The following is a 144,179-nucleotide window of genomic DNA, read 5'->3' on the forward strand; positions in this document are numbered from 1 at the left end:
AATGACTGCAATAGTGCAGTCAGTCCTTTTGTGGTGTGGAGCTTATGAGCACATTGGGATTGCTCCTTTTATTGCAGGCAGTATCTAAAAATCACACCATTGCATTAGTTCCTTCCTTTCACTTCCCTATCTTCTTTATTCCTGATGGTAACTTCCAGCCAGAACTTCTCTATGTATTCAGCTGAGGGTCTTGCTTTGGCACTACAGACTGGATACTTGGCTTGGCTGGTCTAATTTTCCATGCTTTTCCCTTTCTCTCTTGTACCCAGATTCTGAATCTTTCACCTGTCACTTCTTATACTTATCACAGACACATCTCCCAACTTACTGATATCTTGCTCATTCCTCATCCTCCAACGTGATGAGTCTTACAGCACAGAACTTGCCTTTCTGTCCAAATCCATTCATGCTGTTCAAGTTGGCGTTATGGGCTAGTCCCATTTGCTTACATTTAGCCAATATCCTTCTAATTCCCTTTTCCATAAATCTTTTGAGTATCAGAATTGTGTCCACTTCACAGTTTCCTCTGGCAACTTGTTCCAGATATGGACCACCTTCTGAATGAAAATATTGTCCTTCAGGTCCCTCTCAAATCTCTCCCCTCTCACCTTAAACCTATGCCCTCTTGTTCTAGAATTATCTACCTTGGGAAAAAGACTGGGAGCATTCACTTTATCCATACCCCTCATGATTTTATTGGTCACTTCCTTTACCTAAGGATAAAGACCCAGCCTATCTAACTTCTCCTATAACTCAACCCTCATCTGCACTCCTTCTAATTTATTAATGTCCTTCCTATCGCTGGGCAACCTTATATTTGAGAAAATAAAGATCCAGCCAATAGGTTAGGCAGGGGTACAACAAAGAGAAAGGAAAGACCTGTGGTATAAACTGCATTTATTTCAATCTATGAGGACTAATGGGTAAAATTCAAAGTCAAAGTCCAAGTTTATTGTTAGAGTATATACATGATGTCAGGGTCAGTGCTGTGCAATTCCTTAGCAAAAGGAGCTATAAGATGCTCCTTTCATCTAATAGCTGACAGGCAACCCTTGGGCAAGGTGTCATCCCTGTTTAGCCTCCCAATCAGGGTCACGTGAAGCCATGGATTACAGACGGTGGATGGTTTTTAACAAGCAGATTCTACAAATTGTAATTTATGATTATAAAACTAAAAATGCTGGGAAAGTGAATCTCCTGATCAATGGCGAGGGTTACCCGTCCAGTATGGACACTGCAACTGAAGAAGGTAACAGGAAACCACTTCAGTATTTTTTTCCCTTGTAGAATCATGAACTCAACATTGACTACCATCTCAGCTCAAAGATGAATCCTTCACTGAAGAAGAACAGGAGTGGCAACAACTACAATTCAGAGGGTCAGAGACCATGATGGATGGTATGGCACCTGAATGATGGCTGAGAGAAGGGCAAGACTGGGAGCTTAATATTCCAGGATGCAATACTACAGGTACTTTATTCTTTAATTTTAATGAGAAGAGCATGGCAGAAGGCCCTTCTGGCCCATGAAACCCATATGGCCAAATTACATCCAATTAACCTACCAAACTCGTATGTTTTGGAAGGTGGGAAGAAACTGGAGCACTCAGAGAAAACCTAATTATTTATAGACAGCACCAGATTTAAAGCTGGGTCATTGGCACTGTAGTAGCATCGTGTTATAGCTACACTAAACATGCTGCCCAGCATCTACTACCATCAGGAAGGAGATACAGAAGCATCAAAATCAGGACTGCCAGGCTGGGAAATAGTTTCTTTCCACAGTATCCTGTAACCAAGTAAATGATTTCAAAATATTTATATACTTTTATTTGATATCTTTTTATACACATGGTTATTGCATGCTTTGTATTGTGTGCATGTGAGTGCACACCGTGGTCAAGAGAAACACTTTTGTCTGGTTGTATTTGTGCAGTCAGATGATAATAAACTTGAACTTGAGAGAAGTTAAGGAAAGGGTGGGAGGGTGTTGCCTTTTTGGTATAACATCAGTGTTTAGAGAGGATATTCCAGTAAAGCTATAGGAATGGAACTGAGAAAAAGAAGGGAATAATCACTTTGTGATTACAGACCTTCCAAATAGTCATTGGAAATAGGAAGACCAGTTGTGTATGGAAATTGTAGATAGATGCAAGAATAATAGGGTAAGTATGATTAGGAGATTTTAACTTCCCTAGATTTGGGTTCAGATTTGTGGATCATTGGAATCAGTTCTGGGAAAGTCTGACTTGTATAATAAAGACGTGCTGCACTTGAACTAGAGCGGGATCACGGGCAGATTTTCTAGAGCTGTTGAGGAGGATTTAAACAGGGTTGGCAGGGGGATGAGAGCAAGAATGTAAGTGCAGAGAATAAGGCAGAAGGTGAAAAGCATGATGCAATGTGTTGTGAGTTCATGAGGAAGGACAGACAAGGGAGGAAGTATAAATGTAGACATTTAGAGGGTTTGAAATGTGTCTATTTCAATGCAAGGAGTGTGAGGAAATAAGGAGATGAACTTAAGAGTATGGATCAGTATGTGGAATTACAATGTTGGGGCCATTATAGTGACTTGGCTGGCAGAAGGACAGGATTAGTTGATGCAGGTACCGGTGTTTAGGTGCTTTAAGAGGAATAGAATGAGATGTAAAGGGGGGGGTGGGGGGGTAGAGACATTACTGGTCAGGGGTATTATCATTGATACAGAAAGGAAGGACGCTGAAGAGGGAGTGTCTACTGAGTTGGTGTGGAAAGTCAGAAATAGGAAGGGAACATTCATTGTACTAGGAGTAGTCTATAGGCTCCCAAATAGGCCTTGAGACATTGAGGAACAGATAAGTAGGCAAATTTTGGAATGGTGCAGAAATTACAGGGTTGTTGTTATGGGAGACTTCAGCTTCTCTAATATTGACTGGTACCTCCTGAGTGCAAGAGGGATTGATTGGACAGAATTTGTCAGGTGTGTTCAAGAAGGCTTCCTGACACAGTATGTGGACCAGCTGATTAGAGGAGAGCCCATACTGGATCTAGTACTTGGTAATGAACCTGATCAGGTGGCAGACCTCAGTGGAGGAGCATTTCGGTGAGAGTGACCACAACTCCCTGAGCTTCAGCATAGCTATGGACAAGGATAAAAGCAGACAAAATGGGAAAGCGTTAAAGTGGGAAAATATTTAATTGGGGAAGAGCTAATTACGATGGGATGAGGCAGGAATTGGGGAGAATAAAGTGGAAACAGATTTTCACGGAAGAAAGCACAGAAGTAATATGGAGGATGTTTAGGGACCACCTTTGCTGGGTTCAGGTTAGGTTTGTCCCACTGAAACAGAGAAAAGATGGCAGGAAAAAGGAACCATAGTTGACAAAATAGATGAGGCAGCTGGTTAAGGAAGAAGGAAGCCGACATTAGATTTAGGAAGCAGGAAACAGGAAAGAATCACAGGAATTACAGTGCCCTCCATAATGTTTATGACAAAGACCCTTTTTTCCCTTTATTTTCCCCTGTGTTCCACAGTTTTAAATTTGTAATCAAACAATTCACATATAATTAAAGTATACATTCCAGATTTTATTCAAGATTATTTGTATACATTTTGATTTGACCATGTGGAAAATTACATCACTTTTTATACATAGACAACTCCGTAATGTTTGAGACATTTGGCTTCACAGGTGTTTGTGAGTACTTGGGTATGTTCAATTGCTTCAATAGTACAAGTGTGAAAGAGCTAGGTTTGTTTCTAAGCTTTTGGTCACTTTTGGAGTCTGTAGTTGTCATTTTTCCACCTGAGGACCAGAGTTGTGCCAAATTAAAGTCAAAGAAGCCATTATGAGGCTGAAAGACAAGGATAAGACAGTAAGAGACATTGCCCAAACCATAGGATTATCAAAATCAACAGCTTGGAACATCATTAAGAAGAGCATACTGATGAGCTCAGTAATCACTAAGGGACTGGTATTCCAAGGAAGACTTTCACATGCTGATGACAAAAGAATTGTCATCATAACAAAGAAAAGTTCCCAAATATATGCCTGACAGATTAGAAACACTCTTCAGGAGGCAGGTATGGATATGTAAATAACCACTATCCACAGGAGACTTCATGAACAGAAATAAAGAGGCTACACTGCAAGATGCAAACCATTAGTTTGCCACAGAAAGGATGGCCAGATTACAGTATGCCAAGTATTTAAAAGAGGCTGAGAATTCTGGAAAAGGTCTTGTTGCCAAATGAAACAAAGATTAACTTGTATCAGAGTGATGGCAAGGGCAAAGCATTGAACTGTAAAAGTAACAGCCCAAGTTTGAAAGCAAAATACCTTTGCCATGGTTTGCATCTTGCAATGTAGTCTCTGTATTTCTGTTCACAAAGTCTTCTGTGGACAGTTGCCATTGACATATCCACACCTGCCCCCTGAAGTGTACTTCTGATCTGGCAGATGTTTGTTTGTGGATTTTCTTTCATTATGAAGTCTTCCTTAGAATTGGCTATGATCTTTGAGTCATCCTTGGCCACAGGGGAGGTTGTCAGGGGATTAGAGAATGGCAAATGTAGTCCCCTTATTTAAAAAAAGGTAATAGGGAGAATCCTGAATAGCATAGATCGGCGAGTCTTACGTCAGTGATGTGCAAACTATTGGCGAAAATTCTTAAGGCTAGAATTTATGAACATTTGGAGAAGTACAGCCTACTCAGGGATAGTCAGCATGGTTTTGTGAGGGGAAGGTTGTGCCTCATGAGGCTAATTGAATTTTTTGAAGCGGTAACTAAAATTGATGAAGGTAGGGTGAGAGATATGGTCCATATGAATTTTAGTAAGGCATTTGACAAATCCCCAATTGTTCAGATTGTTATGAGGCATGGGATCCATGGAACCTTGGCTGTATGGATAAAATATAGACTTGCATGTAGAAAGCAAAGAGTAGAAGTGGACAGAAATTATTTTGCCTGGAGGCCAGTAACCAGTGCTGGGAACCCCTGCTCTTTGTAATTTTTATAAATGACCTAGACGAAGAAGCGGAAGGATGGGTAAGTTTGTGCATGATACAAAGATTGGAGGAGTTGTTGCAGTTTACAAAAGGATAGAGACAGAATGTAGAGTTGGGCAAAAAGATTTCAATCTTAATAAGTGTGAGGTGATGCAGAAAGTTGAGAACATGGTTCTCAATTGGGTTCGGAGGTGTCTGCAGTGAGAGAGATGCGGGGTAGATTGTTGCTCCAATCTCCCCTTTTCCTTAGTGTGCTGTTGGATCTTAATAGCCAAGTTTTCCCATCTTTCTCCTATCCCATTGGTGACAGATTCTCTCTTACCGTGGCAACTGCAGCCCAACTGGCAAATCTCTCAGTTGTGAGTCAGGAAGCTCGAGATTATGACCACCCCCAGACATTTGAACAGATAATTAAAATATCAAGGGAGCGTTGCGAGATCTAAATATTGGCTTTCCAGTGAATGTAGAGACCTTGTTGCACTATTCAAAGATTATAGCCATTATACAATATCTAAATAACAGATACATTTATTCGATACTTTTGTGTCCCCCCCCCCCCCCGAACGTTAACAGTGACCATGAGTCAATTTGATACATTTCGTGGCGAAAAGCGTCTTGGTTTCTGCGAACACGATTTCGCGTTCTAAACATCTTTTTTTTGAAAAGGAAATAGCACTGAAGAAATTGCAATTCTCGACTCTACGATATTTACAAAACATCTGTGTATTTCCGTGTCCGCTCCCTTATCTTAGTGTTCCCCCCCTTTATTCGGATCTTATTCAGTTGTGATTGTAAGATAATCACCAGAGAGGTCCATGAACTCGTGTTGACTCACCTGTTGAACGTTTCCACGATCTATTTGCTGTGCGTTTTAATGGATTAATGAACATTGTCCATCGAACCCGGCCAATTTCGTGGAAGCAAATTGCATTGCAAAAGGGGCCATTATTAAAGAAACCCAACAGCGGGACTCCTTGATATGTTTCCACAAAATAATATGCAAATTCAAAACCTATTTTCTTTCCAGGCAACATTTCCCCTCTGCACAAGAGGATTGAATGGTGGTTGGAAATGGATCCAAACAAAATTGATCCATCGAGATGGAATGTATTTTACAACAGCGTTAACATCTGTTACTGAAAACGTGAAATGGAGATTTGGGGTTGATATTCGGCAAATGGAAACACGCCTTGGGTTCTGGCTCGATTATATTTGGCCTGAGAGGAAATGAGCACATTTGACGAATGGTCTTCTGATTCGCTTGCCCCACTCTTCTTTTTAAAGGGAAAGAAAGCACCAAGGCAGGAACGGGTCCTCGCTCAACCAGCCCCAGTGAATGGCAGCGTTCTCCCTCCCCGGTCTCAGCGAAGCAGCTCAATCCCGGGACCGCGCACCACGGCGTGGCCCTTTTAAAGGTTGGAGGCGAGCATCATTGGTCAACGTCCAAAGTGGGTGGGAAAGGAGTCTGGATGAGCCAACCCCCTTTCAGATCAGTTGAGCCGCTCGTGTTTCTGTGCCGGGAAATGTGCTGGCAAGTTTTTGACAAAGGCGCGGGCTGTGGTTGGATGGGATGTTTTTACACACACAGGCGCGTGGAAGGGATGGGAAACAAGCAGGCGAACTAGAGAGAGCGCCTCGCAACACCCCATCATTCGAGATTTCAAAAGCACCAGCAGCTCGGTGCACCTGAAGGGGAACGGGGAAGGGGGCTAGGCCTCCCTCCAAAGTTCATGTTCCTGCACCAAAACGAACCTTGTCATCTGCCGAGCACGACGCGAAGAGGACCATGTCTCGGTACAACGTGTGCACGCTGCTGGACTGGGCTTACGGGGGGGTGGACCCCCAGTTCGCAGGGAACGGGGGAGCCGAGTGCGCAGCTTTCCTGCCCCCGAGGCAGCGCTGGCTGGAGAGTATCGCCTTCGTCACCATCTCTCTGCTGGAGATGGCCGTGGCCGCCCGCAAAATCAGGCAGCAGGAACTGAGAACTGAACCCCAGCAGAAACCCGACACCCTGGGCAAGAACCTGCTCCTGGTCGCCTTGTGCCTGACCTTTGGCGTTGAAGTTGGATTTAAATTTGCCACCAAAACTTTAATTTATCTGCTGAATCCGTGCCATGTGGTCACCGTGTTACAGGTAGGGAACTGCAGTATCTCCAGGATGAGGTGAATTCCTGCTTGGTGATCCGGTGAAACAACTCCCAATTTGCTGAGTGTGTTTAAATGGAATACATTTTGCATCTGAAGCAATGGCCTCTGAAGGGATTGGTCTTCAAAGTCGTAAAACATTATGGGGGCGATCAGACAGGTGCTATATAAATGCAGACAAGATGTTGAGGTGCCAAGCCTACTCCGGCAAGGCTTCTCAACTCTTCTTCGTCTACATCGGACTGCCTCATGCACCCTTGATGAGCTCGCCAACTTCTTTCACTTTGTTGCCAACTTTCACCCCGACCTCAGATTCACTCTGTCCATCTCCAACAGCACTGCCCCTTGCTCTCTTGGGCTCCGTTGCGGGAGACCAGCTTTCCCGCAAACAATTTTTACCTTCTCATTTTTAAAAGGTTCATTCACCTTTATGAATGTTGAGTTTCTCCAGCATTGAGCTTTTACTTAAATCATGGTGTCCACAGACTTTCGCCTTTTCCTCCTGGACAAGCTGTGCGATCTCCCTAGCTGTCGAAAACCCGGGTGACTCTGCCCTTGGGGAATTGTGCGCAGTCCTGGTCACCAAGGGTGCAATGATCATTTTGTTTTTAGGTGCAGGAGCTCCCCAAAAACAGCGATAAGGAGGTGCCTAGAGCCGGATGCCGGAGTCGCACTCACCGGCAGCACTGCAGCCCTGCTGGTTACCCAGCTCAAGAAAAGATATTGTTAAATGGACGGGGTGCAGGAAAGATTCACCAGAAAATTACTGTGACTGGAGAGACTGGATAAGTTGGGACTTTTTTTCTTCCCCAAGAACTGGGGAAGCCTGCGAGGAGGGGAAAGAGTCTTAAAGAGGCTTATGAAATCATGAGGGACATGGGTAGCCATAGACCTCTTCTCGGGGTCAAAAAAATAGAGGGTGTCGATTAACGGTGAGAGAGGCAAGATTGAAAAGGGAGACCGGTGGAACAGGTTTGTAGACATAGGGAATGGATGAGCTGCCAGAGGAAACGGGTGCAAAAGGAATGCTTAAAAAACTTTTAGAAAGACATGAATAAGAACAGTTTAGAAGAATATTTGCCAAACACAGGCACATGGGACTAGCTTGGGTAGACAACTTGTTTGATGTGGACAGGTTGGGCCAAAGACCCTATTTCTAAAAGCAGAAAAAAGCTGAGGTCAGTCAGCAAGTAAGAATTTAATTGCCTAAATACAATGTATATGACAATAAACTTTATCATTATCATTTGTAGAAAAGAGTTGCTGTTTCAGATGAAGATCCTATGCCTGAATTTGGAAAGATGGAACAAGTTAGTTTCAAATTGTAGAGGAGGTGTGGGAATGATGGATAGGCCAGAGGGAATATCTCTGATTGGTTGCATCTACACAATGACAGAGTTGTAAGTTGCATTTACACTTCTTCTCCTTCCACCATCCCGGAACCCAAACAGACTTCCCTGTGAAACAACAGTTCTCATTCACTTCTTTCAACCTACTGCACTGCATTTGGTGATCACAATGTGGTTTACTCCATGTTGAAAGTACCAGTAAAGAATTACTGAGGAACTCAGAGATGAGAGCTGAATTTGGCCATTTTGCTCATTGAGTCATCGAGACTTGTTGAATTGGGCTAATGTATTTTTCTTTTCAAACTTATTTTCCTGCCTTCTCGCCATAATCTTTGGAACCCTGACTAATCGAGACCCCATCAATTGAGTTAAATATGAAAGAATATGTTGAGCTTCTAGCTTCCTACACTTTATCCCATTCCTTTCCTGTACATGGTGTTTTGCAGTTTATAATTAAACCCAGTGTAAGCTTGAAGAATAACATGTCATTTGCTGTCTGTACTTGAAGCTTCCTAATTTAATATTGAATTCAATAACTTGAGGTGATTTGCTTTATATGCAGAAGAACTGGCCAATTTTTGTGTTCATATGTCTGAAATATCACTTTAGTTTCTCCCAGCAGTTTGAGTACTGCTCTAGATCCCAGCATCTGCCAATTTTCTTTTTTACATCTGCTTTTACACTCTGAATTATGCAGTAGTATGGCTGGACTTGGTGGGGGTGGGGAGGAGGTGAGAATCCCTATATCTATCACCTTGCAAATTCAGCATTTCATCTTGATCTTACACTCCCTCACTCACCCCCTTCTCCTTTGGCTTTCCCTCTGTCTCTCTCGCCTCCTTCTCCCTCGGCTTTCACCCTCTTCCCTTTCCTCTCCCTCGCTCTCTACCTCTCCTTTGACTGTTAGTTTGCTCTTTATTTATTACTGAATATTTATTTTCTGTATTTGCAGACAGTTTGTTTACATTTTTTCTTTTGTATAGATTTCTTTCTTCTTGAACACAGTTATCAGTTACTGATAATTAGTAAATTCTGCCTTGACCACAGGAAAATTAATCTCCGGGTTGTATGTGTCAAAGTATGTACTGGCAGGGATTTCCATACTTTTCAAAATACTGCCTTAAAATTGTGTCTGTTCATCTGAAAGGGCAGATTGGAGTCTCAGTTTAGTTCCTGATGGCATCTTTAGTATGGCATTTCCTTAGTGTAGTAAAATATTGAAGGACATAGGAATTAATAGGCTTTAATCTGAAATATGTTATGGTTAATATAGATTGGAATGGAGAATGCTATTTTATTAGATGACAAATGAACTTCAAGGATAACCTAGATCTGATACTGTTTTGTACCTCCCAAATTTTTAAAAATATTTTTGATTTTCCAAGACTCACAAACATCCAAAACAGTACAATTTCTCAACAATGATATATTACATTCAGAATCCATTTCTACCCACCCCCTCCCTTCCCTCCCATACACTAATACAACAAGGAAAAGATTATGTAAATTAAACATAAAGAACCAAAAATCTATAGAGTCACAGACCCTTAAAGGAACCAAATATAAACCCAAAGTAACATAAAGTAAAATGAAAAAGATACGAAAATGAGCATGTTGTCTGCACCCCGACCCACTTCATTTTTCTTCATTGATCCACTATTAGTACAGATTTTTACTTTTCTTTTACTTAGAAAGGGTGTAACTATATCTCCGTACCTATATGTTTCAGATAAGGTTGCCATATCCTCACAAATATGTCATATTTTCTCCTTAAATTGTATGTGATTTTCTCCAGGGGAATACAACTCTGTATCTCCGTATTCCATTGTATAACGTTTAGTTGGGTGTTGGACTTTCATGTGACTGCTATACACTTCCTGGCTACTGCAAACTGAATTTGGTATCTGGTCAGTTTAAAATTCATATCCATAATGTTTCCCAGAAGGTAAAATTCCAGATCCTGTGGAAAATCCACCTTTTGTAATTATTTTTTGACCCCCAGGTTCTCCCAGAAGGATCTCACCTTTGTACACAGCCAGGTTAAGTGGATAAAGGTTGACCTGCCAAATTCTTAACACAAACTGTGTTATTGGTTTTGGAAAACTATTATTGGTCAGCAAGTGTCCAAGATTGTAAATGTTTGCATCTGCTCACCTCTTAGTTTTAATCAAGATAAAAAGAACAAGTACAGTAGTACCGAGGTTCCCAGGCACTTGGCCCGGGGAACTGAAGGTGACAAAGGCTGGGAGTAGTGACTGAAGACAGCACTCATGTAAGAAAATGAGTAATGTGGAAGGCTTTGGGAAGATCGTTCCAGAGTGCAGAACTGAAACAACTTGAGAGCATGTTGTGTGCTGAAAAGAAAAGATTAGTTTTGGATTGGTGTCCATATAATAGCAGAATAGAGAGTATTCATGGTCATGAACAGTCCTAAATATTGATGAGGCTTTTGTTGTATTAAGGAAGGAGTTGATGAAATTCTGTAATGGCATTAGCACTAAAATGGTGGTGTTTTGGATGATTCTGATTCTGTCAGGTGTAATTCAGTGATTGGCAAAGGATAGGAAAAAAAAGGAAATAACTTGTGTTCTTATCAGTGGAAGAGGAACAAGTTAATGGTTCAGGTCAGGACTGCTCTGACAAAAGGCCATTCACCTGCCCAAATTATTCTGCATGCAGTTTTGATAATTTCCCCCTTTTTACCTGAGGCTTCCAGCACATTCAATAGTTCTCTTTGTCACCTTCAGACTTGATTATTACTACAAAACCAGTGCTAGGGGAGAGTTTAATTGGAAGTGGGGATATTGGTAGATCAAAATAAATATAGTAGTTAGAACATAGAATTTGCAGATCTGATTGTGGTCAAACAGGATCCATTTGATGCAACAACCATCTGCAAGAAGTAGTATTGTGCCACATCGGATGTTTAGCACATTGTTTTTCCATGTTATTAACTACAGAAGTGGTTTAGGCCAGTGGTTAAATTATTGAACTAATAACTAAAATCTGAACTAGGGACAAGTATTTGAATCCCACTGAAGGGAATTCAGATAGTTAAATAACAATGGAGTTGAAATAGATTTATTGTCAGAGTACATACATAACATCACATGCATTCCTGAGATTCATTTTTCCTGAGGGTGAGGCAGAATTATCACTTATTGACAGTGGGGAAAAAAACGGACTTAACATTCTCATGTAAACAAACTGCGATACAGAGGGGAAAAAAAAAATGCAAAAGTAAGAAACCTTAAATGAGTCTCTGATTGAGTTTGTTGTTGAGGAGTCTGATGGTGGTGGGTGGGTGGGGGGGGGGGGCAGCTGCTCCTGTACCTGGTGGAGAGAGTATTGTGGTATCCTGATGGTAACAGTGAGAACAGAGCGTGCGATGGGTGGTGTGGATCCCTGAGGATTGCTGCTGCTCTCCGACGGCAGTGTGCCCTTGAGGTGTTCTCAATGGTGGGGAGGGTTTTGCCTCTCGTGTCCTGGGCTGTGCCCACTACCTTTTGCAGGGCTTGCTAATGGTAACCATAGATGTCATTGCTGAATCCTGGCTTTATTTGTTTCCGGACCTACGGACAGTTTGAGAACAATTGGGGACATACATTAAAATATCACTTTGCAAATATTATCCTTGTCCTGTGAATAAATAAGCAAGGTATTAGCTTATATAAAAGATGATGTAGATATACACTCATTGTATTTCTGCCTGCTTTTGGTCACAGGAACTTGAAAGCAAAAGAGAGTGCATGCAAGGAAGCAAAAATTAATGGGAAGATAGACTTGGAAGTGTTTAAAAACATATTGGAGTTCTTTGAGTAGGTGACAAGCAGCCTGGACTCCTCATGCAGGATAGCCTGAAGATAAACCTGCAGGTTGAGAGTTTGGTGAAGAAGGCAAATGCAATGCTGGCCTTCATTTCAAGAGGAAGAGCAAGGATGTGATGTTGAGACTTTATAAGGCATGAGTGAGATCTCATGGTGTATTGTGAGCAGTTTTGTGGTCTTCAATTAAGAAAGGACATGCTGAAGTTGGAGAGGGTTCAAAGGAGGTTCAGAAGGATGATTCTGGAAACAAAAGGGTTATCATATGAAGAAAGTTTGACAGCTCTTGGCCTGTTTTCATTGGAATTTGGGAGAATGAGGGGAATCTTATTGAAACATTTTGAATGTTGAAAGATGTGGACAGAGTTTGAAAGGTTGTTTTCCTTGGTGGAAGAATCTAGGTCAAGAGGGCACAACTTCACGATTAAAGGGCATGCTCTTAGAACCGATGCGGAGGAATTTCTTTAGCCAGAGGGGGGTAAATCTGTGGAATTTGTTGCCACAGGCAGTTATGGAGGCCAGATCATTGGGTGTATTTTAGGCAAAGATTGAAAAATTCTTGATTAACCAGAGCATTAAAGGTTATGGGGTGAATGCCGGGCCGGGGGGCTAAGTGGGGAAAATGGATCAGCTCATGATTAAATGGTGAGGCAGACTCGATGGGCTGAATAGCCTATTTCTGGTCCTATGTTATGGTCTTGTGGCTTAACTTGATGTTAGCTGGATACTTTGGGGATTCTCTCAGGAAGTGTCAAATTCGCAAACTTAATCCTGCTCTAAGCCTAATGCTCACACGTGCATCCTTTCTAACATAGAACTGTATTGAAATCGGGCATGGATCAATGGAGTTATTTCTGTTACGTTTCTTGGTTTTTGATTCATTGTGTCGAGCATTGGCATGCCAACAAAATTAAACCAAGTTAGTCAAACAAGAAAGCCCACTGACTCTGGGTCAAAAGTCATACAAAGTGCTGGAGAAACTCAGCAAGTTATGCAGCATCCCACATGAAGTAAAGGGTAACCAACATTTCAGTCCTGATCCCTTCATTAAGATATGTGCAAAAGACAGGTCGTCCCCTGAATTAAAAATGGTGGAGGGAGATGGGGGTGGGGGTGGAACGAAGAGGGGAGCAGTAAGGTAGTGGGAGGAGCATAGGCTAATAAATAAGAGGTCATGAGTGGATGCAGATTGAAGGGTAGAAGAATAAAAAGCCAAGAAGTAATGGGAGGGAGGGTAGCTCTTTGATAGGAAAGTGGAGAAAAGGAGATGGAGGGATAAGGAAAGGGAGAGTCTCTGGGGTGGGGGTGGGGGTAGGGGTTAGCAGAAATTGGTGGTCTATTATGATGCCATCCAGAAAGAATACAAGGTGTTCTTCCAATTTATGGGTATCCTTGGTTTGGCAGTACATGAGGCCATGGATAGACATGTCAGTGTAGGAATGTTGTGTGGAATTTCACTGTTACATTCTAATGTAAATATGAAACATTGTTTATTTTTTGATAGATATTGTGTCAACCTATTTATTCCTTAAAAAAAGTACATAACCCTCGATTTTACTTCCATCCCAGAGTCTCTGAAATGCCCCTTATATTTCAGCCTCCACCACCATCCCAGAACATCTCTGCATTTAAAAAAAACTTACCCCTGACCTGCTGAACTTTTACACCATTTTCTGTTTTATTTCAGATTTCCAGTATCTACATTTTTAAAATATTAATTTCTAGTTTGGCAGCAGAAACTGCACTTGTCCTTTTTAAAAGAAAAAAAGCTGAGGCTTGTTTTGAAGGAAATGTGTGTTTTGTGAACAAACCTGCATAGACTTAAAGCAAACAATTAGAAAGATAAACAAATTGAAATTCACAATTATTTGGTGAAATACTTGGAGCATCAGAGTAAGGAAGTTTTGCTGCAGTTGTACAGCGAAAGTAGGTGTTAGCACATTTACTGTGCTGTGCAGTTCCTTGTTCTCCTTGCCTATGAAAGGATGTATTAACCTGGAGGGAATGCAGTGAAGGTTTACAGGACTGATTTCTGGGTGGAAAATGTAAATGGAAGCCCAACGTGAGCCCTGGTTGGATTCACATTGGCTGTGGTTGGGTTGGATTTTAATTTTGTACCTGAGCAGACCTCCACTATAAAGAGTGAATCAAGTGGACCTGGAGCTTTATTCAGGTGCAAATTTTAAACCTGACCTGACCATGGCCAATCTGAATCCATTGAGCCGGAGGATGAATATTTTTTCTCCTTGCCCAACCTAATATTTGCAGGATCTTGAGCCTGGACATTGATACTGATATTCACATCAGTAAATATTGCTGAGCTTGGGTGAAGCCCCTTTCTCACCCACCATGAGTGGATATTAGTGCCTGACCAGCACATGGATGTCAATGTGAGGCTGTATTGTAGCACAGCAAAACTCCCTGGAGGTCAATGTGAGGCAGTAGCGTGGCAAAGTTCCCTGGATTTCCAGGTAACTTTTCCTGCCAAATATCACAGCATGTTACTGATAATATTGTTCATGACATCAACATCAAGACATGTCCTTTACATTCTGTCAATTCCCTGACTATGTTAAACCAATCCTGCAGCCTCTATGACTGTAACTATTCTGAGATACACGACTGAGCAAAGTCAGGACAGGACATTCCGAATGTAAAGTGAAAATAGAAAGTGCTTGAAATACTCACAGGTCAGGCAGCATATGTGGAGAGTGGAACAGAATGAGTGTTTCTGATGAATGACCCTTCATCACTTTATGACTTCAGCCTGCTTGTATTAGTAGAACTGATGCCCAGTCTAATTTGTTCCTGAATATGTCCGGTTCCAGTTAGGAAGCTAAATTCTTACAAGGTTTGTGTTTAACATTTAGAGGATCTTCTTGACCTATATACTTTGATATTATCCAAAATGAGCAAAGAATCTAACGAGCAAAGAAATAATAAATGATCATGACAGGGAATTTGCACCTTTTCTCCCACTGTGGGTCTGGAGACAACATGTTCTGGGAATTGGGGGATGAGGTGGGGGGTGGGGTGATGGTGCCGAGAAAGCTCAGACAGAAAACATATTTTAAATTCAAATACTGCATAAAACTCAATATATTTTTATGAAACTTTAATTTTAAGGATTTGAGTATGCACTAATTAACAAAAAACCCTTAGATATTTAAGATTGAATTAATGTTAAAATATTGAGCCAAAATTCCCAGGATGCAATTAGCACAATGCTGTTAGAGCAGCAGTCGGGACCAGGATTTGAATACCATGATGTCTTTAAGGTGTTTGTACATTCTCCCTGTGTCTACATGGGTTTTCCCCAGGGGCTCCAGTTTTCTCCCGCCGTTCAAAATGTACCGGGGGTTGTAAGTTAATCGGGTGTAATTGGGCAGCACGGACTCGTGGGCCGAAATGGCCTCTCATTGTGCTGTGTGTCTAAATTAAATTAAAATTTAAAAAAAAACTCCTGAATCTATTTATCACGCCAAACAATAAAAGTGATGGGTGAAGCAAGGAAAAATGTGGCAACCAGACTGTCTGTTCTGTGTTAAATGCGTGTGAAGAACTGGACAAGTCTAGTTGATAAATTAGCTGGGCTTATCTAGTTAATTGCAGGCACAAACAACAGGTGCAGAATGGGGATGGAATGAACATCAATGTTATTCATTTCTATCCTGTTAACTTATGAGGAACCTAGTAAATTGAAAATATGGATCGGATCCCAAGGAATAAGATTGGAGCATGTTTTATGTGCTCTGGTATTTGGACCCTGTCAGTGATATAGCTTGGCCATCCATTATTAAATGTATGCATTAAAATACATTATTCATGGTGTCTGCAGAGTTGCTTTTTATTTCCAGGCCTTCTTAAAAGTTACTGAAGTACCTGTTTTCTAATATTAATAAGTAGGATGGCATAGTAGCAATTTTAATGGACTAGTCATCCAGTCGTCTGTGCCAAATTCAAATTCTATCATGGAATAGAGAGTTTTCAATTTGGTTGCTTGAAAAAAACATTTGATGCTTTGAGGGAAGAAAAGCGGAGATAGAGACTGTCATAAATAGTTTATTAATGAGAGAAGGAGACTTGCTGCCTATGGCCACATCATGCATTCATTATAATGGTAGACTTTTAATTTTCATATGAAATTTACAATGAAAATAGGCTGTAAAGTTTTGGGATGAGGTCCCACACCCTTCCTGTGGAGTCAGGAAAGGGCAATGAATACTGGCTTTGCTAGGAAGGGTCAAATTATGAGAATTCATTCAAAGAAAATAATCCTTCTGTATATTTTTCATTTTCAAATTGGAGAAGTTTATACTCTCCTGGATAGAGGTGCAATGATATAATGGTGCAGAATGCTGGCACATGGATATGTCCGTTTATTGTCACATTGAATCCCAAACTTGTCCTTGCCAATACCCACACATAGAGCAGTCCAGATGTGGATGGTTGACAGTGAGCAAGAGTCAGAAATGTGCCTGATCTAGCTTCGTTGTGGGTCTTTTAAAGCTGATTAAACCACAACAATTGAGGTCAGCTCATTTAGTATGGATCAGGGATTAATCCTCAACCTTCTCCGTCAGTTCTCTGCTTTCTGCTTCAAAAGATATTTAAAAAGCCCTCTCTTGAAGTACCATGATTTTTATGCTAATGTATAAAACAAAGCACTTTGAAATTAATATTATTCATTTGGAATGTGCAGGATTTTAAAAAGCTGCGTGTGACTGAGTAAACGACTTTGACTGAACTTCAATTTGACAACGTCTGATCACTTTCTCGTTCTTCATTTCACACTGTGACCCAGTTGCTACACAACCAATATATATAGTCAACCCCCACCCACCCCTCACGTAAAATTCTACTATGTAATTAATTTCCATCCACTAGCTCAGTTCAATATTGGACACAGGCTGTGTTTCCCTTGAGCAGGAGAAAAGGAGCCTTTGTCCATGATAAAGGATTTGGATTAATGACATGCACCTGGGTAACTTCCATAAGATCATTTGAAAGGCATTTTGAAGACAGCGTATAATAAGTGAAATGACCCATGGGGAAAGCCATCAGCAATAACGTACGCAATGTACGCAACATCGATTCAGGAAGATCACTTGCAGATGCAGATAAAAACAAAGGTGATGCATGCACGAGTGCCACTGGGAGGTGGTATTGTGGGCCTCAACAAATGTACCAAGTACCCATTAAATGCAGTCTAACATCTTATACTACACTGCTTCTGGTTACTTGTGAAGGAGTAAGGAGACAGAACATCTATGACCAAAATTAATATTTTCAATTTTGTCAATATTCTTGAAAATTTGAACAAGTATATGAACATGTGCTATCACTGGTGGTTCAGTTAATACGGTGATGCTCTGATTTCAAGTGAGGGTTTCCAGGACAATGAGGTGAGCTTCCTTTAACAAAAATAAACCTGACAAAGTGTTGATAATGAAGTGGAAGAGGAGCAAAAAAATATGCTGAAGTGAAGCATGGTTTAAAAGTTCATGAAAGGTCTGTTTGTAAGTGTATTTGTCAAGACTGTTCTAATCTTTTTGAAAGCATTTGTGAATATGGAAATCAAGTCAACATTCCTTATTGAAATATGGGTCTGATTGAAAATAACCTTTTCTGTTTATTTTTCTTTCAAAAGAAATTTGTGCACTTCTTGAATATTTGTTGATTGCTGGAAATTTACTTTCTGTGAAAGTGATTGAAATGATGTATTAAAAAGTATTTTCAACTTTTGTACATTCATTTTAGTTTGTCTTCCAAAATATTTGTGGTGAATCCTATGAACCTTTTGCTTGCAGTGAAGTTCAGACCATGTACTCTTTGTTTATATGCACTGAAATATAATTCTGATAGGGAGGGATTACTTCCAGCCTATTTGTTCTAGCTTCTCTTAATGGGGAAGCATGCAGTGAATTGTTTTCAGCTCCCTCGGATCATCTCAGCCAGTGTGTTTTGAGGTATTGAGACTTTCGAGTCGGCTGGGGAATGGGCCTGAATGCTTTAAGCATGGCATTGCCTTGAATCAAATACATTTCCATCAGACATCAAATAATGGCAAAACTATAATGTTACATTTGTCTTTTTTTTTAAAGAGTTGGCCAATCTTGATATTTATTTTGGTATTTTATGTGCTGTTAGACTTGCCCTATTTCAACAAGAAAATATTTATTTTGAAACTAGCTTAAAAACACTGGGTGTGAAAAGTAGTATTTTTGCAGTGTATTGTGTTCATAAACAAGAGTACAACAGGGACATAATTAATAAAATAAAATAAAACTTGTTTTATACAAATATTTTAAGTGCTCTTGAAAAAAACACAAATGCTGGAGAAACTCAGCAGGTCAATGCCTTTATGTAGCAAAGGTAAAGATACATCACAACATTTCGGGCTTGAGCCCTTCGTTAGTCTTATGTTCTCTATTAAATGGTCATTTTGACTCCCAGCATATCAGCACAGTGTGTTCTTTTCATGCCAGCTAATAGAAGTTATCTCGAGCTACTTTTTATGCAGTATGAAGTGGTACAAATCAAGGAGTGATCCTGTTTTTAATAAGAGCATGAGCCCAATATTAAAACAAAATAACTACTCTTGTCCACCAGTACCAGCATTAGTCTCAGATATTTATCGCTCGTAATTGAAGGTGGTTGAGGACAGGTGGGGGACACTGAATTTCTATAAATTTCCTAGCACCACCTCACTTGTAAACCTTCAGATATTGGGTTGGGTTGCAGGAAAAATCCTTAGTTTGATATCTTCTGAAAGTGTCACAAGCCCAAACAATTTACTTGTTCTGTTTTTATATATCACAATTAATAACAAACTAAAGATATTTGAGTAAAGGATTGCAATGGATCAACTGCTGTAAAAGCTGCATCACTCTGGAGGTTTTCAAATGTTCTGGGATATTGCAGTGCATGTGTACAGGCATCATTTGGGTAAAGACCAGAGCTCTCTTTTTTACAATCTAATGAGGATTGGCATGCAGAATCAGGCAAAAGCAGAAATTAAAGCTTTAATGTTATTGTAATGATAGAGTGCTTGTGACCCTCCAAAACACTAGACGTTGTCAGAGACTAGTTTGTTGCAGTTTGTTGGATTCGAAATGGATGCGCTTGGATATTGGTGCTTGGAGATTTGATTGTGCTTTATGCATGCTGCAGTCAGATGTTATTGAACTGGATTTGCATGTTTTTGTGGAGGGAAATGTGTCATCCACAGTTAAAATCATTCAGTTTGGGGCTGCTTGGTGACTTGGGACTCATCTGGTTCAGGTAACCAGATGAGACCCAGGCTTTGGTCCAGAGCTGGGGATATAAGGAGAAACTGGAGGGTGGGGGAAACAGGATCAATAAATGGACCTTGGAAAGAGCTTTCAATGGAATCTGGGATCATGAGACAGAACTGATAAGGGTGTAGTGGGAAGGTAGGTAAAGTGTTGGTTGGCCTCCGACGTATTATTAATCATCATTGAGGTAGAATGGAGATGAGGGCTTGTATTGGGGTCAGAGTACGATTGCAGAGTGACAGGGCTTAAGAAACACAAGAACATAATAGGAGCCGAAGTTGGCCAAATGGCCCGTCATGCCTGCTCTGCCATTCAGTGTGATCATGGCAGATCTGATGATAGGCTCATCTCCACCTACCTCCCTTTTTCACCATATCCCTTAATTCCCCTACTATGTAGGAATCTATTCAATCTTGTCTTAAGTATATTTACCTCCTCTGTTCCAGTGGGCAGAGAATTCCAGATTCACCACCCTCTTGGAAAAGCAGTGCCTCCTCATCTCTGTTCCAAATTTACTACCCTGAATCCCTAGTTCTGGTCTCCCCTACCAATGCAAACAATTTGTCTACCTCAAACTTATCTATGCCTTTCACAGCATCTCCCTGCTCCTAAATTCAATCCCTCTAGCAATGAAGGTGAATATTCCATTTGCCTTCTTGATAGCCTGCTGCACCTGCAAACCAACCTGTTGTGTATGCTGCAATTGCTTGGCATTTTAAAAATATTTTGATCTTGCATTCTTCCTTACAAAGTGGATAATCTCACATTTGCCAACATTGTACTCCATCTGCCAGACCCTTGCCCACTCAATCTATCTGTATCTCTCTGCAGACTCTCCGTATGCTCTGTACAATTTGTTTTTCCGCTCAGTTTCGTGTCATCAGTAAACTTAGATACACTACACTTTGTCCCCTCTTCCAGATAGTTTATAAATACTGTGAACAGTTGCAGTTTCAGTAACACCCTGCTCACCACTGATTGCCAACCAGAAAAACACCCCTGCACCCCCAACTCTCTGTTTTGTATTGGTTAACCAATTCTCTATCCATGCTAATACACCACCCCGAATTCCATGCATCCTTATCTTCTGGATAAGTCTTCTATGTGGCACCTTCTGAAAATCTAGGTAAACAACATCCACCTCCTCCCTTCTATCTACTGCACTCATTATATCCTCAAAGAACGCCATTAAATTTGTCATACATTCTGTCTGCCTGATGGATCCATTTTGCTCCAGATGCCTCCCTATTTCTTCTTTAAGGATAGCTTCAAGCATTTTTCCAATGACAGATGTTAAACCAACTGGCCTATAGTTCTTGCCTTTTGCCGACATCCTTTCTTTGAATAGTGGTGTGACACTAGTTGTCTTCCAATCCACCAGGATGTGACCAGAGAAATTTGGTAAATTATCACCAAAGACTCGACTATAACTTCTGCCATTTCTTTCAGTACCCTGGGAAGCATTCCATCAGGACCAGAAGATTTATCTATCTTTAGACACTCAAGTTTTCAGAGTATAACCTCTTTAGCTATTACATTCTGGTCCTCACCACCCATCTCATCCATAACATCTGTCTTTGACATGCTTGATGTGTTCTCCAAGGTGAATTCCAACATAACATAATAATTCAAAGCCTCAGCCATTTCCTCATTGTCCAATATCAATTCTCCTTCCTCATCTTCCAAGGGTCCAATCTCTAGCCACCCTTTTGCACTTGATATTATTATAAAAACTATTACTACATTTTTATATTTTGTTCTAATCTTCTCTCATTGTCTACTTTCCCTTTGGGGTTCTTTGTTGTTTCTTAAAAGTTTCCAATCTTTTGGTTTCCCCACTGCTCTTGGTGAGCTTTTAGTTTGATGCCTTCCTTGATCTTGTTAGTTATCCAAGGCTGGCTGCCTTCACCCTGACTGTCCTTGCTTTTAACTGGAATATACTTCTGTTGGGCTCTGAACAATCTCTTTGAAAGTCTCCACTATCAAGTTCCTCAACTATTCCTCCAGATAGCCTGCCTTTCCAGTCTACCCTGAACAACTCCTCTCTGATCCCCTTGTAGTTTCCTTTGTTTATACATGACACACTTGTTTTAGATCAAACTATTGTACCCTCCATTTGTATGATAAACTCAATCATACTGTGATCACTTTTTCCAAGAGAATCCCTAACTACAAGATTGCTAATTTTACCTGTCTCATTGCACAGGACCAGATCCAAGACAGCACGTTCCTTTGTAGGTTCAGTAATAATCTGTTTAAGAAAGCCATCCTATATGCATTCTATGAAGTCCTCAAAGTTGCCTCAACCCACCTGATTCATCCAATCTAGATGCATGTTAAATTCCACCATAATAACTGCTGTTCCATACTTGCATGCCTGTGATATTTCTTGGATTATTTCCTGTGCCACTGTAATGTTATTATTGGGTGCTCTCTAGATAACTCCCACTCGTGATTTTTTTTTTCCTTTACTGTTCCTAACCTCTGCCCAAATGGGCTGAACATTTTGCTCCTTAGACTTTGCATCATTTCTCACTATTGCCCTGATCTCATCCTTAACCAAGAGCGCTACCCCTCCTCCCTTACCTTTCTGCCTGTCGTTTCTTATTACCTGATATTTATTTCCCAATTCTCATGTGATGGGTGGTGGCTGGAGGGTTGATATGGGGAAGAGGAGAAGATGGGAGATGATCTAGAAATTCGCAGCAGTCAAGCAAGCTTATGCTACAAAGGGCTAGAATTTCTGAACTGACATGAAATGACCCTCAAATGATTACAGTGGCATTTCACTCATGGTAAGAATCAATGCAAACACTTTTTTCTTTTTAAATATAATAAAAAAAATCAAGGCTTTAAAAACAAGGTTCTATTTGCGTTTGTAGAGGGAGAGACATTGAACATACTTCAACAGAGACGGACTTGAAATGAATCGAGGGGTATGGGGAGAGAGCAGGGAAGTAATATTCTTGCCACAATGTTTATTAGTGGAGCAGTGTTCAGCCTACTCCTGCTTGTTTCTTGTCTCTTTATGAAACCTTGACCACCGTGCAATTATTAATTGTCTTCAATATAGCTGGCCATTTCTTTCTTGTATTTGTAGTTCAAAGTTTTAGTTTTTTTGTGAAGGTTTACCATATGCTCCATATCTCCTTTTGTAAGTACATAAAGGAAAGGTTTAGGGTTGGACTGAGTACTTGTGCAACATTTCAGTAAAATATTGGGTGGCTATTTTGCATCACTGAGTTATTGCTCCTGTACAAATGGGACCCAGTTACTATCAGGATTTTTAAAGAAGTTTTTATTTGGTAGACACCAAACTATTTTGTACATTACAGGATAAATGCAATTGAAATAAATGGAATTAAATTCAGATGTAGAGTTTAGTCATCAGTATTGAAAATTAAGTTAACCCATGTTAGAGCAATTTTGTATGCATTTCTGATTATTCCAGCCTCCATGGGTGGAGAGTAATTATTTGATGTTATTTCTGCAAAAAAATAATAACACAATTTCTTTTAGAAAATGTTGATAGTCTTTTGAAGTAATCAAAATCCCACAACCAAATGGAGATATTACAACTTCCAAAAAAGTTTCTGAAGCCTATGTTTAGAATCTGAAGACAAACTAGTGTTCTATAATTTTGCCATAGCCACACTATCCAATATCTCAATTAAAAAATCTTATCTTTCCCAAGCAACTTCTTGTTTTAATCCGGTAAAATCGCGATCTTGCTTTGTCGCCAGAACTGCAGCAAGGATGCATTTAACTCCCAAATAAGTCACAGTTGAGCTGATCAGACAGATCAGCTGATCAATGGTCTTCATACGTGTGCAAGCTTTGTGTGCAAGCTTTGTATGCCCACACCCCTGAGAGACTGAAGGAGCATCCTTCCCTTGGGGAAATGAAATGAGGAATTTCTTTTCACACACACAATTCAATAGAAATCTGGAGCACTCTGTCACCACACCCTCCTGGTTTAATTACAATTTTCAACACTGGGTTATAATAATAGTTATGGTTATTTTAGGGATGTGCAGTTGTGAGCATCGGATTATCATCTGATGAACTGTGAAGAAGGGTTGTGGGGCTGAGTACTTTATTATTCATATGACAAGCCATAAACTCCATTACCGAAACAGAGAACTTCAAGAATGGTAATTAATCAATCTCTCTGAGAGGAACCTCAATCCCAGGTGGAAGGGGTATGATTTATGCAATTTACATGCCACTCAAGTGGTTATGAAGCTCCCTAACAGGGCTGTAAAGAGGATACACAATTATGACCAAGGAAATTAAGCCAAGCTGGAATTTCCCAATGGAAAGATAGATTCCTGTCTAATTAACTTTTGTTTCAACTAAAGCATTAAATGTTTTTGTTTGATTAGAATCCAAACTAATTACAACATCTGGAACCTTAGCTGCTCAGCAATGATAGTATTTACCCCTGAGAAAAGTTATGTTTATATGGACAAGAACAGTTCTTTCCATAATTAGATAGCGGTGTTCTCCTGATATTGAATCTTAAATCCTCTTATTGTACCTGGTGATCGATTCTGCAATCTTGAATTTTAAATAGTGAAATAAATATTAATTAGTGCTGGTTTTAAATATTAATTTATTTACATTTTTCCCTGCTATTCCAGCTGTTGTGGCTTGCTGGATGCAGTGATTTACTCACCACTCCCCTTTGGTACATCTTCCTGTTGTTTTTGGACTGTCTTCCAATCAGAGGTTATGGGTCGGGTCACTCTCCAGAGGCGTGAATCTGGTTCAGAAATAAGAGAGCATGGGGTTGTTCAAAGTGCCACCTTTTAGTTGAGACATAAACCAAAACTCTGGTTTTTTTTCTTGGGTGAATGCAAAAGACTCCTTTGAATTATTTCAAAGAACATTATTCTGGTTGGTATTTATCCCTTAATCAATATTACTGAAGCAGAGTGAGCTTGAAAAATAAACTCCAGTGACTGTAAATCCAAAGCAGAAAATACTGGAAGCTGGGGAGGTACCTTCACTGGGAAGAGAGACAGAGTCACTTTGGGTCAAACCACTTTATTATGTCTTTTATATTTGTGGAATCTTAAGACTTCCAAAAACTTTATTGATTGTGAAGTGGTTTGAATATTCTGGAAGGAGTGTGATTGGTCCCAAATTATACCAGGTGTGTTTACCTTTGCACAGTCCATGTGTGGAGCCAGCTCTGCTCATCTTGTGATTGACGGAAGAAAAGCAAGTCAGGACATTCATCTGACTTGCCCAATGTTGTTTTTCTAATTGTTATTGAAGTTGGTGTGGTGAATGTCTGCCAAGCTGCCTGTCTCCCCTCTGGTGAGCCTTGCTGTACTAACATTGGCTGTGCATTATCTCTACTGTTAAGGACATTCCCCTTGGATATAACTGTATATGCACCTATTGTCTTTCATTATTGTACCATGAGTTTCTGCTAATAAAAGCCATGATTATTGTTTGACCACATCGTCTTTGTCTACTTCATCAACTGGCACTTCAGTTGGGAAATGATTTGAATACCTGTAGATTGAGCCTGTCCTCATAGGATTAACTGCACAAGTTATCCTTTTGGGAATTCAGACATGTGGATCTTTTGGCAGATAGAGGCATGGAGCATCCAAGTCTATGTCACCTGAGGTGTCAAATCAGATGCAAGTTATTGCAATGATCAATTAGTGCCTGAGAAAATTTGCATTGCATGAGACTGGCATTGATCTCTTGGTACTTTCTGGATGAAAGTGCAGATATGAGAAACTGTTCCTCTATGAAGGAATGATGGCAGTGGTTCTGGGCTTAAATGGTGCTTTGCTGGGAAGAAGCTAGTTATTGAGGTGAATGAGTTGAGGGTAGAAATCGTTTTCTTTTTGTCCCTTATTTTAGGGCAAGGTCACACAAGTCTTGACTCTAATGCAGACTTTGAACTTTGGGCATGGACTGTTGGAAAATGGATTGAATAATAAGTAGACCTTTGGTTCAATGTTACAAAACATGATTTGAAGTTTTAAATAGAGTCTGATATCTCAACAATTTGCTCTCCCCACCCCCCCCTCCCCCCCCCCATTTCAAGTGCTTTAATTCGTGGGTGAAGAAGAGCTATCTAAACTCCCGACAATGCTTGAGTCGTGTGTAAGCATTGATGTAGCATTTTGACTGTCAGGAGTTCAAGTGTGAAGTTGTTTTCCCCCTGTGCAGTATGCCAAGCCCATTACATTCGACATGGAATGGGGCCAGTCCCCATAGCTGAGTTGATTGTTTTGTGTGGGAAATTTTTACATTTGAACCTGTGCCAAAGATCTTAAGCCATATAGTGTGATGGTTATTTTGGTTTATTTCTCCAAACTAAGATTGGAAGGAAGATGATGTAACAGACCTGTTACAGAGAAGTCACTACATGTATGCACCGCTTAATGTCTGAAATTGGACATTATGCGAAGAGGACGTTGTGCCTTTGTATACAAAATACATGAATTACATGTGTTGCATGCGGGAAGTTGTTGCGTTCATCTGGTTATGTTCGCTATGTCCTGTTCTCCAATCGGGATTTCTGAACTCTATTACAACCTTATGGGACCACGGACCATGGACATGTATGTGGTCAGACATTGCTTGAACGGACATTAAGTGGTACATACCTCTTTCCAGGAAATGTTTTAAAGACCTGTTCCCTTTTCAAAACCTTTCCTGGAAAATAAAAGCAAATTGTGACATCTGTGACACTCTCCTGTTTTATTATTCCAACCCTGTGACAGACATAAGTGAAGCCTAGGATTCCCAACATGCCTGATTTGTTTTGTGCCAAGAGTAAAACGCAGAAGTCTACAGGCACCATGGTTGAAGTAAAAATGCAATGCTGGAGTAACAGCATGGCAAACAAATGTATTTTATATTTTTGGGACATAGAGTTATGCAACATGGTATTTCGTCCAATGAAAGTGTGAGAGATTGGAGAATTTCCTACTCCTGTTACATTTGGCCAATTACGATCTATTTATTTATTTTTAAAATTGTTTTTTAAGACATGAAATACCCCTTACTGAACTTCTAAAAGGATCCAGTAAGTCAGTGTCCAAAAAGACCATTAACTTTGGAAGATGATGTTGTGCGTGCTTTCAGTGACGTGAAGACTGCGCTTGCAAATGCCACAATGCTTGTACATCAAAAGCCAAAAGCCTTGCTCTCTCTTACCACAGATGCATTTATCAGTGCTGTGGCGCAGTGTTAGAACAATGAGTCCGTGGGCAACTGAAACCTCTGGCATTTTCTTTCAGCCAATCTGTCACCGGCTCAGACCAAGTACAGTATGTTTGGTCGAGAACTCTTGGCCATCTATCTCGCAGTGAAACATTTCCGCTTTTTATTGGCAGGTTGTCCTTTCACCATTTATACAGACCACCAGCCTCTAACTCATAATGCAAGTACATATCTTTACTCACCCAGAGAGATTTGGCACTTCATCCTACAATTTTCATCGGCCTTGCATACAACTACTGCCATCGATTTCACTATCATGGCTCGTACACAGCTCGCCGATCCTAATCTCATCCGGTATTGCTGGATCAACTCTGATATGCATCTTCTGATCTGACCCTGGAAGAATCGGGTGAAAAGTTCATCTGCAATTTTTTTTTTGTCCCCACCCTCCCCCACATGAAGGCCTAGATCTTTTGTGTCTGTGGCTTTGAGGCAGGAGATTTTTGAATCTCTTCACAATCCATTGCATCTAGTAGTAGAGCATCAATGAAACTAGTTGTGGAACATTTTACCTGGCTTCATGTTGAAAGGGATGTTGGATTATGGGCAAGGATCTGCTTGCCATGTCGATGCTCTAAAGCAGGGGTTCCAAACTCAAATTCACAGAGGGCCAAAATTAAAAGCTTGGACTAAGTCGTGGGCCAAACTAAATATTTATTGAAAATTTTCAACAACATCTGCTTGTTTTCTCTTCTTTCAACATATGTAATGTTAAACTTTTTCTTATTAAAATAAATGTTTAATAATAGTTTTGGTTAAACTCTTTCCAGAAGAAGCATTAACAAATGAGAAATAAAATATTCAATAAATAATATTTCTCTATAGCCTTTAAGCTCCTTTTAAATGTATTTGTTCCACAAGCCAACAAGTCAAAAAAATAACAACTTGCTTCAATGAAAATCCAATCTTTCAACTATGAACAGTCCAAAGTTAACCAAAGAAAATATGAATCCAAGCTACACTGTGATTTACTCTGATGCACCTGGGTCTAAACCAGATACTTGGCATCTCTTCTTAGATGCAAGTTCATCAAACTCTGGGGTCAGAGTTTGCCTCCCACCTGTCTTGAAAGGTCCTGTTTTCTGTCTTTCGTTTGGCCATTTTTCGTAAGGGGTTTATTACATGTGAGTTAGGCGACAGGTCGCAGATGCTAATGTAAGTAAAGAGAGGAGGTGGGGGCGATTAGCGGGCTGATGCCAATGCATTTGCAAAGCCTTCTGGGATTTGTAGTATTAGCTGTGCATGCGCTATACTGGCGCAGCAGCCAGCGGGCCAGCTCTAAAACATATTTGATACGATCTTGCGGGCCAAATATAATTATATCACGGGCCAAATTTGGCCCGCGGGCCTGAGTTTGACATGTGTGCTCTAAAGTCTCCAGACACATAAAATCCAAGCTGGTGGATTTAGTTTTCTGGATTCCCATTTCCAGCACGTGCACCGAGACTTGGTAGGCCTGCTTCTGCCATCTCGGGGATATACTTATCTGCTCGCGTGTGAAGACTGGATTACCAGGTGTCAGGAGGCCGTTCCTATCACTGTCCTCTCAGCGGAGACGGTCATTAGGACTTTCATGCATTGTTGGATTCCATCTTTTGGTGTTCACTATAACAACAGATTGAGGGTCTCAGTTCGAGTTGGCATTGTTTCAAGCCCTTTTGGGCATTACCCATATTCGTACTAAGGCTTACCATCCGTAGGCCAATGGCCTTGTTGAGCATTTCCATTGAAGAGAGGGGAAGATGTGTCCCTAGTGGGATCCTGTTTTAAGTGCTGGAAATTCTAGAGGATAATATGTTGGATGTGAAGGCTGGTGGAGTGGTAGATGAGGATAAAGAGGATTCTATGTTTGTTGCATCTGGGGGCAGAGAGGGCCAGGGCAGATGAGTGGGAAATGGAGGAGATGCGGGCAAGGGCTGAGTTAATGCTGGTGGAGGGGAAACCACGTTTGTGGAAAAAGGCAGTCATTTCAGAAGATCTGGATTGGAAGACGTCATTTGGGAACAGATGTGGCGAAGACGGACAAATTGCAAGAAGGGAATAGAATCCTTGCATGGGGACAGGGTGTGAGAAAGTGTAGTCAAGGTAGTTGTGGGAGTTGGTGGGTTTATAATGTATGTCAGGGGAGAGCTTGTCTCCCAAGATGGAGACAGAAATCCAGAAGGGGAAAGTGTTATTAGAGATGGACTAGGTGAGTTTGAAATCAGGGTGGAAGTTGGCAGCAAAGTAAATGAAGTTGACGAGCTCATTGAAGGAGAGTCTACAGTTTTTGTACTTAACACTGAAGTGCTTTTGCATGGAGTCGTGGTAATGCAGCTAATGTTGCATTTTACTTGCATGCAGCAATGATCATGGATTCACATTTTGCTTTTCGACATATAAATTGCAAGAGAAATATTGCCAGCTAACCAGGGCGAGTGCTGTAACTTGAGGAAGTAACGACAAAGTTAAACTTGGAATACACCATCCTTGCACAGCGCAGCCCTCTTTTTCTTGCACGGTGGAGTCGTGTGGTATTTTATTTGTGTGCTACAATCAGTAATGTGCCCATTGTGCTCTTGTTCTTTTACTTCTCTGTCTCACATCACTTTCCAATGTAACCATAGGCAATGTGATACCTGACTTTTTACCCCTTTCCCTCTCACCAAGAACTCAGATATTTCTTATTAGTGAAACAACAGTTGCTTATACTACTAGCAAGTTGGGGATTCTGCATTTGGAGCTGATGAGAAACCAAGTAAAAATTGGGTGAGCTTTGCTGATCACCTCTGCTCAATCAGCTGAGATGATCCTCAGCTTCTGGTTGTCACTTTAATTCTGCATTCTACACCCAGTCTGACTTCTGCCTTGAGCCTTTTATCCTGTTCCATCTAAGCCTAGCACAAGCTTGAGAAACAGCATTTCTTCTGATTTGACACAGCAAGATCTCAATGTTGGGTCACCCATTTTCAGATAACCAGTCTTTCCCGTTTGTATCTGAAATGGCTATTTCTGATGAGAGGCTGTCATCTGTAAGAAGGACTCCGTTTTATTTCCTCCACAGATGCCACTTAATTTATTGGGTATTTTTAGAATTGTGGTTTTTTTTTCATTTCAGATCTCCAGCATCTGCAGATGTTGCGATGGTACTCCCACTACCATCTTTTGTGTCATTCAGCCTCTTGGACATTTTCCTTTCTCGCCCCATCCTTATATGCCATTTCTTTTTGATTTATAACTTAATTCAGTTCTATTGAAAGATCGTGGACCTGGTATGTTAACTATTTTTCTCTCTGCTAGGCGGAGAATATCTAACCTTTTTTACTTTATATTTCCAGAACTGAAGGATTTCATTCTAAAACTCTTAGGTATGAAATGACAATTCACCACTCCTCATCCTGCTATCTTTTCTGAGCGTTTTGTGAAGGCTTAATGCTTATTTTCAACATCCTTGTACCTTCTCGATATCTCACTGTTGTCCTAAGAGATGGACCACTGGAGGAAGGTCACTGATTGGGAGCCTGATCCTTTTCAGTTATTGAAGGATATCTGGTGGTATATGGAGCAGACACTTTGAATTCTGGGGGTGTGCCAGGAAGCCAAAAGGATATGAGAAATACTCCTGGCCTAGGTTTCATTCCATCTGTTTTGGAACAATTGGGATATAGAAAGGCAGAAGGATAGAGCAAAAGATCTTTTTTTAAAAAAAAACTTTTCGCACTATGAACCATATTAACCAAAATACACACAAACGTTTCCCTCTTGAATATACACAGTGCTATTTTCTCCCATTTTCCCCCCTCCCTTCCCTCCCTCCTTCCCACCCTCCTTCCAACCCATTAAACGTTCAACATATACAATAAACCCATTAAATAATGTCATCACACAATGAAAATGAATAAGAAAATTGTGTCATCTACTTTTACACACTGGGTCAGTTCATTTCATCTTCTCATTCTATCATTTTAGGGGGTGGAGGTCCGCGGTAGGCCCTCTCTGTTGTGTTCCATGTACAGTTCCCAAATTTGTTCGAATACTGTGACTTTATTTTTTAAATTATATGTTATTTTTTTCCAATGGAATACATTTATTCATTTCTATGTACCACTGCTGTATTCTCAGGCTCTCTTGATAATATGCATTATTTGCTACAGCTAAGGCTATCATAATAAATCTTTTTTGTGCTTCATCCAGTTTAAGGCCTAATTCTTGAGTTCTTATATTACTTAGAAGAAAGATCTCTGGATTTTTTGGTATGTTGCTTTTTGTGATTTTATTTAATACCTGATTTAGATCTTCCCAAAACTTTTCCACTTTCTCACATGTCCAAATTGCATGTACTGTTGTTCCCATTTCCTTCTTACAGCGAAAACATCTATCTGATACTGTTGGGTCCCATTTATTTAACTTTTGGGGCGTGATATATAGCCTGTGTAACCAATTTTATTGTATCATGCGTAACCTTGTGTTTATTATATTTCTCATCATTCCGGTTCATAGCTTTTCCCATATTTCATTTTTTATCTTTGTTTAGATCTTGTTCCCACTTTTGTTTGGGTTTATAGCTTATTTCATCATTTTCTTTCTCTTGCAGCTTAATGTACATGTTCGTTATAAATCTTTTAATTATCATTGTGTCTGTAATCACATGTTAAAAACTGCTTCCTTCTGGTAACCTCAGCCTGCTTCCCAATTTGTCCTTTCAGTAGGTTTTCAGTTGGTGGTATGCAAACATTGTACCGTGAGTTATTCCATATTTGTACTTCATTTGTTCAAATGATAATAAATTATTTCCCAAAAAACAATTTTCTATTCTTTTAATCCCTTTTCTCTCCTATTCTCTAAGGGAAAGGTTATCTATTGTGAAAGGGATTAGTTGATTTTGTGTAAAATAATAATTTTGGTAGTTGGTAATTTGTTTTTTCCTTTCTACGTGAATCTTCTTCCAAATTTTGAGCAGATGGTGCAGTACTGGTGAACTTCTATATTACACCAGTTTTTTATCCCATTTAAAAAGTGTATGTTCTGGTACCTTCTCCCCTATTTTATCTAGCTCTATCCTGGTCCAATCTGGTTTTTCCCTTGTTTGATAAAAATCTGATAGGTATCTTAATTGTGCTGCTCTATAATAATTCTTAAAGTTTGTTAGCTGCAAACCACCTGTTTGAACCATTCTGTTAATTTATCTAGCGCTATCCTCAGTTTCCCCCTCTTTCCATAAGAATTTCCTTATTATTTAGCTCATTGAAGAATTTCTCTGTTAAGGGAATTGGTAACGATTGAAATAGGTATTGTATCCTTGGGAAGATATTCATTTTAATGAAATTTACCTTTCCTATCAGTGTTGGTGGTAAATCTTTCCAATGTTCTAAATCATCTTGTAATTTCTTCATTATTGGCTGATAATTTAATTTGTATAGATGGCCTAGATTATTATCTAGTCTCATACCTAGGTATCAGATTGCTTGTGTTTGCCATTTAAATGGTGATTCTTTTTTAAACTTTGTGAATTCCGCATTATTCATTGGCATCGCTTCACTTTTATTTGCGTTGATCTTGTACCCCGCTATTTCTCCATATTCCTTCAATTTCTTATGTAATTCTTTTATTGATAATTCTGGTTCTGTTAAGTATACTATGATATAATCTGCAAATAAACTGATTTTATATTCCTTCTCTTTTATTTTTATCCATTTTATTTTATTTTCTGTTCTTATCAGTTCTGCCAATGGTTTTATTGCTAAAGCGAAGAGTGAGGGAGATAATGGACATCCCTGCCTAGTTGACCTGCTTAATTTAAATTGGTTCAATGTGTATCCATTTACTGTCATCTTCGCCATTGGACCCTTATATAATGCTTTAATCCAATTAATACATTTCTCTTGTAGGTTGAACCTCTGTAATACTTTGAATAAATAATTCCATTCTACCCTGTCAAAGGCTTTCTCTGCGTCTAAAGCAACAGCCACTGTTGGTGTCTTATTTCCTTGTACTGCATGGATTAAGTTAATGAACTTACAGACATTGTCTGTTGTTCGTCTTCTCTTAATAAATCCAGTTTGATCTAGTTTTACTATTTTTGGTACACAATCGGGCAATCTGTTTGCTAATAGTTTTGCTATTATCTTATAATCTGAGTTAAGTAGAGATATTGGTCTATACGATGCTGGTGTTAGTGGATCTTTCCCCGTCTTTGGTATTACTGTAATTATTGCTGTTTTACATGAATCTCGCGTGTTTTGTGTTTCTTCTATCTGGTTCATTACTTCCAGGAGAGGAGAGGAATTAGTAACTCTAAATATTTTATAGTATTCTATTGGGAGTCCGTCCTCCCCAGGCATTTTATTATTCGGTAGCTTTTTTAATATATCTTGTATTTCCTCTATTTCAAATGGTTTTATCAATTTGTTTTGCTCCTCTTCTTGCAATTTCGGTAGTTGAATTTTAGCTAGAAACTCATCTATTTTGTCTTCTGTCCCTGCGTTCTCAGTTCGATATAATTGCTTGTAGAATTCCTTAAAGATTTCATTGATCTCTGTTGGGTTATATGTAATTTGTTTGTCTTTTTTCCTTGATGCCAATACCATTCTTTTAGCTTGTTCTGTTTTAAGTTGCCAAGCCAGTATTTTGTGGGGTTTTTTTCCCCAGTTCGTAATACTTCTGCTTTATTTTCATTATGTTCTTCTCCACCTTTTTTTTGTCCACCAGTTCTCTTCTTTTTGTTGTATCTTCCTTTGTTGTTAGTTCTTTTTCTGTACTTACTATTTCCCTTTCCAGCTGTTCTATTTCCCAATTGTAGTCCTTTTTCATCTTAGTTACATAACTTATTATCTTCCCTCTGATGAAGGCTTTCATTGCATCCCATAATATAAATTTGTCTTTCACTGCTTCTGTATTTATTTCAAAGTATATTTTAATTTGGCGTTCAATGAATTCTCTAAAATCCTGTCTTTTAAGTAGCATGGAGTTTAATCTCCATCTATATGTTCTTGGTGGGATATCCTCCATTTCTATTGCTAATAATAGGGGTGAGTGATCAGATAACAATCTAGCTTTATATTCCGTTTCCTAACTCTCCCTTGGATATGGGCTGACAACAGGAACAGGACAATCCTTGAGTATGTTTTATGTCTACTCGAATAATATGAGTATTCCTTCTCCTTTGGGTGTTTTCTCCTCCATATTATCCAAAAGTTGCGTTTCCTGCATTGATTTAACCATAAATTTGGCTACTTTGTTCTTTCTGCTAGTCTTTTGTCCAGTTTTATCCATCTTTGAATCTAACTTAAGGTTAAAGTCCCCTCCCTATCAATATATTCCCCTGCAATTCTACAATCTTCAAAAAAATATCTTGCATAAACTTTTGATCCTCTTTATTGGGTGCATATATATTGACCAAAGTCCAGAATTCTGAATATATCTGATATTTTAGCATTACGTATCTCCCTGCTGTATCTATTATTTCCTCCTCTATTTTGATTGGTTCCTTTTTATTGATTAATATAGCTACACCTCTGGCTTTTGAGTTATATGATGCTGCCGTTATGTGCCCTACCCAGTCTTTCCTTAATTTCTTGTGTTCCACTTCAGTTAGATGCGATTTTCTGTAAGAATGCTATATCAATTTTTTTTTCAGTAAATTTAATAGCCTCTTCCTTTTGATTTGGTTATGTATTCTATTAATATTATAGTATTATAGTCATATAGTTCAACATGGCCATTTCATACTTTGTTTACATCTCATTTCTGCTTCCTCACCACCACCTTTCCCCTTTTCCTCTTTTCCATTTCTCAGTTTTCTTTTTTTGAATGCACTGTATGACAACACTTCTAAAACATAAAATATTTCAACCATTCCCACATCTGAAATTCCCTTAACCCCAAGTGTCCCCCCCCCCCCCCTCCCTGAGTCGCCCCATGTCCCTTGCTGGGCAACCGCAACTCCCCTCTCCATTCGGACTGCGAACCCAATCGCAAGTGTCAACTGATTTCGCAGTGACTTTTGTTGTCTCTCACCCAACCCCCTCCCAGAAATTTTTTAAAATCTATTTACAGTCCACTCATTTTACCTCCTATTCCTCTGTGCAGTGCTTGGTGGTCTTCTTCTAAAAGAAGAATATAAAATTCTGGCAGGACTGGACAGAGTGGATGCAGATGGGATGTTTCCAAGGATGGGAAAATCCAGAACCCGGGGCCATGGTTCGAGGATAATAGGCAAACCATTTAGGACCGAGATGAGGAGGAATTTCTTTCACCAGAGGGTGGTGAATCTGTGGAATTCATTGCCCCAGAGGGCAGTAGAGGCAGGTTCATTAAATATATTTAAGAGGGAATTAGATCTATTTCTTCAGCATAAGGGTATTAAAGGTTACGGAGAGAAGGCGGGGACGGGGTATTGAACTTTAAGATCAGCCATGATCTCGTTGAATGGCGGAGCAGGCTCGAAGGGTCGAATGATCTACTCCTGCTCCTATCTTCTATGTTTCTATGTTTCTTCTGTGTCTGCTCTTGGATTTGTCTTCTATTTCTCTTCCTTGTATCTGTGTCTCTTCTGACTTTCTTGTTGAGCTGCTTGTCTCAGTTTGTTGGGTATTTTTTTTTCCATGGTTTCTTGATGTTGGTCCTCTTCTTCTGGTCTGGTTATCTGTTGTGTTTCTAGTTTCCTTTTTTCTTTCTCACCCTTTCCGTTCCCGTTGCTTTCTTTATCTTCCAGCTGGGGGCCCTGCTGTCGGGCCTCTCTCAGCTGTTCATGCTGTGGAGTTTCACTCCACAGCTGGTCCCCCCTCACGTCGGTGTTCTCCTTGTTGTGCGCATCGTGCATGTGCGATCCCTCGCACGTGCGCAGTTGTGCACCCCTGTTTGGCTCCATGAGGCATTTTTGTAGTCCTGCGGTTGGTGGGTCATGACTCTGTGGGGTCTCCACCAACCTCGGGGAGTGGGCTCCTCTTTCCATGGCGGGTCCCTGCTTATTCGTGCAGGTAAGGCCTTCACCTTTCTCTTCCAGTGTCCTTCTTTCTTTTCTTCCCGTTTGTTTTTGGCTTTTCTTTCTTGGGTGCCATTTTCTCCACACCTTTATTTCTTATTTGTTGTGATTTGTGTGTCTGGGGCTTTGCTTTTTCTTTATTTTTTTCCTTTTCTGGAGAGGGCTGGTATTCTCCTACCGGCCACTATTCCATCACGTGACTCCTCTGAGCAAAAGATCTTGATTGCATGGAAAAGTCTCTTCTGCTGCATACTAGATTTTTGTCTCTTATTGTAGCTAGAGCTTGCCATATCTTGTCCCTACTTGCTGCATAGTTGCCTAATAGCACAGTCTGGTGGAGCAGGAGAGATTTCATTTTTTTTATTTGCTACCTTCATCAGACTAATGGAAATATTGAGTGCAACAACACCGGAGTTGTTCACAGTGTCACAGAAATACATCCATCTTCTGTTTTTTCTGCACCAACACTCTGAAAGTCCCTCTGAAACCTCCAATAGTTAAACATTCTCCTGGCTTTTGCTGTTCAGATATTTGTGTGATATATGCAGCTAGAGAGATGAAGGGAAGGGTCAGGGAGGAGAATTTGGAATGGGAAACAGATCTGAAAAGTTGCTCAAGCGATTTCTGAATGTGTTCTGATCACAGAAGCAAGTGAATCGATGACTTTAGGACACTTGTCCCAGAGATACCCAGCAGACATAATGACCACATCTGTTGGCAGCAACGACTTCAGTTACTTTGACCATGTTTTTGCGAGAGCAAGAAAGCACTTGTCCACTTTCTTGCTATGGTAGTTGGAGACAGAGGAGTGGGGCTGGGAGGTCAGAGGAGAACCAGCTACAACCAGTTTCATATTTAAAAAGTACATTGTTGGTGAGCATGGTCACTTTAGCACACAGGTAGGCATGGTATTCTGCAGCAATTTGATACATTGCTTTCAGGTGTGGAGAACTTGCACTGGAAAGGGATTAGCAGACCAACTGACCATCGTATTTTTTTTAAACCTTTGTCTACTACCTCCTCATAGGATTTTTTTAATGACAGCCTTGGCAAGGGGGGTTAAGAGATGTTGGTTTCTGTATATTACAATCTTATTTCTGTATTAGCTTTTTTTAAAAAAAAAAGATCCTTCCGAAGTGAAGCAGAATATGATTGATTTATCATAACAGTTCATTTTCAATCTCTTATTGCTGCAGTTGGAGGTTCCCACCTGCTTCAAAAGGCATTAATCATCTCAGTGTCCAAGAAGAGCCGTGTGAGCTGTCTCAACAACTATTGCCAATCGCACTAACATCTACTGTGATGAAATGCTTTGAGAGTTTGGTCATAACCAGAATTAACACATCCCGGTAACTAAGAAAAAGACTGGGCCCACTGCAATTCGCCTATAGTCATAATCACTCTACAGCAGACACAATATCACTGGATCATCCAGAAAACAGCAGGCTCATACATCCGGCTGCTCTTCATTGACTACAGCTCACCCTTCAACACCATTATTTCCTCAGTGCTGGTCACCAAGCTCAAACCCTGGGTCTCTGCAACTGGATCCTTGATTTGCTCATCAGAAGGTCATAGTTAGTACAAAATGGAAACATCTCCTCACTGACGATCAACACATGCACACTTCAAAGATGCAGGCTTAGCCCACTACTCTAGTCATTATCTACCCATGATTGTGTGGCCAGGTACAATTCCAATGCTATCTACAAATTTGCCAATGCACCACAGTTATTGGGAGAATCACAAATGGCAATGAGGAAGATATGGGAGGGAGATAGATCAGCTCACTGAGTGGTGTTACTCCATCAACCTTGCGCTCCATGGTAGCAAAACCAAGGAGATGATTGTGGACTTCAGAAGGAAGTTGGGAAAACACGAACCAGTCCTCATCGAAGACTCAGTAGTGGAGAGGGTCAATAACCTCAAATTTCTAGGTGTCAACCTGGCTTGGAGCCTCCATGTTGATATAATCATGGAGCAGGCTCGCCAGCAGCTTTGTGAGGTATCTGAGGAGATTTGATGTGTCACCAAAGACTCTAGTAGACTTCCATGGAGAGCATTCTGGCTGGTTGCTTCATTGCCTAGTCTGGAGGTGCCAACTCTCAAGATGAAAATAAACTTCAGAGGGTTGTTAACATGGCCTGTGACAACACAGGCACCAGATTTCACTCCATCGAGGACATCTACCTGAGGCGGTGTCTTAAAAAATCAGCCTCTATCCTCAAAGGCCCCCACTGGCTATGCCCTCTTCACTCTGCTACCATCAGGAAAAAGGTACAAGAGCCTAAAGACGACCACTCAGCTTCTTCTCCGCTACCATTAGATTTCTGAATAATCAATGAACCAAAGACACAGCCTTACTTTTCGGGCACTATTTGTGTTTGTGGTAATGTTGTTACATGGTTATAATATGAATATTTGCTCTCTGATATTGCTGCAAAACACCAAATTTCAGGAACAATAAAGCCCCCAGAAAGAGGTTCAATGTTGGAAAACTGCAGTCAGACGAAGCGAGAGGAAACTTCCAGGCAAACCTCAAAGCAAAGCTCGACGTTGCAACCCGCCTCACGGACCCGTCCCCTGAAACCCTCTGGGATCAGTTGAAGACTACCATACTGCAATCCACTGAAGAGGTACTGGGCTTCTCCTCCAGGAAAAACAAGGACTGGTTTGACGAAAACAGCCAGGAAATCCAGGAGCTGCTGGCAAAGAAGCGAGCTGCCCACCAGGCTCACCTTACAAAGCCGTCCTGTCCAGAGAAGAAACAAGCCTTCCGTCGCGCATGCAGCCATCTTCAGCGCAAACTCCGGGAGATCCAAAATGAGTGGTGGACTAGCCTCGCCAAACGAACACAGCTCAGCGCGGACATTGGCGACTTCAGGGGTTTCTACGAGGCTCTAAAGGCTGTGTACGGCCCCTCACCCCAAGTCCAAAGCCCGCTGCGCAGCTCAGACGGCAAAGTCCTCCTCAGCGACAAGATCTCCATCCTCAACCGATGGTCAGAACACTTCCAATCTCTTTTCAGTACCAACCGCTCAGTCCAAGATTCCGCCCTGCTCCAGCTCCCTCAACAGCCCCTAAGGCTAGAGCTGGATGAGGTTCCCACCCTGGATGAGACATATAAGGCAATCGAACAACTGAAAAGTGGCAAAGCAGCAGGTATGGATGGAATCCCCCCAGAAGTCTGGAAGGCTGGCGGCAAAACTCTGCATGCCAAACTGCATGAGTTTTTCAAGCTTTGTTGGGACCAAGGTAAACTGCCTCAGGATCTTCGTGATGCCACCATCATCACCCTGTACAAAAACAAAGGCGAGAAATCAGACTGCTCAAACTACAGGGGAATCACGTTGCTCTCCATTGCAGGCAAAATCTTCGCTAGGATTCTACTAAATAGAATAATACCTAGTGTCGCTGAGAATATTCTCCCAGAATCACAGTGCGGCTTTCGCGCAAACAGAGGAACCACTGACATGGTCTTTGCCCTCAGACAGCTCCAAGAAAAGTGCAGAGAACAAAACAAAGGACTCTACATCACCTTTGTTGACCTCACCAAAGCCTTCGACACCGTGAGCAGGAAAGGGCTTTGGCAAATACTAGAGCGCATCGGATGTCCCCCAAAGTTCCTCAACATGATTATCCAACTGCACGAAAACCAACAAGGTCGGGTCAGATACAGCAATGAGCTCTCTGAACCCTTCTCCATTAACAATGGCGTGAAGCAAGGCTGTGTTCTCGCACCAACCCTCTTTTCAATCTTCTTCAGCATGATGCTGAACCAAGCCATGAAAGACCCCAACAATGAAGACGCTGTTTACATCCGGTACCGCACGGATGGCAGTCTCTTCAATCTGAGGCGCCTGCAAGCTCACACCAAGACACAAGAGAAACTTGTCCGTGAACTACTCTTTGCAGATGATTCCGCTTTAGTTGCCCATTCAGAGCCAGCTCTTCAGCGCTTGACGTCCTGCTTTGCGGAAACTGCCAAAATGTTTGGCCTGGAAGTCAGCCTGAAGAAAACTAAGGTCCTCCATCAGCCAGCTCCCCACCATGACTACCAGCCCCCCCACATCTCCATCGGGCACACAAAACTCAAAACGGTCAACCAGTTTACCTATCTCGGCTGCACCATTTCATCAGATGCAAGGATCGACAATGTGATAGACAACAGACTCGCCAAGGCAAATAGCGCCTTTGGAAGACTACACAAAAGAGTCTGGAAAAACAACCAACTGAAAAACCTCACAAAGATAAGCGTATACAGAGCCGTTGTCATACCCACACTCCTGTTCGGCTCGGAATCATGGGTCCTCTACCGGCACCACCTACGGCTCCTAGAACGCTTCCACCAGCGTTGTCTCCGCTCCATCCTCAACATCCATTGGAGCGCTCACACCCCTAACGTCGAGGTACTCGAGATGGCAGAGGTCGACAGCATCGAGTCCACGCTGCTGAAGATCCAGCTGCGCTGGATGGGTCACGTCTCCAGAATGGAGGACCATCGCCTTCCCAAGATCGTATTATATGGCGAGCTCTCCACTGGCCACCGTGACAGAGGTGCACCAAAGAAAAGGTACAAGGACTGCCTAAAGAAATCTCTTGGTGCCTGCCACATTGACCACCGCCAGTGGGCTGATAACGCCTCAAACCGTGCATCTTGGCGCCTCACAGTTTGGCGGGCAGCAGCCTCCTTTGAAGAAGACCGCAGAGCCCACCTCTCTGACAAAAGGCAAAGGAGGAAAAACCCAACACCCAACCCCAACCAACCAATTTTCCCTTGCAACCGCTGCAATCGTGTCTGCCTGTCCCGCATCGGACTGGTCAGCCACAAACGAGCCTGCAGCTGACGTGGACTTTTTACCCCCTCCATAAATCTTCGTCCGCGAAGCCAAGCCAAAGAAAGAAAGAAGAATGTTGTTACATGGTTATAATATGAATATTTGCTCTCTGATATTGCTGCAAAACACCAAATTTCATGACTTGTTTATGACAATAAATTCTGTTTGTGATAGAGCTGTATTTCATTTGGAATTTGTGGAGTACACTTAAATTGGTGCGGACTAGAAGGGCCGATATGGCCTGTTTCCGTATTGTAATTGTTATATGGTTAAATGACACACACTTCAGTGGCCTTTGCATCATTTCCACTGGCTTCCGACAGTGTGGGATCATAAATCCTTTAAAATGTACCTGTAACTGGGCTCACAGTTTTGTGCCAGCTGCTTGAGATTACCTTTGCACAAGTCCATTCCCTGGAAACTTTTGATAAAATTTTTGTTTGTGGTGAATTAAAAAAGGATTCTATAAAGAATGAATAATGTTTTAAGAATCAAAGGAACATTAATCACTTTGTTTCAATTACAGATCTTTCTCCTTGCATGTCCTCCCTGTAGAATTGCCCTAATTGTTTTCAGGTAAGAAATGTGCTTTATGTATTAGAACATTTGCTGCCATAAGTACATTTTCAGATGCCATATGTGCCTCGGGTAGAAAAATGTAGGATTATTAGTGAGAATGTTCTGAAAATTTACAAAACTCAAATCAGCTACTTGTGTAAAATATCTGATAGAATCCTGCAAATAATTTGAAACAAATGTGAACTCTAGATTTTTTTTTAGATGCAATGAGCTGTGTTACTTAGTTGGACCTGTCAACTTTAGACCAAATTACTGGTCCATTTGTGGGGAAATGGAAAGTTGGCCCCTACTCCCTTATTTCTTTCAGATATAGAGCATGGTAACAGGCCCTTTTGGCCCACGTGCTACCCAAATAGACGTACTAAACCTATAACCCCCCTGTACGTTTTGAAGGGTGGGAGAAAACAGGAGCTTCAGAGGAAACCCACGCAGACACAGGGAGAACGTGCAAACTCCTCACAGGCAGCGCTGGATTTGAAACTGCATCACTGGTGCTGTAATCACTTTGCGCTGACCACTATGCTTATAGTTTATTCTGAATGCAGAAATCAAAACTTGCGCCAGCTTTTTATGAAATTGTTAATCTTTATAGAGGAATTCCTTGTGGAATTTAAGTTGCTAAAGATTGCTATTCTTTTTTCTTTACCTTGTTAATCCTGGATTCCTACTTGCCCCAATGTTGTGCAATAGTTTGATCACTTTGACAGACGTACATTGCACTTGGTTCATGCTTTCAGCAAGCCTCAGGGATGGCAGAAAAGGGACTGTTCTGTCAACAGAACAGTTGAAGCAAAATTTCAAAAAAAAAAACTTGTAAAATTTTTGTTTGCTCTAAGAAAGGGAATAACTTCCAATTCCAGGCACCCGGTATTAGTGTCAGGACTCCAGATGGAATTGGTATTTTTGTTTAATATTCTCTATTTTTAAATGTACATCTCCAAACGCTCTGCTCATATGATAAATATATTTTGTCTGCTGAACAAAGCAGAAGGAGATGATTTAAGTGAGGGAATAGAATTTAATTTGCTATCATTACAAGCAATGGAATATTTTAAGTTAATCTCATGTAATTTGTTTACAAAGCTTCACGTATTCCATTCCCTGCTGCTCATCCTCATTTGCCACATTAGGATTGACACCATAATTAAATAGACACTGTTCCATGTTACCATTCTAATTCCTTTAAGACAACATGGCTCCCTCTGTGAAGATGGTTGGTTACGTTCCTTTCAGACAAATGTTACTTTTCTACTTTCATTAACCCATGATCAAAGATTTTTGAATACAGCTGTTTGTTTTAGCAAAATAATTACTGCAGCAGTAAACTCTGGCAGAATTCAAAACTGCACCGCAGAATAGGCTTTGGCATTCACCCTGACTACATGCCATCATTAAACATGCTGCTCAATTAAATGTGATTGGAATTGCAAACTACTGGTGCATCTTCTACACAAATGGTATTTTTAAGCCTCAAGATTGTCAAAATCTGACGTGATTGTAATCAATTTCTTTTTACAGATTTTATGAAAGCATGGGGGGTGGGTTTGTCAGGTTTAAAAGAAGTTGGAGCAACTTTTGGGTGGAGTATTTAGATATCGTTCTATCAGTAAGTTATGTAGTTAAATGAAGTCATCATCAGATGTCTGTATGAACTATGCACCATATGTAGGGAGGTCCTTGCAGGTTGAGTTAGAATAAATACCTTTCAGTGGTTTTGTGCTCTCACTGTTACTGTAAATAGATGTATCAGAACTTTAGCATATTGCTAAATATACCTTGCCCGAACAATCACAGTGACAGTTACTCAAAGATCCTTTACAGTGAAAAGACTGGAACTTGTTATTAATATAATTTGGTGGTAGCACCACTTTAATCAATTTAACGCAATCAATTTCCAACCCTGATGACTGGTTTTTGCCTTCTATTACTAATGGTTCAATGTCGTGCAATAGAACAGATGTCTTGATAAACAGGCCATCATCACCAACTTCACGTTGCATCTATTCCTTGACTTTTAACATGTGTCCTGAATAAATTTTGAGATTAACCTTTTCTCCTTACTGAGGATTTGTTATGCATCTGACCCCATTGTGGAACAGATGCAGATGTGTCAGTCTGCCTCTCTCATGGTTTTCATTCAATCAGGTCAGAAAGCCTTATTGCCTCACATTTAGCAGGCTGTAGCATGAATATTTTATAAAGCCTGTCTCACCTACATCTGCTGTAATATACTCCAGATTTCATGGTTGTCACTTCATATGAGAAATTAATGCTGCATCCAAGGTTATATTCCCTGTTGACTCGTGTTTCTTCTGACATTAGTAGTGCTTGTGTTCTGTAAAATAATAGTTCTATGGAGAATAATTGTGGGCAAATCATGGTTGGGGTACCAGTTAGTGCAAAGCTATTACAGCGCCAGCAACCTGGATTTGAATCCGTACATTCTCCCTGTATTTATGTGGGTTTCTGCCAGGTGCTCCAATTTCCTCCCATGTTCCAAAGACGTACAGGATTAGAAGGTGAATTGGTCCAAGGATGGAACTGGGTGTCATGGGCCAAAAGGGCCTGCAACCGCACTGTATCTCTTTTTTTAAACAAAAATATACAAGTGATTGCACTGCTTGCAAGGTTGGCTCTCTTGTATGTCCCAGTACATTTGTGGCTGGGACAGGATGGCATTCCCATGGCGTTCTTCACTGCCATCTCCATTCAAATCACTGTTCTGTATGCCAGATCAGTTGCAAAACATTAGTGCCTCAACTTGATCCTTCCATCTCCTAGACCACACATACACTGATTTTCAAGTGTATAAATGTGTAAACTCTGCAGAATTCTGAAACTGTGGTAAATGGAGGATGACTGTAATAATGTTAAAATTCAGCTTTCCCCAATCTTGGATAAAATTTGTACCTCTCAATGGACTTAAACAACTGTGGGTTGAAGAGGCCAAGCTCTTGACTACCCCTGCAAGGGGATATTGGTAGCTTTCTCTTGAGTTGTTAAGTTACTGAATGGGCAACACTTTCTGCCTTTTCCTGAAAATACACAAGAATTGCACAGGAATATGCCATGAGAAGCATTTCCAGCTTTCCAAGAAGGACAAGAGCAATTCACACACCCCTATTATTCATCCTTAGGCTGTCTGCTGTTTATTCTTGCAGTTAGACAAGAAAGTCTGTAGATGCTGGGGTTGAGTGCATTACACAAACTTACTGGAGAAATTCAGCAGGTCTCACAGCATCAATAGGAAGATTGGTCCAAGGCTTTACTCCCTATGGATGCTATGACCCGAGTTTCTCCAGTTTGTGTAATGAACTGTTTCTTCTTGTGGTGCTCTGTTCTTTTTTTCCCTCTTCGAGCAGTGACGTTTTCTCCATTGTTTATAGACCCCACCTGCTTACATTGGTTTAATTTTACTTTATAATTAGTTACAGAAACTTTATAGTGTCATGTCTCTCCCTTTGTTTGCCATCTTCCCACCTACCACTTCTGTCCATCACGCTTTACTTCTTTCTGGTTCACCGATCGACGTGCTGCTCCACATACGGAAGTTTTGTTCCAAGATCTTTCAGGAAAATATTCCTTGAATTAAGTAAACTGGATAAATGGGAGCAGACATCGAGATGGAAATGTCAAGTTTTTAGCAGATTTTTGCTCTTTGCATAAAGTGGATTGCTAGTTTAATTTCTATAACTGAGTAAGTGGTGTTGCAAAGGCAGACCAATGAAAACTTGTGCATGACTGTTTGGTAGATACAGCTTGCTAACGAAGGAGGGGTGAAAACATCTGGTGGTTGGGTTGCTAGCTTGATGTCTCAAGATTCGGGGGAGTAGATTTAGGACAGAGATGAGGAAAATAGTTTTTCCCAGAGAGTAGTGAATGTTTGGAATTCTCTAACCAGGGAAGTGGTTGAGGCTGCCTCATTAAACCTATTTAAAATTCGGTTAGATCGATTTTTACATGATAGAGGAATTAGGGGGTATGGGGAGAAGGCAGGTAGGTGGAGTTAGGTCATAAATTAGATCAGCCATGATCGTATTGAATGGCGGAGCAGGCTCGATGGGCCATTTTTGGCCTACTCCTGTTCCTACTTCCTATGTTCCTATAAGGCAGTGTCGTGTCCTCTGTCATGGATTAAGCATCCTATTTTGCCATCCTGCATTGATACTTAAAACAATTCTGAGCTTTACTAATTTGCATTTAACTTCTGAAGAGAATAACATATTGTATCTAACCCACAGGGAAGCCTGGCAATGATCATTGAATTGCGGCCTCCAATGACCATAAGAAATAGAATCTTTCATTATTATAACCTACCAGTTATCTCCCAAAGTGCTTTAATGTGGGACCAATCGTTTGTAGTACAGTACTGTATTGTTAAATGGTTGAGATACCCAAGTGAGATTTAAGGCATTGCTTGTATTGCTGTATCTTTATGTTGAATGTCCTGATGGATTGTTAGATCTCCTTGAAAACACTGTTTCCTTGGATCAGAATCAGAAAAATCAAAATTAATAAATAATGTAGTTGTTACGTGCATTGAGATACCATGAAAAGCTTTTGTTCTGAATACTATCCAGTCCAGTCAAAACTAAAATGCAGGTGTGGTGTGAGTGTAAGATGTATTGTTATAAAGACCAAGCAGAAATAGAGAAACGTACAGCTGAAATAGTGCTATGCTATCATCTTTTACCAAGGGGTGGTCCATTTAAAAATCTGTTACCAACAAGAAAGATACTGTGCTTGAATCTGGAGCTTTGTTTTTAAGCTCATAGATCTTCTACCTGGCGGAGGAGGGGAGAAGAGAGGATGACAAGGGACCTGTAATAAGTTGGCAGCTTTTCTGACACTGCAGGAGGTATTGATAGAGGGAAATAGGTTGGTGCAATGGCATAAGCTGTGTGTAAAGTATGTATTATTGTACCTTTTTCATCCTTAAAGTGGAGAATTTTAATAAATGTATAGACTTGTCTTGCGTTTAGTCTGTTGTATTAGTAATGGAGAAAAATCTTTTTACAAAGGTGAACTTCTGAAATAAATTATGGAGATGGCACATGAGCAAGGGATTAACCAGTTAGCAGACAGGTGCTGTGGACTGAATGTTGTCCTGCTGTTGGGCATGAAGGGGTGAAATTTATTGCAGATGGCAATGCCAGGCCCTTCTCCTGATTTGAAAGAACAGAAAACAAAATTGAGTAGACTGTGTTACAGGCAGAACTACTGATAACAGGGCAGATTTTAAATGGGGGGGGTGGGTGGGGGGGATTGTTTTCTGCCATAGTCCTTATGATTTATGAGAGTTCTGGACCTATTATTAAATCTAGCAACTCAGCTTCTAATGGTTATTCATGGTTCTTTGATTGTAAATGGCTTCATTTTACTTTTATAAATATGTATTGAGGAAAATGATCCTAAATCCTAAATATTTCTGTTGACAAATTGAGCAAAAGCACCCCTTCCAGTACCACCTCCAGGGTGTACCATTTCTTTTCTGTGGCTTACTTGACTTTGTACTTAGAATTAAATTTTAGTCAATGATAGAATCAGATATGAAGCAAGGCCGAATGCTAGAGATGTGTCCATAATTAGTGTTTTTTAAAAAATTTTATCATTATCTGTTCCTTTCCATTGCTGCATTTGGGCTGTGGTTGTGAGTTGCTTGCTTCCACAGGTACCCCTTGTCCAGAGGGTTGCAGAGCATGAAGATGGTACTTGGAGCTCTGGATCCTGTAATAATTGGGATTTACTTGGTATTCTTCATTACTTTAAATGAGATAACGAATAACCCAGTTGATTGAACTCTATTACCTTATGGGATTTCTGTAGTTATCACTGATTTTAAAAACCAGTACTTGGAGAGAAGTTTTGTACCGAGCTGAACTGCATTACCATATATATTTGGAAAAAATGCCATTTTAAAGCTCCACTTCTTTTCCTAAAGGACTGGCAAGTGTGTAAGTGAGCTAATGTTGCAGGCCATGTTTATTTCTAATGTGACCTTCCATCATTTACGCTTTGCCCAATCATTGATAGCAAAGCAACTCTAAATAGCATAACTAATTCATGCTGCCAACAAGGTGGTGCCTGAGATGCCTTTGTATATTTTTATACTGGCTTTTAGCAGATGGAGAGAAATCATGAGCATTGCCCAGAAGAGGGAATTAAGCTGAGAAAATGCCCTAGGACTACCTGACTTTATGCCACAATGCCATATCTGGATATATGGATTTCTCAAATACTTAGTAAAATTCTCACAGTCCAGAACTCCTAGTGTTATAGAGTTTGTTACAAAGTAAGTAAATTTGGAAGTTGCTATGAAGACTAATTTTCTGTAGCATTGCATTCAGCAAAACCATTTAATTGCAGTGATACTTTAGCCCCTTTTCCACTGGCACCCTGACCCAGGAATTAACTGGGAATTTACTGGGACAGGGTCCAGTGAGAAAAAAAAACACTGTCTAAACTCTGGAGTTGAATGACGTCATTTCACCCCAGGGATTAACCACCTCGACCCCTACTCCTATCCGTGGTGTTCACAAATGCTAGTGTTCTGATAAATCCAGTGGAAAAGGACAGCAGAAAGTTGAAGGTAGAACACTCCGATCCACAGGGATGAGTTGTGTTCAGTGGAAAAGCAATTGGTGTCCCAGTTAAGGGTGGCCGAGTGGAAACGTCATGAAGGGTCCCGGGACACTGAACAACCAATTAACTGGGATGCTACTGGAATGTGTTGCAAATTGATCCAAGTGTGAGCTGATTATATTGCAGAAACAAGAGTCCCTTTTCCACTGGAACCTTGACTTGGGAGTTAAAGGGGAATTAACCAGTTAAGAGTCCAATGGAAAAGGAAATCAATCAGCATGCTGGCATCAAATGCTGTCAAATCACACCAGGGATTAATGACCTCTACCCCTACTCATATCCCCTGTGTCAGCTGATGCCAGTGGATAAAGGACATATTCCATTTCCATTCCATTCCAATCCCTGGGGATGAGTTGTGTTCAGTTGAAAAGTGGTGTCCTGGTTAACGGTGGCCAGTGGAAACAGCACAAATGACTTCCTAACCCAGGAGACTGCCAATTAACTGGGTTGCCAGGGATTCTTGACAAATGTACTTGGTAAGCATCTGTGTATCTCCTTAACCAATTCGTTTGTAGGGTTATAATATTTAACAGTACACAGCAAGAAAGGAATGGAAGTGCAAATTCAATGGCAAATCTGATGGATAGTAAGAATAAATTTGATCAAGAGTTCTCAATCAGTTTACTTTATCCAACAATTAAAGCCTTTCCTGTCATTTGTTTTGTTTCCAGAGAAGTCCTAAAGCACTGCCAATTCAGGTTTGATTAAATGTGCGTGGACCTCTAAAGGCATCAAGGCAGATTGCATCACTTCAGACCAGCCCTGATTGTGTCAAGTCTGATTTGTATCTACCAGGACATTAGAGTGATTTCATGCCATTTATTGAAAGTCAAAGCTAACAATGGAACAAAGAATCTTGGAGAACTAAAGACATGGGTCATTGATCTTGTGACAAGTTTAAATTCAAATGCCAATAGTGTAGAACGCTACGTGGTTAGAGGCAGGGGCAAGGTAACCTTGGGGATAAACAAATAATTTTCCAAGTACATCCTCATCCTGTTAACACATTTGTTTTAAGAAATGAATAGCAGCTAATCAGAATGTTGGTGATTGAGGTAGAATTGCAGGCTTTGAGATACATTTTCATTTTTACATTCAGCTAGATGGTTTGTGACATAAACTAGTGGAACTCTTGTGTTTTGAAAAGCAAACCTATTTCTGCAATTATCTTGAGAGCAGAGACTTCCCATTTTTGTCCATTGGGCATCAATCAATATTTGTGTCTGTGTATTTCAATAGACTCTTGCACTCTAAACCTGGGTCTAGCATTCAGCCTGACCGAGGGCCTGGCCCACTCATAATTTGCCGAAGAGAATTTATGTTGACTGCTTTTAACCATGTTCTTAGTGACTGCTGCTTTCCTGCCAACAATACCTTTAAATTCACAGCTTTGAACAAACAATGCTTGTATTTATGAAGCAAAGATTATTGAAAGGGTTAACAACAAATAAATTGAGCCACAGGAGGAACTATTGGGAGGGATGAGGAACAGCTCAGTCATTTGTACAACATCTAAGATGGACTTTGAAGGAAGAAAATAGAGAAGTGAAAGGATTAAGCAAGGAAGCAGAATTTGGCCTCTCTTCACTCAGCTATTGATTTTTTTTCTTGGGTTGATCTAAATTTTCAATTTGCCTTGTAACGAGATGAATCATATAATGTAACATTACAATAAAGTAATGCATTGTTCTGCTCATGTATTTAGAATTATTTTAGTAACTTTTTTAATGACATTATTTCTCTTTTAATACCAAACCCAGAAATTAATTGAATTTTAATGATGTTGAATGTCTATTTTAAGATGGCCATCCTATTTTCCATCTACAAGGTAGATTATGTTATTTAATTTTTTTTTAAATTTAGAGATATAACACTGCCAATGAGTCAGTGATACCCAAATAAATCCATATGACCAATTAACGTACACATCTTGTACTTCTTTGGAATATGAGAGGAAACCAGAGCACCTGGAGGAAATCCATGCTGGCATGGGAGAACGTACACACTTCATACAGACAACGCCAGATATACTCCCATCCTAATTGGGTTTGGAGCCAAAAGTCAGTTCCAAATTGTCCTTCTCCTGTGACAGGAACTAAATTGTGGCAGAAACCATGTGCAGCTTTTGCACTTGTACCAAAGTTAAACAGGAAAAAGTCATTTGAAATGCTTCCAATTTAATGGCAGCTTGTCCAAATAATTGTAGCAGAATGTCAACCATTATGAACTCCAGGCTTTTTATGGGGAAGGAAATTATTGTGGGAATGTGGCAAGTTGGTGTGGGATGTCAGGCTGAAGGTTGGCTGAATTACTTTTATTTGGCTTGGCTTCGCGGATGAAGATTTATGAAGGGGTAACGTCCACGTCAGCTGCAGGCTCGTTTGTGGCTGACAAGTCCGATGCGGGACAGGCAGACACGGTTGCAGCGGTTGCAAGGGAAAATTGGTTGTTTGGGGTTGGGTGTTGGGTTTTTCCTCCTTTGTCTTTTGTCAGTGAGGTGGGTTCTGTGGTCTTCTTCAAAGGAGGTTGCTGCCCGCCGAACTGTGAGGCGCCAAGATGCACGGTTTGAGGCGAGATCAGCCCACTGGCGGTGGTCAATTATGTAAAATAGCATAATAGTAAAGTAGAAATGCAGAAAGCTCAACAGTGGTGGATCTAGTCACACCTTTCCAATGTAGCAGAATAATTACTGTAAATTAGATTAGTTACCAGCAGGAAAACTAACCATCTTTTTCTGTTGATCTGTCTTGGCAGGTTGCAGATGCACATGTTAAATGGCGCATTGTTGGCATTGCTGTTTCCTGTTGTTAATACTAGGCTGGTGAGTATATTGTTTCATATCTGCTGCTGGTGACTGGCTGAACCTTTTTGAGCCCCTCCTTAGAACCACTGTGTAAATCTACTTTGCACTCTATGGCCAGTGGTCTTTCTGTAGCTTAGTTAACAATAGTAAAGTCTTGTATCACTGACATTTTAAATTGCAGGTATGTGTACAATTATGCATGCATGCTTACTCATTTGAAACATCTTAAATCCTTTTAAACTATTTATTTATTTTGCATAATCTAACCGCATCAGAAAGAGTTCATTCAATATCCCCTAATTGAAAGTCTAGCATTTATGATTTTTGATAGAGTAGAATTTTAGGAAAGACCCTGGAGTTTTGTCTGACTCCTTATGAATTGTACTGGGGAAAGGCAGTTAGAGTATCTTGTTTATTTACTTTAGTTATGGGCTCGAATCTTTGGACATGGAGCTTGAGCCTGCAACTTTCTGATTTGGAGACAAAAAGACATGACAACAAGTATTAAAACTTTCTATTCACCTTGTAACTGGTCAGATCTTGTGTAATGTAACATTGCAATAAGGTAAATGCAATGTTCTTGCAAATTAGGTAATAACATTCTTAGTTTCATTCATTTTGATGTTACTATTCCTTGGTTAATTCTGAACCCAGCAAATTGAGAAATTTCTCTCATTAAAATACATGTATTTCAAACAATGTCCATTTGTTGTTGAAAAGAATCTTCTCCAAAATATTTAAACCCATTGACTTTCAACTTGCTGTCTCCGTTGTGGTTTTTGCAAGAATGATGTCATTGTGTTGACAAAGAAAGCTTGTGGCACTTGACAGTTAGTGGAGTGTCCACAGCCCAGTGGCACTATAGTGTTTTTGAATACCCACTCAAAGGGGTTTGCTGATACTGTCATGCTACAGATCTTATTAACGTTCTTTCAGGACGAGGTTGAAAGTATTCTCCACAGATGCTCTAATCCTGAGTGTTTGTTTTCTCCTCATACCCAATATTAACTCTTAACGTGCATCGATCGCATTTGCTATGATTTTAAAATATGGTGTTGCAGAAATTTGAGGCTTGAAATAATTAATTCAAACTATCTATGCATGCACTTAATATCCTTTGATTCTGTGACCATTTGATTAATGATTCTTCCCCTTGTAATAAATTGAGTTCTCAAAAACAATGTTCAAAACTTATTTCCTATCAGCTTTACATAAATAATTATTTTAAAATATGATCATTTGTGTATATAAAGTTCACTGTGGAATTAATTATTATTAATAACCTAAGTCATGGATTTCTCAAACACTGGGTCGCTGTACTCACCTGATCTGCGGAGATGTTTCTGCCCCTTATTTCAGGCATTGAGTAGAGGAATATGAGCCATTTATCCTTTTTTGAATATTTTATTTATAATTTTTAACCATGCATACATTCAAATATATTTCAAAATACAGATGTAATAATAAATTGAGTGTCAGATATGTGATGATACCCCAACACCTCCCTCCCCCAACCTTCCTACAGACCCAAGAAAAGATAAAGGAAACAAAGTACATAATTAAGTGGTAGAACAGAAGAAAAGAAAGGAAGAAAGGAATAAAAATGAGAATAAACTGCAGAAAGTGTTAAAATCCATATCTATTTAATCTTTAATGGAATTCCACACAGGTCTTAGAGGCTAAGAAGAACATCTAGAAATCTTAAAAAAAATCTAAAAATTAATTTTTTTTGTAGCTACAGATGTATGTGTGTATATTTTTTTTTCCTTAAATTATATGTAATTTTCTCGAGGGGAACACAATTGTGCATTTCCCCACTCCATCGTTCCAAACTCAGGTGTGAATCAGATTTCCAAGCAACTGCAATACATTTTCTGACCACTGCTAATGCAATTTTAATGAATTCTATATGGTATTTAGCTAATTTAAATTTGGGTCTTATCCCTATAATGTTACCTAATAAAAATAATGGATTTTGTGGACTACCAGGCAGTAATGATCCCTGCCCTTCATTTCAGAGTCAAATATGAACTAAGCATTGGAGAGAGATCATGAATGCCGTTTTGGGAGGATTTTCCAAAACTGTGGCAGGATAAATGAACCAAGGTTGATATCCTCTCCCAACCTATATCTCCTGGTCTAAGACCCTGATTGCATTCAATTGGCCTCGATAGGGTTGCCACATAATTCTCATACCTGGCACCATTACCTTTGGGCAATTGCTGTAACCAGGAGGAGAGAATAAATGGTATAAAAATATTCTCCTTAGGAAATATGTTATGTCCTCACTGACTCCTGGGAATCTCTGGACCAAAGCCCTTAAGAAAAATGGAGAAGAAACAGTCGGTTGTCCCTGAGGACCAATAATCCAAATGTTAATGCATGCCAAAGCTTAATGAAGACCAGCATCCATCCTGTCCAATCACTCATCCTCCTTAAGCACCTCCTGCCCCTGTTTGCGGGTCCCATATTAGCCTTATTAGTTACCTAATGGAGCCCATGGAACTGGAATGTAAGCAAGTCATCCTCAACCATGATGTGCACTCATCCCTTGGGCCAGTTGCTTAATTCTTTTATATTCATTGTGACTTTCTGTATGAAAATCATTCTACTGGCATTCATAGTTACACTTACACCACAACACAGTAATAAGGCCAGTCTTTTTTTTTCCAAGAATCAGCCCCATGATGCAGTTGCATTATGTCCCAACAACCCCACTTGAAAAGCATCGTAGGAGTACCTGGCTGAGTACTGAAAACCTATGATGACCAACTTGCCAATGTATTCATGGATATTTTCAACATCTCACTCTGGCAGGGTGTGGTTTGAAATACCTGTTTCAAACAGGCCTCAATCATTCCAGTGCCCAAGAAGAGTGAGGCCACCTGCCTAAACAACTACCGACCAGTGACGCTCACATCCACAGTGATGGTCTGTTGTGAGAGGCTGATATTGAAGCATATCAGCTCCTGTCTGAGTAGCAACGGATCCATGGTGGATCCCATCTCACTGGCTCTACACAGAGCTTTGGAACAACTGAACAGCAAAGAAGAATACATCAGGATGCTTTTTATTGACTATGGTTTGGAATTCAGCACCATCTACCCCTCAATCAGCAAACTCTTAAGATCTAACTGGATCCTGGATTTACTCACCTTTAGACCACAATCAATGAGGATTGGTAAGAACATCCCCTCCACAATGTCCATCAGTTCTTAATCCCCTGCTCTACTTGCTATATGGCTCAGTATGACAACAACACTATCTACAAGTTTGCTGACAATACCACAGTAGTGGGTTTTGTAAAATTGGGTGGTGACTCAACATAGAAGAAGGAGTTTGAACACTTGACTAAATGATGTACTATCAACAACTCACATTCAATGTCACCAAAACCAAGAAGCTGATTGTGGACTTTAGGAAGGGAAAAGCAGAGGTGGACAATCCAGTGATCATTGGGGGATCAGAGGTGGCGAGGAGTCAGGACTCACTATCTCGGAGGATCTTTCCTGCACCCAACACACAAACATTATCATGAAGAAAGCATGTCAACACTCTACTTCCTCAGAAGTTTGCTGAGGTTTGGCATGACATTGGAAATCTTGACAAAATACTACAGATGTATACTTGTTTGGGGGCACCAATATTCACTGTCTCCTCCTCATCATTGATGGAGTGAAGAATTCACTGATCATCAATGCAGGCGCATCCCAAGGATACATGCTCCTTATACATGACCGTGGCCAGGCACAATTTCAGTGCCATCTACAAGTTTGCCAATGACATTACAGTTGTCGGCAGAATTACCAGTGGCAATAAGGAAGCGGACAGGAGGGAGGTAGATCAGTTCATTGGTAGTGTAATGTCAACAACCTTGCGCTCAACATCAGCAAAACCAAGGAGATTATTGTGGACTTCAGGAGGAAGTCAGGGGAACATGACCCAGTCCTCATCGAGGGCTCAGTGGTGGAGAGGGTCAGCATTCCAAGGATCTGTTCTGGAGGCTCCATGTTGATGCAATCACGAAGGCTCGCCAGCAGCTGTATTTTGTGGGGTATCTGAGGAGATTCAGTATGTCAGTGAAGACTCTTATAAACTTCTGCAGGTGTTCTGTGGAAAGCATTCTTTCTGGTTGCATCGCTGCCTGGTATGGGGGCACCAACTCTTAGGTCCAGAAGGTTGTTAACTCAGCCTGTGACCTCACAGGCACAAGACGTCACTCCATCGAGGACCTCTACATGAGGCAGTGTCTTAAAAAAGCAGCCTCTATCCTCAAAGACCCCATCACCCAGGCCAGGTCCTCTTCACTGCTACCATTGGGGGGAAAAAGGTATAGGAGCCTAAAGCACTCAGCAGCACAAGGGCAGCTTCTTCCCTACTGCCATCAGATTCTTGAATAATCAATGAACCGAAGACGCTGCCTTTTCATGCACCAGTATTGTTATTATTTATTTTTAAAGTAATGTCACAAGATAGTTATAATATGGATGTTTGCACTACAATGCTGCCACAAAACACCAAATTTCATGGATGATAAATCTTTATTCTGATTCTGATGCCTCTGAGTGGAAAGCCCTGCAAAAGGGAGAGGACACAGCCCAGTATATCACAGGGAAAACTCTCACCATCAAATAAATCTACAGGGAACGTTGCCATTAGAGAGCAGCAGCAATCATCAAGGATGGACCATCCAGGACATGCTCTGTTCTCGCTGCTGCCATCAGGAGAGAGGTAGAGGGGCCAGAAGACTCGTAACACCATGTTCAGGAACATTTACTTCCCCTCCACCATCAGACTCCTCTACAATAGACTTAATCAGAGACTCATTTAAGGAGTCTAACTTTACTCATTATTTAATAATGAATAGTTTTTTTTCTTCCATAGTGTACAGTCAATTTGCTTACATTTCTTTTTGTTTACATTTGTTTTGGAGATACATTTTTTATTGAATACAACTTTTTACACTACCAATACATAAAAATTCTGCCTCGCCTACAGGAAGAAGAATCTAGGAGTTGTATATGATATCATGTATGTACTATGGCAATAAATTTGAACTTTGAGGAAGTGATTGAAGAAATGCTTTTATGGAGACTGTTGTCTACACAAAGCCTGGTGATCTGCCTTGAAGTGTTTCTGGAATTAGCTAGAAGCTAGGTGGGATCTGCTTATATTTGGTTCGTGTGGGGTGAGGGGATGGAGGGTGGTGAATAAAATTCCAACTGACTTCATTTTGTTACATTTCTAAGCTCCTAACTTTTTATTCCTTGAAGGAGGGCTCAGGCCTGAAACATTGGTTATATATCTTTGCCTCCTATGGACACTGAGTTCCTCCAGCATTTCTTGAGTGTTTTACTATAATCACAGCATCTGCAGACTTTCGTGTTTCCCTCCTAACTTTTTAAACCTAGCATTCAGTTTGTTTCCATCAATTTTTCATTTTCATGGTTCACCAGCTTGAATATCTTTTTTGTATTCGGTGGTGGCTACCTCTTTCTCTGAGAGAAAAAGCAAAGCTTTCATTTGAATTTGACAGTACACCAGCATTCAAGTACTGAGTCTAGCTGAAGTTCAGCTTTTTGGCACATTGATAAAGTTTACACTCACCCTTTAGCTGGACGCGGTGTTAATTTGCCTTGTATAACTTCGCTGTATTGACCCCTTGATGTAGCAACATATTTGCTGTCATGGTGACCTGCATGTGGGATTAAACTAAAACGTGACTGAGCCCATTTATAAACCGTTCAGTTAATGAACTGCCAAATCATGTAGTGCTACGTTCCCCTCTGCCCTCCCCAACACATGCACAGTCTGGAAATACAAGCAGTCCCTGGGATGAAAATGACCGATTTACAAACAACCTGTAGTTACGAGCCAACAAGCCGGCCAGAAGGAGAATGAAGTTTACTTCTGGTTCGAGCGGAGCTCGCTTTCTATTGATTGTCGATTGTCAGCCAGCCAGTGACGCGCATCCGCTGTCAGGCCATGCCACATGCGGCCTGGGCAAAGCAGCGGGGGGGGGGGGGGTGGAGCTGCTCAGTGATGGGAGAGAGGGAGCGGGAGAAGAAGCAACGTGCGTCATTGCGATGCCTCATGTTCCGTCCCCTCAGCCCCGCAAAATGGCAGCCCATCCTTAAGAGGAAGGGGGAGTGAGGAGGGAGGAAGCAAAGGAGCCGGGCGTGGATTGGAAGGAGCGAAGACGCGGGAGGGCCATGCGGGGGGTTGGGAGTGCTGCCATTGCCCAGAATCACGAGAGAGTAGCATACTGCATATCTCAAGCATGGGAACAGATTCAGCATTTAAAATTGCAAGTATCTGTACTGCAGCCATCTCTACATTATCTTCTACTGTAAGTGTTAACTTTTAATCATGATCTTGTGATGTATGTAGATACTTTTATTATTATGCACAGTCCTGTATTATTATTTATTATGTACTGCATTATTATGTTTAAGATGTTTTAATGTTTTAAGAAGTGTTTTATGTGCATATAAAGGTAAAATGTATATTATATATACTTAGATAAGCATTTAACTAGCTGACACTAAATAAGGATCATATCTACCTGTTCTGACTTGCATACAAATTTGAATTAAAGACAGACCTAGGTAACAGAACTCGTTTTTAATCCAAGGATTGCCTGTATTACATTTTTGTACCTGAGCTGAGCCAATTAGAGAGACAATATGTCAAATCATCTTCCAAAAAAATGTGGATTATGAAATGAATGAGGGCTGAATTTGGCGGAGCTTGATGCCGCTCTTCTCCCACCACAGTTAACTCTCCAGATTGATAGCCGCTGCTGAAATAAAATGTATGTGTGATGGTCATTGGAATGTGAGAAGTATTTAGAAAACTGCACCCTTAGTGCTATTTCAGAAGAGATGATTAAAACCAGGGTTTACGTTAACCATATAACCATTTACGGAGCGGAAACAGGCCATGTTGGCTTTTCGAGTCTGCACCGGTTCACTGATTTTGTGCGCCATCTTCAGGCATTGGTCCTGGTAGATCTTCATCAAAATTCAATTATCATGTTATAAAGTGCAATATTACACAAAATTCACTTCATTCAGACATAAAACAGAGATACATTAGCAGAAAGTTAAATGAAGTGCTTCTTCCAGTCAAAAGAGAATTCCCTGAGACCCTGAAGCTTTGTTATGGATCTTCCTGCCATTCGTCTCCCACGCACATCCCTTTTCCAGAAAAGGCAGTGCTTCAGGTTGATCATGGTTTTGGCTGTAGGTTCGAGGGTCTCAAACAAGCCAACCCTACATTAGACTGTTGATGTATCAGAGCCTTGATGCTAAAACATTTCCTGGGCAGACCATTGGATTGATGTGATTGCTTCCTTTTAATACTTACTAAATAAAGCATCATGACTGAAATGAGGCACAATTATTTTCATGATCTGGCCATCACTGGAAAGTGGTATTTATTGCACATCACTAATTGCCCATGGTAATGGAAATCTACTGCCTTGAACCACTGAGGTCCTGCTAATGAAGGTACCTCGTGCTGATGTATAGGGAATTCCAGAATTTACTCATTGGTAAAATAACAATGATGTACAGGTATTCCCCAACTTATGACCTACTCGACTTGTGTCCAGCTGCACATATGAGTGAATTTTTTAAAAATATAAAATTTATGCTGCTTATGTTGTATTTGACAAACTATTACAGGGATACGAGGCACGTAGGGGCCAAAATATGTGTGCCTTCCTTGTTATTAGGCATCTGGGTGCATATTGGAGTTGGGTTGGTCATGAATTCGATATCTTCAGGGCACTTAATTCTCCCACATGCGCCAACCCAATTCCGACACGTGAAGCCACTGTGCATGCACCAACCAAAGACTAACGCATGCGCACAGGAATCAAGATGGCCGTGCCCAGCCTATGGACTCCCAGATGTCTAATAACAATGTAAGAATGCATATTTTGGCTCTTAAGTGCCCTATATTCCCCCCCCTCCCCCATTTATAGTTTGTCAAATACAACAAAAATCTATGATGAAAGAAAGATTTGATTTAAAAATTTGCTTTAAGACTTTGGTACTCCACACATGTGGGTAAAATTCCGACTTGCGTCCATTCCAACTACAACCGATCCTTGAGTCCCAATTACAGTCGAAAGCCAAGGACTACCTGTAATTCTAAGTTAGGATGGTGTGCGAATGAACTTGCCTTGAAGACCTTTATTATCTTGGTGCTAGTGACTGAGAGTCTGGAAGACATTGCTGGAGTAGTTTAGGCATGTAATTGCAGTGCATTTTCTGGGTTGCACACCCTGAAGCTATTATGTAGGGATTGTAATAATGGGAAGGGTGTCAATCAAGCTGACTGTTTTGTTGTGGATGGTATTAAACTGCTTGAGAAAAGTTGGAGCTTACTTAACCTGGAAAATAACAATTCCTTCACATGTAGTGAAGAAGGGCTCTGACCTGCTCTTGTGGCCACAGTATTTATGTGACTGGTCTGGTCAGTGGTGAGTCTGAGTCATTAATGACAAGGGGTCTTGGGTTATAATAAGTCCACTGAATGCCATGGATTGTTAGACCTTTGCTAAAGATGGTTATTGCCTAGAATTATGATGCAAGTGTTACTCATGGCCTGAGCATTGTCTAGGTCTTGCCACAAGTAGGTATGGACTGTTTTCCTTGGCTCTAAGGGTGTGATTGGAATTAAATATTATGCAGCCATCACTGTGCGTCTATACTTCTGATCTTGTGATGGAAGAAAAGGTTATTGATAAAGTAGCTAAAGTTGGTTCAGTCTAGGACAGTGGTCCTCAACCTTTTTCTTTCCACTCACATACCACTTTAAGTAATCCCTATGCCATGGGTGCTCTGTGATTAGTAAGGAATTGCTTAAGATGGTATGTGAGTGGGAAGGGAAGGTTGAGAATCGCTGCTCTAACTCAATTGTTATTGAAATATTTTGCTTGAGAAAAATTGTCATTGGCCCATTTCCTTTGGAGTTAGGAAACCGTGCACATAATGAGTCAATTAGGTACAATTAAAATAGTGGTTTTTCAAACTTTTTCTTATCATCCACATACCACCTTAAGCAATCCCTAACTAATCACAGAGCACCCATGGCATAGGGATTACTTAAAGTGGTATGTGAGTGGAAAGAAAAAGGTTGAGAATCACTGGTCTAGGACATTGCCTCAGTGAACTCCTGTAATTGGACTGGATTGATTGATTTCCATTTGCAACAACCATGTTCCTCTGAACGAGGTATGTCATCAAAGAGTATTTTTTCCTTGATAGACATTGGCTTCACTTTTATAGATCTTCCTTTGCCATACTTGGTTAAATGCTGCCTTGATGTTGAGGACAGACATTCTTGCCTGGCTTCTGGAATTTAGTTTTTTTGATCCAGGCTGTGATAAGGTCTGGAGCTGAGTTTTCCTGGTGATTCCCAAACAGGGCATTTGTTCTGAAAGCTTTGGAGCTGATTTCATGAAAACTTAATATAAAATCGGAACTATTTGCAGAGGTAGTGGAGGTCCAGCATTTACACAATGGCCATATTTGAATGTTTTACTGGCAGCCTAATGATTACAGAACTAGAGACATTGTAAAATAATCTCTCAGCAAAATGCCCCCTGAATCCTACTATTGTTCAGACATAGAAATCTAATCAAGATTTGAATTGTGATGTGCAATGTTATTACCTCCTGTCCAGAATGTAAGCCATTCAACTGTATTAAAGCTATTGTATTAAAACAAATGAATTGCACCTGTTCAATTAGCTGGCTTTCCACTGCCTCTCAAAGGGAAGGAAGGCTGGATTTGCCAACAAACCGCAACTTCTGTAGATGAATAAAAATAAATGCTGCAAGTTTCACTTCCAGTGCCTCTCTGTTCCGTTCCAGCAGCTTTCCTCTTTTCAGAGTTGGGCTTCCAGCTTCTTGCTGGTGATTATTTCCCGGGTGAATAGATTGTACAGCAAACATTGACAATGCTGGAGTAAAACATGAACGTCTGCAGACCCCTTGATTGAAGTAAAACACAATAATGGAGAAACTCAGCAGGTCAAACAGTGTCCTTTATATAGGAAAGATAAGATACAGAACCAACATTTAGGGCTTGAGTCCTTCATCAAGGTTCATGGCAGAGCTAAATTAGAACAAAATCTGTCCCACCAAGACAACTGGTAAAAAGTACTGGAATTGGGATTAAAATGCAGAGAGAAGTTTTGGCAGCCACATTTCACTATTTGCTGCTTTAAATTTACTTCCACTTGCACCATTTTGCTCAATATACAGAAGGTCTAGTTTAGGGTTAGTGATTGGATTTGCCAATGCATTCTTCTTGTGATTCCACTATGGATTATTTTGTGTCCAAGAATTTCAAATTGAGGATTGCACATTTTAAATTATTCTTGGATAACTAGGTCAAAATAACAGAGATTTAACTTTCTGGAATGCTACCCAACTTTTCAAACAATCGGTTTCTGGCATATTTTAAACCCAGAAAGTTGGGGAGTAAATTTCCAAATAATAATGATAATAATGAGTTTATTATCATTTACAGTGAACATATGTAGCAAATTTCGTACTGCTGATGAACGGGTACTGTGATTGGAAAAAAGATCAATTGTATTAAAGCTGTTGCATATTAAAACATATGAATGCAGGTTTTCAAAAAGTCAACTTAAAAAAAAACCAATGATGTATTAAATGCTTAATTGAATTTACACAAACTATTCCGTTATCCTAGTGCAAAAAACTGTATATTATCTACATATTATGTGACAGAGTATATAGATATGTTTATGGGAAATAAATTGGGAAAGGTTTGTTAGAGTAAGTCACATGCATACACTTTAAAACAAATCTTGTTTGTCTGGAGACTTGGTGGCTTCTCACACCTCTTTGCAAGAGTTTGGAAGAGTGTGCAAGAGAGGTCATTAATGGATTATTGTTTTCCAAGGCAACAGATGAAAGAGCAGGTCAGCTATTGTCTGCAGGAGATTTGCTGTTGTAAAAGGGTCATGTGGTTTTGCAATCAGGGAGAGTCAAACAGGCTTTCTCTTGGTCTCTGTGAGAGAGGAGAGGTATCATGACAGTGTTTCAACTAGAAAGAACAGCTGAAACTTAACCAGGACAAGCTGTCAAGAAGTCCCAGTGTGGAAGATGGCCTAGTCACAGCCCTCGTGGCTCATGCAAGAGGAAAGGACTGGCTGACCCATGTTTCACATGGAATAAGTGAAACAAAAAGGAACTCTGTGTTGACATGAAAGAAAGAGGTTATTATCTGGAGAACCCTGACAGGGCAAGTTTCGTCAGCAAGACACTGAGGTGATTGATAGAAGTATATCAGTTGTGGATGTCCTGGAACAACACGTCTCTCTCTGAAAACCAACAAGAAACTTCCTGAGCGGTAACCATTTACCTTTCAAGCACCAAAGCCTGGTGAACTTTATACCTGTTAAATTCTGTGCACAGTATAAGAAATGCCTACAACCAGTGAACTTGGAGGACTGATTAGTGAGATTGGATTGTGAACCAAAGAACTTTTCTGAACTTACACACACATTACATACACATGTGCTTAGAATTAGAAGGGGGTTAAGTTAATAATAGATAAGTTTGATTCTGTTTTCATGTTTAAAGATAATTAAAAGCAACTTTTGTTTAAGTAACCATTTGTCTTTCTGAATATCTACTGCTGCTGGGGTTATGGGTCCTCTGGGCTCGTAACAATAAGTGTAATACTCGTTAAACAAGAAAGTGTGCAGATGCTCGGGTTGAGTGCAGTCCACCAATGTGCTGTAGAAATTCTTGGCCCTCTCCCCTTCACTTCTCAGTTTTTTTTTCTCTCGTCTACCCTCCCACCTGCATGACCTCTTACCTGTTAGCCTGTGCTCCTGCTCCTTCCTTCCTTCCTCCCTCTCCCTACACATTCTCCTTAAACCTGATGAACAACTTGGCCCAAAACATTGCTTCCCCTTTACTTCCTGTGGATGCTGCATGACCTGCTGAGTTTCTCCAGTATATTTGTGTAATGCTCGTAAAATAATGAATTCTCTCAGTTCAATAGTGGTTGTGCTATTGAATGAGTCATGTGATTTGATGTTGCTTGTTATAATTTATAAAATCACTGGACAATGTGAGGAAGGAAAAGTCCGTAATCATGTGGAAAGCCACCCAATGTTATCTGTTAAAGTTTGAGCATTTCTCGTTTCAAATTCATGTAGATGTGCTGTTGCCTGATAGATCACCTGCCTCGGGCATTCTGTTCACCATGAGAAGGGAAGAGCAGGGCTAGGATACTACTGCCAGCTCCAGATTGCACCCTTGCTGAAAATGGCACCTCCTCGCCAAGGGAAAAACGAATGGAAAATGGTCTTATTTTACGTTTAAGCAGTTGGATGAGAATTTTTTTTGAGGTTTTCCCCATCTCTGATTTATTGAAGATGATAGCTGATGCTCTTGTGCATAGACTAACGTGGGAGCTTTCAAAGTGTGCAGTGAGGCTGCATGGATCGATGACCCATACTGGCGTGAACCTTAGCTGTTTTAGGAAGGTGGTGAATGGAAAATACTGGCTTTGTGATGGAAACTTGTTGCTTTCCTATATGCAAAGCTCTGATATTATGTCTCTGGCATTCAGTCAAAGCTAATTGTAAAGGGATGCTACAGTTTCAACAGTGCAGATAACTTGAATGAACTGTATTTTGATATTTTCTTAGTTTGAAAGAATAAATTTTGTTGGTATTACATGTTTGCCTTCCACAATATTGGGATCAAAGTGACCGAGAAGGTCCTTTAAAGCACCAATTCTCAACGGAGAATGTAGCACTTTAAGTGGAGCATGGACTGAAATCATATTTCTTTTTAGTATAGTTGGTAGGAGAGAAGTACAGAAGAAACCAACTAAACTTGACTACTTCACAGGGGAGAGGACCCATAAACTTTGAGCAAAGTCCTTAGGGAGTTGTAACTAAAACAAAGGTTAAGAATAGCTGCTTTAACAAACTGCGAGTTCCATTTCTGTTCAAGGACCCAATGCTCAATTGACATTAGAATACCTTGGAGCACTTTTGGAAGATCATTGCCTTATCTTAAGTGGCCCTTGACCAAGGCCTGCTGTAGATTGTCCTGTTGATTGTTCCCGAGCCACTTATTGAACCCTAGTGTGCAGTATGATTTCTGTGTTTAGTAATAAACAGGGAACAGCTGACAAATTAGTTCCATGACTGCAAAGTTTTGGGTTGTCATTGCAAACAAAAGAAAAATTACACTAGGCAATGAATATTTTGCTTCTTGAACTCTTTTGGGCGTATTTTGAATTTTGGGCTTCTGATCATGAAAAATCATAAAATTTTCCTATCACGTACTGTTCTCTAAGATATAACCTATTTAAAAAAAAAAATTCTTGTCATATTTTAAGTTTACTAGCATATTGTGCACAAAGCAAGCTGTTGTGGACAGTCCAAGCATGCAGTCAGTGCAGATGCTATACAAATGTTGTCTTAGGCCTGGGCATCCGTTGTCAGGATAGATGCAGTCAGGCTGTTGAGAATTTTCTTGGCAACTACAGGGCACCAAACTACATCCAGCTAATTAACAACGTGCTTCAAACAGACAAATCCATGAAGTGCAACAAGTCGTTGAAAATTCATTTTCTGCATTTGCACTTGGATGTCTTCCCTGCTGATCTTGGTGCAGTCAGTGACGAACATGGTGAAGCAGTATCAAGGCAACTGGATTCCATCAATGCTGGCCAACTGTTGTTGGAGGCATCAGATGCTGAGTACAAGCGAAAATCAGTGGCAAAAAACTTTTAGGTCAGTTGAATCAATGCAATGTGTCAACATCATTATGTGATTAAACATGCCAAATTCAATAAAAGTTATTAAATGTTTCTCCAACTTACTATGTAATACACCAAATCTGAAATGATCTTTGTGTTGAAGTTGTCTATCACTATTCACCATTAAAAATTTTTTTTTTTTTTTTTCCAGGAAGCAAACTTTTTATATTCAAAAAAAATTGTTGTCCTGTGTTATAGAATGAATAGCTTATTCAATTTCCACTAGGATTCCGGAAAGGAAAGTGATTGTGTATAATTTGAGTTTGGCTTTCTGTGAGCAAGTACAGGACAACAGAGGTGTTTATTTTGATTAAACATGCCTGGCATCAGTCCTGATGAAGAATTTTGGCTCAAAGCATTGACCATTCTTTATCTCCCACTGTTGCTGCTCGGCCAACTTGAGTTCCTCCAGCAGGTTGTGTTTGGTCTCTCTTTGTGAAGTGTATTTGCCAAGAAGATCTGGAAGGAAGTGTAATGTTGAGGTTCCTACTGAGCAGCTGTGTAACACATGGACTCTACTCCATGGGCTGATACCAGAATCCACTTAAGATTCATACTAGTTGCAGCTAGAAAACCATCAATGTTGGTGTCGAGCTGAGCCAAGGTAAGATAGGTTTTCCAAAAAATACTAATCAAATGGTGCAAGAAATATTATTCCATTTGCGTGCAAGATTATGCTGTATCAGAGTGACATTTGATGTTGGCCTTACTGTAAACCTTGTTTTAATCAATTTCACGTGTCCCTCGGTTAAAATCAAGCAACTTTATGATAATCTAATATTTAAGGCAGAGATTTGTAGGTTCCTGATTAACCAGGGATTGAAGGTTACGGGGAGAAAGCCAGGCAGAGGGCTGAATAGGAAAATGGATCAGCTCATGATTAAATTGCGGGGCAGACTCGATGGACTGTTTCACCTATTTCTGCTCCAATGTCTTATGGTCTCCTCCAAACTATTGATTGCAAATTGATGGAGATAAGAAGAGCATTTTTATTTCACAAGTCTCTTCTATTTTGTTTCCTGTCCAGCTTCCTTTCGAGATGGAGATCTACTATATTCAGCACGTCACCCTTTATATTGTTCCAATTTATCTTCTTCAGAAAGGAGGTAAGCTAGTGCAACTTTTGCCATTTGGAATATTCAATTATTTTTATGCATTTGATGCAATGCACAGTTTTGACTGTTACAGCTTTGTCAGTGGATTGCTGAGTGAATGCAGAGCTTAATGTGGAAATACACCACTCCCCCCCCAAAAAAAATGCATGATTCCTGGACAGTCTTGAACAATCAGACAGCAGAACAAATACAACCACAGGTTCAGTTTTGAAAAGCAGCAACAGTGTGAAGACGAAACAATTGAGTTAATGTTACAGGTGAATGACCTTGCATTAGACTAGCTCGTTCGGTCCCCAGCAGGAAGTATTGGTTAACTAAAATTGTTGAATTTGATAATGAACCCAAGAATCTGCAAGGCCTTGTGCAGAAAGAGAAATACCGTTGCTTGAATTTATTTTGTAATTCATTGGAACAGATGTGAGAGGCCAAAGACGGAGAGGGAATTCAAAGAATTAAAGTGACAGATGACTGAAAACTTGGACTCACTCTTTTGAACTTATTGTGTTAAAAGGGTCACACATTGTGTTTGTTTTTTTTCAACATGGAGGAAACCATATTATGAGGATGGAATACAATACAGAACATTGAAAGGACTGCAAGCTGCTTCACTTTGAAGGACTGTTTGGGTCTCTGGATGGTGCTAAGTGGTGAATGTTGTCTCTCCTGCTCTTTTATGTGACAAGAAAGGGAATGGTTGGTTGAGATGGAAGAGCTGCAGCAGCTTTGTGTTTACTATCCTAACCGTACTGCCCCTGAAGTGCAGTTGAGATCCCAGTCAACTTCAATTTTAAAAAGAATCAAGGATTTTTAAAAAAGGAAGACCTCTCTGTGGAGAAAGGAAATTGTTGGGTCATGGTGAAAGAACACACTTTAAAAAAAAACCTGAACATTGGTTGGGACCAAGTGGTGGTGATCTCTGACTGGTGGTAAACTAGAGCCACCTCCTGGTGGTTTGAGGCCAGTGATATGAACAAATAGATTTTTATTATTTTCCAGTATTAAGAAGCTATGCTTATCTGAACTTGTGTTTATTGTCTTCCTATTTAAACTCTTTAAATTATTTCCAAATTTCTTTTTAAATTTTTTATTTTTCACACCATAAATCACAATAGCCATGATATACACTTTTTCTTTTCCACACATTTACAGTGAATTTTTCTCCCCCCCCCCCTCCCTCCTCCCAAGCCACCCCCCCACCCCCCCCTCTCATCCATCTCTCATCCATTTTAGGTATACAATCTAGGTTGCATTAATTCAGTCAGACAATGTTGTCATTCAACAAAAATACACCAGAAATTCTACTGAGTCCATTCTTTTCTTTTCTTCTCCTTCCATCAACTTAGGTAATGTTTGTTCCCGGTAGGTTTTCGCTATTGTATTTAATGTAAGGCTCCCATACTTGTTCGAATATTTCAATATTATTTCTTAAACTATATGTTATTTTTTCTAATGGAATACATTTATTCATTTCTATATACCATTGTTGTATTTTCAAATTATCTTCCAATTTCCAGGTTGACATAATACATTTTTTTGCTACGGCTAGGGCTATCTTGACAAATCTTTTTTGTGCATCTTCCAAGTCAATTCCAAATTCTTTATTTTTTATGTTACTTAGGAGAAAGATCTCTGGATTCTTTGGTATATTATTTTCTGTTATTTTATTTAATATCTGATTGAGATCATCCCAAAATTTTTCTACTCTCTCACATGTCCAGATTGCATGAATTGTTGTTCCCCTTTCTTTTTTACATCGAAAACATCTATCAGATACTGTTGGGTCCCCTTTATTTAACTTTTGCGGTGTAATGTATAGTCTGTGTAACCAATTATATTGTATCATACGCAGCCTCGTATTTATTGTATTTCTCATCGTTCCAGAACATAATTTCTCCCATGTTTCCTTCTTTATTATTTCCAAATTTCTTAATGATAAACGTACCTTTTAAAAACTTGCAGGATGCAACATTTTCCTCAAACAGGAGAGACTTTTCAGTACAGGTCCTAAAATCAAGAGTTATTTTCCTGGAACTGATTTTTATCAAAAGATGCAAAATTTATGTCAACTAAATATCTAAGTATATACTTTCAGAGATGACCAAATTCCTCTCAATAGTAAACAGTAGATTGAAAAGTGGCACGATTTGCAATTCTCCTCAAATAACATAATTTGAAGAATTCTTTGTAAATAGACACAAATGCAAAATACCAAAAACTGTACTGGATCATGTGGTGCTTGCTAACATGTGAATGAAATTGTAATTGGCCATCTTAGTAAACAGCATTGATGTTCTCTGCTGATGTACAGCCAGTGGGCAGCATTTACGTCCATTAATCCCTCAAGGTTACCGCACAAGTTGATAGGATAGTTAAGAAGGCATATGGGATACTGGGCTTCTTTAATAGGGGGATTAATTTCAGGTCATGTTGCAACTCTACAAATCTCTGGTAAGACCACACTTAGAGTATTATGTTCATTTCTGGTCACCTCATTATAGGAAGGATGTGGAAGCTAATGGAAAGGGTGCAGAGGACATTTACCAGGATGTTAACTGGATTGAAAAATCAGTTTTATGAGGCAAGGTTGCAGAGCTGGAGCATAGAAGGATAAGAGGAGACAATAGAGGTCTACAAGATTATGAGAGGTATAGATAGGGTGGACAGCCAGCACCTGTTTCCCAGGGCAGGAATTGCAAACACCACAGGACATACAGAATGTACAAAGTTAAGGGAGGGAAGTTTAGGGGAGATATCATGGATGGTTTTTTTTTTACAAAGTTGTGGGTGCCTGGAATGCCTTGCCAGGTATGGTGGCGGAGGCTGAAACATTAAGGGCATTTAAGTGACTCTTAGATAGGCACATGGATGAAAATAAAAATAGAGGATTATGGGGTAGGGAGGGTTTAGTACTTTTTAAGGAATACATGGGTCGGCACAACATAAAGGGCTGAAGGGCCTGTGCTATAGTGTTCTATGTTCTATTATAGACGTTCATGCATTGAGCAGGCCCTTGGGTTCTGCTCCAGCCCTTGTGGCCAGCTCTGCAGACAAAGCAGAGGATTGGATTATCCTGAATGTGCTTGGTCTTTCAGGTTACGAGTGTGTAGTTGCCAGCTGGTGCCTCACTCGAGGGACTGCTCTTAGTGTGTGAGCCGAGACAATAAAATGTTGCCAAGGCGTTCAGTTATAATGGATGCACTGGTGACATGAGGCTTGTGGGGCTAATTGACCCAGCCGTTAACCTACATATTGCTCAGAGCTGTGGTTCTGTGTGTTTGTTCACCACCCCACTGCCGCTCTGAGAAATTGGCTGCAATCACACAAGAAGAATGTGCTGTTTTCCAATCCCAGAAGAAGATCCTGGCTTCTTAGCCTTTATCTGTTTTCTAAGTAAAGTAATTTCTTGGAAAAGGTTCATGATTCACACTCTGTAAAGTAGGAGTGGTGCAGTATCTTGATGGCAGCATGAGATTTCCTCTTGGTAGTTTTCCAAAACAGGAAATTAAAGCTGTTGTCTTGAGCAATGCTGAGAATTGCATTTCACAAAATTCAATTTGCATCATCGACATTGGAGAGGAACATTGGAGACTTGGACATTGCAAAATTTGTAGTCTTGGGACCAAGGACGAATATACCACCCTTCTTGCTCTTTTCTTCTTTCTCTGATTGACTCTGGCCACATTTACTGGTAACGATTTGGAGCTGGTCAAGATACTTCCAAGTGGGTGTGCTTGAATCAAACCGTTGGTTTGCTGTGGATGCTAGAGATGCACTCGCCTTACAAAAGCATCCAAGGAGAAGCTGGAGGAACTTAGTGGGTGGCAGCCTTCATGGGTAGAAGTGGTCTGGACCCTTTAACCAGTCTGAAGTAGGAAGGGGTGGCATCAAGGATTTCAGGGAGGAAAAAGAGAGTGGGAATGAAGCCACTAGCCTTATGAGAGGTTGTGGTGCTGTTAATAATTGTCTTCAACATTGTTCTGTGTAAGTGGGGATGTGACATTGGGACTTCTAATATTTTTACACAAACATGCACACCATGGGGCTCTCCTGGATAGTGTACAGACTTTATGGACTAGTCATCTGTCAGCCTAAAGACTTGATGTGCAAATAGTTCGTGTTTGGCCTTGAAAATAACTTGGGAATGCTCAAGACTTTGTGAGTATGTTCCAAATTGGATTGAGGGTCGTAGTTTCCTACGGACTTTCACTCACTTGACAGACTTGAGAGTTTCAGGAACAGTGGTTTTTCTCATTATGTTTGGATGGGAGTGTACAGCACAGTCCACAGTACTGATTTACCTCTGGATTCTGTAATACACCAGGGCATTGGAAAATAGTAGTGAGGCAACATGGTTGCCCTGACAGGCTTGAATCAGACTCCTGGTGTCACACTTGAACTTTCAGAAATCTGAATGGATGGCCATGCCCTTTAATCTGAAATACATTTGGAGATCGAAGGAGAAGGGGATCCTGTGAAATGCTGAATTAACCATTTAAAAGAAAAAATATGAAATCTCATAACAATGGGGTCTGATGGCTGTGAGGAGTTTACATGTAAATGTTTTATTTTAACTAAGACGGGTTCCCCTTTAAATGTAATAATGTTTAGGTGAGGTCATCCGTATAAATACGGGATCCATAAGTTGGGTCTTTGGGGGGCCTATATATAGCCGAGTCCAGGAATATCAGTGACTGCGTGAGATCTCCACTGGAAGTGACCCATGTGTTAAATGGTGTTGAAGAGGGCTTTCCATTAACTGTACCTGAAATAGCAATTTTAGATTTGTATTCTGGCACAATCTGACCAGAATAAAGTTGAGGAGCTGGAACCATTTCAATAATGCAGCAATCAGTTGTCGTATAAGGAGGGATGTGTCAAATGGGGTCACAGCCATTGAAAATCAAAATGCAGCAAGCGCTGCAAAACTAAAATAAACAGAAATACTCTTGGGTTCCTGCGGGTAACCCCAGTGAAGGAGAGGTTAGATAAATTTCCTACTGAATGTAGTAGTATTAGCGTAAAAACAATGGAGGAATTTTGTTTATTGGCAACATTTGGACAGTGATTTTGAACGCAGATAAGCAAATGCAGCACTTGCTAAAATTGTAGGAAATGGGCATAAAAGCTTTTTTGGTGTCACAGTCACAGCTCACTTGACCTTTTTTCCAGATCGAGAGAGAGAGAGAGAGAGAGAGAGAGAGAACACATGTCAGTGCAGAACATGATGTCTAAATCAAATTTAACATTTGCTGCTTGCACCTGATTATATCTCTCCAACCCTTTTAATATTCATGTCTGACTGAGGCCTCTTAAATGGTACCATTATATCTTCTTTCACCACTACTCCTGCCAGCCTGTTCCAAGAACCCACCAGTCTGGATAAAATATTTGCACTGCACATCTCCCTTCAACTTTTTCCCCCTCCCCCCCAAAGTTGTGATGCTTTTGCCCCAGGAAAAAGATTCCCACAGATTGAGTTGAATAGAAGCAGTTGAGTTAGTCTGAACAGATGGTCCATATCCACTATCTTTAAATAGTCTGAGGTTTTTCTTTCCCCTAGGGTTGGGAAATCTAAAGCTAGAGGACACAGATTTAAGGTGAGAGTGGAAAGTTTTAAAAGGGATCTGAGAAGGCACCTTCCTCATGCAGTGAGAGGTAGGTATGTCGAACAGGCAGCCTGAAGTAGGAGCCATGGGTATAGTTGTAACTTAAAAGACATTTAAACAGGTACGTGGATAGGGTTAGAGGTGGGAGAGTCTCGAACAAGAGGGCACTGAAGGGCGTCACTTTTCAACAGAAATGCGTAGGAATTTCTTCAGCCAGAGGGTGGTAAATCTATGGAATTTGTTGCCACAAACAGTTGTGGAGGCCAGATCATTGATAGGTTCTTGATTAGCAAGGACATCAAAGGTTATGGGGAGAAGGCCGGGCAGTGGGGCTGAGTGAGAAGATAGACCAGCTCATGATTAAATGGCAAAGAAGACGCTATGGGCTGAATGGCCTATTTCTTCTCCCATGTCTCATGGTCTTGGAAGGATAAAGGCAAATGGGACAAGCATGGGACAAACTGAGCTAAAGGCCTTGCTTCCATGCTCTGGCTATGACTCAATTGATAGCTGTTTGAAGCAAAATGACTTTGCCACCCTAAAGGGGTTGAGTTCTCACAAATGGGAAGTAATTATTGTAATACTTGGTGGAAGCAAGAGCTATTTGGTTGAAGAAACACAAGAACTGTAGGTGCTGGAGTCGAGCAGACCAAGAGAATCTGGAGGGACTCAGCAGGGCAGGCAGCATCCAATGATATTTAGTTGAAATTGGTGATGGAATCCAAAATGCACCCACAAGCTTTAAGGACCTCTGCTGGAATTGAACCAGGTCTGGATTTTAAACTATCCAAACAGGAGTTCAGGAAGTAAGGCACTGAATGGAAGTAGATCTGACCAGTCTGGATTCGATTCCTGAACTGGATTCAATTTCAAGAATAAACTCCAAAGCGTTGTTCAGTCAGCCTGCAACATCACAGGCACGGGGCTACACTCCATCGAGGACATCTACGTGAGGTGATGTCTTTAAAAAAGCAGCCTCCATCCTCAAAGACCCACTATCTAGGCCATGCTACCATCAGGGAAAAAAGGTGCAGGAGCCTAAAGACGAGCACTCAGTGGGACAAGGACAGCTTCTTCCCCGCTGCCATCAGATTCCTGAATAATCAACGAAAGAAAGACACGGCCTCACTTTTCGTACACTATTATTTTACTTTTTTTTTTAAATAGTAATGTCGTAAGATGGTAACAATATGAACGTTTGGACTATAATACTGCCAGAAAACACTGAATTTCATGTCTTGTTCATGACAATAAATACTGATTCTAAGAACCAAGCAGCCAGCCAAGTGGATTCAATGTTAACACCTGTAATGAAATGAGGAAGTCAATGTTACAAACTAGAATTGTGTTTGTTCAATGATGCAAAATGAAAAATGGCTATTCTTGCTGCTACTTGTCAAAGGAGAGTCAGGGAAGCAGTGTGGTGCCTCTTTGGACACAGAAATGCTCTTACCTTTGTATCTTTCTGTTTGCCCTATGATTCTGATTGTGAAGCAAAAATATACCACTTAAAAACTCAAATAGGGAAATATTTTGAGAGTGTTGCTTCACAGATAAAGCAGAATTGCTTTTTCCTTTGTGAAGACGTTCCAGGAGTCAGGAAGTCTTCTGGTTTGGCGAGATTGTCAATTATTTGGCCTGTTTTACAGATGCTGATTCCCTGAAAAAAATATTCAGGGGAAAATTAAGAACAGCAGATGGATGCAATTTAATCTCTATGTTCTCTATTATTTTAACTTGCAAATTTTTTCGTAAAAAGACAGATTTATTTTAGTTATAGTTCTTTTAACATTTTCTCTTTTTTAAGATCAGGAAGGAATATTTTTGGAAAGTATAAATGAGCTAATCAAAGGAAGTACTGGGACGAATAGTGTGAGGAAATGAGTTTGACAACAGTTCATTAAGTTGCACTAGCTGAGTGATCATTATTCTATCCATCTTTCTCCAGAAAATCTTTCAATTTCCCCAGTGATAATGCACTTTAAAAACATTTTCAGGGTTTTGTCAATAAAGATAAAAATGAGTCTGCACACTCTTTGTTTACCAGAGGGTTATACATGTTATATATCACCTACGGCTCCAAGAACGCTTCCACCAGCGTTGTCTCCGCTCCATCCTCAACATCCATTGGAGCGCTTTCATCCCTAACGTCGAAGTACTCGAGATGGCAGAGGTTGACAGCATCGAGTCCACGCTGCTGAAGATCCAGCTGCGCTGGATGGGTCACGTCTCCAGAATGGAGGACCATTGCCTTCCCAAGATCGTGTTATATGGCGAGCTCTCCACTGGCCACCGTGACAGAGGTGCACCAAAGAAAAGGTACAAGGACTGCCTAAAGAAATCTCTTGGTGCCTGCCACATTGACCACCGCCAGTGGGCTGATCTCACCTCAAACCGTGCATCTTGGCGCCTCACAGTTTGGCGGGCAGCAACCTCCTTTGAAGAAGACCGCAGAGCCCACCTCACTGACAAAAGGCAAAGGAGGAAAAACCCAACACCCAACCAACCAATTTTCCCCTGCAGCCGCTGCAACCGTGTCTGCCTGTCCCGCATCGGACTTGTCAGCCACAAACGAGCCTGCAGCTGACGTGGACTTTTACCCCCTCCATAAATCTTCGTCCGCGAAGCCAAGCCAAAGAAAGAAATACATGTACATTCTCTTTAAACTCCAGTGATGTACTGTAGTTAGGTGTTTGACCTTATAAGATAGCTTTTGTATGTGAGGGCAGAGAGCATTTCACCTGGATATGAGTTTTGAAAAAAAATATATACCGTTGAGTTTTACCCTAACAGCCAAATAAATGCTGAAATCCTTATACAGCATGAAACTTAAGCCACACATGTACTCCAGCAAATGTGAGCTATTTTTCGCAACAATCACCTCTTGGTAAGTCAGACCTCAATGAAATTCACCAATGATACTGATCAAAACGACAGTGGTTTCAAACAAAATCTCTGCTCCCACCTCCTAGCCCCAAACAAATTGAGTGCACCAGCACTGCACTTGATAGATCGACAGAAAAGTTAATCAGCGATGCATGACCTCAGATTGGCACAAAACCTGTGGTCTGCTAGGCAGTATTGCTCACTGCCCTCCAAATGCTTCTATGGCTTGAACAATCTACATCACAAAGCACTGGAAAAATACCACCAGAGCTGTCTCTAAATGCACTCTAAGGACGTGAACTAATGTCACTGTCCTCTTTGAGGTCATTTCTTTGGCTTGGCTTCGCGGACGAAGATTTATGGAGGGGGTAAAAAGTCCACGTCAGCTGCAGGCTCGTTTGTGGCTGACCAGTCCGATGCGGGACAGGCAGACACGATTGCAGCGGTTGCAAGGGAAAATTGGTTGGTTGGGGTTGGGTGTTGGGTTTTTCCTCCTTTGCCTTTTGTCAGTGAGGTGGGCTCTGCGGTCTTCTTCAAAGGAGGCTGCTGCCCGCCAAACTGTGAGGCGCCAAGATGCACGGTTTGAGGCGTTATCAGCCCACTGGCGGTGGTCAATGTGGCAGGCACCAAGAGATTTCTTTAGGCAGTCCTTGTACCTTTTCTTTGGTGCACCTCTGTCACGGTGGCCAGTGGAGAGCTCGCCATATAATACGATCTTGGGAAGGCGATGGTCCTCCATTCTGGAGACGTGACCCATCCAGCGCAGCTGGATCTTCAGCAGCGTGGACTCGATGCTGTCGACCTCTGCCATCTCGAGTACCTCGACGTTAGGGGTGTGAGCGCTCCAATGGATGTTGAGGATGGAGCGGAGACAACGCTGGTGGAAGCGTTCTAGGAGCCGTAGGTGGTGCCGGTAGAGGACCCATGATTCGGAGCCGAACAGGAGTGTGGGTATGACAACGGCTCTGTATACGCTTATCTTTGTGAGGTTTTTCAGTTGGTTGTTTTTCCAGACTCTTTTGTGTAGTCTTCCAAAGGCGCTATTTGCCTTGGCGAGTCTGTTGTCTATCTCATTGTCGATCCTTGCATCTGATGAAATGGTGCAGCCGAGATAGGTAAACTGGTTGACCGTTTTGAGTTTTGTGTGCCCGATGGAGATGTGGGGGGGCTGGTAGTCATGGTGGGGAGCTGGCTGATGGAGGACCTCAGTTTTCTTCAGGCTGACTTCCAGGCCAAACATTTTGGCAGTTTCCGCAAAGCAGGACGTCAAGCGCTGAAGAGCTGGCTCTGAATGGGCAACTAAAGCGGCATCATCTGCAAAGAGTAGTTCACGGACAAGTTTCTCTTGTGTCTTGGTGTGAGCTTGCAGGCGCCTCAGATTGAAGAGACTGCCATCCGTGCGGTACCGGATGTAAACAGCGTCTTCATTGTTGGGGTCTTTCATGGCTTGGTTCAGCATCATGCTGAAGAAGATTGAAAAGAGGGTTGGTGCGAGAACACAGCCTTGCTTCACGCCATTGTTAATGGAGAAGGGTTCAGAGAGCTCATTGCTGTATCTGACCCGACCTTGTTGGTTTTCGTGCAGTTGGATAATCATGTTGAGGAACTTTGGGGGACATCCGATGCGCTCTAGTATTTGCCAAAGCCCTTTCCTGCTCACGGTGTCGAAGGCTTTGGTGAGGTCAACAAAGGTGATGTAGAGTCCTTTGTTTTGTTCTCTACACTTTTCTTGGAGCTGTCTGAGGGCAAAGACCATGTCAGTGGTTCCTCTGTTAGCGCAAAAGCCGCACTGTGATTCTGGGAGAATATTCTCAGCGACACTAGGTATTATTCTATTTAGTAGACTCCTAGCGAAGATTTTGCCTGCAATGGAGAGCAACGTGATTCCCCTGTAGTTTGAGCAGTCTGATTTCTCGCCTTTGTTTTTGTACAGGGTGATGATGGTGGCATCACGAAGATCCTGAGGCAGTTTACCTTGGTCCCAACAAAGCTTGAAAAACTCATGCAGTTTGGCATGCAGAGTTTTGCCGGCAGCCTTCCAGACTTCTGGGGGGATTCCATCCATACCTGCTGCTTTGCCACTTTTCAGTTGTTCGATTGCCTTATATGTCTCATCCAGGGTGGGAACCTCATCCAGCTCTAGCCTTAGGGGCTGTTGAGGGAGCTGGAGCAGGGCGGAATCTTGGACTGAGCGGTTGGTACTGAAAAGAGATTGGAAGTGTTCTGACCATCGGTTGAGGATGGAGATCTTGTCGCTGAGGAGGACTTTGCCGTCTGAGCTGCGCAGCGGGCTTTGGACTTGGGGTGAGGGGCCGTACACAGCCTTTAGAGCCTCGTAGAAACCCCTGAAGTCGCCAATGTCCGCGCTGAGCTGTGTTCGTTTGGCGAGGCTAGTCCACCACTCATTTTGGATCTCCCGGAGTTTGCGCTGATGATGGCTGCATGCGCGACGGAAGGCTTGTTTCTTCTCTGGACAGGACGGCTTTGTAGGGTGAGCCTGGTGGGCAGCTCGCTTCTTTGCCAGCAGCTCCTGGATTTCCTGGCTTTGAGGTCAACAGCTGCAGAATTGACATCCTGCTTATACTTAGCTGGCAATGTTGGGCAGACCATCTCATTACTTAGTTAGAAATGCTGGGCAGACCATGTTGTAATTTGGTTATCAATATTGGACAGACCATCTCATTACTTAGTTGGCGATGCTGGGCAAAGTACATTGTTCACATGCTCACCATTGAACCCTGGAAGGGATTGCTCACTTCTGATCTCTGCCACAAGAAGAGATGACCAGGCAGACCGAAAAAGAGAGTCAAGGATCTTCAAAGATCCTAAGACAAAGGGCAACATTCCCGCCTACTCCTGGGAATCTCTGGCCCAATGGCCATTTAAAGTGGAGATGGAATGTTCAGGATGATGTTGCAAACTTCAAAGCATTTGGAGTCCCTGTGTGAGGGGTGAAGGAGCACACTACCCCACCAACTACCCAGTCTGCCACAATCTGCTCCTGTATGCAGAAGAGAGTACAAACCCCCACATCACCTCTGAACCCACAAACCACAGAGGATGCATCACCACACTGAGGGATTGTACCCCAGAGAGTTGGCTGCCACCTACTGGCGTGCTGCTTCCATTGTCTTCCTGTTCATCTCACCCTCGGCTCTGTCCAGCTAACTGGATTATTGGCTGCAAATTTATTGTCAAATAAAAATGGAAATATTGATTTTAAAAGAATCTCCAACTAGTATTTTGTATTTCTATGGGGGGGAGGGAAATAAATTACTGTGACAATTTCTGCCAAGATACCAGAGGCTATGGTTTGCATTTGCCAATTTCCCCCCTACTCCATTCCTAAAGATGGAGGCTGATTTTGAGAGCACCAACAGTGATCTTCCACCTCTCAGCATTCCCGCGAGACATGGTGGGCTTCATTGCCATGAGAATTGAAGCCAAGTTTGACTTTGTATAGCAATGCTAAGGGCTGGTTTGATTGGTATTCTACGTGCCTGAAATGGGTACAGAGTCATGAGCAGGAACCTTTTACTTGAGCTGCTTTTCCTACCACTCACTCAATCTTGCACAAAATGTCAAAGTCTAATGGCATCACTATATCCATCAATCCAACAAGATCTTTTAGCCAGGATTTTCCTTCCCATAATTCTGCCATGTTGCCAACTCTGCATGGGATCCATGGAACCTTGGCTATATGGATTCAGAAATAAGTTGCCTGTAGCAAGCAGAGAGTAGTAGTGGATGGAAAGTATTCTGCCTGGAGATCAGCGACAAGTAATGTTCTGCAGGGATCTGTTTTGGAACCTTTGTGATTTTTATAAATGAACTTGATGAAGAAGTGCGTGGATGGGTCAGTAAGTTTGCGGATCATAAGAAGGTTGGAGTTCTGGATAGTGTTGAAGGTTGTCATCGTTTACAACAGGACATAGACAGGATGCAGGTTTGGGCGAGAAGTGGCAGATAGAGTTCAATCTGGGTAAGAGTGAGATGATGCATTTTGGAAGATCAAACCTGAAGGATGAGTACAGGATTAATGGTCAAATACTTAACAGTGGAAGACCAGAGGGACCCTGGTGATCCCAATCCATACATCTCTTAAGGTTGCCATGAAGGTTGATAGGATAGTTAGATAGTCTATGCTTGGTTTCATTAGCCAGGGGATTGAGTTGAAGAGTGGAAAGGCCATGTTGCAATTTTACAAATCTCTGACGAGACCACACTTAGAATATTGTGTTCAATTCTGATCACCCCATGAAAGGAAGGATGTGGAAGCTATGGAGAGGGTGCAGAGGAGATTTACCAAGATGTAGTTTGGATTTGAAAATAAGTCTTATGAGGCAAAGTTATCAGAGCTGGGACTTTTCTCTTTGGAGCAAAGGAAGATGAGAGGAGACGATAGAAGTCTTCAAGATTCTCAGAGGCAGCCTAACCCTAACCCTTTTCCCCCCCCAAAAGGGGAGTAGAAAACCCCGGGGGACATCTGTACAAAATGAAGGAGGAAAGCTTAGGGGAGATATCGAATTTAAAAAAAATACACAGAGTTGTGAGTGCGTGGAATGCAAGGGTGGTGATGGAGGTTGCAACATTAGGGGCATTTAAGAGATTCCTAGACAGCCACATGGATGAAAAGGAAAAATAGAGGGTTATGAGATAGCGAGGGTTTAGTTTGTTTCTTTTTGATAGGAATATGTAGGTCAGGACAACATTCTATGCTGTATTGTTCTATGTTCTAATGCATAAAACAAGAATCTGAATAAGCTTTTCTTTGAGCCTTAATATTATCCAGGGGACATCATTTGCATCCTGTGATAAGAGCTCAAAATGCTTCTGTACACATGTCAGCACATTCCCCTTTTATCGTTGACTTTCATATCTTTTAAAATGAATTAGGCTTGAATGTTCAAATGACTGCACTGAGAATTATATATGAAAACTCTCTGGACTTGCATAGTAGGCTGCTTACTGTATCTTGAGACATTTCTCTGAAAATAGCAATTCTAAAGAACCAAGGATTTCCTTTATCTACAAATTGAATACATTTTCTAATTTAAGCCACATTATTCATTGAGCAGTCTGAACTGGTTGTTCCCTCCATCTTTCCAGTTTAGCTGTAGAAAATTAAACAGAAATATTTTTGTTCCCTTCTGTGAAATTAAAGGATTTTCATTATAGATTGTATACATTCCTATTAGGTTAATAACTTGGTAGCTCAGTTTTCTTTCTCCCTCCTTTCCTGATATGTGGAGTTATAATTTGTCATCCTACAATGTATAGAACTTTGGAAAGTTCCACCTCGGCCATCCATCATCTCCAATCCATTTCATTAAAAACTCATTTCATTTATTAGCTTTCAGCTTACTAACTCTCCACTGTTTTTTTACTAAAGGCAAGTTCCTTCAGTTTCTTTTGTTAGACTTGATTTTCCAACCTATCTAGCTAGTTAATCCTGTTGTATTCTGTGAAGCAAGTGTTTAATTTCTATGCCAATTCCTTATTTCCTCTGTTAACTTATTTCTCTGTAGTTAGGGACCCACATTTGCTCTAGCTGTTTTCATTAAGGTAGCTATAAAGGATCTTGCAACCTGACTGCGTGGTGTTTTACAGCACCACTGTGACATTCTCCATTTGACCTTGACACTGTCAGTATTTCCTATTTTCAGTCACTACATGAAACAAGCTGGTAGTGGAGGCAGGTACTATTACATTCAAGAGGAATCTAAATAGATACTTGGATAGGTCAGGCTAAGATGGATATAGGTGTAATGTGGGCAAATGTGATGAAAGTAGGTGGACATCATGGTGAGCGTGGGTCAAGTGGGTTGTAAGGGGCCATTCCCATGCTGTATGATTCCATGATTCAGGATACCTTGACAACAAAGTGGATGGTGATTTAGTACACTGGCTCTGTGTTTCATTCTCAAATTGGGTTCATCAATTTGCAGCCAAAAACCAGATTCATTTAAATGCAAAATCTCTCCAGTTCTTGCAAGCATTCAGTTTTGATGGGGTGGGGTGGTGGGGGGAAGTTACCAAAATGACATCTTAGAGAAAAATCGAAAGATCAATTTGGCAATTCATTTGTAAGGATTAACTACTGTGAGAAGAGCCAATTGAAGTTACAGTAATAGAGTTTGGATCATGGAAACAGACCCGATGGCCCAACTTGTCCATGCCATCCAAAACCTAAGCTAGTCCCTTTTGCCTGCTTGTGGCCCGTACCCCTCCAACCCCTTCTTATCAATATACATGGCAAAATGTCTTTTAAATGTTGCAGTTGTATACATTTCTACTACATTTCAGGCAGCTCATTCCACCAGTTGTGTGGAAAAAGTTGCCCTTGGATCCCTCTTTAAATCTCCCCCCCCCCACCCCACTTTAAATCTATGCCCTCTTGTTTTAGACTCCCCTGCCCCACAGGATTAAAAAAAAAGACTATTTACCTCATCCATACCCCTCACAATTTTATTAAAACTTTCGCAAAATCATCCCTTAGCCTCTTCTGTTCGAGGTAACTCAGGCCAGGACCAATGCAGTGATCCTGGCCACCCCTTCGCTGCGGAGCCTATCAGGGTAGAGATTCTTCTTGCTGTTTTCATGGCCTGCTGATGGTGAGTTGGAGCTTCAGCCAACTACTTCATAATGACCTTTAAATGGGCTTGGAAATGGGTCAACTGGTGGGTATTCCCGACGACTTCTGCATTTGCATTTCAGCCACTACAACTTCCACAATTTACCATCATGAGTGAAACGAAAGTCTGCCACACCTGCTGAGTTTCTACAGCACGTTTGTATGTTAACATTTACCAACATGACACCTTTTACTTATTAAGTTAGGAAACTGAACAAGAATATTGGGAGACTTGTATTCAAGGAATAAAATTGTATCGGTGCTGACATCATAAACCATGTTCACTTCTGTGCTAAAGTAACTTTATATTTTCTATATTAAATGTTTGGATTAGCTGCACCGGTTGTAATAAATATCTTGGTTTTCTACTCAAGATTTAGGGTGACTTGCCTTCCACTCTGCTCTTGCGGGCTCTGAAGTGATTGATGAGGCCAATGTGTGAAATGCAGACTTTTGATTGGGGGTGGGTGCTTCACCCATGGGACTGCTCGTTGTGTGTGCAAGCATTTTGAAAGTCACTTTGCACTTTAAAGCAAAATGAAAAGTGCAGATTTTGCATTGTGAGTAGTTATTGCCTGCAGTGAGTATTGTAGGTTGAAAATAGGTTGTATTTCTGCCTACTTGACCTTCTGGAATATTTTTATCAGTTAAAACCTAGATTTCCAGCCCTGTTCAATAGCCAGTGTAATGCTCTCGTTTCTTTGGATCTTCAGTGGACATTGTAATGTATCGAATATCTTGTTTAAATGATTAAGAATCTGCATGTTTTGAATTTCCTAACCATACCCTTTTATTTATATAAATTCCAAATCTATCTGGATCATTCCAAAATAAACCTTCCATTGTTCAACCATTCTTCAGCAACTCTGCAGGCATTATTCCTTCCCTCCATGCACAATCGGAATTTCTTGATTCTGAGTTTATAAAGTAGAACTTCCTGGGCTAAGCATTTAACAAAGAACTGACCCATTGGGGGAACAGAAAAATTTCTGCATAATTTGGAGAGGGTAGGAGAGGTTGCACATTTGAATGTGCTGAGTAAATACAGGCGAAATGCCATCATTTAGGGATGGCTGCATTGTTGCCTAGTATGGAAGACTCCTGGATTTAGCCAGTGTCAAAACATCACTGCATACACATAAGAATGTATTTCTATGTTTTATTTCCAAGCACAATATCTTTTTCCTTATCTGCAACTTGTAGTTGTAGTGCATTCCATTTAATCGCTAAATTTGTGGTAATGTTTGTTGGTAGATGTGTTCTAACCTTCCATTTTGCAATTGCCCCAATGAACATGGTATAAAATATCTGGTGTTGTACCAACTTTTACAGAGCCTGCAGCTGTGATGAACATTTTTTTTGCAGCCTAGCTTATGCTATATGTCCTTTCTCCTGTCCTTCTTCATTTCAGCTCAACAGTAGAGGCTTATCATCTATTCCTCGTGTCTTTATGCCTTCTCTTGAATGCATTTCTGCTTTTTGTTACATCTATTGCCATTAGATTTCTATGTGCACACTTCAGGTCGTAATTATGCTGTAATTACATCCTCTTGCCAGAGATGGCAGGTGACACCAACCTCTGAGCACGCACACACAAGATTTCACTCACTTCCCTACTCTGCAAGTACCAACAATTTTTTATCTGACTAGAAATAATAAGACCAATGCATAGTATTATAAGGACTAAAGGTGATTTCAAAATATACATTGAAATAAATTCATAATCTTGGTCTAATTTTTCCCAACCCACTTATTTTACATCTTGAATTTCTTTCTCATTCTTCACTGTTTCAAGGCCATATCAGGTTGACTTCTGTCTGAAAATTTACTTATCACACAACCTGTATCATTTACTGTACAAGTTTACAAGCCATCTTATTGAAAATAAAAATATGATCAGACATATTGACAATCTGAGTGGACATAAATGAGTGCACAATCTGGATTTTCATTGTTGGAGCACATCATATTTTTATAAAATATTGTATTGTTTAACTTGGTAAAGCGAGGTCAGGAGTTCTGATAGTTAGGTCTAAATAAACTTGACAAAAGCTGTTTCGGCAACAGCTGTGTGCAGACACTGAAATTTAACCTCATTCAACAAATGATCTAACAATGGGTTTTGTGTGCGTATTGTATCTTAGTGCTTTCCACATATACGCTGACCTTGAAAATGAACAAAACCACTGCAATCAAAAAGCTGACTGGGTTGCAGAAAGACTGGCAATACAAGTGAAAAAGTATGGTCAGTAGACTTTGGCACTTCTAAGCAGATTTTAAGAGAAGTTTTTGCTTGCAATAAAAAAAAGACCAGTAATCCAAGTGATGAAAGTTAAACTGATGGTCATGGGAATCTTCATTTTTTTAGTTGCAAGAGGATTTGGGTATAAGAGTAGAGATTTTTCACTAAATATATAGAGCCTTGGTGAGATCGTTCCTGCAATATTGTCCACTGAGTTGATCTCCCGATCTAAGAAATGGAACACTTGAGAGAGGATGGCAGCAAAGGTTCTCTCAACTATGACCATTCATCTCTGGATCATGTGGTTCTTTTAAATTCTTCTTTCGAAAGTGTCTTCAAACTGCACTGCATGGATTTGATATATTTAGCTATGGTATTTCTGTTTAATTCATTCTGTCGACTTGCACTGATGGTTCCTACTGAGACTTTTGAAAGGTGCATAATTGAAGTGATTTGGGGTTGATAATGGAATAATGGTCTGAATTTGGGTGTAGAAACCTGACAATTGGTGAATTCACTAGGCTTTGCTGAAAAATCCATTTGGGGGATGGGAGCCAGTGAAAAATCTTATTGAAATTAATTTAAAATGAAAATAAATGCGCAAAGGCTGGCACCGTTTGCGGTGCTGGGGGAGCTTGGTTGTGCATGCACGGTTGAGAGTTTAATTATAGGTTCACCTGCGCGAGTGGTCAGCTGGAGATCTGAGGAGGGTGAATTTGGTGTCGACAATGTCTGTTGACCATTTAATAACATTGAACAACGTTCAAGCAACCGTTAAGCATCCTAAAAGAAGATTAAAGATTTTTGAACATTGTTTAGCATCATAAAGACGTTGAATGTTGTTGAACAACCTTAAATATTGTTAAGCCATGTTAACTTTTATACTAATATTTTGTTAAGAATAAACCACTTAGAATGTTACTTAGACTTTTCATAGAACAATTAAGAAGGTTACAAGTTTTTGTTATAAATAAAGGATATAAATGCAAAAAAAAATAGAATTTGATTAAATTTTTATTTCTGCTAGCAGTTGCAAATTAAGTCATGATGTAAATCCAGCAAGGCTTCATTTACTGATGCATGTATGAATTCACATAATTTGTAGTTTCCCTGCACTTCAACTGATTGAAACCTGGTGCACGTAGTTGTCAGTTTTAATCTTAAAATCATAATTGAATGCAATTCTACAAGCCAACACTTTTATCATCAAATCCAGCAGCTCTTGCCTATAAAAATGGATGATTTGTGACACAGAGAGAAAAGGGTCCGGACTCGTAAGGTTGGAACTAAAATATTGGATCCTAAAAAATGAATAAATAGCAGAAAAAAAACAAGGTCGCTGCATGTTGAATACTTCGATGTACAGTGCATTTTAGGCATCTTCATATCTCTCCATCATTCAGGACAGAACAATCTTTTTGACTGATATCTCTGCCTTTAAGTTATACACTCATCACAGGAACACAGTACTATTTATAGGATGCACAGTATAGAAACAAAGAAATATGGAAGATAGGAGCAGGAGTAGGTCATTCGACCCTTCGAGCCTGCTCCGCCATTCAACGAGATCATGGCTGACCTTAAAGTTCAGTACCCCGTCCCCGCCTTCTCTCCGTAACCTTTAATGCCCTTATACTGAAGTATAAAGTTATGCACCTCATTTGAGGATATTTCCCAGTTGTACCACAGTTACTGCTGAAAAAGACCAAGTGATCAACTATATGGTAGCCTTCAAGCCAAACTTTGTCCTGATATGGACTTCATCTGAATCAAAGTCCTAATGCTTGGTAGCTAGTGTGATTGTGAGAGCCACATTACTGTGCAAGCTATTGCAATTCGGGGACTAAGCCCATCACACCTTTGATATGGGCACAAAGGTAGGGCAGCAATAAGTTATTGAACCTCAACTAACAATCCAAAGACCAGAGTTCAAATCTCATTATGTTAGTTGTGAAACTTAAGTTAATAATCTGGAGTTTAATTGAAAACTAGTCATTGGGAATAATTACACCAAAGTTACTTATTGTTAGAAATTCATAAATGTCCTTCACAAGAGGAGATCTACTGTCCTTACCTGGCTTGATCTCATCAATGTGTTTGGCTTTTAAATTCCCTCAAATGATCAGGCAAGACACTGTTTAAGGACAATGAAGGGTGGGCCTTGTCCATGAAGCTCAAATCCATAAAAGTGAAAGAGTTTTAAAAAAATGGTATAGTGTGATTGAGTTTTGATTTTATTTTAGGGGAATGGCACGGATCCTGAGGAAAGAGCAAGTTATTCCATTTAAGTTGGGCTTCACTTGACGTAGCCTTCATCCAGTATCTTGGTAAATTGAATAACTTGAGGAATTCTTCTTTTCGTTATTTTTATTTACATTGAAATTTCACATCCGGATAATCTGTTTAAAAAAAGTACATTACACTTAAATCATACAATTTCATCCAAGATAACCTACATTTTAATCAAACAGATTATATTGTATTGATATTTTATAAAAAAAAATCTAAAACCACTCCCAAGAAAGAAGCTGTTTGGCCGAAAAAAGGCAGAATTCTTATCAGACGGATAAATGACCTCATTAGTCAACAGGTCTACCTTCATAACAAATCAAAGATTATAAAGTAATTAAAAAATGTTTGAAAATTTGAATTCAAATTGGAAATTGAGTGTCAAATCCTCTCGAAATTTAAACATGACATTGAGCATAATTGGGGGGGGGGGGGGGGGGGTTAACGATCCTCCACTTGAGGATTTCTAAATAGTTAGGAGAAACAATGAGGCTCGTGTTGAGAGAAAATCTATCCAGTTGAAGGGCAAGGACAAATTGTTAGTAAAATGATTATCAGTGTAAGAATAAAGAAAAAAACATGCACAAAGAGTAGGAGGGGAGAAAAATGGTAAAACATACAAACTTAAAGGTTTTTTTTCTAAATGCCCACAGCACATGGAACAAGATAGATGAAATACAGCAACAACTCGAAATACATCGGCATGGCATGTTGGCATGGTGATCGGCAAGGTGGTTCCAAAGTGATGTTTCCCTTCAAATGCATTGGAGAAGCCAAATTGGCAATGGTAGCCTTGGTGACAAATTCACTGAGTGCATTCAGCACCGTTTCTTAGAACATTGTTTTCCCTCTATTTATTTTCTGCAGTTCAAAATAAAACCTTTACAGTAAGATTTCTAATAACACACCTGGGCACCAGCTGTCAACTTCCTTGGCCTCCGCAAGGATGAAGATCAGCAACCAGGAGAACCCGTCAACTATCCGGATTCGACCTTGATCTCCTTGGCAGCAGCATTGAGATATTTCTGGTTGTAAGCCTCTGACACTTTAGAAGTAGGTTGGCAGATAACAGATTTAAGTTATGTGATCACCACCCTTCATTTAACGTCAGCACCTCTGCCTAACAGCAAAACTGTTTCCAAGTGCTTGGACTGTAAAATCTTTGGCTCGGTCTGGACCCAAGACTGGCCTTTTTGCTTTGAGAATGCTATTTCCCTTCTTGCAGTGAGTAACAAGACTTGCTGTTTTCTTTCACTGTCTGTTCATGTGTAAAGACACAGGATTAATTAATGTTCTCATGGATAAGGATCCTCTAGGAAGAGGGATAATAATGTAGTTTGTCTAGAACTGGCTCGACAGATTAGGCACTCCAAGACTGAAGGCATTATTTCAGGTTAGGAGACATTAATTAAGATGAAGATGGGAAGGTTCATGAATTTGAAATTCCCCACCGGAAACAGGCAGGATATTGGAGCTGAGGCCAATGAGTCTTCCTGTGAACAGCAAGGCAGGCAGCTGGGATTGGGTGGCCTTTCGTTCTTAACAAGGAAGGATCAGAAAATAACATGGCTCAGCGATGTCCACCTCCAAGAATAATTCGGCCATGAAGCAATGGAAATGGTGTAGATTATTACGCACACGAAAAGATGGAAGAAAATGTAACCATTGTAAAGACTGGTGTTGTGATTTCCAATTGTGTTGATCCCAGTAACTCCCTGTACAGTTCTAGTATTCTGCCAGTGGAAGTACAATTCATGTGCGTTTGGATAAAATTACTGCTTGGAGAGATTATTTTGACTTTCCATGAAACTCCTGTAAAGTGATGAGAGGCCTGCTGAGTACAATGTATGGACTTTTTAAAATGTGAAAATAAACTTTATTCATAAAAAATCGAAATGTATTTAATAAGTGAACATTTTCACCACGTCATATATTTCAGTTACTCCATAATGTGAGATGAGTTGTCATTGACGTTCATTGGGTTTTAATGCAGATTCCATGGTGCGTAGGATGAGAAAGATCCTGTGGTACTCTTCCCTCCCTCCCCCCCCACCCCCCAGTGGCTGCATCCAACTTCAGTTGGTCTCTCACCTCATGGAGTGCCAGTCTGCAGCACTCAGTGTAAACAATGGCAGTTTATTTTTCACAAATATACTTTATTCATAAAAATACATATACAGGAAATGCAATATAATCAGTATGTGTTTCTTTACATTCATTGTGCCATCAGATTAATATATTTTATTTGCAATGTCTCAAAGCCACTCATGTTTTTTTTCTTTAAGCAACACACCCATGAATTGTTAGAGAACTCAACCCCTCCATGAACAGTGGCAGGAGCACCCTAAAACTGGTCTTTCCCTACAATCCTTTAGTGGTGTCTGTACTGATCTTCATTACATCCTTTGGCACATACTCCAGCACCTAGGAGCGTGCCAGTTGGCAGTGTTCGCTCATGGACAGCTTCTTACTCTGGAAGAACATCATGTTTTGGGTAGATCAAAGTGGATCTTTCTCCAGGTTGGTGACCTTCCAGCCAGAGCTGTTGTTTGTCTTGGTACGTGTATGGTAGAGAGCATTCTTAACTGGTTGCATCACTCTCTAGTATGAAGGTATTTATGCACAGGACAGCAAAAGTCTACAAACGGTTGTGAACTCAGTTGGCAACATCACGGGCACCAGCCTTCAGGGCATTGAGGACATCTACAAGAGGCGGTGACTTAAGAAAGCAGCCTCTATCCTCAAGGACCCCCAGCACCTAGGCCATGCCCTCTTCTCTCTGATATCGTCGGGAAAAGATGAGCAAAAGGACAGCTTCTTCCCCTCTGCCATCAGATTCCTGAATGGACCACAGGCACTAATGACCTCACTTTCTCTTCTTTTTGCACTAATTAATTTATTTTTAAAAAATATAATTTATGGCAATGTTTGCTCTGCTGCTACAAAACAACAAATTTTGTGACGACAATAAACTCTAATTCGGATGTGTCCCTGGGAACACCAGTGTATTAATGCAAGCATGAAGTTAACAGCGAGATTGACTTTGGATAAATTCAACTGCTGATGCAATCCCCTGTACGGTGAGAAATGAAATGTTGGCCAGTGAATGAGATATTTTAATGAAATAATTCATCTTTACATTTTTTTCCAGGTGTGTACCAACCTGAACCATTGGGTGATTTCTGGTGGGCCCTTCTTGCTACTGGGCTTCTATTCTTCTATCATTTTACCATTTTGCAGATTCTCGGATTGGTGAGTAGAGCAAAAGCTGATGTTCCTGTTCATCACAAAGATGTATCTTTCAGTGCAATATGTTCCTGAATTGTTGTCACCTAGGAAATTCCACTTGGGGCCCAGCCGATCCACTTGGGGCCCAGCAAATCCACTAGATACCATCAAATCAGATAGGTTTTGATTATATTTAATCCTTGTCCCAGTTTCCTTCCAAAAATACATGTTGAACAATTATTAACATAAAACAGAAAAGGCTGGAGCTGCACAATAGGTCAGATGGTATCAGTTGGGAGAGAAACAACAGTCAATGATCCTTTACTGGAACAGGAAAAGAGGGGAAAACAGGCCTGGTAAGTAGGAGAGCGAGAGCAATGTCTGGGTTAGGTTGCAGACCAAAGGTAACTTTCAAACCAGGAGTTCGAGTCAGAAATAAACAAGCGATTGAAACATTCCTCTGTTTCCAGGCATTTGTGTGAAATTTCTGATCAGCTATTGGACTGCAATTGAGACCAAAAATTGTTTTATTTCATTGTCCCATGCGGCAGGTTCTAACACCAAACTTTCCCTCGTCTCAAAAATATTCTTATGATGACTTTAAAAAAAAATGCCATTGAAGATTTGACTAAATTGATGTGCTTGCTGTGAGTTACCTACTCATGAGCAATATATTATTTAATTAATAATTCTGGAATCACTGCAATGTGGTCCCGCAGCAGAAATGAGCTCATTAATAATTCATAATTTTAAAAAAAGGATTGATTTTCAGTACAACTGATATTCCTCCTGAGCATTTTCCACTTACAATAAGGGCAGGATATAGTGACAAATATTGCCAATTTAGAGAGAAGTCTAACTCACAAGCCAGGGGAAAGAGAATGAGGGTCCACAAAAAAAAGCAGAGGTATTGAAATGAAGAGTAAGAGTTGAATTCTGATCTTGAAATGGAGACTGTGTGTGTCTGTGCTACAGAAGGGTTGTGAGATAGATGGGGGGGGGGGGGTGGGGGAAGATTAAGAAAAGATGAGACAACGATGGAATGTGAAAAGAGGTTGTGGGAGATCCCCATTATATGAAGAAACAAAGAACTTTTTATGTTAAATTTTCTGAACCTTGCCAATAGGATACCAAATTCATTACTTATCAGTTTATACATGAAGGGTGCACACAGGACATTTGCACAGGGGCATAGCAAATCGCATTGGCAGCGCACAGCTTCCAGGAACTTGGATCGATCCTGGTCTTGAGTCCTGTCAGAGTGGAGTTTGCCCATTCTCCCATTGAAAGTGTTGGTGGATCCGGTTTCCTCCAAAATCCTAAAAATGTGCAGGTTGACGGGCGAGGAGCTTTTTCAATAGCCAATTAGTGAAGGAGGGTAGTTGAAGAATTCGGAAGTTCTTGGGTAAATCTCGGAGAATGTTGGTTGCAGAGAGCCCATTGAAGGAAGGGGACTGTGGGTGTGCTCCAAGAGCCAGCATTGACTTTAAAGGCCAAATGGCCGCTATATCTAAAGGAAATATGAAATAATTTTGTTTTAAATTGTGTGATGATGTTAACACGGTCATCGAGATAACATAGAGGACACAAAGTTTCCAGGCTTGGGAGGTTTTCACTGATATACTTCGAGATCTATTTACAAGTGCATTTAAGTTACAAGTTCAATTTTAAATTTCAAAAAGTCCGATTGCACAAGCGCCTGACAAAACAGCGTTCTCCAGTCTTCAGTGAAAAACACGCAGACACACAACCAGACATAAAACACATACAGACAAACATTACATATGGAAGACAAATATCCATAAATAAAATAAATATTCTTTAGATCTCACAACCCATTCAAGAACTTGAAAGGAGGCCTTATGCTCTAACCATTTGCAAAATGTTAACACATGATTAGTAAGGGATTGCTTAAGGTGGGATGTGAGTGGGAAGGGAAGGTTGAGAATCACTGCTCTAGACCCAATTGTTACTGAAATATTTTATTTGGAGTTAGGAAACCATGCACATAATGAGTCAATGAGGTACGATTAAAATAGTGGTTTTCAAGCATTTACTATGATGTGACTGAGACATAACTTCCACTTGCTTCTGCGAACGAAGCAGTTAAGCCCGAGCTGAGACATTGAGAACACCGACCTTTTCTTCTTTGATTTGTTTTACTTTGTCATAATGGAAGTAGCAGAGAACACTGTAGAGCTTGTAACCAAAGTTCTTTTAATTGGAGAACCATTTCTTTAGATTGGAAAATTAAACACCAGCCTCTGCTATTTAAAAGACTGTGAGATGGAAAGCAAGGAATTATAGAGCCAGTTAGCCAGAAGGACAAAATGTCAGTAGCACAGTTGGGAGAGGGGCCAGTTTCCTTACTGTGCTTCTTTGTCAGATAGTACAAGGAAAACGGAATGATTCCTTGCATTCTATGTTGAGTTTTATAGTGATCTTTGCAAATTGGTTCTATAGACCCCCCCCCTAAGCAATAATACCTCTGCACCATGTTTTATCAATTACATTAAATATTTAATAACTTTGTACTTGGCTCACAGTGTGACAATACTGTGCTGATTGTAAGGAGTGTTTCATGTTTAGCATATTCCTTATTTATATGGGAAGTTGGATATCATTATATCCTGACTGTTAATCCAATGATCTGCAAAATCGTAGCATTGTTTTTAATGCAAGTTAACTGAAATATAAGGTGTTTCAGGCAGCCTTGCAGTGAAAAGAATATTTTGTATTTATTTAAAAAAGCATTTTCATCTCCCGGAGACACATTGAAACTTTTGTGCAGAATCAAATTACAAGTTACACTTAGATGAGGGCCTCGCAGTAATACAAATATCCAGTTAATGGTGGAGTTATTTGAGGGACTTCTGACAGCTAGGTTATAACTCTTTCTCCAGATTCTGTAAAATTGACTACGATGGATCGGCAGAGGGTCAAAGTCTGAAGCATTTCTTCAGCGATACACTGTTTTCCATCTAAATTTATGTTGAACTCAGATGGGTCAAAAACTTGCATCTCCTGACTCAAGAAGAGTCACTACTGCTACAGCCAGGTTATAGCTCACAGTTATAGCTCCTGGCCTGTAGCTCGAAACTTGCAGTGGAAAGAAGACATGCACGCCGGTCGTGTATTTGACACTGGGTTTATTCAGGGGCAGCTCTGCCTTTTAAAAGTGAGCTCGGCCTCGTCACCACCGGGGCGTGGCTTGAGTGATCCGGCCGCCGATTGGTTGGTTTCAGCATCTAGGCCCTGATTGGGGCCCCCTGGGATCTGCCAGCAGTGATTGGCCAGATTCACCATTCCATTGCCAGCCAATGGAAACTGGCATCTCAGCCCAAGCGAGGTCTTGCCGGTTGTCTGGTTCGACGGCCATTTCCAATGTTGGCACAAGATGCAGGCTGCTACAACCTTATCTTTAAATATTAAAATTAAGATTGTGGTTGTCAAGTAAGATTCTGGTATTTAATTGGGTGCTGCAGTGAAATAGTTGAGAGGTTTCAGGGCACAGAGGGAAATTATTTAAAAGCATTCCTGTTTTCAGTCTGGAGACTTGAAATTTGATTGGTGATTGGAATAAGGATATAAGTTAAGACAAAGATTGTGGCCATCCATTTAGGAGACACTTTTGCACCCCCATACCTCTCCAAAATAGGTTTGAATAAATGATGTCATTTAGAACTTATGAATTTCAAACTTCTAGAATTTAATTCCATTTTCCATTAAGACTCTTCATTCTTTTTCTGAAACTTTGAACCTTGAAACAGGGACTAAGGCATGGGCTTCACCGCAGCTCTGAATAACCTTTACCAATGCTTGATCTCCTTTGTGCAAATGTCACATGGCATTATTCCCTTTCAAAAAGTGCACGTGTTTTACTTTTCCAGTTACACTCATTCCATATTTTAAATCTCTCCATATTCCATCATTACCTAGATTCTACTACTCACCCATTCACAATAGACAGTGGACAGTTTCTGGTGGCCATTATACCTATTTTGTTAATTTGAAGGAAAGCAGGAAAGATGTACCTACTGTCTCAGGATTACTAAAGTAGTTGACTGATGACTTGTTGCTGTCTGCAAATTAGCTGTTCTTTTTGCAAAACTGTGATTATACTGAAGAACTTTATTGGTTGACTCAAATAATGTCTGAGCACTGATGCGGTAACTTGTAAATATTCTATCACAAGTTGTTTTAGAATTTCATTCAAGTTTATAGTGCATGCACCCACTGATATTGCGAGATGAAGCAATCTAAAGATTATTTATAGTGTTTAGATATATATATATATATATTTGTGTACATGATGCATATCTGAAAACCCTAATCAAGGATTTAATTTTGAATTTCTCAGTAAATGTGAAGGTAGGTTTATTTAGGCTTTTTACTGTGATTCATTGTTAATTGGTAGGATCTTTAGATTTTCAAAGCTTCTAACTACTAGGTGGAATAATAGAATATAAATTAAGAAAGCAGGCTTTAGATTGGAACTATTTTTAGCTGAGTAGATGCAGGGACGTAGCAGTGGTTGGGATTGCTTGTTTTTGTGTCAGTGTTTTGCAGAAAGGGCAATTATTGTGTTGAAGCTCCCATTCCCCAAAAGGAGCTCTGATTTCAAGTGCAAAGACCTCAAAGGCCAACAGGTAGGCAGGACTAGTGTGGGTGGGACATATTGATTGGTGTGGGCAAGTTGGGCCAAAGGACCCGTTTCCATGTTGAATGACCCTATATATAAATTTAAAAAGAGATAAAGACAAAAGATAGATCAATAATAACAAAAAAAAGTTCAATGGTGTCATTAGGACTTTTTGTGTTGTCGTAGTAATTCACGATTGATATAGAAAGGGGAGGTTCAAGAGCCTGATAGCCGTTGAAATGAAACTGTTCTTAAACCTGGAGGGGCTGGACTTCAGGTTTCCGTATATTCTTTCCGAAGGCAGCAGCGAGAAGAGGTTGTGACCAGGGTGATAGGATCCTTTATGATGTTGGCTGCTTTCTTGAGGCAGTGCTTCACACAGATGTCTTCACTGAATGTGAGGTCGGAGCCTGTAATGGTCCTGGCTATGTTTGTGACGCCCCAGTCTTTTGCATTCTCTGCTTCCTGCTCCTCAAACAAATTAATATTTCACTACATTTTATTTACATCAGTGAAATGATCCACAGTCCCTTGAGGACAGTTTATCTGCAAAATTTGACAATTTGTTATATTTTTAAGGTCACGGAAGTTAACCTGAACAACATGCTTTGTCCTGCGGTATCAGACCCATTCTACAGCTCCTGGTATCGGATCTGGGCATCAGGACATCAAACACTGATGACAGTGACACACGGAAAGCTGGTCACTCTCCTGTTCTATGTCACTGCTCCTGCCTGCAAGTATATGGTGGACATGGTCAAGCTGCCACTCAAGAAATTTGTTTGAAATATTGCAGTAAATCTTCTCTTGCAACGTACATTGTTGAGGCAAATGTTCAATTAAGATGAAAGGAGATTCTAAAACATAGATTTAGGAAAATTGTTGGCTGCAGTCAATGGTTCTAGAGTGGCAGTAAGGGATCTTTATCTGAAATAGTTTTATACCTTTTTCAGAAAAGAATTGGAAAAGACCCTACAACAGAGATACAATATTTCAGATCCATCAAGTTCAGAAAGGGATATTATTGTCATACAAAACAAGTTGTAGCAAAAGACAGAGGAAAGTGCTGGGCCAGATACTTCCCCTTACTGGTCTCCCACCCAAATGCTTTGGGTGTGCTTTTAAAACAAATAGACCACATCTGTTCTAACTTGTAAATAATATAGATGAAAAATTAATAGTGTTTATATGCATTAACTTTTTTTCTGGACAATTGAATGGAGGAGGCCAGTTTACTTAAGTATAATTGAGAAAAACTGTCTGGAGTCGCTCAGCATTTTGCTTTCCAGCTTGTTCCATCACTGAGATTTTTAAAAATTTACAAGTGATGTGTTCTGTTGATTGCATCCTTGTCAAGGTCATGCGTGGACAGTTTGCTGATTGCCCTTAATGGACTTGGGGCACCAACCTGGGAAATGTCACAACAAAAAAAGGAAGTGTGTACATGAAGATATTGTATCTGCCTTTTGGTGCCCAGTTTTAATTTGTTGATGTTGGTCTTGCACAACTAAAAAGATGTGATGAGCAGAGTCATTGTCACATGATTTCCTTTGCCAAGATTAATCATCGGAAGTAAATGCTCTGTGTATAAAAAAAGATGATTCGGAAGGTGTTACTGCATTTAATTCTTCCATGTAAAAATTGATATTTTATTAATTTTAGCTTAATTGTGATGGTTACTTGTGCTTTGTGTGTTATCAAAAATTTGAAAGTACCTAAGGTGGCTTGTATCTGGCTGTACATCCTAGTCATACAAGAAAAAATGTAGCTTGGAGTTGAGTGAACTTTTTCCAAATCTTAAATCAATTTCCTGCTATAGTAACAGGAGAGGTCTTTCAATAGGTTTAAGCCAGTAAAAGCTTTCATTCATAATTTAAACATTCCTAATGCACTGATGGAATGTCATTTTGACCATGAAAAGGTTTGTCTCTCTGTTGATTTTTTTTGAGCAAGTACTAGTCTAAAGGCGACGTGGCTGAGTTATAATCAGTATTTGATGTGTTCGAGTAACTCATTTCTTGTGCATCTGATCGGCTACCTGCTGCAAATCGTATCAATCTCATTGCAAGGCATTCATGTAGAGTTTGAAGGTTTTAATTTGGCTTCCTGCAAATCGTATTTCTATAATTTCACTACTGCTCCAAATGAACAAGTACAATCTGTAGAAAAATGAGCCCAATTTCCATTGTTAGGTGAATAATTCCAATTGTAATTGGTTTCATAGCTTGAAGATGCAGGAATGAAAGTCAACCTGTATCCCATTCCCTTTCATTTGTACAAGACATTTCCTATTGATTTTATTTGACATCCGTGCAAAAGTTTACTTGTTTCTGCATAACAAACAGATCGTTCATTTGGAAGCCATTTGTTGGGGAGTACATTGATATTTGTGTGTTATACTAATGATCAAACTCTTGCCCCTACTAATGATTTTAATAATAGAGGTTTTTTTTGCTCATTCGGTCTGTAAATTGTATTAAAATAGTCTTTGGTGCTTTAACTTTCTCTCCTCTTCCCACTATGTAACCTTCATCATGTAAATATTTCTCTGGTTAATGCTGCCTTGCAGTAGTTCAGTGGAAGAAAGTGTGTTGCTGGACGAAACTGTGCAGTAGTTCAGTGGAAGAAAGCGTGTTGCTGGATGAAACTGTGCCTTCCCTTTTCTTCAGGTAGGATTTTATTGCTACAATTCACTTGAATTACTGAGAAAGCAACTGCCCAAAGCCTGTGATGTTCACACCAGACTAAGATCGAGTCGCCTTAACTTTCTGACACTGGTTTGTTGATGAATAGATACTTACAGAAAATAATTACATTTTTTCTCCAATGGCTGGTGAGTGAAAGCTTCATTTGCTTTCATCGATGATCTGCACACCAAACAATCTCATACCTATGACTGGTCTGTGCTGTTTACACCACGTTAATACATTTACAACTGACACTCCCAAACCCAGGCTAGGAAGAGAAAAATAGAGGGGTGATTCTTCGCAGCTTACCGTGCTCTATAGAGTATAAAGATGAAAGCACAAAGGTGCCTTCTGCAGTTAAAATCGTATCCTCACACTCAGAGACCCAACAAGTTCTTAACTGAGCTTATGGTTATTAGAAGGGAAAGGTGCAAAAATATTGAAACCATAGTCATTCCTCGTACTACTTTATAATTTACCTACATTGGGAAAATGTTATTTAAAAAAAAATCCTGCCTTGATGAAGGATTCTGACCTGAAATATCTCCCAACGATGCTGCTTAACCTACCCAGTTCCTCCAGCAGACTCGTGTCTGCTTCATATGCAGCATCGGCAACTTAAGTATGGATCGGCCTTCTGGTTCCTTCAGCTTACTTCACCGTTCAATAAAAATAACTGGTCCTTTACCTCAACTTTACTTCCCTTCTTGATCACCTTGTTGGTTTCCTTAATGTAGAAAAATTTATTGACACCAGCTTTGAATATTCTCAACGATTGAACACCAATGCACTCTAGAATTACATCTCTCCGTATAAATTTTACCTGGCCTCAATCCAAAATGGCCAAACTTGAGGCTGTCTCCCAATTCTGCAGTTCTCCAGAATGACCACTTCATTTAGATTTCCCTCAGAATCTTGTCTGTTTGAATTACTTCACTTTTAAACCCTGGAGCGACTGACCAACCTTTACTTAAATCCTCTCCCATACAGCAATTCCTCTTCTTGCGAAAAATGGATTTGCATAGGAGAAAGTTGAACTCTGGAATCTATGCCTTCCTAATGGTTAATTACGTAGTTAATCTAGATTCCGGTTTTTAAAAAATCAACTGGATGTTAGGAATATTTATGCTGTTTGCAACTATTGCTTGTGAAGTAGGGGCTTAATTAGAAATTGTTGAGCTTTTGAATAACTAAATTAATTGAGAAGTCAAAAGACACATGTATATTTCTTTTTTGTTCTGCTTAAGATTTTAATGGTGCAAATGATGAGTAGGAAGATAAAATCCACAGTTTTTGAATGAATGTTCGAATAGACTTGTCTTTTGGATACATTTCATAAAATGGGTTATTTTACATTGCCTTTTCATGGTTTAAGTGCAATGTGAAGATATTCCAAGTATACAGTGAGATCTCTCCTGTTAACATTAAAGATGCAACAAAGCTGGAACTTTGAGCAAGCCATTTTTGCTGAGGTCAACTAGCTCCACAAACAAAACAGTGTTGAGATTATGACTTGGACATAAAAGGATCCTCAGAAGTGAAGCTTTACTTGGTTCCAGGTTTTGAAAAGATGCCTTGTAAAGTTGCTTAATAGCTTCAAGATCATGTGGCCTTCTTAAAAATATCTGCAAACCTTTCAGTCATATTGATATTCCAACTCAGGGAGACAAGGAACTGTTTGGAACCATCTGGCCAGTTATAGATGAATGTCTTACTGATATTTATTTTTAGCACTTTCCATTTTACTTCTTGTAATTTTAAGGGGCCATCAAAAAAAAACTCACAATGACAAGAATACTGCAGTTTAATATTTAAAATTGAGGTTTGTTTTTTTTCCAGACTTGTTTTTCATTGGGGCATCTGAGACTCTTGAGGTTTTGATCAGGTGTGTGTATTTCAACTAAAAAATGTTTTAATGCAAAACCTCAGGTGAAATATTGGAACTACTAAACAAAGGGAAAAAGGGAGTTTGTACCTAGTTCTGGAGAATGTCACTTATTTTAAGTGAGGTTTGCTATTCATAAAAGAAAATTACTTCAAGCTGTGTCATGAAAAATTAAGACTGTAGTGAATTTTAAGTTATTGTCAGAGGAATTTTTATCACAAGCCTGATATTTCTAGTTGCTTTGTATGTTTATAGAAAATGGTTTAATAAAAGTTGTGCATTTTCACCTAGAAGTGTCTTGTTATTTGATGTCATCAAACTCCAGCTAAGTTTCCACAGTACAAATACTTGCATTTTCTTTCAAAATGTTATGCATTATACATCATTCAGTTTTGTGAATGAACCTGTGCTCATAGAGAGAAGATGATTCTGACGTTTCACATTTCTACTGTCTCTTTACTGCATATTTTGAAATGTGCTGTTCCAACAATGGAGTTTCACAATGGAAAATATGTACTTACTATAACCATGTAACCATTTATGGAGCGGAAACAGGACATGTTGGCCTTTCGAGTCCACACCGGTTCACTGATTTTGTGCGCCCTCTTCAGGCATTGGTCTCGGTAGAACTTCATTCAATAACGATGGGTGAATTCAATGCAGGTGGAATCAGTCGTAGAAATGTTTGTGATGTTGGAGGACTAACTGTCAGGGACAAGCCATGGCTGTCAGGTCTCTGGAATTAAAGCCTGGCCTTGTGGTCAAAATGAGAAGGGAGGGTGGGAAGAGGAAGGCTGTGTTGAGAGGAGATGACAGTGAGTTCAGCTTCCATCTCATTGTCGAAGAATTTTGCCTGATTATTCCCCAGGAAAAAAAATTAGTATGGCAGGATGGCAAAAAGAGAAATTATAACCCTTCTTCCCAAGTACAGACTTCGAAGGATTAAATTTTCTTCTTTTCACCACATTCACACCAAGACCCCTGAAAATGATGAGCTTTCAGTATAGTTTAAGAAAAATTGAAAAGATCATGAACTTACAAATAACAGTACTGTATTATAATATTTACCTTTTTCTATTTGATGGAAATAGCAAATTTGACATTAAGCAGAGTTGGAGGACAAGGATCATATTCTGAATGGCTGACTGTTGCTTGTGGTGTCCACAAGGGTTGGTGTTGGAGCCACTTCTTTTTAGGTTGTCTATTAATGATCTGGATTATAGAATGAATGGCTTTGTGGCCAAGTTTGCAGATGATACCAAGGTAGGTGGATAAGCAGGTAGTGTAGAGGAATCACGGAGGCTGCAAGAAGACTTGGACGGATTAGGAGAATGGGCAGAGAAGTGGCAAATGAAATATAATGACGGAAAGTATAGTCATGTATTTGGTAGAAAAAATAAACAAGCAAATTTTTTTTTAAATGAGGAGAAAATTGAAGATATGCAGATGCAAAGGGACCTGGGAGTCCTCATAGGACAGCCTGAAGGTAAACTTGCAGGTTGAGACGGTGGTGAAGGCAGCAGATGTAATGCTGGCATTCATTTCAAGAGGAATAGAATACAAGAGCAGGGATGGGATGTTGATGCTCTACAAGGCACGGGTGAGACCTCATGTGGAGCATTGTGAGCAATTTTAGGCTCCTCATTTAAGAAAGGATCAACTGACATTGGTAAGATTCAAAGGTGGTTCACTAGGATGATTAGAGAAATGAAGGAGGAGCATTTGACAGCACTTGGCCTGTATTCATGGGAATTTTGGAGAATGAGGAGGGATCTCATTGAAACATTTTGAATGTTGAAAGTCATGGACAGCAGATGTAGAAAGATTGCTTCCCATGGTAAGAGTTGAGAGGCATTTTTACAGCCACTGAGCAGAAAATCTGCTGTTAGTATAAAAATGTTGTGATGGAATTTATTTGCTAAGTTCCATCCCGTAATTTTTCCACTTACACATTTTTACATTACATTCAGTGTAAATTGACCTCAGGCTAATGAATACGACGTCCACCCACGTTTACTCTCCGACAAACTCTGCAACACAGGAAGGCAGTATAAAAGTGCTTCCCACGTAAATGGCCACTCTGGAGGTAAGTACAATTTTTTTTTAAAAAAACAGAAGTTTTACTTTATTACTGTGTGAAAACCATAAAGGACAAATGAAGTCAACTTCAGGATTAAAGGATGTCTACTTAGAACAGAAGTGTAGGAATTTCTTCAGCCCTAGAGGGTAATAATTCTGTGGAATTTGTTGCCACTGGCAGTTGTGAAGGCTGGGTCATTGGGTGTATTTAAGGCAGAGATTGATAGCTACTTGTTTAGCCAGGGCATCAAAGGTTATGGGGTGAATGGCCTATTAATGCTCCTCTCTCTTATGGTCTTAATGAAGTCTATGCTTCTTGGGTTGGAGCTTCAGCCACTGAAAGTATAGCTGTCAGTAGTACAATGAATAAAATCAAGGATTCTCCAAAGGCCAAAACTGGAGGGTGAAGAAATTAGGAATTTGCAGCAGGTTATACAAATAGGGAAAAAGGCAAAACCTTTTAAAGTCCAAATAAGACATTTTCAGATAGTCAACCAGGAGTTAGGCAGCATAAGTGGTTGGGGATACTGGATGGATGAAGGTAAGAAAGGAGAAAGCTGAGCAATGGATGAGTTGAGTTTAGAAGTAAAACAAAGGATAATTTTGATTAACTGAACCAGAATTTTTATGGAGGTGAATGATAATGGAGATGATATGAATTTGCAATAGAACGAGAACAAGAGATGCATAGGAATTTCTTCAGCCAGAGGGTGGTAAATCTGTGAAACCCTGGCAGGTTTCTACAGATGTGTGGTGGAAAGTGTGCTGACCGACTGCATCAGTCTGGTCTGGGGACACCAATGCCCCCGAATGCAAGTCCCTGCAAAAGGGAGTGGACAGAGCCCTGGACGTCACAGGCAAAACCCTCCCCACCATTGAGCCCATCTACAGGGATCAATGCCATCAGAGAACAGCAGCAATCATCAAGGATCCACACCATCCACCACACCCTCTGTTCTTTCTGCTACCATCAGGAAAGAGGTATAGGTGCCACAAGATTCACACCACGCTGCTACCCCTCCACCATCAGACTCCTCAAAGATTAACTCAATCAGGGACTCATTTAAGGACTCTTTCACTTCCACCCCCCCGTATGGCATAGTTTGTTTACAATTCATTATTAGTTTACACGTTTAGGTTGAGTTCAAATTTTTTTTGCAATACCGAGAAGTGGCAATTCTGCTTCACCTGCAGGAAAAAGAATTAGGGTTATATATGCACTGACAATAAATCTGAAGGTTGGATGCAAGATTGCAAGAAAGTTGCTTGTCACTCTTTGATCACTCTGTGAAAGAATCATACGTTTGACCAAGGAAGAGAATGTCTTCGGTCTTCCCACATTTAGAGTACAGTTCTAGATTAAGGTGACTAAGTTGCAAGTCCGAGAAATGTGAGCTTCATTGTGAAGAGCTTGGTCACAGAAACGTTAACGTCACCTGACATTGTACCACCACCTGAATGAGGAATTAAAGGGGGACCCCAACCATGTATGGGGGGGGGGGGGAGAGGGGGCAGAGTTAGAGTTGTAGAGTTGACTGCTACTTATCCCCACATCAACCCTCGCGACTTCCTTCTTTGCCCTATTTACTCTTTTCCGCCCCAACATCTTCTCTGAGACCTTTTTAAAAATTCTGTTTTGAAGAAGGGTTTTCAAGCTGAAAATTGTATATTTCTTTCACAGATTTTGCCTGATCAGCTGAGCATTGAGTATTTTCTAGTTTAAAAAAAAATTCCGTTGATCATGCAATTCCCAGCCATTTCTCTTCCAGGAATAGCAGTTGAAATTCTCTGCACTGTGGGAGTTCTTGGTTTGCTTCTCCCCATTATTTATTCTCATTTGTTTCTAATTTCTCTTGTATCTTTAAAAATAATAACCAAAAAATGCATCCACAGACAAATGGTTTTCCTGAGCAAATGTTTTGCAGCTCAAGCATCTCCCACATAGACTTCAGCTGAAATTCCATCCTTTAAAATTCAGACCCACCCAGAATCACTGCTCATTTATCTTGCTGACATCTATAATTGGCACATGAATTGTTTACTGAAACATCGGTTATATAACCTTTACCTCCTATACATGGTTTGAGACCTGCTGAGTTCCTCTAGCATTTTTGCGTTTTACTCCAATTACAGTGTCTGCAGAACGACCCTCTGGATAACCCAGTGGACTGTTCATCTCAAAGCTGGTTTGGACCTTCCCTCTCATAGCACTTATGTAACTGTAGAAAATACAACGCCTCACGTTTCATCTGTTCGATTTCCACAATCCAAGACCCAAACAGTCCTTCCAGGTGAAGCAGCAATTAGAACATAGAACAGCACAGGAACAAGCTTTAGAAATGTTGCTCTCCGATTTGTCATACTTCTAGTTTTCTACTCAAGATAACTTGGGACCCAGATAGTCTATTCATCTCAAAACAGTCTACGCTCAGAATTAAAGGTAACTTACGAATCAAGTTCGACACCACCACAAATGTATTTTGAGTCAACACATGTCACTGAGGAAGAAACATGTAAAGTTCAGTTAAGAAATCATGAATAAAAGTCATAATTAAATGATGCTTGTATGTGCTTTTATTGGCATTTTATTGATAAAAAAATTGTGGGAAAATGCCCCACATATTTCACTAAATATCCTTATAGATTCATCATCCCCTCCAATAATTTTTTTTTAGAAAAATTCACTGCAGATTTCTGTAGATCCCAGCATTCAGGTTGTTCTGACTGTAGGTGGATTCCCTTCACGGAGCATTGGTAGGCAGTCTCCCTTTGCTGGAAGTCCATTAGATCCACTAGTACTGTTCATACTTTGTGAAGTGGTATCTCTCCCAACGAGTGGAAATAATTTCAGTGCCTGCTACCTCCACCGTCACCTATTGTATAATATTTAAAAATAAATTCCATTCTATCAAAAATTGCATTGCTAACCCTCTAAACCCACAATATTGTGAGATTTTTCTTGAATCTGTCCATACTAGTATAATATACATAGGCACGTGAAGCACTCATTTAATCCTGTGTACCAACATGAGACCAATTAATTATTAATATTTTATTGGGTAAATGGTTTAAAATGTAACAATAGTGTTAAAACTACTACATTGTTCCACAATCCATGTCTCACAGACCCATTGATCATTTTATAATAAAGACCCCCCCCCACACTGACTTACAACCATACTATAAATGCCCATTTCAACAATCATAACACTACTAATTGTAATTTTTTAAAAAATGTGGTAGAGGATCTAGTCATAATGAAAGGGAGTTCTTCACATATACTGCGGTGCCATTATTCAACAATTACAAACAATGAAAACATTTTTGGGTACAAGCTACACCAGGTAGCTGTTATCCCAGCATCACTGTAAATCAGTAGGTAAATCAGCCTGCTGGTGACAGTGTTAGCTCATTTCATCTTTAACATATAAAAAAAACACTAAAATAACTTAGAAACTAGATCCAAAAATTCTGAAAAGAATTGACTTCAATGTACAAAAACTGTCATACATGTGTTAGAAAAGTTTGAAACAACTCTCTCGCTCTCTCAGTGCGATTGACAACCAGTGCAGAAACTGGGTCTAGAGTAAAATTAAGAAACAAGAGTTCAAACAACAATGGCAAAAATAATTAAACACGTCTTTGTATAAAGATTTCCTGCTGGTCTCCAAGATACAGATTAAAGAAACCCTTAGGTCTGAGAGGCACACAAGTGGGCTTCTTTGATACAGCCACCGTCTGGCAAAGTCACCAGTCATCAATGTTCAACAGTGCTCAGTGAGAATTTTCAAATTAAACTTAATTGAATCAATACTACTAGCAAAACCAGTTACAAATTGTACAAAAATAAAAAACAAATTATTAAAATCTCCTGCAGTAGCCTTGAAGAACCGGAAAGCAGGCTTAATTCACAGCAGCATTAGATCATGGCTGGAGGCATCTTTGGTTCAGTCTGAACAACAACACGATGTAACCTCTACTGTACAACAGTATATAAAAAGTGAATGTTTAAGAGGTGGCATTTAATGTAACAGCCCCATAAAATTATTAAATATCTAATGCTTCAGTTTATTCATTTTCTCAAGGGAAAAAAAATTGACCAGCATGGACACACTGTCATGTTCCTATAGCTACACACGACGAGATATGTCCCATTCCACCACGCCATGCAGGGAAGTATTGCTGACCTTGTCCTTGCAAGGCTACAGGATTTTATAGATTTGTTTTCTTCATTATTACACTGGTAATAAACTTTTTATAATATCTGCATATATCAAGATTATTCCGAAGTGATCTCGGAGTCAGCATGACCAGTCACGTGACCTATTCAGAGTCGTATAGCACCATTTTTTTCTCCCCCCTCCCTCCCTCACCCACTCCCCATAACTAGTGAGTTCTGGGACAGGATGAGCAAGCCGAGATGATAGACATGATGTTCAGAGAAATTCAGTAAACTAAGTTCCACTTGGCAGCCAAGATTGTTCAGTTTTGTGCTATTTGTGTCAAAATTAAGGCAACACAAGTGAAATTCAAATAAATGCTTTGGGGGTTACTGTAGACGTGCAACCCTTCAAATTCTTTCACTGTGAGTAATGGAAGGAGTCAAGCACAAAGACTAAGCTTCTTTCACTGTCTGAAAGTCTTGCTGTTTAAAGTCTGAAGCTCTATTTAGGAAGGTTCCGAAGAAGAATTTTGATGAAGGGCTCAAGCCCAAAATGTTGGTGATGTATCTTTACCTTTGCTATATACACGGTTTGACCTGCTGAGTTTTTCCAGCATTGTGTGTTTATTCCAAAGCAGAATTCATGGTTGACTTGCAGTTTACCAAAGTGAAATCAGATGGAGACAGATTTTTACCACTGGGTCTTTGGAGCTTAGATGATCTTCAATAATAAAGCCAAATCTTAAAAATACTTAAAAAAAAAGTCACATTCAAGCTCAAATGCACCTTTGTGGAATACAAGAATGATTTTATATATATATATATATCATACACACACACATATATATATATATATATATATATATACTTCTTTAGCTGTGGTCCTCAAATTGATTTGTTTCAATTGTGTTTTAATGAGTAGAAAATGTAACAGCTGAACCTAATCTTTTAATACCAAGAATAATCCTAGTCATGCCAAATCTAAACTTTTGAATTAAGATAGTTGTCTGTGACCTTTTTCCCTGAAGTAATACAAATTCATTTGTTTTTACTTAAAAGGAAAACAGACAAACCTAAGGCTCAGTACATAACACTACGTTCTTAAATTCCAGACATGTAACCGGTTTGAAATCGTCCATTTCATGAGAACTGGAAACTAAAATAACTCATCAGTTCATCCAAAAGCTGGATATCCACAACAAAGAGCAGAAAATGGAAGGTCCTACTTCACATTTCCTGTTTTTTCCCCCACATCTGATCAGATCCTGTTCTTCAAAAAGTTCACCTTACTTAGAAAACTTGCCACATAATAATCTCTACTAATTTAAATCTCTATCGCTAACAATAAGTGCCTGAGCAAATTCTTGTGTTTATAAAATGTGTTGGCAGCCCCAGGTTGCATAAAATACTCTGCATTTTAATGCTTCCCTGAGTTATAGCACCATGACAGTTCAGTCACTTAGCCTTAATATTTTCCTTTCCAGTATAATTACGAATCCTCACACTGACAAATGCAATCACTGAAGTTCTGAACATAGAAAATTGTTAGTGTTAATCAATTATAATTAAACTCAACTCAAACCCCATTTGTTTTATTCAAAGGCCTACATGTAGTAGAATCAAAGAATTATTGGAAAAGGTTGAATTAATGTTTAGAATTTCCTTGAAGCAAATATAGCCCTGCTTCTACTAATTCAGTTACATTTTAAAAGTTTACCAGTTTTCTGTACTGCCAAATCAAAAAAGTTGATAAATCACAGATTTTGTGATATTGTAGATGAATGTAATGGCTATAATTGTTTACAAGTAAAGAAATTCCAAAACAAGACATTATTTTCAGCAATTAAAAAAAGTTACTCCAAGAGGAGTATCTAGTGCATATAAATTGTTGGTTTTTGAAGGTAAATTATTCAATTAAAAACTGGACAAAGAGCATTTTCCCCTTGTTCATGGGGGGGGGGGGGGGGGAAAGAAGAAAACAAGTGGTCAGAGGTGTAAAATACCAGAATGCTTTCACAATGTTATGTTAGTGATGTGTAATCAGATTTTAAACCATAAATCTAATTATGGTAAAATTTAACTAAACAGTTCCTTGGAAGAAGAAAACAAAAATCAGATAATTCTGCACCAGGCTCATGATACATTAAAGAAAAAAATAACTTTTCCCACAAGGAAAAATAAAACCGAGGAAGCTATATTCAAAGGTCAGCAAATCCAAGGCATACAATTACCCTCCATCTGGAAAATAAGCCCAATAGATATTCAACCACCGATGGTTTGGAGGAAGATTTTGATCATGAATAGTCTCTTCACACAAGTTTGATATGATATCTGAGTAATTCAATTTAGCCCTTTTTTATATCTGGGGAGAAATTAAGCTGGTCACTGGCATTAAACATTAAAGTGTTGGCATCCAGTTGTTGTCAGCATACACATTGGTTTAATAACTAACAGAACCAAAGTGTTAAGCTGAGCACAAGCGGCTGATACTCTCACAATCATGACCGATCCAATGTTTTCCAATTGCCAATTGAATGCATTTTAAACCAAAAAATTTAAAAGTGCTTTCTACTAAAATGATTGGTACAAAGAATTTGATGCAAATCAAAAGCAACAATAATGATTATTTAAAACAACTCACATAAGAGCATTGGAGTTGACTTAAAAGGAAACTAACACAAGGATTTTATCTGCTCAATGAAGAGATGAAGCCCAAGAACACACAAGTCACCTGGAAAGTCCTGTTCTTGTAATTTGGAGTGCAGAACAGACTAGCTATATCATATCAACTCTCCTTCCATTCATTCACAGATGCAAGAAATTTTAGGAATGCAAAAAACCAAAATGTAACAACTTCATTGGATTTTTTAAAAAAGTGTGGACAAAAATAGAATGATTCTTAATGATGAGGCATTACCATCCGTTGCCATAGTGACATCAACAAAACTGCTGTATGTCACTATGGCAACGGAAACGATCATCATAAAATGGTACAGTAATAGAGATAGCTAGACCAGGAAGGGGAAGGGTCCCCAGGGAAGAGGTCTGCTGAAAGGTCAAGTGATTGGTCATGCAAGTCATTGTCAGGAATAATGGTTGTATGGTGGTAGAGGGTGTGCAATGCCATTCTGGTAGTGGTGGTGCTGACGGTGAGCTAGATACTCGGAGTAACTCAGTGTCATCTTTTCACTATGGTACCTGCAGAAAACAGAAAAAAAACCCATTTATTAAAAGGTTTTGAAAAGTTTCAAAAACGCACGTAAACCACTCATATGCTGAACACTCCCGATAAAAATTGTTCATTTGTGGGATCCTCAATTTATACCAAATTATTGATATTACTTTCTGGATTTTTTTTTGCAAGGTGATTCCTTAAAAAAGCTTGTTACTAAAACAATGAATCTGAAATGTGGATACTTACTTCAAATTGTTTACAGGAAAATAACAATTCTAGCTTTGTATCCCACTTATTTATTTCCACATGATACCCAGTTACAGCTTATGAAAAGTGATACTCATTTCTCTACCTTCAGTACTATTATGGAATGTCAGTCAATTTCTCTCAAATCCATCCGGGAAGAATTGAACAAAATCTAGCATTGATGGGAATGTATAGAGATGATTGATACTATGGGTGTGAAATGAATTTGAATGGCATTCTTTTTAAAAATTTTTTTTATTGTGAATAATGTCTATTTTTGGAAAAAAATCTAGCCCAATGCAATGCTGTAATTCTGAGTGAATGACTGCCATGGTTGACTGCTTTTGGAAGGTCAAATTGAAATCCTGACAATAGCTTCTGGAAGTGAGAAAGAATATTATTGTTTCCCCAATAGTTATCTCCAGACTAACACCATTAACTAGTCATTTATCAATGTTATCTATAGGACTTGTGCATACAATGGCTGCCATTTTGTTTAAACAACAGAGCTGGCACTCAGCAATTTACTGCCGGAAAGAATTCTGAAGGAATGTAAATTTAATCCAAAAGTTTGAGGTAGCTTCAGAAATGACAAATCCCTCAATCACATTCACGTTGAGGGAACACATCCTGTGTAAACATTTAAACACTGGAAAATGAAATAATACCAAGGATCATTAAGGTACCAACAAAATGACAGAGGATGAGCACTGCAGTGATTTCAGGACGGTACCGTGCTGCAGCTGGGAGAAATACGTTCACAGTAAGAAACTGTCGACTTTAAGAATATTTACCAATGTTTTCAATGCAGGAAATAAGAGTGCAGAATGAATGATTAAGTAGCTACATTTTTAGATGCAAGCTTATGGAGTTTGAAAATAGTTTTGTTTCAGTCACAAGCTAATAATTGCAAAACAAACTGTCCTATTTCAAAAATAATTGATATTTTTTAATGCACTTTCAATGAATCACTCCAGAGCAATCAGAGACAATTTTAGTTTGTGCACACTTTCCTAATTTCAACACCATGCTCGACCATTAATTCGTGGAACTGAGATCCATGCCTCACTAGTGTACAGAGAGCTCAGTACTAATAGGTTTTTCTACATTCTCAACACCAGCTGTGAAATTCAATTTTGGTCTGCATTATGCAGAATAAGTGCTTGCAGGGCAAGGCGGGCAAATTCAATCGATTTCTCTTTGCATGTTTACTCACTGTATTATCTCTTTGACCTATGTAAATTTCATTGTTGTCAAAAGATTCGACAAATTAAAAATGTCACCATAATAAGAGATTCTGCACAACCGAAGAACAGGATCGGATTAAAGACATTGTTTTCCAAGATTGGCCTTATAAAATAATATCCACATTTAGATTTTTGCTCTAGTCACCACCAATGTTCCAAACTGATATCACAACCAACTGTGCGCTTCTATAAGAGCTTCTATAATTAATTCACTGGAATAGATTTATATAGGCAAACCACCACACATTCAGTTTCACTCTGTATTTAATTCAAAATGGGTTTCATTTTGCTGAAATGGTTGAGGTATTGTCAACTCAAACTATCCTTTTGAGTTGCCCTTGCCAGTAAAGTCATTCACTTTTCACCAAAAAGTTGGAATCCATTGATGGACAATGTTTATTTTACTGAGCTCAAAAATTCCGATCCCATTTTGTTACAATTCTAAAAATGATTACAATGAAGAGCAGGCACATTGAGTTTAAGAACAGACAAAGTCCAAAATGAAGGGGAACAAATCATCTCTATTTCCCCAAAAGAACAATAATGCCTGCACACAAGATTACTGATATCATGTATTACATATTTTATCTATTTGGCAGTTTTGAAAATTGCTCTGGTGTTGTACGATACAAAGCCACCAATAGAAAAGTTGAAATTAAATATATTTATGCAGATCTCAGGGCAAAACTGCTAAAATTTCATTTTTGGGTATTAAATAGCCACTTCTTTCCAAGCAGGAGAGGGCAAATCAATATTCTTTGTTTTGACATGTTCTTCCATAGAATCCATTTGTATATTCTGCAAATATCATGTGATATGTAAAAAGTAGAAAGTTTTAGATACATCCATCTTGATCCCAAAATGTATTTTATTACAACATTTTCTGACTAGATAGAACTTAAAAATAAAATTTAAATAAAATTGCACATCAGAATTCTGGTCAGCCTGGAGCAAGACATCAAAGTTATTCTCTTTTAAGTGCACATTCAGGAATCCATGATACCTTGAGATTAAGCTGGCCGAGCCACCAACAATACCAAGGAACTTTCAGACAGAAGAATAAATGCATTAAACATTTTTTTAATATAAAGAATATTGGAACTCATGACAATCACTGAAATATTTTGGAATATTTATGACCATACAACCCAAAGTAGTTTCTTAAGGTCTTCAGAGCATGGAGGAGAATTAATTGATAATGTGGAAAGGGATTGACAGAGGAGGATTGGGATTGCTGAATCAGGAGGAGCAAAGTATGACAGACAGAGGCAGGTGAAGTATAAAGGATCTGGGAAGCACCATTTTTGCAGGGTGATTGAAACCTTCTATTGATATTCTTGTGATAGCATCTGTGGCCCCCACTGCTTTGAGACTAGATTGATGGAAGTTACAGAAGAAACACTCCCTTTACAATGGAAGAAATTGAAAAGGCCCTGGGTACCCTAGAGGCTAATAAATCACCAGGGGAGGATGGATTCCCACTTGAGTTTTTACAGACAATTTAAAGAATTATTAATGTCCCTGTTAGGGGATGCCCTGGACCAAGCAGCAGAAATACAGACCCTTCCAGAATCATTCTCAACCACAATTATTACAGTGCTACCAAAAAAAAGGGACCCATTAAAAGCTTCATCATATAGACCAATATCCCTGTTAAATGTGGATTACAAGATACTAGTGAAAGTGTTGGCTAATAGGTTAGGACAATGTTTACCAAAATTGATAGATACAGATCAAGTAGGATTTGTTAAAGGAAGACATTCCTCAAATAGTCGAGGAAAATTATTTAATATAATACACAGGGCAAAATTTGAATGGAATCCAAGTATTACAGTCTCCTTGGGCACAGAAAAATCATTTGACCATTTGGAATGGCCCTTTCTATTTAAAACACTGGAAAAATTTGGTATAGGCAGAACATTTATAAACTGGATAAAAACTGTATACCATAAATTGCAAGCTAACATTATAACCAATAATCAGATGTCAGCAGTGTTCCCCTTGAGTAGATTGAGTAGACAGGAATGCCCCTGTCCCCATTAGTTTTTATTTTGGTGATTAAACCACTGGCAGAGATAATAAAAGGGGATCTGGATATAAAGGGCTTCAAGGTTGGACAAGAAGAACACAAAATTTTTCTATTTGCTGACAATGTGCTACTATACCTATCAGACCCAGCTAAATCTTTGGAGTAATTACAAGAAACACCAGAAAAATATGGAAGAATATCAGACTATAAAATAAATATGGACAAAAGTGAGATAATACCATTAACAAATTTTGAATATGAAAGATACCAAAAAGGGAGTTAATTTAAAAGGAAGACGGATGGAATATCTTGGAATAGCGAATGACAACTTAAAATCTGTATAAACTAACTTATGTTCCTCTTGGGAAGATAGAAAGGGACTTGCAGAAATGGAGAGACTTACCGATTACTTTAGTGGGAAGGATTAATTGGATCAAAATGAAAGTGATGCCAAGACTGCAGTATCTTTTTCAATTGCTGCCTATTCTCTTACCTAAAAACTCTTTTAAACTACTAAACAACCATATTAGACAGTTCCTACACAATAAGGTACCAAAGATCGCTCTGGAAAAACTGACATGGGACAGGGGCTGGGAGGACTTAAGACTTCCAGATTTTAAAAAATACAACTAGCTGCACAGGCTAGATTTCTTGCAGTCTTCTTCATTGAAGACAATCCCTCCCTCTTGGATTCAGATGGGAATGTTCTCAATGGAGGGAGAAGCCAGAATTTAATCTATAGAGTATGAAATCACTAGAAAAAAAGACAGATATTTAGAAAAAAGACAGATAATCCCATACTAATACATATGATTAGAACGTGGCAAGAAATTAATGAATATATAGGGATACCAATAAAAGCACCATTGTGTAAAAATGTGAACATAGGCAATAGCATATTAAATTTGTGACAGTAATATGTTACACAGAAGGAACCCTCGAGTCCTTTGAACAATTAAAACACAAATATTAAATGGCCAATGGGACCACCTTCTGTTTTCTCCAGCTTAGATCATTCTTAAGAGAAAGATGGGGAGCAACATTGAGGCCACTTGTAATTATTGAATTGCAATGCACGGTCTGGATGGGGAATAGACCCAAATTTATAACAAAAATGTACTATATTCTCTAGAGCAAAAGTGCAAAACGAGGATTACAAAGGTCAAGAGAAAGATGGGAGTCAGACTTGGGTGTGGTGATTTCAGAAAGAAGCTGGTCAGATTGGTGCAAGGACAGCATGACATCAATTATAAATGCAAAATATGGACTGGTTAAGTATAATTTTTTTTTTACACCAATTATATCTTACTCCACAAAAGTTAAATATATCAAAGACATAAATATCAGAGAAGTGTTTCAGATGTGGGATTGAGGCTGGAATTTAAAAAAAAAACATGCATGAAGGTGAGGCCATTTTGGCAGGACATCACAGAAAAATTAATGAGGTTAATAGAAGTGGCCTTCACCCAGAGATGTATCTACAAGGTAATTATATGGAAATAAGCAAAAAATTGAATAAATATCAAATCTCATTTATTAAAACAACACTAAGTCCAACTTCCTTCTACCTATAGTATGATAGACTGAGGAAATGAACAGCTGCATACCTATGGGGGGAATGGGGGGGGGGGGGGGGGAAAAAAATCACAAAATTTAAAGAATAAATATGACATTTTTGTAAAGATCTGGCAACCATACCTGGACTATATGGGGCTCAGAATTTAAAAAAAAGAAAAAGGACTATAAATGCAACTATTATATATATTTAAATGACGTTTCCCCAAATTGTATTCTATATATTTAAAAGATATGAAAGTTCTGACGCTGGGCGAATTTGGGAGGGAGGAGGGATTTTTTTTTTGTTTTGTTTGTTGTTTGTAAGAAAAAGTGTGATATTGAAAATTTTATTATGTATATTTTTGAAAAAAATCAAAATGTGAAGAGTTGCACCTTGAGCCAAGAGTAAGTAACAGTGAATGGCAAGACCCTTGATGTGCATATAAGCGGGAGGGGGGTCCACATTCACAGGGCCTTGAAAGAGGCCATACAAGTTGGTAAGGTGGTAAGTACTTATGGCATGCTTGCCTTCTTTGGACAGAACATCAAATACAAAAGTAAAAATGTCAGGTTGCAGCTATTCACTTGGAACACAGTGTGTAATTCTGATCCCTCCATTACAGGAGGATGTGGAATTTTTGGAAAGGGTAGAGAAGAGGTTTAGTAGCATATTGTCTGGCTTGGAAGGTATAAGTTATGGGGAGAAGTTAGACAAATTTATATTTTATCTGGCTTGTAGGAGACTGAGGGGGTAACTTGAAAAAAGTTTACAAAGTCACAAGAGGCATAGATAGGGTGGTCATCAGGACCTTTCCCTCAGAGTAAAAGTGTCACGCTCTAGCGAAGGTGCGTTTAAGGTGACAGGGAGGAAGTTTATGAGAGATGTACAGTGTGGTGGGTGCCTGGAACGAGCTACCAGTAATAGTAGTGGATGCAGATAAAACAGCAGGCAAGAGGTTGCTAGATAGATATGAATATAAAGGCAATGGTGGGATATTTATCTTGTGCAAGTAGCATATTTTTCGTTTCATTCAGACAAGATGTTTGGTACAGACCTGTGGCCTGAAGGGTCTGTTCCTGTCCTGTTCTATGTGTAGAGTTGAAAGCTTTGTTAACTCGCTCACTAGAAGTTTCCCACTGGGGTTTAATTAGATCACCTGAAATTGTTAAGTTTGTCCTCTAATCTTTTCCTGTTCTTCTCCAGTTCGTAGGCTCTTGTTCCCTTTCCTCTTCACCTCAAACCGTATCAATGAATGATTGAAAGATTATGAACAATATTCTCAATTTCCATCCTTCCTCAACATAGCATGCATTCTATTAAAAAACAGGCACCATTGGTGTTGCTGTAACTGCAGCGGATCCGGAGAATGGGGAGCAGAGACATAGCACTGTTCCACTGGGTCCTACTGCCCAGTAATGATGCTGACAGCTCCGTAGAGGCTTTAAACAGCCTGTTATAGAAGCTGATGGTGTAAAAACACCTATAAATACAGAGGTCTGTGCCCAAGATAGCAGCACTCAAGTTTGGCAACAGACCACAAAGGATTACAGATACCAGGGAAATAGCAGACCAGTGCAGGGCACCAGTAATGGGGGAACATCCCCCAATGAAAAGGGGAAATATGAAACAAAGCCCTACAGGAAAGTGACCATGGACCAGCGAGGGGCTCAGCCATGCCAGCTTGTGGGCTGTTGGAGAGTGGCTCATGGGAACTGAGTATCAGAATCAGGATTTGAAGAGGGTGGTGAGGGAAAGAAGAGCTCCTGACAGGCCCTGGGCACTGAAGGCTTTCATATCGTATCAGAGGTTTGGCTTTGGAGCTCGGGTTGCCAATGGAGTTAACAGGAGTCCGTGAGGCTCAAACAGTGGAGGAGAATCCACAGGCACTGTGTCTGAAGGGTCTCTCTTTTGCTTCTTCTCTTATTATTAGGGGCACCGGTCAATGCTAATGGTGACTTCGTTTTCTTTTATGGCAGGTAAAAATTGACATTTAGTGTACATTATATTTTGTATTGTTACATGACAAACAAATCTTGAATCTGGACTTAGTGATTTATTCACGAAATTCAGCTAGCTTTCTAATATCTCTTCACTGATGTACAACCATCAAATATTTATAAATATCTTCCATGGCAAAGACTCTGGTGGAATTATGCTTGTAGTAAAGACTGTTATAGAGCCAAAGAGCCTGCTTCTGTGCTTAATGCACTAATTTAGTATCTCAATCATACCTTACACTTTCTTAAGGAGCTCTTGTTGGGTATAAACCATCTTTCCAAGTATCTCAATTGAAATCACTTCTCCTTGACCAAGCCCAAAATTCAGCAAATCTGCCGTTAGATGCGAGATCCAATGGAAATGCACAGCAATAAATATGGTGCAACTCATCACTTAGTGTGGCTCAGACTTCCATCTTCAATAATGAACGTTCAGAGGCCTGATAATTACTGTGGAATAATGGTTCTTTGATGATCCACTGCAAAATCTTTTCAAGGGATGCCTTCCCTGAAGAAGTTCTCTCTTCGAAGGGAGTTCTGTGAGCATCCCTCTCACTGCTCTCCATCTCCAAGTTCTACGACTACGTCCTCACCCAGACTTTCTTCCACAGCTATAAACAACTTTTGTTGGTCTGGACCCCTTCCCCTGCAAGAGTTTGTAGATGAACTCCTGTAAAATACTCCTTCTGTGGTCTCAACATGGAATCAAGCTGTATTCAGTCTTTATTCTGACACCTTCCTGTTCTTTGCTTATTCCTTGAAGAAGGGCTCAGGCCCAAAAACATTGGTAATATATCTTTACCTCCTATGAGCAACTCGAGACTGGCTGAGATCCCCAGCATTTCTGTTTCTTCTACAATTACAGCATCTGCAGACTTTTGTGTTTCACTTGGCTCAATGATGAGAACTGGCAACTCCTGCCAAGCAAGACTTGCTCCATTGTAGACATTATTGATCCACAATTTTCAATAATTTTCATTATCCAAATTTTGAAATTGGTTAATGGAAATTAACAATGGATCCAGCATCAACTGATGATCCTGGTAAACAGCAAACGTTTCTACTACTCACCTACCAACCTATTTAGTTCATAAATTGAGAACCAATTCCATATGGTAGTTCGAGAGGTTAGCCTTATTCAGACAAAAACCTGGGGAGTCATAGCAAATATGCCATGACACTTGCATGGTACTGAGGTATTTCTGCAGTTATTTACAAATTTATGGTCAACTGACAGCACCTTACTGAAGGGGTATTGGCAAAATTGAAATAAAACTAGCTTGTAATTTTGTGTGCAAAATTTAACTTTAATTGTCTTTAAAATTCAAGTCCTAGTTCGGAAACACAAACGAAGTCAAAATATATAGAAACTATATTTGCCAAGAAAAGGCAAATGATTTACTGCTATATCAACTAGAGTAATCAAAGTTCATTATTGCACTTCAACAACGTTTTTTTTAATTACATGCCTTATTACAACTACTGGGGACATTTTACTGGCTTGAAACTTTTGATTACTGTACTCAACGCCTCAATTTAGAATTAACAAAAGTTTAATTCTGATTCCCTCCATATATTGTTTAACTAAAATATTTCCAATGTTTATTTCTCCAAATAGTGTGACATTTATTGGAACAGACAAGCACAAAAGGGTTCCACAAAAGGGCACAGATAAGTGCAGGTTTTTCTTATTTTTTTTTCTCTATTTCATGGATTGCAGAATGGCAGCCAGGGCAGGGACATGTTCCTCAGAGAATGTGAATTCAGGGAAGCTGACTTCATCTATGAAAAGTACATTCAGCTGCAGCTCCTTACAAACAGTGCTAGAAAATTGGAGCTGGAATTAGAGGAACTCCAGAACATTTGGGAGGTTGAGAATGTGATAGATAGGAGTTACAAGGATGCAATCACACCTAGGAGGCAGGAGGAAGGTAACTAGGTAGAGAATCAGGAGAGGGAAAGGGAACAGGCAGTCAGTGCAGGGTACCCTGTGGCCTTTCCCTTCAATTACACATTTTTGATACTGTTCAGGGGAATGATCTATCAGGGACAAGCTAAAGTGGTCATGTCTCTGGCATGGAGACTGGCCTTGTGGCTAAGAATGGGAAGGGAGGAGAAGAGGCTAAATGTCGTGGAGTAGAATAGAAAAGAGGTTCTATGGAAGAGAGAGAATTCCAAAGGTATGTCGCCTCCCAGGGTCGGGGTAATAACTCAGATCGAGTTCACGGCATCCTCAAGAGGGAGGATGAGCAGCCAGATGTCGTGGGAGGGACAGATGATGAGGTCCTACAAAGAAGTTAAGCATTAAGTTGAAGGACAGGGGGGTTTAAGCTAGTTTGGCAGCAGAATGGGAAACAGAAGGCAGATGGTTGGAAAGATTGATGGAATGTGAAGTGAGTTTGCGAGGAAGGACAGGCAGTAGAGGGAGCATAAATGTAGTTAGTTGGAGGGTTTGAAATGTGTTTATTTCAATGCAAGAAGCATTAGGAATGAACTTGGAACATGGATCAGTACATGGTCTAGTTGCAAGGGCAGAATTAACTGAAGCAGACATTGTGGTTTAGAGGTTTTAAAAGGGATAGGGGGTAAGGGGAGGAGGGGAGTAGCATTACTAATCAGAGATGGTATCACAACTGCAGCAAGGGAAGACATTATGGAGGGATTGTCTACTGAGTCAATGTGGGAGCAACTCAGAAACAGGAAGGAAGCAATCACTGTACAGGCAGTATCCGGTTTAGGAACAACTCGTACTGACGAATAGGCTGTTCCCTAATTCACACATGCGCATAATGTTACCTCACGAATGCTAAATAAGAACCCAAGTACCTGTTCTGCCTTACGTACAAATTTGGCATGTGGACAGACCAGCTAATGGAACCTGTTCGTAACCTGGGGACTGCCTATATTGGGAATAGTCCATAGGCCCCCCAAAAAGTCCTCGGGACACTGAGGAATGGTCCTGAAATGACTGGGTTATTATTAAGGGAGACTTCCCAAATACTGACTGGCACCTCCTTACTGCAAGGTGGGCCAAGATGTGTCCAAGAAGGATTCCCATCACAGTATGTGGACAAGCTGATCAGAGGAAAGGCCATACTGGATTTAATAATTTCCGAGCATTTAGAGAAATATAGTCTTCTCAAGGATAGTCAACATGGCTTTGTCAGGAGCAGGCCGTGCCTCACGAGCCTAATTAATTTTTTTTGAGGCAACAAAAGAAATTGATGAGGGAAGGATGTGGTGTATATGGATTTTAGTGAGGCATTTGACAAGACCTGGTGGACTCATTCAGAAAGTCATGAGGCATCAGATCCATGGAACCATGACTGAGTGGAATCAGAATTGGCTTGCCTGCAGAAAGCAGAGGGTAGCCTGGAGGTCAGTGACTAGTGGAGTTCCGCAGGGATCCGTTCTGGTTCCCCTGCTGGACAAAGTAGAGGGATGGGTCAGTAGGTTTGCAGATGACATGAACGTTGGGAGGTGTTGCAGATAGCGTAGAAGAATAAGAATTTATTGTCATGAAATTTGGTGTTTTCCTGAAACATGTTAGTGCAAATATACATATTATAATCATCTTACGACATCACTATATATAAAAAAAAACAATAACAGTGTACAAAAAGTAAGGCCGTGTCTTTGGTTCGCTGATCATTCAGGAATCTGACGGCAGTGGGGAAGAAGCTGTCCTTATGCTGCTAAGTGCTCGTCTTTACGTTCCTGTACTTTTTTCCCATTGGTAGCAGAGTGAAGAGGGCATGGCCCGGGAGGTGGGGATTTTTGAGATAGAGGCTACTTTTTTAGGGCACTGCCTCATGTAGATGTCCTCTATGGAGTGAAGTCTGGTGCCTATGATGGCGCAGGCTGAGTTATTCCTGTCCTGAGAGTTGGCACCTCTATACCAGGCAGTGATGCAACCAGCCAGAATGCTCTCCACAGTACAACTGTAGAAGTTTATGAGAGTCTTCAGTGACGTGACGAACCACCTCACAGAGCATTCTTGTGATTGCATCAATGTGGAGGCACCAGGACAGATCCTCAGACTACAGGATATAGGCAGGATTGGACGCAAAAATCAGCAGATGGAGTTTAATCTGGGCAAGTGTGATGATGCATTTGGAAGGTAGAGTAACATAATTATTTTTGGGTTTTTTTTAAATTAACTATGTTACGTGAGGTGAAAAGAAAACAAACCTTTAAACGTGCTTCTGGCCCCCAGGGTGGCAGGGGACGGTGGTGTTGCACGAGGCCCCTGTTGAAAATGCTGTTCTAGGTGCGGCCTCACCAGTACAGTTGCATCAGAGCTTCCCAACTCTGAACTTCAATTCCTCCAACAATGAAGTCTAACAGCCGATTTTCCTTAATTACCTTCTGTACCTCCAAACCTTTTACAATTCATGCACAAGTACTCCCATGGTGTCTCTGCAGAACACCATAGTGTAATTTTTCACTATTTAAATAAAAGGCCAATCCACTATTTTTCTTTCCAAAATGGATGAAGTAATATTTATCAACATTGTGCTCCATCTGGCAGATCCTTACCCATTCACTTCACCTGTGTCCTTTACAGAATTTGCTTTACCACTCAATATAGTGTCATCAGCACTCAGATATGCTACATTTAGTCCTCTCCTTCGTATAATTTATGTATATTATGAACAGGTGCAATTCCAGCACCTACCCCTGCAGTCCTCCACTAACCAGCAATTAAAACTAGAATAATGTCCTTTTATCCCAACTATGGGATAGTCAATCCTCTCACCAAGTCAATATGTCACCCCCAATTCTATGAATCCTTAACTTATGCAGGAATCTTTTGCACAGCACCTTGTCATGTTTAGCATGACCTGTGCATCCTGAATCCATGTTGCATCTGTCTGATGTCTTTTATCAAGGTCTTGCTTAATGAGAGCTTCAAGCATTTTCCCCATCTACAGACATTAAGTTCATTGACCTTTTATTATCAGTCTTTTGTCTACATCCTTTTTAAAGCAGTGGAGTTACATTTGTTGACTTCTAATCTGCTGGGGCTAGTCCATAGAATTTTGGAAAATTATCAAATACATCCGCTATAACTTCCACTATTTCTTTCAGGACCAAGGGACTTGTCTACCTTTAAGCCTAATTTGCCCAGCCCTACCTCTTTAGTGATAGTATAGAGGTTCTCACCTCCCATCGCCTCCTTAACATCAATATTTGACATGTTACCTGTGTCATCCAATGTGAAGCCTGACACAAAATAGTTGTTCAGTGCCTCGGCCATTTCTGCACTACTGTGCCAAACAATTGTTAATGAAGAATCTGCAATTGCAAAATTGAACACAATTTGTACAACTGAGAAAACATTGATATGGAATACTAACTCAAGAATTCATGATAAATACGTGTGGGAACTAAAGAACATTTGTCACTTGTATCACCCAGTTCCACCCATGACCTACCACTGTTAATGGATGAAAGCAAGCACATTTGACAGGATCCAAATGTTGTACTGTACTACTACTGAATAATACAACTTATTTGCTGAGAAAGTGGCACATTTGTGCTTGGTCATGCTGTGAGGGAGCAAAATCTCAAATTAATCAGGGTTTCCGTTCTAATATCTTTGATTACCTTGATCGAAGAATCTACTCATAAAATCCTTCACTGGAAGATTAAATCCAGAACTGCTCTATAATTCATCCAAATGAAGCCAAGAGCTTCAGATTACAGAAATCTCAGCATGTACAAGTACACAATCCTTTATCCGGAACCCTTGGGGGACAGTGTGTTCCGAATTTCAGAAAGCCAGATTTAAGCCCACCCGAATTGTGCTGCCATATCCAACCCCCTCATCCCCACCCACCCGACTCATGCTGCCGGTCCCTCACCTGCCCGACTCGCGCTGCCGGTCCCTCATCCTCGCCCACCTGACTCGCACTGCCGTCTCTCTCCCCTCTTGCCAGATTTTGGAGCTTTCCGGACTTTAGATGTCTGGATAAAGGATTGTGAACCTGTACTACTAAATTTAAAACAAGAGTTTGAAATAAGGTGATCTTTGATAAAATAAGAACAGGACTGTTTCTCTTGAAGTAGATTATCCCAACTCAGTTTAATTTATTTGACCAGTCTGTTTCCACATCATGAAGCTTAGTTTACCTGGCTAATTACAATGAATGTATGCCAACATTCCCAAATGACGACATTTTGCTGATTGCCTGAATGACAATCTTTTAAAAATAAAGGTTAAATTCCCAGCTTGATATTCTCAAATCTGCAACGTTCTTTTTGCATTTATTAATCTTTCTGCATACTTTATAACATTGTTTTGTTCAGGAATAAGGAAAGCAACTTCTCTCTATTTCCCCCTTCTCCCACCTGTACAGATTTTCCACTAAATTTTCTGTTAATGTTTCAGTGCTATTATGCATCATACTTCTAATCTACCACAAAAAGGAAATATCCTAACCGTGACAATCCAAAATGATGTCTGGAGATAAAATAGATATTGCTGTAAGAGAACAAGCAAATCATTACCCTGAACTTTGTTTTGTGGCATATATTACACATCACAAAATGATATAAATGATTGCATGAAACCCATCTTCTGATCAAAAGTCACTTCTGGGCACATCCAGTGAGAAAGTTAGTTCCCTAATAGCAGCTCTCCAAAATAGATTTGTTGTGATCTCACGTCACAAGTTTGTGAAATGCTGCTTTATCCTCAGGAAGATCATGTTAAAGAAAATACCTAATCCCAATCTCTATTGACTTTCCAACTATCGCCAATGAGGCTCAGTGGTTAGATCACTGGTCTTGTAAACCAGGGGTCTCAACTTTGTTCCTCGCTGGGGCCTCATTTCTGTGAGGGGTGCTGGACAAAGTAGCGACCCTCTGTCTTCCTTAAGGTAGACAAAGTTGAAGAATTTCATGCATGTTACATTCTCTTATGTGACAATAATGGAACTTTTACCTTTACACATAACTGTGATTAACAAAAGTAGACCATTACATTTTGTCAAGCACCATATCTTTCTTACAGTTTAAATTTAAGTGACTATTTATGGAAGGCTAAAATCATCTTGAAAACTTAAGACTTTGTTCTTATACCCAGATGCAAATAACACACATATTCTCATTTATAATGGTGGCTACTCAGCCTGATCTGCCAGTTAGTAAGAATGTGATTCAGCCTACCTGCCACAATCTTCAACTTCCTTATAATTGAGAATCTACCTTTCCCTTAAAAATATACATCAAGAATTTATCTGCCTCTATCAAAGACTCAGCTTCCATCTTCATTTGAAGAATTGAGTTCTAAAGATTCACAAGTCATAAAAAAAGTTGTGATGTGATTTGCATGGGTGAATCTCTCATTTTTAAGATGGCACCTTGGTTCTAGGTTTTCATAACATAACATAACAATTACAGCATGGAAACAGGCCATTAGGCCCTTCTAGTCCGCACCGAACCAAACACCCCTTTCTAGTCCCACCTCCCTGCACAATGCCCATAACCCTCCATCTTCTTCTCATCCATATACCTGTCCAACCTTTTCTTAAATAATACAATTGACTCCGCCGCCACTATTTCTCCCGGAAGATCATTCCACACGGCTACCACTCTCTGAGTAAAGAAGTTCCCCCTCATGTTACCTCTAAACCTCTGCCCCTTAATTCTTAACTCATGTCCTCTTGTTTTAATCTTTCCTCCTCTAAACGGAAATAGTCTATCCACATCCATTCTATCTATCCCTTTCATAATCTTAAATACTTCTATCAAATCCCCTCTCAACCTTCTACGCTCCAAAGAATAAAGACCCAATCTATCCAATCTCTCCCCATACTCCAGATGCTTAAACCCAGGCAACATTCTGGTAAACCTTCTCTGCACTCTCTCCACTCTGTTTATATCCTTCCTATAATTAGGCGACCAGAACTGCACACAGAACTCCAAATTAGGCCGCACCAACGTCTTATACAATCTCAACATCACCTCCCAACTCCTATATTCCATGCAATGATTGATAAAGGCCAGCATACTAAAAGCCTTCTTCACCACCCTATTCACGTGAGTTTCTACCTTCAGGGAACGATGTACCGTTACTCCTAAATCTTTCTGCTCTTCTGTATTCCTCAATGCTCTCCCATTTACCACGTATGTCCTATTCTGATTCTTCTTACCAAAATGAAGCACCTCACACTTATCAGCATTAAATTCCATCTGCCATTTTTCAGCCCATTTTTCTAAGCAGCCCAAATCCCTCTGCAATCCTTGAAAACCTTCTTCATTATCCACTATTCCACCTATTTTAGTATCGTCTGCATATTTACTAATCCAATTCACCACCCCATCATCTAGATAATTAATGTATATAACGAACAACAATGGGCCCAATACAGATCCTTGAGGCACACCACTGGTCACCGGCCTCCAACCCGACAGACAATTATCCACCACCACTCTTTGGCCTCTCCCTTTCAGCCAATGTTCAATCCATTTGACTATCTTAAAATTTATACCTAAAGACTGCACCTTCCTAACTAACCTTCCATGTGGTACCTTATCGAAGGCCTTACTGAAGTCCATATAGACAACATCCACTGCGCTACCCTCATCCACATTCCTAGTCACCGCTTCAAAAAATTCAATCAGATTGGTCAAACATGACCTTCCTCCCACAAATCCATGTTGAGTGCTCCTGATCAGACCCTGTCTATCCAGATGTTTATAAGTACTATCTCTAAGGATTTTCTCCATTAATTTACCTACCACAGACGTCAAACTTACAGGCCGATAGTTGCCAGGCTTCCTCCTTGAACCCTTTTTAAATAACGGAACCACATGCACAATGCGCCAATCCTCCGGCACTATCCCCATATCTAATGACATTTGGAAAATTACCGCCAGAGCCTCTGCTATTTCCTCCTTCACTTCTCTCAATGTCCTGGGGAAGATCCCGTCCGGTCCCGGAGACTTATCCACCTTTATATTCTTCAAAAGCCTTAAAACTACACCTTTTGTAATCTCTATATTCCCCATATTTACCCAATTTGCTTTTTTTTAATCTCACATCTCCCAATATCCTTCTCCTTAGTGAATACCGAAGAAAAGAAACTGTTCAATATCTCCCCCATTTCTCTGGGCTCCACACACAGTATTCCGCTCTGATTTTCTAAGGGACCAATTTTGTCTCTAGCTTTCCTCTTACCATTAACATATTTGTAGAACTCTTTTGGATTAATTTTCACCCTGCTTGCCATAGTTTTCTCGTACCTTCTTTTAGCTTTCCTAATTCCTCTCTTAAGATTCCTCTTACATTCAATGTATCTTTCAAACATCTCCTTAACTCCATGCTTCTTATATCTAATGTACGCCTCCCTTTTTCTTCGAACCAAGTTTCCAATATTCCTTGAAAACCACGGCTCTCTCAAACCTTTTGCCCCTCCTTTTAACCTAACAGGAACATAAAGCTTTTGCACTCTCAAAATCTGATCTTTAAAAGACTTCCATCTCTCAACCACATCCTGCCCATAAAACAAATTGTCCCAATGCACACCCTGCAAGTCCTTTCGCATCTCCTCAAATCTAGCTTTTCCCCAATCAAAAACCTCAATCCTTGGCCCTGATTTCTCTCTTTCCATAATGACATTGAAGCTGATGGCATTATGATCACTGGACCCGAAGTGCTCGCCAACACTAACCTCCGTCACTTGACCCATCCCATTTGCCAACAGTAGATCTAACACTGCTCCTTCTCTGGTCGGCACCTCTACATATTGTTGTAAAAAACTATCTTGCACACATTTCACAAACTCTAACCTATCCAGTCCTTTCACAGAATGTGTTTCCCAATCTATATGTGGAAAATTAAAATCTCCCATAATTACAACCCTGTGCTTATCACAAATATCTACTATCTCCCTACAGATTTGCTCCTCTAGGTCTCGGTCCCCTCCGGGTGGTCTATAATACACCCCTACAAGTGTAACCTCTCCTTTCCTACTCCTCAGTTCCACCCAAATAGCCTCCGTGGATGTGCCCTCTAATCTATCCTTCCTAGGCACCGCTGTAATATTTTCCCTGACAAGCAATGCAACCCCACCTCCTCTTGCCCCTCCGACTCTATCACACCTAAAACAACGAAACCTGGGGATATTTAGTTGCCAATCACATCCCTCCTGCAACCATGTCTCACTAATCGCTACCACATCATACTTCCAAGTATCAATCCACACCTTCAGCTCATCCACCTTTTTTACAATACTCCTGGCATTAAAATATATGAATTTCAGGGATTTCCCAATTTTTAATCCCTGTTTTCCCTCATCTTTAAGAACAACATTATTTACTTTTCCTGCCAATTGCCCTTCATCTTCTTCCAGAGCATTTCCCTTCTCTATCACCTGCCCATCCATATTCAAATACTTACTACAAACTTTCTTTGTTTGCATTCTAACCTTCTCCTTACTGCTCTGTACTATTTTGTTCCCTCCCCCCAACCATTCTAGTTTAAAGGATCCTGAGTAGCCCTAGCAAATACCTCTGCCAGGATTCTGGTCCCCCTGGGATTTAAGTGTAACCCGTCCTTACTGTACAGGTCACATCTCCCCCAAAAAAAGGTCCCAGTTATCCAGAAACTTAAAACCCTGCCCCTTACTCCACCCCTTCAGCCACGTGTTAATCCTCCACCTCACTCTATTTCTATTCACACTGCAACGTGGCACAGGGAGTAGTCCAGAGATTACCCCCTTTGCGGTCCTTCTTTTTAACTCCCTACCTAACTGCCTGTACTCACTTTTTAGGACCTCTTCTCTAATTCTCCCTATGTCATTGGTACCTACATGTACCACGACCTCTGGCTCCTGTCCCTCCCACTTTAGGATATCTGGGACACGAGCAGCAACATCTCGGACCCTGGCACCAGGGAGGCAAACCACCATCCGGTTCTCCTTGCTGCGTCCGCAGAATCCCCTATCCGTCCTCTTAACTATGGAGTCTCCTACCACAATTGCCCTCCTCTTCCTTTCCCTCCCTTTCTGAGCTACAGGGGCCGACCTCGTGCCGGAGGCACAGCCACTGTCACTACCCCCAACCTTGATGTACATGAGTACATCTATTCTCCACATCCTCCTTGTCAAAACTTTTTAGGATCTTCTATTTCAATTTTAAAAAACCTCTCACCGAATCTAAGAAAGTGGCTCATTTGTGCTTGGACATGCGGTGAGGGGAGCCAAAATCTCAAATTAATCAGGGTTTCTGTTCTGATATCTCATTTGGATATGTCCAGCCTATCTAACCTTTCACCACAAAAAGATGTAAATATCAGGTATAAATCTTCACTGAGCTGCTTATACAAACCCAATACTGTACACTATATTCTAACATGAACTCACCAATATTCTACAAAAATAAAGTACAATGCTCCTATTTTTGAAGTTAATTTCCCATGCAATAAATGATAAAACTATTTACCTTTCCTTACTTGTAAACCAACTTTTTGGAATTCAAATATCAGGGCATCCAGATCCCTCTACCTCAGAGTTCTGCCATTTCTTGCCATTTGGACAATGCTTTTGAATTTTTCTCACAAGATGAATAATTTCAGACTTTTCTACATTATATGCTGCCTGCCAAATCTTTGTCCATCAAGAGATGGAAGAACATAGAACACTACAACACAGTACAGGCCCTTCGGTCCTTGATCTATATACTCCTACCAAAAAAAATGTACTAAACCCTTCCTACCTCGTAACCCTCTATTTTTCTTTTATCCATGTGTCCATCTAAAGAATCCACCAACACCCCCAGCAGGACATTCCAGGCATCCACAACACTGTGAAAAAAAACTTAACCCTGATGTCTCCCCTAAACCTTCCTCCATTCCCTTTGTAAAGATGTCCCCTGATGTTTGCCATTCCTGCCCTGGGAAAAAGACACGAGTTGTCCACCTTATCTACACCTCTCAGAATGTTGTAGGTCTCTATCAAGTCTCCTAAAGAGAAAAGTCCCTGCTCTGTCAACCTTACCTTATTTTCCAATCCAGGCAACATCCTGGTAAGTCACTTCTGTACCCTCTCCATAGCTTCCACATCCTTCCTATAATGTGACCAGAACTGAACACAATAAGTGTGGACTCACCAGAGATTTGCAACATGACCTCTCGACTCTTGAATTCAATCCCCCTATTAATGAAGCCCAGCATATTAAAGGCCTTCTTAACTATCCTATCAACCTGCGAAGCAACCTTGAGAGATGCATGGATTTGGAACTTAAAGTCCCTCTGTTCCTGCACACTGTTAATTATCCAACCATCAACTCGGCCTTCAGGTTTGACTGTCCAAAGTGCATCACCTCACATTCATCTGATTGAACTCCATCTGCCACTTTTCTGCTCAACTCTGCATCCCGTTTTTATCCTTATCCACGATAACCTTCAGGACTATCCCCAACTCCTCCAAACTTAGCATCATCTGCAAACTTACTGACCCATCTTTCAGCTTCTTTAGCTAGAATCACAAAGAGCAGGGTCCCGGAACTCCAATAGTTACTGACCTCCAGGCAGAATACTTTCCATCCGTTACTACTCTCTTTCGAGACGCAAGCCAATTTTTAATCCACACAGCCACGACTCCGTGGATCCCACACCTCATGACTTTCTTAATGAGTCTCTCATGGAGGACCTTGTCAAATGCCTTACTAAATTCCATATAGACCACATCTATCACCCTATCTTCATTAATTTATTTTGTTACCTCCTCAAAATAGGCTCATGAAGCACAATCTTCCCCTCACAAAGCCATACTGACTGAGTGGACTTTATTTTTCCAAATGCTCATAAATCCTATTGTTAAGAATTTTTTTTCAATAGTTTGCACACCACGGATGTAAGACTCATTGGTCTATACTTTCCAGAATTCCCCCTATTAACTTTTTTTTTTAAGGGGACCACATTTGTCATTCTGCAATCCTTCTGTGGCAAAGGAAGACTCAAAAGATCATAGCTAATGCCCCAGCTATCTCTTCCCTCCCTTCCCACAGCAAGATGGCATTTATCACATCCAGCCCAGGGAACTTATCAATCTGAAATGTTTTCATGTTCTAACATTTCCTCTTCCTTAATCTCAACATCGCTCACCATCAAGCCTGTTCTATTCCAACCTAATCAAGGTCCTTTTCTCTTGTAAATACTGAAGCAAATTATTCATTTGAAACCTACTCAAGAGAATACAAAAGTAACTGAAGTGTTTTTACTTTAGCATAATCACGCTGTGCAGAGAATAAAGGTGCCGTAGAAGTGTTTTTTGACTTCACAAGGCTGGACATTTAGACATTGAAATTTGAGGAAGATCCAAAGTTTAAGACATGCTCTGATGTCAACATCTTAATTAAATAATAAAAATCACTTATCTGAAAGTTCCAAAAGTACACGTTAGCCACATATTACTAGTAAATGCAGCTTTCTTTTTTTCTTTTGTTCAACAGACTGCATCATGCAAATCAAAGCAAACAGTTAAATGTTACCAGACTTGGTTTAAATGATAATCTAAATTACTAATCTAGTACATTAATAAATAAATTTACAGAAGTTTGGGTTATAGCAAATTATAATTGTTATGCAGTTGGTAAACTGCTGTGTTGCACACATATAAAAGCAGATGCATCTATAGGAAGATGTATATCTACCTGGTCAGTTTAATTGTCTTCCTGAAGTCATTAGAGATGGGAGCTTTGTAGCCACCTTTTCGTAACAAGGAATCTATGGTTTGAATATGGTCCCAACCTGCAAAAAAAAAAAATGTACAAGAAAAATCATATAGTAAACCAGGGTGAGATGTTGCTTCTAAGGTATTTTTTAAAATAGGTAATAGGAGCGTCAGCCACAGGTTGCAACTCAATCACATTCTTAAAACAAACATACCAAGTGTAATGGTTTGCTTAAATGCAGAAAAACAACTACTAATAAATATCATTTTAAAGCTGGGAGGGATATGTGCTTTAGAGTGAACATAAAGTGCAACATTGACCTTGCTCCTTCGCAACCTCCGGCAGGTATGTGGCGGTGCGTTTTGATCCTTTTTCATTGATGAATTCTATTCTAATGCCGTGTACACCCACCTGGAAGAAATCGGCAGCTTTATTAAAATACGAGGTATGTAAAAATTAAACCGAGGCCATAGTACAGTTTATTTTATTCTAGATTACATACTGTAGCTTCACTTGAAACAAATTATTGCCCAATGTCAATGAGGGAATGAAATTCAAAAATTAAACTCTGAGATATTTCTTCAAATTATTGTTGTATTTTTGTCTCAAGATTTGAGAAAAAGCAGGGAATTAGAAATGGCACAGATAGCATAAACATAATCATGGTTGGCAAACTAGTGGCAAACTAAAATAAGCAGCACCAATATTAAAGCACAAATATTTGACCGCAATGAACAGAAATGCCAAGCTGATAAAATGAAGAAAAAGTAACAACTTTCAATTAGCAACCAAAAAAGTGTTGTTCACTAACTTCTGCTCACAGAAATGTAGTTCTCCAGAATAAAAGGTTACGGAAGCAGAAATGTAATTCTTCAGTTTTGCCAAATTCTCTAAACAATAGTAAATGGGGTATTGTCAACTTTCTGATCTACTGCCTTAGAGCAAATCTGCATTAAATGCAGACCCTTCCATCTACCCCGAAAGTTCTCCTCAATGATTTTCACTGGAGTTTATATCCCTCCTGATGCCAATTACAAACAGGCACTTGCGGAGCTGCATGATGTGGTCAGTAAACAAGAGACGGCCTATCCCAACGCACTATAAATCTTAGATGGAGACTTTAACCAGGCCTATGTCAAGAAAACTCTGCTTAATCACCATCAGTATATAACCTGCTGTACCAGAGGTCCCAGCAAACGCGATCACTGCTACACTAAGAGGAGGAAGGCCAACTGTTCTTTCCCGAGACGATATTTTGGCAAGTCAGATCACCAGGCTGTGCTCCTGATTTCATACAGACAGTGCCTTAAAAAAAAAGGCTCCAGAGATCAGGACAGCTAGAAGGTGGTTGCAGGAGGCTTCCTTGATTCAGCGGACTCAGCTGAGGATCTAAATGATTCTACCAGGGGTGTTACAGACTTTGTCAAAACAGTTATGGACAAATGCATTCCTATCAAATCGTTCAGGGTTTTCCCCAACCAGAAGCCCTGGAACCTGCTGAGAGCCAGATCTCAGGCATTTAAGTCCAGAGATCCAGATCATGACAGAAAGAGCAGGCATGACCTGTGGAACACCATCTCCCAGATGAAGTGGAGTTTCCGGATGAAAATGGAAACCACAAGGCAGAGCCTAAATGACATAAGCTGTTACAAAACAAAATCTGATGAACTCAATGCCTTCTATGCCCAATTTTGACCACAAGAACAAGAAAGAACCACCTTTGAGCACCCCTATGTCCCCTGATGATTCTCTCCTGTCCGTATCGGAGGATGACTTGCGGGCTGCCTTCAGGAGAGTGAATCTGAGGAAAGTATGGTGTACCCGGTCAAGTATTAAAAATCTGTGCTGACCAACTTACCAATGAATTCATGGATATTTTCAAAATTTAATTCTGGCATGGCATGGCACCTATTTCAAACAGATGTCAATCGTGCCCAAGAATGTAGTAGTCAGAATTTTAGGGATTGCAGATGGGGAGCAGTAAGAGAGAATCCCACAGAACTCCCTTTGCAGCAAAGGAGAACTTCTGCAGGGTAGGCGGTTATGTATTTTTACCTTTGCTACATAAAGGACATGGCGTGACCTACTGAGTTTCTCCAGCTTTTCTTTTTACCCCAAGAATGTAGTTACCTAAAAGAATGTTAAATTAATTAAAAGAAAAACAAATAATCCATTATTGAAACGTGTAATTTATGTTTGGGATAAAATTAAATATGTGGGATTAAAAGATGCCTCTATCTCAAAACAGTTTAATACCCATGACTTTGGGTAATAGAATCATTGCTACCTGGAACCAACATGGTATCAGGTGCATTGAAGATTGTTATGATCAACAGAGACAATTTATGTACTTTGAGGGACTAAAAAAATAAATATAATTTACCCATCAACACATTCTTCTGCTATCTCCAATTGCAAACCTTTTTGAGGGAAAAGTGGGGACCTTTAATTGTCCTGCCAATATGCTCAGACATGGAAATCCTAATTTGAAAGGGGAATGCAATCAAATTTATCTCTAATATAAATGCTCTGATCCAAGACCAAAGCCCAAAATCTGGTCAACACAGATCGAGGGAGAGATGGGAATCGGATTTGGGCATTGGAATCGAGCCACAATGCTGGTCAGATCTATGGAACATTCCACCTAGTTATGCATGAAATTAAGATCCTTTCGATTGAATTGGCGGAAATGTTGACAAAAATTGTGGGGGTGAACTTCCCTCTAGACCCAGAATTGTTCCCTCTGGGGAATTTGGCAGTTATAAAAGCTAACTTTTCCAGAAGTAAATCTAAATTTATTAAAATTGCATTGTCAATAGCCAGGAAATGTAAAGTGGAAATCTAATTTCCTATTTCACATTGATCATTGGAACATGGATGTGCAAAGTTGGATTCCCCTTGAGAAGATTACTTGTAGTCTTAGGAATAAATATAGTACGTTCGTCGTAATTTGGCAACCTTATTTAGATTAGTTAAATGTATAATTCATTTCGATATTTGTCAATTAGTATACTCCTTGTTAGAAATTTAATCCCTTTAAAATGATGTGACTCTGAGATGTCAAACCTTGCTCCTGTTGTTTTTTCTTTTCTATTTACTTTCTTTTTAACTCCCTCTATTTCCTGCCGTCTGTCCCCATTCTTTCAAATCTGGGGAGGGGTCACTGGGAGAAGAAGAACTCTGCTTTTTATATTTTTTGGACCTTATGAATGCTTTTCGATGATTTTACATTCAAAGTATTATTGCTATTTTATTAATTGAGTCCTATATTCTGTATTTTCTTAAAACAAATAAAATATTTTTTTAAAAATGTAGTAACCTGCCTAAATGACTAAGTGCACAAGAATTTAAACTTGACAAAATGAACTCGAGAAATTATACCAGATAAGACTACCATGTATTTTCACTGGTTTAGATCCTGACATCAGAGCTCAATTCTTTATACTTATAATTTGGTTGAATCTCACAATGACATGATAAAATTTTATTCACTTTTCTTATAGCACTTTATTTGCATATAAACAGAATGTCAATGGACTAAAACTGTTTGTTATCTCACTTCCAATTAAATGTACCATCACATTAAACTGTAATGAAATCTTTCAATTCTTCAAATAGAGCAGCAAAGTGCAAGTAGATGAAAGATTAAATTAAAACAGGAATTTCTGGCCAAACTCAGTAATTATCTACAGAGAGACAAAAGATTATGGTTTGGATCCATAAAAATGAAGTTAGTCAGAGGTACCAAGACAAAAAGTTTAATTAATAAAATCTCCAGGGTGTAAGAGTGCAAAAGCCAAAAATTGAAGGTCATGGAATCAGATATATTTAGATAGGCACATAAATAGGCACAGCACAGAAGAGGGTGGATCTAATGGAGGCAAAAGCAATTAGTGTAGACTGGTAATGTCAGCATGAATGAAGGGCTCTGGTTTTTCTGCTATACAACTCTATGACAGACAGAAATGATGGTGGAATTGAAGGGAGGAGTTAAAATACAATAGACCCTAGATGATGGAAGATAGTGCTATAAGAACAGGGTTAAGGTATCAAAGTACTGTGGAATGAAACAATAGACAACAGGTGTTATAAATTCATTGGAAGATTTGATGACCAGGTGAGGTGTGGGACTGGTTGGTGGGGGTGGGGGGCAGAATTCTGCAACAAGTTGATTGCTTTTTTATTGTACAGTATATCCCATTTTAACAGAATAGAACTTGCCTTCATGATCTATCCACACAGGTGTTTAAGAAATATTGTCAGCCAAAAATTTATTTCTCTACATTTTTCAGCAGATATTTTATGTCCAAAAGGAAACCAAATTTCTGACTCTCATCCCCAACTTTCCTTATCGGTTTTTGGTTGCAATCTAGGTATCGCCTACTAATCTTGAGTATTTATTTTTGTTGCTTCACAAAAAAAACTTCAGCACTAATCAAAGATTTATAATCTCCTTCCATATCAAAATCTTGGCCTGACAAGAATATTCCATATGTGGGACAATTTTTACAGTAGAAAGGGTCAGCAATTAATTCTGGTACTTGCTTAAAACTGCTCATTTACCAACAACTTTTATTTCTTTTCCAGCCCTGGCCTTCTATTCAACCTTGATTTGAGTTTTAATACCAACGCTACTTAAATTCTTGTTTCTAACATAACATCTTCACCAAGTAATATTCCTAAATACATCTATTGTCACCTCCAGATTCTGTCCCAATACATTTCTCATCTTTCACAGTCCACCTTTCAAACTTGTCCAAACTTTTACAGCAGATTCCATCTTGCACTGTCATACAAGTTGATCACTTCCCTCACCTGTCTTACCCGCTGCACATTAAATTCAAAGATACAAGTCTCTTCATGCTTTATCATATCAGTAATTTCTTCCAATCCTATTTCACTTCTGAACAACGTCACCCTTTTCAACAATTCCTTTTTACAATCAAACAACCTTTATAAACAAAGGAAAACATCAAGGTAGTCTATGGGAATTAATTGGAAGGAATTCTTCATAAGAGGGAACAGAGGTAGAAGTCGAGGAAAGAACTGCCGAGCTTAGAGCCCTGAACAAATAGAGATACGAGTGACAATAACTGATTAAAATCAAGAACAATCAACAAGAGAGACTTGAAGCATAGATATCTTGAAGGGTTTCAAAAGTGAAGGAGTTTACCAAACTACAGTCTGCAAACAGAGGTTCTGGATAAGTGTCATTTTATTCAAATTAGAACATGGTCAGAGTTTTGGATGATAGTTAGGTTCTAGTAAACTAGACCAGGAATGTATCATCTAGGAATAATAAGCCAATCACAGTTGATGTGCTCAGTTGTTCTAAAAGAAATGCCATTGTTCAAATGCTCTCAGCCAAGTGCTGGGGTTTTTGTGGACTATCAAGTCTGGGATGTAGTGGGTGACCAATGTTAGTGTTTTCAACACTCCACTCCATTGCTGGATTCCATTTAATGCAGAATCAAAATTCCTATTTACTTTTATAATTCTTGGCCTTGAGAGGAGGAAAATGCATATTTGAAAAACATTGTTTTAATCTGTTTTTCTACTTAAAAAAAATAATTGCATTCTTACTGCTGCAAAATTCAATACACTACATCTTTAACCCATTACAAGGTCTTGATTACTTTGACTGGGGGAAAAGCTCTGATATCAATGCACTATTTGAGGCTTAGTTACAGCTTAGAACATGACATTCGTTGCTGACCACCTCACATTAGAAGCAGCTCAGCTCCATTTCTGCTCTGCATCCTGCCCAGTAGCAGAGTTGGCATAGCAGTTAGCACGATGCCTTTACAAAGCCAGCAATCAAGACTGAAGTTCAAATTCCTCGCTGTCTGTAAGGAGTTTGTACGTTCTCCCCATGACTGTGTTGTTCTGGGGGTTCTGGTTTCCTCCCACCCTTCAAAAATGTATTGGGGACTGGGTGTAAATTGGGCAACATGGGCTGAAATGGCCTGTTATTGTGCTGTATGTCTAAATATAAAAAAAATATAAATTTTATGTGCAGCTGGCAATATGATAGCTAATTTTCTTAATCAAGATTCCTGATCAAAAAAGTTGGCTGACCATTTCTACCCATAGATGCTGCCTGACTGGCTAAGTTTTCTTAGAAGCTCTTGTTTGCTCAATCTGAGCCATGTATGGATAAAAAGCTTTTGCAAATGTTACAATCAAGTTTCAACTGATTCAGTTGAAATTTGGACAAATGCTAAGATGAATGCTAGGGAACTATTTTCAATAAAGATCAAAGGCAAATTTGGGCTTTCCTATATTCAAATAGGAGCAAATTTGTCAAACAAAGAATGACATTTTAGATACTGTTGGGGGTCGAGAGAAAAGATTGAAGGGGAGCTGTGTGAAACCAGATTCAGATCAGATTTATTGTCAGAGTACATATGTGACATCACATGCAATGCTGAGATTTTTTTTCCTGCAGGCAAGGTAGAATTACCACTTTTTGATAGGTCAAAAAACTGCACACAATGTACACATGTAAATAAAGAACTAAACAGATAAAAATGTAAACAAACTGTTCAATACAGAGAGAATTTAAACAGATAAAGAAAGTGCACAAGAATGAACAAAGCACACACATCTCCTTGTGCTAGTGTATATATTAAGGCCCAAATACACAAGTCACCCAAACGGATAGCCTCACATTTATCATTGTATTGCAACTGTTCATGCATCTGCCCACTATCCTAAATCTGTCCAAGTCACCCTGCAGCCTTCTGTAATCTTTCTCAAAGCCACCAGTTTAGCATTATCTGCAAACCTAGAGATGTGCATTCATTGATCTAGATGAAAGAATTGCATATTGTGAATGGCTGGGGTACAAATTCTGAACTTTGTGGTATCTGCCAATCTGAAAAGGACCATTCTCTACTTTCTACGTGCCAGACAGTTTTCTATCCACATTACCTCCTATACCATGTTCTCTAATTTAGCATGCCTCTATTTTGTGGGGGACCTCATCAAAAGCCTTTTGAAAGTCCAAACATTCCACATTAACTGGTTCACCATTGTCCTCGCTACCAGTTCCATCCTCAAAAATGTTTTTGAAAATTTGTCAAGGACAATTTCCCTTTCATAAATCCATGCTCACTTGGACTAATCCTGTCATTGTTATTTGGAAAGACAAAGAGACATGGAAGAAAATGGAGCTCAAAAGATAGAAATTCATTTCAGCGATGATCCAATATAATCACAATAGACTGTTTTCCTCCTGGATCTAAGCATATTTTTCAACCTTGCAATTTATAGAGTCCAAGATGCAAAGTTATGATGGGCAAAAGAGCAATTCGAGAACCAAAGCACGGCAACAAAGATATGTGGTAGATCTCATACTCGGGAGTATATGTCATTATTGCTCAAACAAAATACTAGAGATCTTGGGTGAAATACTGCAAAATGTACGAGGACCATGCAACAACCCCAGGCTCTCATCTTCTGACTCCCACCATGCCCAGATGGGCTACAGTTACTCTAAGTAATTTGCCTCAACCCTGAAGTCTTCCATCGTTTTAGTTGTGAACCAATGATTGAAATCGCTGCCACCACATCTGGAGAATGCAATTCTAAATTAACTCAAGACAACATATAGTCAAAAAAGTCAAATTTTTCAATAAATATTCAATAAAAATTACTTGCCTCCCAATCTAAGTAATCCCCAACATCTTCAAAATTGGTGAGAAGAGAGACAGAGCAAAAAAGTCGCGGCAACTCTTCCCTCGTCATTGGAGGAAAGCGACTGTCTTTAAGGGCACTGCAAAAAGAGAAAATACTTATTGAAACCTGTACAACGTCATGTAAACATTATGGCAAGAGTCCACTGAATAACATACAAGTAGATTAATACAATTAGCTAGAATCTTCAACTCTTGTTTTATGACCTTCGGTTTAGAAGTATACAGAATTGAACACAACTAGGAAACAGCCATTTGGCCCATCAAGTCTTTGTAATTGAAATTTTCTTTGACCTTTGCTTATCAAATAGAACTATCTTCAAATTCTGAAATGTGTCTTCATAATTGACATCCTTCATTCATGGAGTAAAAGAGGAAAGTCTGCAGAGTGCTGTGATTGTCATGTAATACACAAAAGTGCTGGAGAACTCAGCATGCAGCATCAATGGGAAGTAAAGGGCGACCAATGTTTCAGTCCTGTGCCCTTCATCAAAGTATAAGCAGGGAGGGAGGAAGGGGCAGGAGTACAGAACAACAGTTAAGAGGTCATAGGTAGATATGGGTGGGAAGGTACAAGAGAAAAAAGTGATGGAGGAGTATCTCTCGGAATGAAGGTGGGAAAGGAGACAGGGTAACTCAGGGAAAGGGTTTAATGGAAACAGGAGACATCAATCTTAATGTTATCTGAGTTCCCAGATGAAATAATGAGTTCCTTTAATTTGTGGGTAGTCAAGGTTTGACAGTGCATGAAGCCATGCATAGGTATGTTGGTGTGGGAATGGCACGTGGATCTAAAATGGTTGGCCACTGGGACGTCCTCATTATTGCAACAGACAGAGCGAAGGTGCTCAATAAAATGATCTTCCATTCTGCGTCCAATCTCTTAGACGTAGGGGAGGCTGCAACGGGAGCAGTAGACGACACCTGCAGAATCACAAGTGAAGTACTGCTTCCCTTGGAGGCATTGTTTGCGACCCCTCAATTGTGGGACAATTTTGGTGAATACGTTGTTTATCTTCTATATAAATTTCACAAGCTTCCTAAAGTGCAGTGACCAGATAAATTAGTAATGCTTTGTTTATATGAATGATTCAAGAATCAATCTACTTTTGGACTCTGAGTATGTTCTTACTGCCAAAATGTATCACTTTGCTGCTTTACATTTCATGTGCCAAATGATTGCCATTCCAGTGCAGTGTCCAACGAAAGACTATAAACAATGAAAATAATAGTAAAATCTTTGAAGCTTTGTCAAAATGGAATACATCACCTTGAAAAAAATCAATGGAGTATATATTAGGCATGTGGCTGTTATTATGATACACAGTGTAATATCCCAAATAATTTAAATGTGCAGTTAATGCACAGAGAATTATTCATTAGTTGCTATGATCAACTAAATGAATAAATCATTCCTGGTGGTTGCATTGACCAGAATACATATTAGAAATAATTAAAACAGACAATATCACTGTGGCCCTTGTGGAAAAAATGTCATGCCTGTCCAAAAATTCTGTAAATTTGCCATTGTGGAGTTCAAAGAAAATTCAATAGCCATTCTGACTTTGGATTTCTGATGTGGTGATTGTTCAAGCAGCTACCGACTGAGCCAGTTTTAAGATTGCAGGCCAGTTACAATTTTTTTTTATTACCTGGGGTTGTACACAAACAAAATCAATAATTTCACAAACAAGACTACTAGCCAAATATTTAACAATTATAACAGCACATTTAAAATAAAATTCCAAGCATCAATAATTTTTTGAAGACTATTGTATTATGTAGAAGAAATACTGATGGCATAGCTCCAAATGTCTGCAGTCATTTAATGTTGCAGTACGCCTGTCTCAGAATGATTAGAACAACTGCATCTTTTCCATGGATGAAGGTCTGTAGATTGTACATGACAGGCCATCAATGTTTCCCTCTGCTTGAAGCTGGGTTTTTTTTTTTAAAAAGCAGGACTGAACAGATCTTTAGAAAGGTTTTCAGGCTGCTTTGCTGCAGCTAAAAATTCGAAATCATTAAATGAATAATGCCATGTTGATGATGTTCTTTTTGCATTGAACAGGATAGTGGCCAATGCACCCAAGAGTCAACTATTGTTGGTGATTTTTTTTTTTAACCTAAAATATACACATATCCAGTATCATGCCATCCCACCATGCAAGGATTCAACTTAGTCAGAATCCAAATGGATCACGGTTTAAAGGATTAGAATTGGTTTTCTAAATCAGCATCATGGTTCATCATAATGATTCACCTGAAATATACATGTGATCCACAATCAAAATGACCGTCTTAATGTTCATATTCAATCTTCCAATATGCACAATGTAGAGCTCAACGTTCATATCCTGCTCTGTTGTCCTGTCACCCACTTTGCGCTTCGATGACATGGCATCCATTTAGAACACAGCATTGAGAGAACCAGAATTAATACAGCTGGAAGGGAAGCATGCTTTGCTCGGAGAGATTACATTTATTTGGAGTATACAATAAAATTGGCCCCAGTTTTAATACAAGCATGAAGAACAATAAATCCCAATGATAAATATTAAGTACAGTGTGACCCATTATAACGCGATGGTTCGGGTCAAACAAAATTGTGAAAAAGTGGGGTTGTTCTAAACTGGGGGGGGGTGTGTCAGGAAAAAAAAACTTTTTCAAAATATAAAGTCTTTGCACTCTTTTTTATTTCTTACAATCATCATTTTATTTCTTAGCAATCGAGTGGTTGTTGCCTGAACGCAGCATGCTGCTGGCAGCGAGCAAAATTCAAAATGCTTCTGAGCTTGAGGATTTTTGTGTGGTCCACATTCTGGGTCTCCAACTAACGTAGGCTAGCCTCGAGGTACTCAATGGCTTCAGTCACTTTCAGGAGTGTGGGTAGAGGCTCCTCATTGTCATCTTCCTCTGGTTTGGGAACCCCAGTGCTATAGTAAGGTTACGGAGGATCTCAGAGTTCATCAGATGCTCATATGCCAAGGCGGTCATCATTGGGTCGAGTGCCAGTGGTGAAAATCCTCTTGGCTAATTTGAAACAGTCTCTGCGCCTCACCCACCTCCATCTGTAAAGCTGGAGAATTCCCACTCATCGTCATCTTCATTGGTGGATCTTCGTGATGAAAAGGCTGGACCCAGACCCTCCTCCCAGCATTTTTCCCCACGCACGAGGAGCTGACTGCTGCCCACCCCTTCCCAGCGTTGTTGATTCATCTACAATTCTATGAATTAATTCATGCCTGTAATTCTGCTTGAACACCAATATGATCCCCTGATCTAGGGGCTGGATCTCAGATGTAGTGTTTTTTGGGAGGTAAGAAACTCTGATCTTTCTGTCGCAGCTTAATGGGTGAGCAGCTGGCAGGTGGCAGGACAATTGTCAAGCAAATGAAGAGCTTTGGGTTCTAGCTTTTGGTTATGCAAATGAGCGCAGACAGCAAGGACAAAAGTGATGTAAAACCAATCCTCAAAGATGACACTGGTCATCCAAGCATTGCCTCTGTGCGTGTACGCAAACTGTAATGACTTCACGTTGACATGGTGGGAACAGTGGGGCGAGCAAAATTTGCCAATCATGAGTGGTTTTAACTTGTTAACACAAAACGTCATGCGATCTTTGCGTTGTTTGAACCCCTCACGTCGCTAGGCGTCATCTTTGCCAGACAAGAAAATGTGGTCTGGGATCATCTTGTAGCAGAGGCATGTTTTGTCACAGTTGTACACATGTTCTTTGACATAGCCACCTTCTTCTAAGAGTTTTTAGTTCTGCCGGGTATTTGCTGGCAGTGGCACTGTCGGCTGAGCGAATTTCTCCAGATTCTCCTGAGAAATCCCGTGACGGTGTTTAAACCAGTCCAGCCATCCATCGCTAGCTTTGAACTGTGAGGTTTCTCCGTTGATCAGCTGGTCAAACTTCTCAGCTTGAGCTTTGAGAATAGTCTTGGAAATTGGAAGGCCTTCTGAGAGCACTTGAATGAACCACTCGTACAGGGAGTCATCAGGGCTGACATCTTTGGCTGTCTTCATGCATTTGGCTTTTAGACCTGCTTCTTCCTCAACTTTCCAAAGTGACAAGCAAAACTCATCTTCCTGAGGTTTCCAGCCATGAAGCGTTTATTCAGGCATGCAGAGGTTGAATGCAACTCAGGTTTGACTTTTATTCTTGATAGAGTCTAGTGCGTATAACTTATCTTTCATTGAAAAAGATTTGTCTTCTAATGGTGCATTTCATTTTGATATGAAAACGATTTCAATTCCGAAAGAGGAAAAATAAAAGGTCCACTGGCTGATCGCGTTATGTCCAGGTTCATGTTAAATCGGGGTTCCAATGTGTTGGGGATTTGTATACAAATCCCGAGCACAAGTGACAAAAAACATTCAAGTCCAGTAAATGCTAAAGGTCTTTAATTTCTAAATCTCAGCAGAAAATGGAATCCAAAAAAACATAGATGCCAGTCAACTCCTAAAATCTGATGTAACATTCAATAAGTTTATAGCCTCAAGTCTTCTTTACCAGTTCTCCATGACCTTTAATTGCCTGATGCTTCTCAACAATTTATCCACCTTCTCTTTAAACATTGATCACCTTCCTTTATAGCCTTGTAAAAATCTTGATTGAACTCATCCCTCTATTAAAAATCTCAACTTCTACCCTATCATACCCCCATAAAGATCTTTTAAGGTTAAATAAGATCACACCTCATTCTTCTAAATGCCAAAGAATATAGATCTAATTTGCTTAGCAGTCATAATAGAACACTAATTTCAACCCAGGTTATATTCAGAAATATTCAGGAAAACACCAATTATCTGAAATGCTAGGGATATAATCTGGCCTACGTCAGATAAGCATTTTTATTGGCTAACTGGTCATTTTTTAAAAGCAGCTCAGAAGCAACGGCAAATCACAATAAACAATAAACAACAATAAACAAGGGATGGCATTTTAAGCATTAAAATAATGTTTAATTCTCACCAAAAAATGCTGGTAGCAATGCTGCTGCTAATCACTGAGACCTTCCAACCACTGCCGCCGATCCCCAACACATTCCCACTGCTGCCACTGATCACCGGGGAAGCTTCCAGGGCAGGTAGAACACTCACTGGCAAGTCTCCTCCCCTAGGCCTACCGAGGAATCTTGTGTGTGTATGTGCAGTAGTAGACCATAGGGAGGGTTTAGAGCCAGCGCCTAGAGCTCTGGTGTGCCAAGAAGGGCAGGGGATAGGAGGGAAGGCCACTGAGCACAAGGCCCTGCTCCTGCCCAGGAGGCTGCTCTCTTTGATTACGCCGGGACAAGGGATTCTTCCAACCACTTGCGGCTGGGAGACAATGGAGTACAGTTTGAGGAGAGATGGAGAGAAGTCAATAGGAGAAGGTAAAGAAGAAATGGAAAGAGAGGGGAGAGGAGTTACCTGAAATGAGGACAACCTTTGTTCTAATTTCATGTCAAGTGAATTTTTTTTTCAACCTGTGAGGTCAGTTTGGCTCCGAAAAATTTTGGATAAATGAGGATTTCGGGGAATCCGATTTTGGATAATCAGAGTTGTGCTGTACTAAAATGTCCATTCCTACTATACATCAAACCTTTATTCTTAGCATAAGAAAAAATGAAATAGGTGGGGATGAGCCATTGCCCCCTTGAACCTGCTCCACCATTCAATGAAATCAAGGTTGATCTACCTCAAAGCTATTTTCTTACATTTTCGCTATATCTCCTGCTTCCTCTTCTATCCAGAAATCGATCAACTTTTGTTTTGACTGAACCTCCACAATCCTACAAGTCAGAAAATTCCAAAAATACTCCACTTTCTGAGTGAAAAGCTTTCACCTTCTTGAAGTCCTAAATGGCTGATTCTTTATTTTGAGATTGTGCCTTCTCACCCCAGACTCCTTAGTCAGTGGAAACCCATTTTGATTAGATCACTGCTCATTCTTCTGAACTCTAAGGGAGTTCTAGTGTACCCACGTTCCTCTCACACAACAGACCAGACTTCCCAGGAACTTGTTTGGTGAATCTTTGCTGCAATTCAACTCAGTATTTCTTACAACAATGGTATATAGAAATGAATAAATGTATTCCATTAGAAAAAATAACATATAATTTAAGAAATAACATCACAATATTCGAACAAATATGGGAACCATACATGAAATACAATAGAGAAATCCTACCATGGACCTCCACCACCTAAATTGACAGAAGGAGAAGACAACGAAATGAACTGACTCAATATATAAAAGTAAAAGACAAAAATTTCTTGTTCATTTTTATTAAGTGATGACATTGTTTAACGGGTTTAATGTATCTTATAGATTGAACTTTGAATAAATGGGATGGGGGGGAGAGGGAGGGAGGGAAGGGAGGGGGAAAAAAGGAGAGAAAATGACACTATATATTCAAGAGAAAAATGTCTGTATGTATTTTGGTCAGTATGGTTTATGGTGTGAAAAATAAAAAAATTTTAAAAGAGAGAAAAAAAACTCAGTATTTCTAATGTCCAGGATAAGATGAGATGCTACGTTGAGTGATATTTGACAAGCCTTGAAAAATCTATTTACTACCCCAAAAGTTCACAAAACTGAAGGAAGCCAGATTGACATAATATGGACTGTTTCCAAATTATAATAATCCAAACTAATTATATTTTTCCTTCTTTTTCTCATTATCAGTTACAACTGTTCATTTTTTTTTGTTTAATTTCTTCTTCATAACACAAGAACATGAAACATATAATTGTTGATCTAATACTGCAATGGGAAAATTCATTTGTCTGGATAATACAACATTTGTGTAACCAGTGTAAAAACTAAATGTTTATAATTGAATATTGAAATAGCTTTGCAAAGTAATAAAGCTCAGAGGAAAGCTTTTAACACAACTTCAATTTGATAATGTCTTTGCTCACGGTTGACTTAAATATTTGAGAGGAAGGTGAAAACAGATATTGGACTCAAATTTATTGAGCATCTTGAATCTGGTTTATAAAGCAAGGCAACATAATAAAAACTCTGCTCTACCAGATTTAATAATACTTTCAGAATGGGATGTTAATTTATTGGAGACAAGCATTTCCAATACTGAAATTTAGGGTCATCTTGTACCATGCTATATCACACAGGTTTAGTGATATTGGATAGATATTTGACACAACATTTTGTTGCTCACATAAAGTCATGGGAAATTTGATTCAAGATTGGAACAGATTCTGATGCACTGTACCATTACACTCCTCTACAATCTACAAGGCACATCAGGATTGAAAGCAAGTTGCATATATTTAAAATACATCTAAAAATCACTAGTTTGTTGTTCTGGACTCCTCCCTCTCGCATCTTTCCACCTCTTCCTCGGTCTTTATTGACACACCTGTTTGCTTTTTTTCCTTATACCTTAAAGAAGGACTCAGGCCCGGAAAGTTAGCAACATATCTTTACCTCACATGGATGCTGTGAGATTGGCTGAGTTACTCCAACATTTACTGTGTGTTTTTAGACAGACAAATGTCTGTAATAATTGTTAGGGGATTTAGAATGGTCAGAAACCGAGGGATCTACACTCAGAACACAGATGTTCTGCAAAGCAGTCACCCAATCGACTTATCTATCAGCCCTTGTGTTGAATGCAATGTTTTCTTACTCGGGATTGACACTGTGGTCTGCTACATTCCCTCCCTTGGGCACAGTCACTCCTCAAACTTCCTGGAGAAGGGGAATAGAGTTAAGATACTTGGGTTGCGAGCGAAGTGGAGTGTTTTTAATGAATAAAGATATGTGGAGTTGCTGAAATACAACACATTACAACTAATATTTTCAGTGTTTACTCCAAACTTTCTAAGTAACAACTCATTAATACTGCTTCAGGCTCATTATAATCAGAGAATGAACCACAAAAGATCAAGACAAATAATTTTGTATCATATTACATTCACTATTCACTTACATAATTCATATAGTTCATTTAGATATCATCTGCTAGTCAAATCAGATTCACTAATTATCCAATTTTAAATACATTATGTTGTTGGCTTCTACAAAACAAGCCCCAAATAACAGATTACTTGAAATTCCTATGCTTTTCCTATGCTCTAATTAATGACACCAGTTTAGTGAAACCAGTTATTGTTTTCAATGCCAGCCCTGCAAATTAAGACCACAGCAGCACCCATCAGGATGTTACGTCTTGACGTAACAACTAGGAGAAAAAAAAAACTTGGGTCATTACATCTTAATTTCTTCTGAAATGCAAAATATTTTAGTCATTATGCTAAAAATGTTTTTAAAGAATCAAGTGACATAATTGATCACCAGAGATTAAATAGCAATTTTATTTGTGACAATATTTTTAATGTTAAATGGAAACACTCATTTTTAAATAACTCAATTGGACAAGGTGAAGACATTTTCTAAAATTAGTAAGATTGCAAATCTGGTTTTATCTACTGAAATCTGGTTTTTCTACTGAAAAACTGTTTAATGAAGTGTGGAAGAATATTTCAGTTAAGGTCTTCCAATAGAAATGATTTCTTCCACTAAAACTGAGCCCAATGTTTTTTAAAAAAATTAAGCAAA

General features: G+C 39.8%; 1 protein-coding gene and 1 long non-coding RNA gene across 6 annotated transcripts; one reads left to right on the forward strand and one right to left on the reverse strand.

Moving 5' to 3' along the window:
- Positions 1-3,546: 3,546 nt before the first annotated feature.
- On the reverse strand, positions 3,547-6,562 carry LOC138740338 (uncharacterized). Its single transcript, XR_011342841.1, has 2 exons — positions 5,824-6,562; positions 3,547-3,834 (listed from the first exon to the last, which is right to left on the reverse strand). It is a non-coding gene; the product is annotated as an uncharacterized lncRNA (long non-coding RNA).
- Positions 6,277-102,344, forward strand: LOC138740337 (transmembrane protein 164). 5 transcript variants are annotated; one of them, XR_011342839.1, is made up of 8 exons: positions 6,423-7,122; positions 41,188-41,237; positions 50,637-50,703; positions 65,545-65,623; positions 88,441-88,541; positions 93,739-95,828; positions 99,702-99,817; positions 101,944-102,344. XR_011342839.1 is itself a non-coding variant. In XM_069892848.1 (6 exons), the coding sequence occupies exons 3-6, from the start codon at positions 50,644-50,646 to the stop codon at positions 93,943-93,945; spliced, it is 447 nt and encodes a 148-aa protein (XP_069748949.1). In that variant the 5' UTR covers positions 6,277-6,403; positions 41,188-41,237; positions 50,637-50,643; the 3' UTR covers positions 93,946-98,024. The 5 variants fall into 5 exon arrangements, 3 of the variants coding, with proteins under 3 accessions (XP_069748949.1, XP_069748948.1, XP_069748947.1); XR_011342840.1 differs by lacking the exons at positions 99,702-99,817; positions 101,944-102,344 and adding an exon at positions 96,837-98,024; XM_069892848.1 differs by lacking the exons at positions 6,423-7,122; positions 99,702-99,817; positions 101,944-102,344 and adding an exon at positions 6,277-6,403 and having other exon boundaries at positions 93,739-98,024.
- The last annotated feature ends 41,835 nt before the right edge of the window (positions 102,345-144,179 follow it).

The sequence above is a fragment of the Narcine bancroftii genome, chromosome 8 (assembly GCF_036971445.1).
Source record: "Narcine bancroftii isolate sNarBan1 chromosome 8, sNarBan1.hap1, whole genome shotgun sequence".
Taxonomy (NCBI): domain Eukaryota; kingdom Metazoa; phylum Chordata; class Chondrichthyes; order Torpediniformes; family Narcinidae; genus Narcine; species Narcine bancroftii.

Coding starts and splice junctions, on each gene's coding strand:
- LOC138740337 (XM_069892846.1), top strand. CDS start 6,775: ATGTCTCGGTACAACGTGTGCACGCTGCTGGACTGGGCTTACGGGGGG. Junction 50,704..65,544: donor CTGTTGTTAATACTAGGCTG/GTGAGTATATTG, acceptor TTTCCTGTCCAG/CTTCCTTTCGAGATGGAGAT. Junction 65,624..88,440: donor TTATCTTCTTCAGAAAGGAG/GTAAGCTAGTGC, acceptor ATTTTTTTCCAG/GTGTGTACCAACCTGAACCA.